The 144,179-nt window shown below is 45.0% G+C and overlaps 4 protein-coding genes and 1 pseudogene across 6 annotated transcripts; 2 read left to right on the forward strand and 3 right to left on the reverse strand.

Moving 5' to 3' along the window:
- The first annotated feature begins 42,005 nt into the window (after window positions 1-42,005).
- On the forward strand, window positions 42,006-69,806 carry LOC116981515 (annotated as a pseudogene).
- Window positions 69,807-90,763: 20,957 nt separating this feature from the next.
- prmt5 (protein arginine methyltransferase 5) lies at window positions 90,764-92,928 on the reverse strand. Its single transcript, XM_033034575.1, has one exon. The coding sequence runs from the start codon at window positions 92,897-92,899 to the stop codon at window positions 91,010-91,012; it is 1,890 nt and encodes a 629-aa protein (XP_032890466.1). The 5' UTR covers window positions 92,900-92,928; the 3' UTR covers window positions 90,764-91,009.
- A 1,920-nt stretch (window positions 92,929-94,848) lies between these two features.
- On the forward strand, window positions 94,849-101,356 carry LOC116981554 (zinc finger protein 34-like). 3 transcript variants are annotated; one of them, XM_033034662.1, is made up of 3 exons: window positions 94,849-95,158; window positions 98,448-98,573; window positions 100,130-101,356. In XM_033034662.1, exon 3 carries the CDS (start codon window positions 100,225-100,227, stop codon window positions 101,176-101,178), a length of 954 nt encoding a protein of 317 aa, XP_032890553.1. In that variant the 5' UTR covers window positions 94,849-95,158; window positions 98,448-98,573; window positions 100,130-100,224; the 3' UTR covers window positions 101,179-101,356. The 3 variants fall into 3 exon arrangements, with proteins under 3 accessions (XP_032890553.1, XP_032890552.1, XP_032890554.1); XM_033034661.1 differs by lacking the exon at window positions 94,849-95,158 and adding an exon at window positions 98,194-98,236; XM_033034663.1 differs by lacking the exon at window positions 94,849-95,158 and having other exon boundaries at window positions 98,270-98,573.
- Window positions 101,357-115,432: 14,076 nt separating this feature from the next.
- On the reverse strand, window positions 115,433-119,239 carry LOC116981443 (probable G-protein coupled receptor 139). Its single transcript, XM_033034497.1, has 2 exons — window positions 119,170-119,239; window positions 115,433-116,319 (listed from the first exon to the last, which is right to left on the reverse strand). The coding sequence occupies exons 1-2, from the start codon at window positions 119,237-119,239 to the stop codon at window positions 115,433-115,435; spliced, it is 957 nt and encodes a 318-aa protein (XP_032890388.1).
- Window positions 119,240-136,656: 17,417 nt separating this feature from the next.
- LOC116981444 (probable G-protein coupled receptor 139) lies at window positions 136,657-139,775 on the reverse strand. The gene is made up of 2 exons (XM_033034498.1): window positions 139,706-139,775; window positions 136,657-137,543 (listed from the first exon to the last, which is right to left on the reverse strand). The coding sequence occupies exons 1-2, from the start codon at window positions 139,773-139,775 to the stop codon at window positions 136,657-136,659; spliced, it is 957 nt and encodes a 318-aa protein (XP_032890389.1).
- Between the last annotated feature and the right edge of the window lie 4,404 nt (window positions 139,776-144,179).

Raw genomic sequence — 144,179 nt, forward strand, 5'->3', positions numbered from 1 at the left:
CTGCTGGATGGGAGTATGGATGGCATTACTAGAGGGTGTATTCTGCAGAATAATTTAACTGATTGCTTGTATGTATTTTTTTCAACAACTGCTGAAGGTAACTTGGTGACGATTGTGATCCTATCCCGCGGACGATGCGGCCTTTCCAGTTGCATCACACGGTACTTGGTGGGCATGGCGGCGACGGATCTTCTGGTTCTAACCACGGCGGTGCTATTAGACAGAATTAGCATGTTATTTTTTCCGATCGTCTATTTCTGGACTACTCCAGTGTGCAGCTTCAGACTGGCTCTGGTATTTGCAACCAGGGACAGCTCGGTTTGGTTAACAGTCGCCTTCACCTTCGATCGATTTGTGTCCATTTGCTGCCAGAGACTGAAATCAAAGTACTGCAGGAAGGAAACGGCGGCTGTTGTTATAGGAGTGATCTGTGCCGTGAGTTTCGTTAAAAACATTCCTATGTATTTTGCACTTGAACCTTTGTATATAATTAACAATGTACCATGGTACTGCAATTTACGAGCAGGCTTTTATACTCAGATTTCGTGGACTGCCTACAATTGGACTGATCATATCTTAAATCCGCTCTCTCCCTTTCTCCTGATGTTACTACTCAATGCTCTTACCGTCAGACACATTCTCGCAGCTAACAGAGCTCGCCGGAGACTGCGGGGCCAGAGCAACGGAGAGAAACAGAGAGACCCCGAGGTGGAGAGCCGGAGAAAGTCCATTGTGTTACTCTTCACTATATCGGGTAGTTTCATGCTATTATGGACAACTTACATTGTAAATTTTTTATATGTGCGAATTGCGAAGAAAAATTATTCGGCGGGTACCAATCCCAGTAATCCAAGGTTCATTCTCCAGGAAACCGGAGTCATGTTGCAACTCTTCAGCTGCTGCACAAACACGTGTATCTATGCAGGCACCCAGAGGAGGTTTAGAGGGGAATTCATAAAAGGGTTGAAATACCCATTGGAACTGATTAGTAAAAAAATAACATCAAGGAACTAGATGATTTACATATTTTTGCGCTCGGAGTTTGCTTACCAAATCCCGAATTGCTTTGTCAGATCCAAATAGGCGATCTTCTCCATGCTACATCCCCTCAACACTCGCATACTCCAGACAAACAGTACTCGTGATAGCTGCTCATCCAACCCCAACTTTTAACAATGCCGCTTGCAATCATATCAGAATTGTTAAGCCCTTCGGTGAAATGCTTATTCAGTTGCACTGGTCGAAAACCATTAGGGAACCGACTGTCAGTTGTCAATATAAAGCGCTATAACTGGAAATAAATATTTCATTATTATGAAGCCTACTTGGCTGGTGTTTGGTTTACAGATGTAGGTTGGGATGCCGCAAGCAAAAATAGGGCATGCTGTTAAAATTATTCTAATACCCCTGTCCCACTTGGGAAACCTGAACGGAAACCTCTGGAGACTTTGCGCCCCACCCAAGGTTTCCGTGCGGTTCCCGGAGGTTTTTGTCAGTCTCCTTAATGGTCGAAAGTGGTTTCCGCTTCTTCTATGTTCCGGCGATTATTTCAAAAAATTCAAAACCAGCCGCGACTAAAAATAGGTTGCCGTTTTAAAAATCGGTAATTTTTTAGTTGAAGCCGGTTGCGATGCTAGTTGAAGGTGGTTGCCCGAGGTTGCAGCTAGTGGAAGGTAAGACCTTTTTTCACCCAGTTTTATTCCACCAGGGAGGTCTTACCTTCCACTACCCGCAACCTTGGGCAACCACCTTCAACACTCGCATACTCCAGACAAACAGTACTTGTGGTAGCTGCTCATCCTAATTCAGCTTTTAACAATGTCGCTGGCAATCATATTGGAGTTATTAAGCCCTTCGTTGAAATGCTCATTCAGTTGTAGTGGCTGAAAACCATTAGGGATCCGACTGCAGTTGTCAAAATAAAGAGCTATAACTCTGGAAATACTTTGTGGCGAGACCAAGCGGGTAGAGCTAATGGTTTTATTGACAAAATGTTACTTGAACTACCCGAGCACTTTGTCGAGTGAAAACTTTTTTTTAAGCTCTTGTCGTTGCGGGGAGCACTGGCTACTGAATAAACTTACTAAATCTAAAATCCCCGCTAAAAACCCTGTCACGTGACAGTCCCGACTTCCGTCGAGGGTGCTGCATGCACATCTTAACCACTAGGTGCCGCTACAACTTCATTATTATGATGCATACCTGGATGGAGTTTGGTCTTCAAAGGTCGATTGAGATGCCGCAAACGAAGATAATCGAAAATGCACAGTATTTGTGAACATTCGCCCATCAATGCCATCTGAAACAATTCGGACATAAATTATCTAATTGGCTGCAATGGGCATCTTCTAGATTCAAACTCTCTTTAATTGTGTTGCTGGAAATAAAACGTGAAACTTGTTCTGGTGAAACAGGCGCTGTGAATAAAATCGCCAGATATTCCAATTACGCAAAGGAAGAGTAGATTTCAAACATTCCCATATGTTTGTTTAATTGCATCGTCGTCTATTCATACCTGTCACTAATAATCAAATCCTGTCTTTCCGTCGACTCTCCCATTTCATCGACCCCTCATTTCACGCATCAATTTTCAGACAGGGTTTACTGTAGTGCAGCGGACGAAGAAAACGGTGCACTCGTCAGGGGGAAATATCTCGTCATCTCCAAAATAGAGAAGCGTAGAGTGCTCTAAATTCTATTGTTTATTACCGTCTCCAAATTCCTTATCATTGGAATTAATTTTCCATCGATCGAACATGTCATCGCAGGTTGCGGAGGAAACTGGATGGATACCCCATTACAAGTTTTTTTGCTGCTTATGATCAAGTGATGCAAAACCTTTTATATGTTTGGTGTGAAGAGATGCCGCTATTCCGCCCGTGAAAATGTACATATGCATTAAAATTCAGATAGTTGAATAATTTTAAATTGATATATATCCAAAATTGATATATCGGATTTTGAATTCAATTACTACATCCTTCGAATTCAATTGGCTTCACGCGCGTTGGTTTTAAGTTCAGGATCATATTGTGATAGAGCTCTTAATCAACCAGAATTTCGCATCAGCTACATCAATGGGTGATAAGTAAAATTCCATGTGAAACGACTTTGTTTTAATAAAACATAAATGTTATGTTTTAAAGCAAGTAAAACGTGCAACACGTAAACCCTATTGTCCTTTACCAGATGGTACAAATCGAAATATGAGACCATGATATAACAGGTATACTGATTATGGACACAAAATGATGGAGTAACTCAGCGGGTCAGGCAGCATCTCAGGAGAAAAGGAATAGGTGACATTTCGGGTCGACACCGTTCCTGATACAGGATGAATAGGACTGTTCAATATTCGAGAGTAAACACGTTTCGAAAATAATCAGTAAGAGTTAGTTTGTGGGTTAGTTTGTCAATTACGGAAACTATCAACGCGTGCGAAGTATGTGTGTCTACACAATGGAGAGTGATGCGGTCAGTTTTACCCAACTGGTATCAAATACACGATCCCTTGAAAGTTATAGGGGATATAGCAAAATTAAGAAATCCGTTAGTGGTAAAACGGCGGATGTGAAATTATTTTGCAAGCAAGATAAAGGAGAGTCCAAAATCGCCATTAACGCATTATAAGCAAGAGTATAACCAGGGTTCCCAAAAATTATTATATGTTGTTATCGTACTTACCTTAGCCACTTCACCGAGCAGCTAGTTTTACATACCTATCACCATCTGTGTGAAATGTCCACCTCAGAAGAAAGTTGCTTTCCAAACCTTTCCCGTATCATCATAAACCAATGCTGTCGATGCCCAATTCACGACCCTGGGGTTATGGGGTGAAGGTAGAAGAATTGGGTTGAAATGGAGATATAGGTCAGCCATGATTGAATGGCGGAGCAGACTGAATGGGCCGAATGGCATAATTCTGCTCCTATCACGCATGACCTTATGACCCTGGAAAAAAAAGACTGTGCGTTCTCGCTATTCATTTCCCTCATGATTTTATACTGCGGCGCAGCGGTAGAATTGCTACCTTACAACGCCAGAGTAGGCCATTCGTCCCTTCGAGCCTACACTGCCATTCAATATAATCATGGCTGATCATCCAACTCAGTATCCCGTACCTGCCTTCTCTCCATAACCCCTGATCCCCTTAGCCACAAGGGCCACGCCTAACTCCCTCTTAAATGTAGCCAATGAACTAGCCTCAACTACCTTCTGTGGCAGAGAATTCCAGAGATTCCAGAGAATTCCAGAGATTCAAAAAATGTTCTCATCTCGGTCCTAAATATCACGCCTCGGTTTCCTGCACGCCAACGAATAAAGTCGCAGCCTACCAAATATCTCCCTCTAGCTCAGATCCACAAACTCTAGCAACATTCTGGTAAGTCCTCTCGGCACTTTTTTCAATCCCATGGTATATTTCCTATGTAATGGTGGCCAAAACTGAAAACAAACATTCCAATTGATGCCTTACTAAGGGCTAGTACAACAATAACATAACCTCTCCACTGAATTCCCCGACTGGTGAAAGCCAGCGTGCCAAAAGCCCTCTTCACTGCCCTGTCTACCGGCAATATAATGTTGAGGGAATTCTGTACTACAACTAAACATCCCTCATCTTTAGAACACTCCCCGGGGTCTCATCGTTCACTGTGAAGGTATCACTCCGGTTTGATTTCCCAAAGTGGAAAACATTATACTTATCCGAATTAAACTCAATTTGCCATATTTCGCTCACTTGTCCAACTGATCAACATCCAGTATAATTATTGATAACCGCCCGCAGTGTCCATAATTCTACCCATGTTAATGTAACCTTCAAACTGTTTGACACACTAAAGTAATATTTGTAAATTAGAAAATAAAATATATTTAAGCCAATAATTGTGCAATACCAATAGATGCTATTGTGGCGATTCAGAGGCTTTGAGTCAGGCACATGGATACATAGGGATTGGGGGGGATAGGCATATGGGGGGGATAGACATTCAATATGATCATGGTTGATCATCCAACTCAATATCCTGTACCTGCATTCTCTCCATACCCCCTGATCCCTTCAGCCACAAGGGCCACATCTAACTCCCTCTTAAATATAGCCAATGAGCTGGCCTCAACTACCTTCTGTGGCAGAGAATTCCGTAGCAGATGAGAAAGTTGGGGCAATTAATGAAGTCAAAGCATTCAGATGCACTGGGCAGGACAGACAAGAACAAGGGAGCGAGGAAATAATAAGAAATAGCGCATCATGTTAAATCTGTGCAATTCATTTTTGGCAAATTGGCCTTCATTTACAGATGTTGGGAGGTCATGTTGCCATTGTATAAGACGTTGGTGAGACCGCATTTAGAGTATTGTGGTCGGTTCTAGGCACCATGTTATAGGAAATATATTGTCGAGCTTGAAAGGGTTCAGAAAATATTTACGAGGATGTTACCAAGACTAGAAGGTCTGAGCTACACGGGGAGGTTGAGTAGGCCGGGTCTCTATTCCTTGGAACGCAAGAGGATGAGGGGTGATCTTATAGAGGTGTATAAGATCATGAGAGGAATAGATCGGGTTGATGCAGAGAGTCTCTTGCCCAGAGTAGGGGAATCGAGGACCAGAGGACATAGGTTCAAGGTGAAAGAGAAAAGATTTAATAGGATCTGAGGGCTAACTTTTTCACACAAAGGGTGGTGGGTGTACGGAACTAGCTGCCAGATGAGCTAGTTGAGGCTGGAACTATCCCAACTATAAGAAGGTTAGACAGGTACACGGATAGAACACTTTCGGAAGAATATAGGCCAAGCGCAGGCAAATGGGACAAGTGTAGCTGAGACATTTTGGCCAGTGTGGGCACGTTGGGCCGGACAGCCTGTCGCCACACTGCATCACTCTATGACACTATGACTCTACGTCGTTCGTGAGAAGGTATTTGGAGCACCGTGTTTCAGATATAAGAAGAGATTGGGTGGATTGAGATTAATTTCCTTGGAGAGAAACAGACTAAATGTGATCTTTGGAGGAGTATAAAAATTGTGGATAAAAGCTGGGTCATTTCCCCGTGATAAGAGAGTCTATTACTGGAGGCCATAAGTCTAAGATGAGAGTAGATGTATTAAAGGGCCTAAGAGGCAGGTTTTGTTTACACAGAGTGCAATGGGTACAAGGAGCGAGCTATCAGATGGTGTAGTAGAGATGGGCCTAATTCCAGCCAGTCCTCTGAACTAACAATCTCAGCAGCTCGTGGTGTCAAATACCTATTTTGGAGCTTTTAATTGTGTTTGATTATCAGAAGGTCGGTGCCTTTTGGGTCAACTCGGCACATCAATAAATGTAACCTTGATATTCTTAGTTTCCATTCTACTTTTCTGAACCTGCGATTTAAAGTGGTATTCTAGTCGTGACTTGCAGATTTTAAGCATCAATATAATTTGCACCAGGGGAGAAAGCTGAAGTGATATAATTAGTTGGTTGAATTACCTAATTTAACATCAGTGATCATGTCCTCACAATGTCAGGGTGCCCCGGTGCCTCTCGGGAACACTCCAGTGAGTATTTCAAGAGGGTCCTTGCATTTTACACGGTGTCTGAAGATTGGCTGCAGCTTCGGAGGTTCCGACTGAAAATGCACGGGCGTGTGTCAGGCCTGCTTTACGCAATTTATTACCCCGTTCTGGCTGCTCTTGGCGTTCCAGGTTGGGTCATGTCTTATATCCTGTATCGTTCAGATAAGCGACAACGGAGTCATTGCTCTTTTCTATTCATTCGTTTCACCGCGCAATGTATTGGTCTATGCTAATGATGCTGGTTGATTCCGTTTGTGTTAATGATGCTGGTTGTTCTATGCAACAGTTTCTAAACTATTTATTGGACATTATACTACAACAGAATCAATATCGTGGAATTCCTGTCATTCGCTCGTGATTCAAGCACGTGTTTCCCTGATTACGGGTTATAATGAACGACGAAAGATGTCATATGTATCTCGTTTTATATAAACAACGTGTTGCAGTCACTCGGCGCGTCAGGTGGCATCTCTGGAGGACATAGATAGGCGACGTTTCAGGTCGGGACCCTCTTTCGTCATTCTTCTTCTGAAGAAGGGTCCTGACCACAAATGTCGCCTACCAATGTCCTCAGCTGCAAAACCCGCTGAATCATTCCAACACTTGTGCTCTGCTGAAAACTCCGGAATCTGCCGTTCCTTGTGTCTCTGTATCTCATTTCGTGCCATTTAACTGAACAACCACAGACATTACCAGTATCAGTATTGTGATCACCAGACATTTGAACTGCAAATCTGGGCTGATGTTCCGAGGTTCGAGTGATTATGCTGATATTTTATGATCTGTACACTCAGAGTGAAGGACATTCTTTCCAGGATCTCCCCGTCCTCGCCGTTCCCCAAGTTTTTCTTTAGGGAAAGTGACGCTGTAAAAGCCGCTCTTCTTTAGAAGAGATCCCAATTTAAACCTCGCGCCGCGATTGCGTTCAAGTTCAAGTTCAAGTTCAAGTGAGTTTATTGTCATGTGGCCCTGTATAGGACAATGAAATTCGTGCTTTGCTTCAGCACACAGAACATAGTAGGCGTTTAAGACAGATAAGTGTGTCCATATACCATAATATAAATATATACACACATGAATAAGGGTCCGGTCCCTCATAAAGTAACCTCACCGCGTCGTTTCTGACATGCTCTTTCTATAAACCTATAACCTTATAGGTAGACCTATAACCTTGGAAATAAATATTACATTATGAAGTCTTTGGTCTTCAATGGTGGCTGCGGAAAGAGATGGCGGCGGTAGGGGACGACGGATGATGCAGAATTACGTAACAGATTCATTGTATTTTTTTTTATATACTCTAGGTAACTTGGTGACTATTGTGATCCTGTCCCGCGGAAGGTGCGGTCTCTCTAGTTGCATCACTCGATACTTGGTGGGCATGGCGGTGACGGATCTCCTGGTCCTCATCACGGCGGTGATATTCCAGAGAATTAGCTTGTTATATTTCCCGGTTGTTTCCTTCCAGACCACACCAGTGTGCAGCCTCAGAGTGGTTCTAATATTTGCAACCAGGGACAGCTCGGTTTGGTTAACGGTGGCCTTCACCTTCGATCGATTTGTGTCCATTTGTTGCCCGAAACTGAAGTCAAAGTACTGCAGGAAGGAAACTGCGGCTGTCGTTGTTGGAGTGATATGTGCCCTGTGTTCCGTGAAAAACATCCCCATGTACTTTGCGCTTGAACCGTTATACATAGTTAACAATGTGCCATGGTACTGCAATTTACGATCAAGCTTTTATTCTAATATTTTATGGACTGCGTATAATTATACCGACCATATCTTAACTCCGTGCGCCCCCTTCCTCCTGATGTTACTGCTCAACGCGCTTACCGTCAGACACATTCTGGCAGCGAACAGAGCTCGCAGGAGACTCCGCGGCCAGAGCAACGGAGATAAGCAGAGTGACCCCGAGGTGGAGAGCCGAAGAAAGTCCATTGTTTTACTCTTCACTATTTCAGGAAGTTTCCTTGTGCTGTGGGCAGCATATGTCGTAAACTTTTTATATGTGCGATTCACAAAAAGTAATTATTCGACTGGAACCAATTCCAATACCCCGAGGTTCATCTTCCAGGAAAGCGGAGTCATGTTGCAACTTCTTAGTTGCTGCACAAACACGTGTATTTATGCAGGCACTCAGAGGAGGTTCAGAGAGGAATTCAAAAACGGGTTGAAATACCCGTTGAAACTGATCATTGGAAAGAAAATCCAAGGAAGTAGATGATTTCACGTTTACCGCCCGGGTCGTTTCATTATCTACCTGTGTTCCGACTTCCTTCGTGAGATCCAAATTGGAGATCGTCTTTGTTCAGGGCACATGTAGAAACATAGAAACTAGGTGCAGGAGTAGGCCATTCGGCCCTTCGAGCCTGCACCGTCATTCAATATGATCATGGCTGATCATCCAACTCAGTATCCTGTACCTGCCTTCTCTCCATAGCCCCTGATCCCTTTAGCCACAAGGGCCACATCTAACTCCCTCTTAAATATAGCCAATGAACTGGCCTCTACTACCTTCTGTGGCCGAGAATCCCAGAGATTGTATACTCCATTCAGACAGTACCCATGGGATCTGCTTATCCAAACTGTTTTATTTTAACACAGCCGATGACAATTATATCAAAGTTCTTAAATCCTTCCGTGAAAATGGTGAAAACTGTTATTCATATTTTAACTAGTTACAATGGTCGAGGATCACTATGACCCGAGGTAGACCTATAATCTTGGAAATAAATATTACATTGTGAAGTATTCTGGCCTAGTCTTTGGTCTTTGATGGTTAATTAAGATGTTTTAAAAAACAAACACACACAGAAATTTGAAGAAAGGTCCCGACCCGGAACGTCACCTATCCACGTCCTACATAAATGTCGTCCGGCCCGCTGAAATGTCGTCCGACCCAGCTCTCTGCGTCTTTGCTGTGGAAACCAGCATCTCCAGTTCCTTGTTTCTTAACAAAAACTGAGCGCCCTATTAAAACTAGGCCAAGTTGGCGAGGGCACGTATCCGGAAATAATTGTCATCGGAAAAGCGCAGGATTTCCCAAACTTCACCCATAACAGGATGTGGGTGCTTGATGAGAAATGATATTACCTGGTTCACGATGGGACTTTTTTAGGTCAACAATATTCCGGATCTGAAGGATGGCTAGTGTGCTGGGGGGGAGTGGCAGTGAAGGAGTAGTCCTGGTGGAAGATGGGTAGGGTGATCTCTAAGGTGGGCGGTACGTGGGGGGACGGGGGGGGGGGGGGGCGGTCGGAATCTTGTGCGCTGTATCATCATTAGGAGCAAATGATGACAAAACTCAGCATGTACAATGTACGTTTTACACCCAGGGTTTTCAGGTATTTCGGCGTCGAAACCAGCCACTAACAAGGCAATCGAATGGAAAGTTGAAACATAATGAGCGGCGAGGGGAGCAGAATAAATAATCAGAAACATACTTCGCATAATACTCGCACGTCGAACCACTTCCTCCACTCCGGCCATTTACCAAGATCAGTTTCCATCTATAAATTCAATGTCAGTCCCCCCCCCCCCCCCCCCCCCCCCTTCATATTCCTCTATAAATAACATCGATTTAGTTCAGGCGATGCACCGCTAGAATGTGCTTCACGGAACTGGCCACGATCGATTGCTACGAAGTATTGCACGGAAAGTATGCGAGACACCACAAGGCCATCTAAACTGAGCCTAACACATCCAAAGTTGAGATCAATTGAAGACAAATATCTCGATGTTGCACAACTTACCTTCAACTTTAAGGATCGACTCTATATTTCTATTAAACGCGCGAAATTTTCGAATACTGATGACAAAAATATTCGTTTAACACGTTCGGAGACGCAGGAACGTGCAGATGTTACATAGATACATCGAAAATAGGTGCAGGAATAAGCCATTCGGCCCTTCGAGATGTCATTCAATGTGATCTTGGCTGATCATCCATAATTAGTACCCCGTTCCTGCGTTCCCCCGTATCCCTTGATTCCGCTAGCCCTAAGAGCTCCATCGAACTCTCTTTTGAATGCATGCAGCGAGTCGGCATTCTGAGGCAGAGAATTCCACAAATTCACAACTCTCTGGGCGAAAAGATTTTTCCTCGTCTCAGTTCTAAATGGCCTACCTCTTATTCTTAAACCGTGGCCCCCAACATCGGTAACAAGTTTCCTGCATCTAGCGTGGCCAATCCCTTCATAATGTTATATGTTTCCATAACATCCTCTCCCATCCTTCTAAATTCCACTGCATGCGCGCCCAGTCGTTCTATTCTTTCATCTCTGGGAAGAAGTTCAGAAGTTCAACCAACCTCAATGTTCACCAGTGTGTGCACACAGGGGAGATTCACCTGCTCTGTTTGTGAGAAGGGATACATTCTGTCCTCCCACCTGCTGAGGCATCAGCTTGTTCACACTGATCAGTGACCTTTTAACTGCTTTGACTGTGAGAAGAGCTTCAAGCACAGATCGATTTACAGAGGCACCTACGTACTCACACTTGGAAAGGCCGTTGGCCAGCTCTGTATGTGGAAAGCAATGTGCCCTGTCGTCCTACCTACCCACCTTCCTATCAACTCACTATCACTCACACTGGAGAGAGGCGATTTACTTGTTCAATGTGTTGGAAGAGATTCGCACAGTCATCCACGAGGTGCGCCGGCGCGACTCATTGTTGCAGCGGCCCCTTCAGCCTGTCTGTCTTTTTTTTATTTTTTGTCTAGTTAAGTGTAGTTGTTCGTGTTTTTTAATACTGTTTTAAACTGTGTATATGTGGGGGGGGGGGGGGGGGGGGGGGGGGGGGGACTTAAAAAAATCTCTTCCCAGCACGGGAGACCCGACCTTTTCCTGTCGGGTCTCCGTTGGCGTTGGGGCCTAGCACCGTGGAGCGGCCATGGAGCGGCCTCCAGCCGGAACGACCTGGGGGCACCAGTCGCGGAGCTGTGGACTACTCACCATCGTGGGGCTGGCCGGCCTCGGAGCGTGGGGAGCGGTGGTGACTCGCTGCTGCGGCCCGACCCCGGTGCTCGGTGGCTCCAGCTGCAGCCGCAGGTCCGGTGGACTGGAATATCGGGAGCTCGCGGGTCCGGGTGGAGACCGCTTTTCGGAGCTCCCGTAACGCGACTTCTCCCGCCCGTGTCGCGTGGTTGCAACGACCCGGAGCGGGGCCGTGCATCGCCAGGCGCGGCTTTAATGGCCGCGGGATATTCCAACACCGACCGGGGGCTCCAACTTTGTGACTTTTAGACCTGGAGCGGGGCCATACATCGCCCGGCGCGGCCTAAAATCGCCGTGGGACTCACCATCGCCCGCCTGTGGCTTCAACATCGGGAGTAAAATGGTGCAGGGGAGAGAAAAGACTTTGCCTTCCATCACAGTGAGGAGGAGATTCACTGTGATGGATGTTTGTGTAAATTAAATTGTTTGTATGTCTTGTAGGAATTCCCTCTGTTTGTATGGCTGTGGAAACTCAGTTTCGTTTGAGCCTTACTCAGGTTCAAATGACATGTAATAAATATTCAATATTCAATTCAATTCAATTCATTTCAATTCAATTCAATATTCAATTCAATGCACCAACTTACTCACACTGGAGAGTAGCCGTTTACTTGCTCAGAGTGTGGAAAGGGATTCACTTGCACTTCCCATCTCGCTGAGGACGAGCGCCTTCATACTGGCGAGAGATGGTTTCCTCTTTGCGTGGGAAAGGATTCAATAAATCACCCAGACAAATGAGACGGTGGAGACACTAGGAACTGCAGATGCTAGAATCATGAGTATAACCCACAGTGCTGGGGCAACTCACCAGGTCAGTTGCTCCAGCACGTTGTATTTTACAATATGAGGCAGCAGTTTCTTTACACTGGAGAAAGATGATGGACCTAATGCATGTGTCTAAAGGGATTCATCTCAGTTCATTGCTCTGAACATCAATCAACTCGTTCAAAGTCATCAGACACCTTATTGTGTTCATGTTGAAATATGTTGTAAGAACAAGTCATTGCACAATGCCAATGTGCTTGCCCTTGAGAGAGACCATTTTAAGTTCTGCAGATGGCACAGAATTCCCGCAGAGTTCCAGGCTCTTAACATACCAGCAAACTCACAAGTGACTAGAGTAAAAGTTCGATAATCCAGTCTCGGATTGTTTGGCGATCCCGATGGTTCAGCACCTGGTTCACTCAGCAGAATGCTAAGTCCTCCTTGTCCATGGCCCAGCATACTTACGAGGACAGCTGGGCATTACTGGGAGCGTTGGCCAAGTTTCTCACCTGGGAATCAGGAAAGGAGAGGTTGGGTGTACCCAGAGCATTGGGGGCTAGGTTATGCAGCCAGATTTTAGTTCCTTGGGGCAGGCTGGGTGTGCTGAAACAATAACCCGAGACCCAGGTTCAGGCTTAACATCCAACGCACGCTCCATGTAGTATTCACCAAGCTCAGTTCCCTGCTCTTGTTTAAACTCCCTGGGATCACTGAAAAATCCATCGAAATACCGTTTTACATGTTTTTTTAAGTAGAATTAAATTGTGGTAATGGGATGACTTCCAACAATTTGAAGTGTGCTACTCCCAACGGCATTGGAATATCGGAGACACGAGAGACTGCAGATGTGTCTGCGGTTATGCGGAGAAGGAAGGGTAATGGGGTGAGGAGGGAGATATACATTGATACACATTTTGTCACGTTACAACCACAAACGTAAATATATTTTATTGGGATTTTATGTGATAGACCAACACAAAGTGGCGCATAATTGTGACGTGGAAGGGAAATGATACATGGTTTTCAATTTTTTTTGCAAATAAAAAACTGAAAAGTGTGGCGTGCAAAAGTATTCAGCCCCCTTTACTCTGATACCCCTAAATAAAATCCTGTGCAACCAATTGCCTTCAGAAGTCACCTAAGAAGTCTTTAAAATGACGAGGGACTTCAGAATTAAGGGACAGAAGTTTAGGGGTAACACGAGGGGGAACTTCTTTACTCAGAAAGTCGTAGCGGTGTGGAATGAGCTTCCAGTGGAAGTGGTGGAGGCAGGTTCGTTGGTATCATTTAAAAATAAATTGGATAGGCATATGGATGAGAAGGGAATGGAGGGTTATGGTATGAGTGCAGGCAGGTGGGAGTAAGGGAAAATAATTGTTCGGCACGGACATGTAGGGCCGAGATGGCCTCTTTCCGTGCTGTAATTGTTATATGGTTATATGGTTAATTAGTAAATAGAGTCCACTTGTGTGTAATCTAATCTCAGTATAAATACAGCTGTTCTGTGAAGGCCTCAGAGGTTTGTTAGAGAACATTAGTGAACAAACAGCATCATGAAGCTCAAGGAACACACCAGACAGGTCAGGGATAAAGTTGTGGAGAAGTTTAAAGCAGGGTTAGGTTATAAAAAAAATATCCCAAGCTTTGAACATCTCACGGAGCACTGTTCAATCCATCATCCGAAAATGGAAAGAGTATGGCACAACTGCAAACCTACCAAGACATGGCCGTCCACCTAAACTTACAGGCCAGGCAAGGAGAGCATTGATCAGAGAAGACATGGTAACTCGGGAGGAGCTGCAGAGATCCACAGCTCAGGTGGGAGAATCTGTCCACAGGACAACTATTAGTCGTGCACTCCACAAATCGGGCCTTTATGGAAGAGTGGCAAGAAGAAAGCCATTGTTGAAAACAAAATATAAGAAGTCCCGTTTGCAGTTTGCCACGGGACATGTGGGGGACACAGCAAACATGTGGAGGAAGGTGCTCTGGTCAGATGAGACCAAAATTGAAGTTTTTGGCCTAAATGCAAAATGCTATGTGTGGCGGAAAACTAACACTGCACATCACCCTGAACACACCATACCCACTGTGAAACATGGTGGTGGCAGCATCATGCTGTGGGGAACGTTTCTTCAGCAGGGACAGGGAAGCTGGTCAGAGTTGATGGGAAGATGGATGTAGCCAAATACAGGGAAATCTTGGAAGAAAACCTGTTAGAGTCTGCAAAAAACTTGAGACTGGGGCGGAGGTTCACCTTCCAGCAGGACAACGACCCTAAACATACAGACAGAGCTACATTGGAATGGTTTAGATCAAAGCATATTCATGTGTTAGAATGGCCCAGTCAAAGTCCAGACCTAAATCCAATTGAGAATCTCTGGCAAGACTTGAAAATTGCTGTTCACAGACGCTCTCCATCCAATATGACTGAGCTTGAGCTATTTTGCAAAGAAGAATGGGCAAAAAATTCAGTCTCTAGATGTGCAAAGCTGGTAGACATACCCCCAAAAGACTTGCAGCTGTAATTGCAGCGAAAGGTGGTTCTACAAAGTATTGACTCAGGGGGGCTGAATACTTTTGCACGCCACAAATTTAAGTTTTTTATTTGTAAAAATATTTGAAAACCATGTATCATTTTCCTTCCACTTCACAATTATGCACCACTTTGTGTTGGTCTATCACGTAAAATCCCAATAAAATACATTTACGTGTGTGGTTGTAACGTGACAAAATGTGGAAAAGTTCAAGGGGTAAGAATACTTTTGCAAGCCACTGTAGATCGGCCATGATTGAATGGCGCAGTAGACTTGTTCGGTCAAATGGCCTATTCTGCTCCTATCACTTATCACTCATGATGCTGGAATCTGGGGCAACAATAATCTGCTGCAGAAAGTCCGTGGGTTGCGCTGCATCTGTGGGGGGTATTTGAATTGTTGACATTTCAGGTTGAAACCCTGTATTGAGACAGAGTGAAGAGGGAATATAGCTAGTATAAATGGGAGAATGGGGGTGGTGAGACAGGACAAATTGGGGTAATTATGAAATAGAGCATGAAAGAAAGCTTGAAGGAATATTATAACTGATTGTAAAATAGATAAGCGAGGAGGAAACGATTAGTGAAGACAAATGTGGGTTTCTTAGTCAGAAGCAGGTGAATTCATAATGGGAAACAATGAAATGGCAGACAAGTTAAACTTTGTTTCTGTCTTCACTACTAAGACACAAACAATCTCCCATAAATAGTAGGGGACCGAGGATCTAGTGGGAGGGGGGAACTGAAGGGAATCCACATTAGTCAGAAAATGGTTAGGGACATTTTTGGGACTGAAGGCAGATAACTCCCCAGGGCCTGATGGTCTGCATCACGGGTTGCTCAAGGAGGCGGCGCTCGAAAACGTGGATGCATTGGTGATCATTTTCCAATTTTCTATAGATTCAGGATCATTTCATGTCGACTGTAGTGTCCCTAATGTAACCCCACTTTTTAAGAATGGAGGGAGAGAGAAACGGTAAATTATAGACCGGTTAGCCTGACATCGGTGGTGGGGAAGATGCTTGAGTCAATTGTTAAAGATGTGATAGCAGCGTGTTTGGAAAGCAGTTACAGGATCTGTCAAAGTGAGCATGGATTTATGAAGGGGAACTCATGCTTGACTAATCTTCTGGGATTTTTTTTAGGATGTAACAAGCAGAATAGATAAGGGAGAGCCAGTGGGTGTGATATATCTGGACTTTCAAAAAGCCTTTGACAAGGCCCCACACAAGAGATTAGTGTATAAAATCAGAGAACATGGTATTGGTGGTCAGGTCATAGTCTGGTTGGCAGACAGGAGGCATTGAGTAGGAGTTAACGGGTCCTTTTCAGAATGGCAGGCAGTGACTAGTGGGGTGCTGTAAGACTCAGTGCTGGGACCCCAGTTATTTACAATATATATTAACGATTTAGATGGAGGAATTAAATATAACATCCCTAAGTTTGCGATGACACAAAGCTGTGTGGCAGCGTTAGCTGCGAGGAGGATGCTATGAAGCTGCAAGGTGACGTGGATAGTTTGTGTGAGTGGGCATGGCAGATGCAGTACAATGTGGGTAAATGTGAAGTTATCCACTTTTGTGGCAAGAACAAGAAGGCAGATTATTATCTGAATGGTATCAGATTAGGAAAAGCGGAGGTGCAACGAGACCTAGGTGTGCTTGTACAACTGTCACTGAAAGCATGCAGGTACAGTGGGCAGTGGAGAAAACAAAGGGCATGTTGGCCTTCATAGTTGGAGGATTTGAGTTTAGGAGCAAGTAAGTCCGACTGCAGTTGTACAGGGGCCTTGTGAAACCACACCTGGCGTATTGTGTGCAGTTTTGGTCTCCTAATTTGAGGAAGGACATTATTGCTATTGAGGGAGTGCAGCATAGATTCACCAGGTTAATTCCCGGGATGGCGGGATTGACATATGATGAAAAAATGGATCGACTGGGCTTATATTTATTGTAATTAAGAAGGATGAGAGGGTGTCTTATAGAAACATATAAATTATTAAGGGATTGGACTGTCAAGATGCAGGAAAAATGTTCCCGATGTTGGGGGAGTCCAGAACCAGGGATCACAGTTTAAGAATAAAGGGTAGGCCATTTAAGACTGAGATGAGAAAAAAACCTTTTCATCCAGAGAATTATGAATCTGTCGAATTCTCTGCCAGAGAAGACAGTGGAGGCCAATTCACTGCATGTTTTCAAAAGAGAGTTAGATATAGCTCCCAGGGCTAACGAAATCAAGAGGTATGGGGAGAAAGAATGAACGGGGTACTGATTTAGGATGATTAGCCATAATCATATTGAATGTCGGTGCTAGCTCGAAGGGCTGAATGGCCTATTCATGCACCTGTTTTCTTTGTTTCTATGTTTCAATGACCCGAAACTTGACCCATCCTTTTTCTACAGGGATACTGCCCGACCCGCTGAGTATTCCAGCACGTTGTGTCTATCCCTACAAATAAGGTACATTCGCCATCTCCCAATCGACCTCGCGGTAAACCTTGCGTTTCACTGGTCTCCGCTTTCTCTGCCGCTGTAACTCTATATTCTGAATTCTGTTTCCTTTTTCTTTTGCACTACCTGTTGAAATGATATATGATTTGTATCTTATCATGTATGACTGATGAGAATACGAATGTTTAGGACGAGCGTGGAAAGCATTTATGGCAACATACGCATTGTGGCATGTTTTAAGATGTCTTACAGCCCAGAGCAAGGAAGGTTGGAAATTTTTCGTAAACATTTACATATACGTTTCAACAAGATTAATAAAAAATAACTATTCATTTGTGGATAGTTAAAAATACCGAACTGGGCGGGGGTTGCAATCATTTAAGGGAATGCATGAAATGTTCATGGCAGATTAGGTGAAAACGTCTTCTGCACAGTTACAAGCCACACGGTGGCGCTGCTAGAAGACCCACTGCCTCGCAGCGCAAGAGAGTTCGATGCTGATCTGCGCTGCAGCTTGTGCTGTGAGCGTGTGGGTTTGCCCCGATTCCGTTTTCTCCCACTTCTTGAAGTCGTTTAGCTTGTCGCTATAAATTACCTGTATGGTGTAGGTGAGTGGTAGACTCCTTTAGGTTCAGATTTTGGGCTAATATTGTCACGTATACCGCGGAACACGGAAAAGCTTAATGTTCAGTTTCTGATTTTGGTTATTAGTCCAATGTAATCAATGTAGCAGGTAATTTGTGGTAAGTGAACTTTCAGAAACAACAATGAGCCAATCGCGGAATATTGCGCCTATTTTAAAGATGTTTTTCCCCTTCATAACAACCCCCTAAATACACCATGCCTGGCCACACAGTAGCTACAGTACTGGAGTTCCAGAAAAGGATTATGTTCATAAATCTTTGTAATGGGAATTGAAACCAGGTCCCATCTGACTCAGTTGGGAGGAGGAACCGCGACTAAGAAGTTAGCGACAGCCCGTCTGTGGGGTATTGTGGCTGATTGAGCAACTCCTGGACTGCACGTCTCTTTTTATGGATGTTTTGGCTCCGTGCAAAGTGAGTCGTGAATTGCCCAAGGTCTTTGTGATAGGATGCTCAACGAAGCCCCCGCAATATGTTACCAGTGTAAACAGGTCCGTCCACTAAAATAGATCACTAGTCTTCCTCTACGGCAATAAATCAGCAGATTAGCATATAGAGGCCATGAGATCCACAGTAATTGACAAATATGATAGAAATAGGCTTAGCTTTCGGACTGCGAGGGTGATAATAGAGTTCCATGTGATTAATGGAGAAGGCTGAGGGATGAACTGACAGGGATGTACAAAATGATGTAGGTACAGGTAGATTAGGGATTATTGGATATTGCCACAATATCTACGTAGAATTGGTTGAAGGTAAGAAATAAAAGTTTCAGAGGACGTCTTTGTGTGGAGGATAGCTGGAATTTGGAATGCACTGCTTGAGAGAATAGTGGATGCAGAGACTGCCACCATATTTTGGAAGCATCTACTGGAGCAATGGAATCACTAAGATATTGAAGATTACGGTCTAACTGCAGGTCAATGTGGTAAGATAGATGAGTACTTCATGATTCATGATCAGCATGGATAGGGTGGACCGTGGGCGCCGTTTTATGCCGTATGCGTTATAAAGTGGTCACATGCAAGTGTATGTGCTCCCCTCACACAACTCACAGAATGGGGTGGGAGATTGCAACCTTCACGTGGTCCGCCCTGTTTCGACAAATGCAATCAACCCGGTGTGCACAGTCAAATAAGATCAAATAGAACAAGTTGTCCTACAACTTTAGGCTGTGCACGCCATACGCAAGAAGAAGAACTCACAGAATGAGAACATTGACACGATTACCCCAATTATATTACCATGAACTACAAATGCTACAAACTTGAGCAAATACTAGGTGCTGGAGCAACTCAGCGGATCGGGCAGCATCTGGGGGGTGCGAATCGATTGGCGACGTATCGGTTCGGGACGCTTCATCTGACTGATTCAGATTAGAATGGGATATCCTGTACTTTCAATGCATTACCATATAACCATATAACCATATAACAATTACAGCACGGAAACAGGCAATCTCGACCCCTCTAGTCCGTGCCGAACACATAATCTCCCCTAGTCCCATATACCTGCGCTCAGACCATAACCCTCCATTCCTTTCCCATCCATATAACTATCCAATTTATTTTTAAATGATAAAAACGAACCTGCCTCCACCACCTTCACTGGAAGCTCATTCCACACAGCTACCACTCTCTGAGTAAAGAAGTTCCCCCTCATGTTACCCCTAAACTTCAGTCCCTTAATTCTCAAGTCATGTCCCCTTGTTTGAATCTTCCCTACTCTCAGTGGGAAAAGCTTTTCCACGTCAACTCTGTCTATCCCTCTCATCATTTTAAAAACCTCTATCAAGTCCCCCCTTAACCTTCTGCGCTCCAAAGAATAAAGCCCTAACTTGTTCAACCTTTCTCTGTAACTTAGTTGCTGAAACCCAGGCAACATTCTAGTAAATCTCCTCTGTACTCTCTCTATTTTGTTGACATCCTTCCTATAATTAGGCGACCAAAATTGTACACCATACTCCAGAATTGGCCTCACCAATGCCTTGTACAATTTTAACATTACATCCCAACTTCTATACTCAATGCTCTGATTTATAAAGGCCAGCACACCAAAAGCTTTCTTTACCACCCTATCTACATGAGATTCCACTTTCATGGAACTGTGCACAGTTATTCCCAGATCCCTCTGTTCACCTACATTCTTCAATTCCCTACCATTTACCATGTACGTCCTATTTTGATTTGTCCTGCCAAGATGTAGCACCTCACACTTATCAGCATTAAACTCCATCTGCCATCTTTCAGCCCACTCTTCCAACTGGCATAAATCTCTCTGTAGACTTTGAAACTCTACTTCATTACCCGCAACCCCACCTATCTTAGTATCATCTGCATACTTACTAATCCAATTTACCACACCATCGTCCAGATCATTGATGTACATGACAAACAACAGTGGACCCAACACAGATCCCTGTGGCACCCCACTCGTCACTGGCCTCCAACCTGACAAACAACCATCCACCATTACTCTCTGGCATCTCCCATTCAGCCACTGTTGAATCCATCTTGCTACTCCACCATTAATACCCAACCATTACTTTAAAGAAGAAGAAAAAAAATACACCAGCGTGCTTTATGCACAATTCTTCAATTGAGCAAATAATCGAGTTAAGAATTGTGTCTTGGACACTGCACGGCTAAAATTACCATAATTCCATGAAACATAATTAGAAATAAAAAAGTCAAAACATAAAATTGTGTGTGGGCAGGCAGCTTGTAGTTGAAAAACTTTCCAGAGTTACATACTCACAAGGTCATAAGTGATAGGAATAGAATTAGACCACTCGGCCCTTCACGTCTACTCCTCCATTCAATCATGTCTGATCTATCGCTCTCTCTTTACCCCATTATTCTGCCTTTTCCCATAACTCCTGATACCCGCACTAATCTATCTATCTTAAAACACATCAATTGACGGCCTGCACAACCTTCTGTGGCAATTTCACAAATTCACCACCCTCTGACTAAATAAATTCCATCTCATCTCCTTCCTGAAGGGACGTCCTTTAATTATGAGGCTATGACCTCTAGTTCCAGACTCTCCTACCAGGGGATACATCCTCTGCACATCCTCTCTCCAGGCCTTTCACTATTCTGAACGTCTCAATTAGGTCTCCCCTCATTCTTCTAAACTCCAGCAAGTACAGGCCCAGTGCCGTCAAACTCTCATCACATGTTAACGCAGTAATTTCTGGGATCATTCATGTAAACGTCCTCTCTACCTTCTCTACAGCCAGCACATCCTCCCTCAGATATGGTGCCCAAAATTGCTCACAACACTCCAAATGTGGCCTGAACTGCGCTTTACAGAGCCTCAGCATTACATCCCCGTTTTGTATTCTAGCCCTCGTGAAATAAATGCTAACGTTACGTTTGATTTCTTTATTGCCGAATCTGGGAATTACTTGCAGGTTAACTTTTTGGGAATCCTGCACCAGCACTCCCAAGTCCCTTTGCACCTCCGATTTCTGAATAGACTCAACGAGTCATAGAGTGATAGAGTGTTAAAACAGACGCTTCGGCTCAACTTGCCCACACCGACCGGCCGGATTCTCTCCCCATTTAGAACCTCGTCTACACCTTTATTCCTTCTACCAAAATGCACGACTCCACACTTCGCTGCACTATATTCCATCTGCCGCTACTATGCCCACTCTCCCAACCTGTCCAAGCATTTCTGCATTCTCTCCTTTCTCAACACTACCTGCCTTTCCACCTATTGTGTATCATGCGCAAACCTAGGGACAACGCTTTCAATATCCTCGACCAAAAGATTAATATAAAACGTGAAGAGCAGTGGCCCCAGCCCCGACCCCTGCGGAACTCCGCTAGTCACTGGCAGCCAAATAGAAAAATAAGCCCACTTCATAGCCACTTTGGACACATTCAGATACCAGACAGACTAGCCACATAATTCATTCATTTCTTAATTCATGCTTCGACAGGATAAGCGCTTCAATGCAATTAATAGCCTTTACACCAATGCAAAAAAAGCGCAAATCGTATTTTCTGCTGACTGGTTAGCACGCAACAAATCCTTTTCACTGTACCTTGGTACATTTGACAATAAACTAAACTAAACTAAACTAAATCTATTGGTCACGATTTATCATAGACATATTTAATGGGCAATCTGCCTTTTGTGCCTCTGCCAGATGTCTGAAAATTACATTAAAGGTTAATTTTCCTTTCCCACAGTTTAGCAAACATTTCCTATTTAAGAGCATCTAAATTGACTATTATCATTGAAGTGCTTTCAGCCGCATTCCAGTCGCAGATAAACGTAAAAAGGAATTCACAATTGTCTCTATTGCCACTTATTTAAATCGGAATTCTTTGGCATCAAACCCTTTTGCCAATGAAAATTATTTTTATCTTTTCAATCAAAAGACCATGTAATTGAAAACTTCTATCAAATGCTTCGTTCGTCTCTTTTATCGACTGCAGAACAATCCAAGCACCACTTGGTCCTTCCTCAACTCAGTCGCAAAGATTCTGCTGATCAGACTGGAAAGTGCTGAGGCCAAGTTCAGATCACCCAATATCTCGTGAAGGCTTGAGCGGGCTTGAAGGAGAGCACAGTTCCACCAATTATTTTTCATACATTGATTATGTTTTCGTGGCAATGCTTAGTGTTCCATAGAAACATAGAAAATAGGTGCAGGAGTAGGCCATTTGGCCCTACGAGCCTGCACCGCCATTCGATATGATCATGGCTGATCATCCAACTCAGTATCCCATCCCTGCCTTCTCTCCATACCCCCTGATCCCTTTAGTCACAAGGGCCACATCTAACTCCCTCTTAAATATAGCCAATGGACTGGCCTCAACTACCTTCTGTGGCAGAGAATTCCACAGGTTCACCACTCTCTGTGTAATAAATGATTTTCTCATCTCGGTCCTAAAAGACTTCCCACTTATCCTTAAACTGCGACCCCTAGTTCTGGACTTCCCCAACATCGGGAATAATCTTCATGCATCTAGCCTGTCCAACCCCTTAAGAATTTTGTAAGATTCTATAAGATCCCCCCTCTATCTTCTAAATTCTAGCGTGTACAATCCGAGTCTATCCAGTCTTTCTTCATATGAAAGTCCTGCCATCCCAGGAATCAGTCTGGTGAACCTTATCTGCACTCCGTTTATGGCAATAATGTCTTTCCTCAGATTAGGAGACCAAAACTGTACGCAATACCCCAGGTGTGGTCTCACCAAGACGCTGTACAAATGCAGTAGAACCTCCCTGCTTTTATACTCAAATCCTTTTGCTATGAATGCTAACATACCATTTGCTTTCTTCACTGCCTGCTGAACATGCATTCCTACTTTCAATGACTGGGTGTACCATGACACCCAGGTCTCGTTGCATCTCCCCTTTTCCTAATCGGCCACCATTCAGATAATAGTCTACTTTCCTGTTTTTGCCACCAAAATGGATAACCTCACATTTATCCACATTCTACTGCGTCTGTCATGCATTTTCCCACTCACCCAAACTATCCAAGTCACCTTGCAGCCTCCTAGCATCCTCCTCACAGCTAACACTGCTCCCAGCTTCGCGTCATCCGCAAACTTCGAGATGTTGCATTCAATTCCCTCATCCGGATCATTAATATATATTGTAAATAGCTGGGGTCCTATCAACGAGCTTTGCGGTACCCCACCAGTCACTGCCTGCCATTCTGAAAAGGACCCGTTTACTCCTACACTTTGCTTCCTGTCTGCCAGCCAGTTCTCCATCCACATCAATACTGAACCCCCAATACCGTGTGCTTTAAGTTTGTATACTAATCTCCTATGTGGGACCTTGTCGAAAGCCTTCTGAAAGTCCAGATATAACACATCCACTGGTTCTCCCCTATCCACTCTACTAGTTACATCCTCGAAAAATTCTATAAGATTCGTCAGACATTATTTACCTTTCATAAATCCATGCTGACTTTGTCCAATGAATTCACCACTTTCCAAATGTGCTGCTATCCCATCTTTAATAATTGACTCCAGAATTTTCCCCACCACCGATGTTAGACTAACTGGTCTGTAATTCCCCGTTTTCTCTCTCCCTCCCTTTTTAAAAAGTGGGGTTGCATTAGCTACCCTCTAGTCCTCAGGAACAACTCCAGAGTCTAAAGAGTTTTGAAAAATTATCACTAATGCATCCACTATTTCTGGGGCTAGTTCCTTATGTACTCTGGGATGCAACTTATCTGGCCCTGGGGATGTATCGGCCTTTAATCCATTCAAAATGCCACTTCCCGGCTAACCTGGATTTCACTCAGTTCCTCCATCTCATTTGACCACCGGTCCCTTGCTATTTCCGGCAGATTATTTATGTCTTCCTTAGTGAAGACAGAAACAAAGTAGTTATTCAATTGGTCTGCCATGTCCTTGTTCCCCATGATCAATTCGCCTGTATCTGACTGAAAGTGACCTACATTTGTTTTAACTAGTTTTTCCTTTTCACATATCTATAAAAACTTTTGCAGTCAGTTTTTATGTTCCCTGACAGTTTTCTTTCATAATCTATTTTCCCTTTTTAAGCCTTTTGTCCTCCTCTGCTGGACTCTGAATTTCTCCCAGTCCTCTGGTAGGCTGCTTTTTCTGGCTAATTTATACGCTTCATCTTTTGTTTTGATACTATCCCTGATCTCCCTTGTTATTCACGGATACACTACCTTCCCTGATTTATTCTTTTGCCAAACTGGTCCCTCAAGTTGCGTGCAGTTTATTCTTATACGGTTAAGTACGCTAATGTATGGGTACAATCATAGCATTGCACGCAGCAGTATCACGGGCAAATGGTCTCAGACAAACATGTGAACCCGTACATTGTACACGAAATACACAAAAATCTCCAAGACTTAAAAAGGCTAGAGGCGGCAAAAACACACGACATTAGTACAAACACAATTAGGTAAAAACGTATATGGTAGTGGAAGAAGTGGGCCGCAGTGTTCGTTTTTCACGGCAGAATTTAAGTTGTGTGGGATATACGTGATTTGATTAGCATTAAGATTTGATAAATTCTCAGTTTTTTCTATTCAGCGCCTGTTAATAAAACGTAAGAACTGGTAAATTTCGTGAGCAACCTGTGCACCTCTTGTTGTTAACAACTTTGAAATGTATTCACCGAGCTTATAGGTTTGTACCTCAACATTTTAGAACCGATTCACAGCCTCAAAAAATGGTCCTGAAAGTATGTATTTATTATACAATTATTAATCACAACGAACCTGTGGGAGATTTTGCCTTTCTTATCAATATCTTGCACATTTTGTTGTTTCCTGCTCCAGACTTGCATGGTTCAACAATGTTAGGTTGATTTTAGTTGTGATGTGAAACTGCTAGATACGGGGTGGGGTTGCCCCAGATTTACATAATCATAGTTTTGTGCCTGCAGGACTAAGAATATATAATATAACTACTTCTGAAAAAAATACAAGCACAAATGCAATAATTCAAATGCTATGTGATGGGTTGATAAATGGACAGCAAGAGTTGTTAACGACTAGTTAAATATGAATCATTAAAAAAAACATTAACGGTTTAATATGCTGTAACTAATAGATCATCTTATATTAGTTTATAGCAAAATAACGCGCAGCTGTATGAATGGTGATTGTTGACCCGTAACTGAACACAAGCCCAATTCTGCCACCTGGTCGTCTTGCCTAATCGTGATCTGGGGCGTGTTAGTTCAAACACAAAAGTCGTTATTTGAAAGGTTGTGTTGCACATTTTGCTTGGACTGTTTATTTTTCAATAGGTTTTACTGTTATTGGATTGATCAGATGTCTTATGAGACGGGCACAAGAACTGTAGACACTAAATGAAACTTCAAAATGTTCCTATGCTCCGCTGTTTACCAAGATAAATAATTGCTGAATTGGCATTATTTAATAAAGGAATAACAGATAAAGGAGAGTCAGAAGATGTTGTATAGCTAAATTTTCCGAAAGCCTTTGATACGGTGCCACGTGGGAGGCTGCTGAGGAAGATGAGCGCCCAGGGTATCAAAGGGTAGATACTAGCATGGATATCAGGTTGGCTGGGTAGCAGAAGGCAGAGTGGCAATAAATGGTGATGTTTCTGATTGGCTGCCAATGACAAGCGGAGTTCCGCAGGAATCGGTGTTGGTGCCGCTGGAATGGGTGTAGGATGGTGTGGTCCACTGTATCAAACGCTGCGCTGAGGTCGAGAAGGAGCAGGATTGCACAGTCACCGGAGTCGATGGCGAGATGCAGGTCGTTATGTACCTTCAACAAGGCAGACTCTGTGTTGTGGTGGGCCCTGAAACCTGATTGGAAATTTTCCAGGATGATATTTTGGTGGCGGTAAGGCATTAGTTGATTTAGAATTAACTTTTCATGGACTTTTGAAATGAAAGGCAGTTTGGAGATAGGTCTGTAGTTGGTAGGCAAGGTGGGGTCTAAGTTAGGTTTTTTTCAGGAGGGGCTGAATCACCGCGTGCTTGAAACATGTTGGAACTGTGCCAGTGGCCAGAGAACTGTTGATGATAGAGAGGATGATGGGACCGTCTATTGCAATTACATCCTTCAGAAGGGCAGTGGGGACAACGTCGAGGGGACAGGTTGCAGCTTTCATAGTGGAGACCAGCTTTACAAGGGAGGGCAGAGTAACGGGTTGGAAACAGTCTAATTTAGAAGAACATACCAATGAGACAGCTAGATCACAGATAGGAGGGGAAATATTCGTTCTAATGTTCTCAACTTTTCTGGTGAAAAATGTAGTAAATTCTTCGCAGAGGACCAGCTAAGCTGGTACTGGGGGCATGACATATGACAGAGGTAATGGTACTAAATAGTACCTTGGAGCAATGACCGTTTTTGGAAATAGGGTCGGAAAATATTGTGTTCTCGCAGACTTTACTGCTTCCTGGTATTTGAGAAGATTTTCTCACAAGGAAATTTGAAGCTTTTCAGACTTATACTTCCGTTCTGATTTTCTGCACTCTCTTCTTCGGGCTCTGGTGGTGTCATTGAGCCAGGGCCAACCTTTAAGCTTAAGCTTTTTTTCATTTTAAGAGGAGCAACAGAATCCAGGATGGAAGAGCAAGTGGTAGTGAATAAAGGAATGAGGTCGCCATGTTTTGAGATGGAGGGGAGACGCCCCGTTGGTGCAGATGTCGGGAACAGCTATGATTGGGACACGGCAGTGTCATGCAAATGAAAGTAATCATGTTTAGTATTTTGCAGCAAATGCGTTGCATGCAATGACTGCTTGAAGTCTGCAATTCATGGGCATCACCAGTTGCTGGGTGTCTTCTCTGGTGGTGCTCTGCCAGGCCTGTATTGCAGCCATCTTTAGCTTATGCGTGTTTTGGGGGCTAGTCCCCTTCAGTTTTCTCTTCAGCATATAAAATGCATGCTCAATTGGGTTAAGATCCGGTGATTGCCTTGGCAACAACAACTATGGCAGGTATTTCCAGGAATAATACAAAAGGTGCAGGATCTGTACATCCCTAGGATGAAGAAAGATTCCAAGGGGAGTAAGGGGCGACCATGTCTGACAAGTGAAGTCAGGGACAGTATAAAAATAAAAGAGAAGAAGTACAACGTAGCAAAGATGAGCGGGAAGCAAGAGGATTGGGTAATATTTAAAGAGTAACAGAAGATAACTAAAAATATAATACTGGGACAAAAGATTAGGTACGAAGGTAAGCTAGCCAAGAATGTAAAGGTGGATAGTAAACGTTTCTTTAGGTATGTGAAGAGGAAAAGGTTAGTTAAGACCAAAATTGGACCCTTGAAGACCGAAAATGGTGAATTTATTATGGGGAACAAGGAAATGGCAGATGAGTTGAACAGGTACTTTGGATCCGCCTTCACTAAGGAGGACACAAACAATCTTCCTGATATAGTAGTGGCCAGAGGATCTGGGATGACGGAGGAACTGAAGGAAATCCACATTAGGCAGGAAATGGTATTGGGTAGACTGATGGGACTGAAGGCTTATAAATCCCCAGGGCCTGATGGTCTGCATCCCAGGGTACTTAAGGAAGTGGCTCTAAAAATCGGTGATAATTTTCCAGCGTTCTATAGACTCAGTATCCGTTCCTGTGGATTGGAGAGCAGCTAATGTTATCCCACTTTTTAAGAAAGGCGGGAGAGAGAAAACAAGGTATTATGGACCAGTTAGCCTGACATCGGTGGTGGGGAAGTTGCTGGAGTCAATTATAAAAGATGAAATAACCGCACATTTGGATAGCAGTAACAGGATCGGTCCGAGTCAGTATGGATTTACGAAGGGGAAATCATGCTTGACTAATCTAAATGTAAATGTAACTAGGAAAATGGACAAGGGAGAGCCAGTGGATGTAGTGTACCTGGACTTTCAGAAAGCATTGGATAAGGTCCAACATAGGAGATTGGTGGGCAAAATTAGGGCACATGGTATTGGGGGAAGAGTGCTGACATGGATAGAAAATTGGTTGCCAGACAGGAAACAAAGAGTAGGGATAAACGTGTCCCTTTCAGAATGGCAGGCAGTGACTAGCGGGGTACTGCAAGGCTCGATGCTGGGACCGCAGCTATTTACAATATACATCAATGATTTGGATGATGGGATTCAAAGTAACATTTGCAAATTTGCACATGACACAAAGCTGGGTGGCAGTGTGAATTGCGAGGAGGATGCTATGAGAATGCAGGGTGACTTGGACAGGTTGGGGGAGTGGGCAGATGCATGGCAGATGAAGTTTAATGCGAATAAATGTGAGGTTATCCACTTTGGTATCAAAAACACGAAGGCAGATTACTATCTAAATGGCGTCAAGTTGGGAAAAGGGGAAGTACAACGGGATCTGGGGGTGCTTGTTCAAAGTAAGAATGCAGGTATAGCAGGCGGTGAAGAAAGGGAATGGCATGTTGGCCTTTATAACAAGAGGAGTCGAGTAAAGGAGCAAAGAGATCCTTCTGCAGTTGTACAGAGCACTAGCAAGACCACACCTGGAGTATTGTGAGCAGTTTTGGTCCCTTAATTCGAGGAAGGACCTTATTGCTATTGAGAGAGTTTAGCGTAGGTTTACAAGGTTAATTACCGGGATGGTGGGACTGTCATATGCTGAGAGAATTGAGCGGCTGGGCTTGTACACTCTGGAATTTAGAAGGATGAGAGGGTATCTTATTGAAACATATAAGATTGTTAAGGGTGTGGACACGCTAGAGGCAGGAAACATGTTCCCGATGTTGGGGGAGTCCAGAACCAGGGGCCACAGTTTAAGAATAAGGGGTAAGCCATTTAGATCAGAGACGAGCAAACGCATTTCTCACAGAGAGTTGTGAATCTGTGGAATTCTCTGCCCGGTGGAGGCCGGGTCTCTGGATACTTTCAAGAGAGAACTAGATAGGGCTCTTAAAGATAGCAGAGTCATGAGGTACGGGGAGAAAGCAGGAACGGGGTACTTATTGGGGATGATCAGCCATGATCACATTGAATGGCGATGTTGTCTCGAAGGGCTGAATTGCATCTACTCCTGCATCTATTGTATATTGTCTATTGTCAAGAATTGACCATTTTTAGCTTTGATAAACTCCTTTGTTGTATTAGCACTATGTTTGGGGTTATTGTCTTGCTGTCGAATGAACCGCCGGCCAATGAGTTTTGATGCATTTGTTTGAAATTGAGCAGATAGGATGTGTGTACACAAATCAAAATTCATTATGCTACTACCATCAGCAGTTGTGTCATCAACGAAGATAAGTGAGCCAGTGCCTTCAGCAGCTATACATACCCAGGCCATAACACCCCCACCACAGTGTTTCACAGATGAGGTGGCAAGATTTGGATCTTGGGCCATTCCTTCTCTCCTCCATACACTGATGTAAGTTAACCTTCGTCTCATCTGTCCACAATACCTTTTTCTAGAACTGTGGTTGCTCTTATAGGTACTTCTTGGCAAACTGTATCCTGGCTATCCTATTTTTGCGGCTAACCAGTGGTTTGCATCTTGCAGTGTAGCCGCTGTATTTTTGTTCATGAAGTATTCTGCGGACAGTGGTCATTGACAAATCCACACCTGACTCCTGAAGAGTGTTTCTAATCTGTCGGACAGGTGTTTGTTTTTATTCTTTATTATAGAGAAAATTATTCTGTCATCATCCATGGCCTGCCAGTCCCTTTGCGATTAGTAAGCTTCTTCCCCTTTTTCTACTTTCGTGCGGCGTGCACAGCCGAAAGTTGTTGGACAACTTGTACTATTTGATCTTCCGTTTGTGCACGTCGAGTTGATTGCATTAGTCGAAACAGGGCGGACCACGTGAAGGTTGCAATCTTCCACCCCAGTAAGCTCACCATTGCTCTCTTCCTTCTTAATGATCTTCCAAACAGTTGATGTTGTAAGCCTAAGGTTTGGCTGATGTCTCTAACAGGTTTTTTTTCTCAGTCTCATAATGGTACACATAGTGATAGGATTATGTCAAAAAGAGTTTTCGAACATGTTCCCCAGTGAAGGTATGAACTGTGACCAGGGGATGGACGGTACGGGCAGCTGGTGACACCGTATTTGTATTGATCAGTCGTAAACATATCTACAAATGTTTCTGCGGCTACCGTGTAATTTAAGTTTATTGAAGAGCCAACGATTAAAAACCTCAATGAAGTCAGTGTTTATCTTTGGTCTAATATTACCAAGCTTCTGCCCAATAAATCTCCTTATGGTTTTGAACTTACATCACATTGCAGATGGCAAGCCAAGACACCATGACATCAACCCCCTCCGCCCACTCAGCCCACCTGTCAAGTGCGGTTTAATTGTACTCAGTGACTCATCCCGTAGTTTTACTTCCTGAAAGATATCGAGAGCTTCCTTCTATATGAAGCAAGGGGTAAGCCCTGCTTCAAATGTTGCGGTCGGCAGTGTACTACGGGTGGGCATTGAAACAAGCGGGAACTGAAGATGGGACACGACAGGCATTTGCTTGTAATCCCGCCCTTTTTATTTCTTTGCAGGGCCGCTTTCGCGTTCAACATTATCCAAGGACTGATAACCTTTCAATGCGGCGTCTGCTGAATGCTGACACTGACCTCATTAGAAGTCGGCTGATGAATGCGGGAATCCGACTAAGCTGGTATCAGGAATAAACACACCTATAAACTATACGAAACACACCCAACGTATGGGGCAAGGTGGCTCAGCACTGGAGTTGTTGCCTTACAGCGCCAATGCCCCGGGTCTCGGTTTTGATCCTGACCACGGGTGCTTGCCTATACGGGGAGTGTACGTTCTGCCCGTGACCTTTGTGGGTTTTCTCCTAGTACTTCGGTTTACTCGAACACATTGCAGTTGTAACAATGTTAAATTGTCCCTAGTGTATGTAGATAGTGTTAATGTGCGGGGATCGCTGGTTGGTGCAGACTCGGTGGGCCGAAGGGCCTATTTGCGCGCTTTATCTCTAAACTAAACTACGCTGATTAACTACTGAGATTTCGAGATTAGACAGTAAAGTTTATGAATGGCGATTTCAATTCCATTTCAACTCTTGGCAACTTGTTTATTACACTGCAGTAGAAACGTTTTGTTCTGCACTCTGAGGAAGAGAATTCCACAGACTCACCACTCTCTGTGTGAAAACGTGTTTCCTCGTCTCCGTTCTAAACGGCTTACTCCTTATTTTTTTAACTGTGGCCCCCTGTTTCTGGACTCCCCCAACATCGTTAACATATTTCCTGCCTCTAGCGTGTCGAAACCCTTAACAATCTTACATGTTTCAATGAGATGCCCTCTCATCCTTCTAAACTCCAGAGTGTACAAGCCCAGCTGCTCCATTCTCTCAGCATATGACAGTACCGCCATCCCGGAAATTAACCTTGTAAGCCTACAATGCACTCCCTTAATAGCAAGAATGTCCTTCCTCAAATTAGGGAACCAAAACTGCACACAATACTCCAGGTGTGGTCTCACTAGGGCCCTGTACAACTGCAGAAGGACCTCTTTGCTCCTATATTCGATTCCTCTTGTTATAAGGGCCAACATGCCATTTGCTTTCTTCACTGCCTGCTGTACCTGCATGCTTACTTTCATAGACTGATGTACAAGGACCCCCAGATCCCGTTGTACATCCCCTTTTCCCTACTTGACGACTTTTAGAGAGTAATCTGCCTTCCTGTTTTTGTTACCGAAGTGGATAACCTCATATTTATCTGCATTAAACTTCAACTGCCATGCATCTGCCCACTCCCCCAACCTGTCCAAGTCACCCTGCATTCTCATAGCATCCTTTTCACAGTTCACACTGCCACCCTGCTTTGTGTCATCTGCAAATTTGCTAATGTTGCTTTGAATCGCTTCATCCGAATCATTGATGTATATTGTAAATAGCTGCGGTCCCACCACCGAGCCTTGCGGTACCCCACTAGTCACCGCCAGCCATTCTGAAAGGGACCCGTTAATCCCTACTCTTTGTTTCCTGTTGCCAACCAATTCTCCATCGATGTCAGAACTCTACCCCCAATACCATGTGCCCTAATTTTGCCCACTAATCTCCTATGTGGGACCTTATCAAATGCTTTCTGAAAATCCAGGTACACTTCATCCACTGGTTCTCCCTTGTCCATTTTCCTAGTCACATCTTCAAAAAATTCCAGAAGATTAGACAAGCATGATTTCCCCTTCGTAAATCTATACTGACTAGGACCGATCCTGTTACTGCTATCCAAATGTTCGGCTATCTCATCTTTTATAATTGACTCCAGCATCTTCCCCGCCACCGATGTCAGGCTAACTGGTCTATAATTCCCTGTTTTCTCTCTCCCGCCTTTCTTAAAAAGTGGGATAACATCAGCTATCCTCCAATCCACAGGAACTGATCCTGAGTTTATAAAACATTGGAAAATTATCACCATTGCATCCACGATTTCTAGAGCCACTTCCTTAAGTACCCTGGGATGCAGACCATCAAGATTTATCAGACTTCAGTCCCCTCAGTCTATCCAACACCATTTCCTGCCTAATGTGGATTTCCTTCAGTTCCTCCGTCACCCCAGATCCTCCGGCCACTACTATATCAGGAAGATTCTTAGTGAAGACGTATCCAAAGTACCTGTTCAACCCATCCGCCATTCCTTTGTTCCCCATAATAAATTCATCTGTTTCGGTCTTCAAGGGTCCAACTTTGGTCTTAAGTAACTTTTTCCTCTTCACATACCTCAAGAAGCTTTTACTATCCTGCTTTATATTCTTGGTTAGCTTACCTTTGTACCTCATCTTTTGTTCCCGTATTGTCGTTTTGGTTATCTTCTGTTGTTCTTTAAACATTACCCAATTCTCTTGCTTCCCGCTCATCTTTGCTACGTTGTACTTCTTCGCTTTAATTTTTATACTGTCCCTGACGTCCCTTGTCACCCATGGTCGTCCCTTTCTCCCCTTGGAATCTTTCTTGGAATAATATGGAATAATATGGAAAAGGGTCCCGTAACATGGAGACCTGATATGTACAAACGCAAGTACACAGACTATGAGAGTATGAGAACATAAAGAGCAGATGCAATCCATTACGCCCCTGGAACAAGTTCTGCTAATGAACATGAACATTCTGATCATTGGCATCCATTTCTCATTCTTGCCTGATGTCCATTATCATTGATTGCCAGCTTTACCGGCTGCCCGTTTCCTCTCGCAACCGGCACGTTGTTACAGAGCTCAAAACTACGACCTTTGGCCCGAATTGTCCATGCTGATCGAGGTGCCCCATCTAACCTAGTTGTGCCTTCCAGTGTTTGACCCATATCGCTCCAACGCTTTCCTATCCATGTACTTGCCCAAATGTATTTTGATTGTTGTTATAGTACCTGCCCTTATCTGGAAGCCCGATCTATTTATCCATCACCGACTGTCGGGAAAAAGTTACTTCTCAGGTTCTCATGAAATCGTTGGCCTCTCACCTTAAACTTACTGGATGTCCTTATATTGTTAATTCCCCTACAGTGGGTAAAGGCCACCGTGCGATAACCGCCTCTGATTTTATACCGCTTCTGATTGTATACGTCACTATAAGATTAGAGATACGTAGATATATAGACATTAGTGCAGGAGTAGGCCATTGGGGCCTTCGAGTCAGCACTCCCTTTCAATGTGATCATGATTGATCATCCACAAACGGTACACGGTTCGTGCCTTCTGCCCATACTCCTTGATTCCGCTAGCCCGAATAGCTCTATCTAACTCTACTTTGAATGCATCATGTGAATCTGCTTCCACTGCCTTCTGGGGCAGATAATTCCACAAATTCACAACTGTCTGTGAGAAAAAGTTTTTCCTCATCTCAGTTCTATATGGCCTAACCCTTATTCTTAAACTGTAGCCCCTGATTGTGGACTCTCCCACATCGGGAACATATTGTTCACGAAGGAACTGCAGATGCTGGAAGATCGAAGGTACACAAAATTGCTGGAGAAACTCAGCGGGTGCAGCATCAGCATCTATGGAGCGAAGAAAATAGGCGACGTTTCGGGCCGAAACCCTTCTTCAGACTGGTGGGGGGTGGGAGGGGAGAAGGAAGGAAAAAGGGGAGGAGGAGGAGCCCGAGGGCAAGGGGATGGGAGGAGACAGCTCGAGGGTTAAGCAAGGGGAGGAGACAGCAAGAGCTAGCACAATTGGGAGAATTCAACATTCATGCCATCAGGATGCAAGCTGCCCAGGCGGAATATGAGGTGCTGTTCCTCCAATTTCCGGTGTTGCTCACTCTGGCAATGGAGGAGACCCAGGACAGAGAGGTCGGATTGGGAATGGGAGGGGGAGTTGAAGTGCTGAGCCACCGGGAGTTCAGGTAGGTTATTGCGGACTGAGCGGAGGTGTTCGGCGAAACGATCGCCCAACCGGCGCTTAGTCTCCCCGATGTAAATCAGCTGACATCTAGAGCAGCGGATGCAGTAGATGAGGTTGGAGGAGATACAGGTGAACCTTTGTCGCACCTGGAACGACTGCTTGGGACCTTGAATGGAGTCGAGGGGGGAGGTGAAGGGACAGGTGTTGCATTTCTTGCGGTTGCAACGGAAAGTGCCCGGGGAGGGGGTGGTACGGGAGGGAAGGGAAGAATTGACAAGGGAGTTGCGAGGGAGCGGTCTTTGCGGAAGGCAGACATGGGGGGAGATGGGAAGATGTGGCGAGTGGTGGGGTCACGTTGGAGGTGGCGGAAATGGCGGAGGATTATGTGTTGTATTTGCCGGCTGGTGGGGTGAAAGGTGAGGACCAGGGGAACTCTGCCCTTGTTGCGAGTGCGGGGATGGGGAGAGAGAGCAGTGTTGCGGGGTATGGATGAGACCTTGGTGCGAGCCTCATCTATGGTGGCGGAGGGGAATCCCCGTTCCCTGAAGTACGAGGACATTTCCGATGCCCTGGTATGGAATGTCTGATCCTGGGAACAGATGCGGCGTATGCAGAGGAATTGGGAGTAGGGGATGGAGTCTTTACAGGGGGCAGGGTGGGAAGACGTGTAATCCAGATAGCCATGTGAGTCAGTTGGTTTGTAGTGTATGTCGGTCAGAAGTCTGTCCCCTGCGATGGAGATGGTGAGGTCAAGGAATGGTAGGGAAGTGTCGTAAATGGTCCAGGTGTATTGGAGTGCCGGATGGAAGTTGGTGGTGAAGTGGATGAAGTCAGACAGTTGTGTGTAGGTGCAGGAGGTGGCCCCAAAGCAGTCGTCAATGTAACGGAGGTAGAGGTCGGGGATGGGGCCCTGGTACGTATTGAACAAGGATTGTTCAACGTACCCGACAAAGAGGCAGGCGTAACTGGGGCCCATGCATGTGCCCATAGCTACACCTTGTGTTTGGAGGAAATGGGAGGAGTCAAATGTAAAGTTGTTGAGGACCAACTCCGCTAGGCGGAGGATAGTGTCAGTGGCTGGGTATAGGTTGCTCCTCTGGTCGAGGAAGAACCGGAGGGCTTTGAGGCCATCCTGGTGGGGGATGGAGGTGTAGAATGACTGGACATCCATGGTGAAGATGAGGGGGTGGGCGCCTAGAGAATGGAATGCGTGGAGGCGGCGGAGAGTGTCTGAGGTGTCTAGAACATAGGTGGGAATGGATTTGACCAAGGGGGATAGTATGGAGTCAAGGTATGTGGAGATGAGTTCGGTGGGGCACGAACAGGCAGAGACAATGGGTCTGCCGGGAGAGCCGGGTTTGTGGATTTTGGGGAGAAGGTAAAAACGGGCCGTGCGGGGCTGGGGAACGATGAGGTTGGAAGCTTGGTCGGGCAGGGCGTGGGAATTGATGAAGTCGGTGATGGGGCTAGATATGGTGGCCTGGTGGCGTCAGTGGGGTCATGGTCCAAGGGTAAGTAGGAGGAGGTGTCCGAGAGTTGGCGCGTGGCCTCAGCTTTGTAGAGATCGGCGCGCCAGACTACCACGGCACCTCCCTTGTCGGCTGGTTTGATGACCCAATCTGGGTTTTTGCGGAGTGATTCAATGGCAGTGCGTTCAGAGGGGGAGAGATTGGAGTGAGAAAGGGGAGTGGAGAAGTTGAGGCGGTTGACGTCGCGGCGGCAGTTCTGGACCATTTCCAGCCGCATCTGTTCCCAGGATCAGACATTCCATACCAGGGCATCGGAAATGTCCTCGTTCTTCAGGGAACGGGGATTCCCCTCCGCCACCATAGATGAGGCTCACACCAGGGTTTCATCCATACCCCGCAACACTGCTCTCTCTCCCCATCCCCGCACTCGCAACAAGGGCAGAGTCCCCCTGGTCCTCACCTTTCACCCCACCAGCCGGCAAATACAACACATAATCCTCCGCCATTTCCGCCACCTCCAACGTGACCCCACCACTCGCCACATCTTCCCATCTCCCCGCATGTCTGCCTTCCGCAAAGACAGCTCCCTCCGCAACTCCCTTGTCAATTCTTCCCTTCCCTCCCGTACCACCCCCTCCCCGGGCACTTTCCGTTGCAACCGCAAGAAATGCAACACCTGTCCCTTCACCTCCCCCCTCGACTCCATTCAATATCCCAAGCAGCCGTTCCAGGTGCGACAAAGGTTTACCTGTATCTCCTCCAACCTCATCTACTGCATCCGCTGCTCTAGATGTCAGCTGATTTACATCGGGGAGACTAAGCGCCGGTTGGGCGATGGTTTCGCCGAACACCTCCGCTCAGTCCGCAATAACCTACCTGAACTCCCGGTGGCTCAGTACTTCAACTCCCCCTCCCATTCCCAATCCGACCTCTCTGTCCTGGGTCTCCTCCATTGCCAGAGTGAGCAACACCGGAAATTGGAGGAACAGCACCTCATATTCCGCCTGGGCAGCTTGCATCCTGATGGCATGAATGTTGAATTCTCCCAATTTTGCTAGCCCTTGCTGTCTCCTCCCCTTCCTTAACCCTCGAGCTGTCTCCTCCCATCTCCCTGCCCTCGGGCTCCTCCTCCTCCCCTTTTTCCTTCCTTCTCCCCTCCCACCCCCCATCAGTCTGAAGAAGGGTTTCGGCCCGAAACGTCGCCTATTTTCTTCGCTCCGTAGATGCTGCTGCACCCGCTGAGTTTCTCCAGCAATTTTGTGTACGTTCGGGAACATGTTTCCTGCATCCAACGTGTCCAATCCCTTAATATAAAATTCCATCTCATCCTTCTAAATTCCGGTGAATACAAACCCAGTCGCTCCATTCTTTCATCATATGACAGTCCCGCCACACCTGGAATTAACCTCGTGAACATACGATGCCGTCCCTCAATAGTAAGAATGCCCTTCATCATATTGGGTGGGCAACCCTGCACACAATACTTCAGGTGTGGTCTTACCAGGGCCCTGTCCAACTGCAGAAATACCTCTTTGCTCCTATACTCAACTCCTCGCGTAATGAAGGCCAACACACCATTAGCTTTCTTCGCTGCCTCGTGTACCTGCATGCATACTTCCAGTGACTAATGTGCAAGGACGCCCATGTCTCGTTGCACTTCCCCTTTTCCTAACCTGACACCATTCAGCTAATAGTCAAAGAGTCTGAAGAAGGGCCTCGATCCGAAATGTCACCCATTCTTTCTCTCCAGAGATGCTGCCTGAACCACAGAGTCACTCCAGCATTTTGCGTCCACCATTCGGATAATAATCTGCCTTCCCGTTCTTGCCACAAAAGTGAATAACCTCACATTTATCCACATTACACTGCATCTGCCATGCTCCCCTCAACCTCCTGCCCAACTTGTAGTACAACTGCAACATAACATCCATGCCTCTGTACTCGATGCGCTGATTGATGAAGACCAATGTAAGTAAAGCCTTCATCACCACCCTATCTACTAATGGCGAACATTCAGGTAACTGTGTAACTGCACTCCTTGATCCCTCTGCTCTGCAACACCCTCCAGCGGCCTGTTATTCAATATGTGGTTTCTGCTCTGGTTAGACCTTCCAAAATATAACACTAAGATTCCATTCTGATTTTCAAAAGATCATCGGTAGACAAAAATGCTGGAGAAACTCAGCGGGTGAGGCAGCATCTATAGAGCGAAGGAATAGGTGACGTTTTGGGTCGAGACACTTCTTCAGACTGATGTCTAAATGGCTTAGTCCTTATTCTACGTCCCAACGTCTGTACTCAGTTCTCTCACTGATGATGGCCACCGGCTAAAAGCCTTCTTCATCACTCTGTCTACCCGCGTTGCCACTTTCAGGGAACGACTTGATCGCTCTAATCCCCGGCACTTACCAGGATCCTAACATTCGCTGGGAAGATCGTGCCCTGAGATTATTTGCCAAAATGCAACACGTCACAATATCAGAACAAAACTCTATGGACCATTCAACTGTACACATGCCCACCTGATCAAAATCTTGCGGCAATCCATGACAACTACAGTGGCTTGCAAAAGTATTCATACCCCTTGATCTTTTCCACATTTTGTCACGTTACAACCACAAACGTAAATGTATTTTATTGGGATTTTATGTGATAGACCAACACAAAGTGGCGCATAATTTTGAAGCAGAAGGGAAATGATACATGGTTTTCAATTTTTTTTACAAATAAAAAACTGAAAAGTGTGGCGTGCAAAAGTATTCAGCCCCCTTTACTCTGATACCCCTAAATAAAATCCAGTGCAACCAATTGCCTTCAGAATTCACTTAATTAGTAAATAGAGTCCACTTGTGTGTAATCTAATCTCAGTATAAATACAGTTGTTCTGTGAAGGCCTCAGAGGTTTTTTTAGAGAACAATAGTGAACAAACAGCAACATGAAGCCCAAGGAACATATCAGGCAGGTCAGGCTTTAAAGCAGGGTTAGGTTATAAAAAAATATCCCAAACTTTGAACATCTCACGGAGCACTGTTCAATCCATCATCCGAAAATGGAAAGAGTATGGCACAACTGTAAACCTTCCAAGACATGGTAGTCCACCTAAACTGACAGGCCGGGTAAGGAGAGCATTGATCAGAGGAGCAACCAAGGTAACTCTGGAGGAGCTGCAAAGATCCACAGCTCAGGTGGGAGAATCTGTCCACAAGACAACTATTAGTCGTGCACTCGACAAATCGGGCCTTTATGGAAGAGTGGCAAGAAGAAAGCCATTGTTGAAAAAAAAGCCATAAGAAGTCCCGTTTGCAGTTTGCCACAAGCCATTTGGGGGACACAGCAAACATGTGGAGGAAGGTGCTCTGGTCAGATGAGACCAAAATGGAAGTTTTTGGCCTAAATGCAAAACGCTATGTGTGGCGGAAAACTAACACTGCACATCACCCTGAACACACCATCCCCACTGTGAAACATGGTGGTGGCAGCATTATGCTGTGTAGATGCTTTTCTTCAGCAGGGACAGGGAAGATGGTCAGAGTTGATGGGAAGATGGATGGAGCCAAATACAAAGCAATCTTGGAAGAAAACCTGTTAAAGTCTGGAAAAGGCTTGAGACTGTGGCGGAGGTTCACCTTCCAGCAGGACAACTACCCTAAACATACAGCCAGAGCTACAATGGAATGGTTTAGATCAAAGCATATTATTGTGTTAGAATGGCCCAGTCAAAGTCCAGACCTAAATCCAATTGAGAATCTCTGGCAAGACTTGAAAATTGCTGTTCACAGACGCTCTCCATCCAATCTGACTGAGCTTGAGCTATTTTGCAAAGAAGAATGGGCAAAAATTTCAGTCTCTAGATGTGCAAAGCTGGTAGGGACATACCCCAAAAGACTTGCAGCTGTAATTGCAGCGAAAGGTGGTTCTACAAAGTATTGACTCAGGGGGGCTGAATACTTTTGCACGCCACACTTTTCAGTTTTTTATTTGTAAAAAAAATTGAAAACCATGTATCATTATCCTTCCACTTCACAATTATGCACCACTTTGTGTTCGTCTATCACATAAAATCCCAATAAAATACATTTACGTTTGTGGTTGTAACGTGACAAAATGTGGAAAAGTTCAAGGGGTATGAAAACCTTTGCAAGCCACTGTATGTTCACTTCCAACAATATCACCTACTTGAATGTAATCTCCAAACTCTCTCATAATGGTCTTGTACATTCACATTCAATTATTCGATATGGATAATATCAATATGCATGATGAAGTTTAGCACTGGCATGGTGGGATTTAAATATACTAGATGTTGCCTGTGCAGAAATCCTTTGCAATTGCTATTCAGGTTTGCAGCTTTTCATTTAGACACTTCAACGAACAGCTTTAAAAAAATGGCATCTTATAATTTCTGTCGATGAGCCTTTGCGACAGCATTCTTGGCAAATCATTGGTTTATGTTGAAGATTGGGAACCTCCGGGTGGCGAATTCTTATATTTTCTCGCAGTAATGTCGAGGACTGCGAGAGCAGCGCTTTGGAAAACATTTTCAATTAATGAGACTGGCACAATTATTCGATTGGACACTTTCTCAGCAGGTCAACCTTAATTACTTTATTCCCCAGTCCTATACCTATTCACCCATTTGCTTTCTGTGCACCGTAGTGTGAGTATCTACATTCGCCACACCATCGCTTTATCTACTGTGTGAAGTAATTTCTGGTATTCGGTATACGAATGAATCTAGCAAAGTCCCCAAAACAAGAGATCATCAGGGCCCTTTGAAATTGGGCTCTCGAGGGAAGGATTAATCAGTAATCTCACAACGAAGAGATGAATTTTAATGCGACTATTTTTTTTGTTCTTTGAGTATAGGAGCAAGGAGGTTCTACTGCAGTTGCACAGGGTCTTGGTGAGACCACACCTGGAGTATTGCGTACAGTTTAGGTCTCCAACCCTGAGGAATGACATTCTTGCCATAGAGGGAGTACAGAGAAGGTTCACCAGACTGATTCCTGAGATGTCAGGATTTTCATATGAAGAAAGACTGGATAGACTCGGCATGCACTCGCTAGAATTTAGAAGATTGAGGGGGGATCTTATAGAAACTTACAAAATTCTTAAGGGGTTGGACAGGCTAGATGCAGGAAGATTGTTCCCGATGTTGGGGAAGTCCAGGACAAGGGGTCGCAGTTTATGGGTAAAGGGGAAATCCTTTAGGACCGAGATGAGAAAAACATTTTTCACACAGAGAGTGGTGAATCTCTGGAACTCTCTGCCACAGAAGGTAGTTGAGGCCAGTTCATTGGCTATATTTAGATGTGGCCCTTGTGGCTAAAGGGATCAGGGGGTATGGAGAAAAGGCAGGTACAGGATACTGAGTTGGATGATCAGCCATGATCATATTGAATGGCGGTGCAGGCTCGAAGGGCCGAATGGCCTACTCCTGCACCTATTTTCTATGTTTTTATGTTCTGTATCAAATGTTATTTAATTTCGTAATGATGTTTAACTCAAACTCAAACGACTTGTTATCTGAATCCGATTGTTACCCATGGCTACTTTTGTTACTTTGGTATTATAAAAATCACCAGAAACTTAAACCAAGAGAGTGCAAGAGCATTCTCTATATCTCGACCAACATATTCACGTTAATACACTGCAGATTCCAGCCAATTGATAGTAGAAACGTTAGACATATTTTTTGCTATCACCCGAAATGTATTTGCAGTCAGTGCAGTTTCACAACGCCTTTATGCAAATGAGCTCTGACTCTTGAGGCTTATAAGGTCTTCGCTAAGAGCCGCATGGTTACACAGACAGTGGACGCTGAGCTCCAGTACCCTCTCTGCTTAACCATTGTTTTATCGTGGAAAAAAACATGAATGTTTTTTGTGTTTCAATACTTTTGGCTTGGTTATCGAGTGAGTGCAGTTTGATTTTAAAATATTATTAATTGTAATAGTGCAGTGCGTCCACCTTGTGCGACTGTCATTATGTGTTGAATCTCACATTATGTCAAATATGCAATGTATTAAATATGGGGTTTCTCTCTTCAGGTGCCTTCACTGCACATGTGGAACAAACACCGAGTTCGGCAACAAAAGAATCCGGCGAAACTCTGACCATCCAGTGCACTTTACGTGATACCAGCTACGCGCTGACTTACACAGCATGGTTCCGGCAAAAACCGGGTCAATCGCAAAGTTCCCTAACGATTGGAGGACGATTTGTTGAAACAGTCAACAAACAACAAAAAACCTTTTCCCTGCAGATCAGGAACCTGGTCGTTGAAGACACGGCCACGTACGTCTGCAGAGGAACAGCACTGTAATTAACCTGCAGCTCATGCAATACAAAAACACTGTGTTTCTCTTTCTCTGAAGAAATCATGGATCGGTTCATTTTAATTGAACATAAAATTACCAAAGTAGCTGCTGAATCCTGTGTAGGACGTGGGCAGATTGGCAATGAGTGGTCAGATGTGGTGACGCCCGTCACTTGCCGAAGTCGGGAGCGTTGGATGTGCAGTTTCGCTGTTTAACCAGTTGCGCAGGTGGGTCTATTATTGTGCTGGGCTTTACCACTGTGTACGGTATATAGCACCACAGTGATGAATCTTCAATTCCCGTAATACATAAACCGCCCCCAGAAGTTCTTCGTGCAAAATGAATACGAAACATTTCTTCAGCAATTGAAAGCACAATTACCAAATACCCACTGCTTTTGCCAAGCACTGCTCGACATATCAGAGTTTTATCTCCGTATACTTCGTGATTGTTATATAATTGCTACCGTCGTATTCAAAACAGATCGTTGATATTTACCAAAATATCTTGAGTGGCTACGAGTTATAATCATACTAAGTAGTCAAACCATCGAATATACCGTGTCCACTGCAACATTTGATTCGAAATGTGGAATATCTGGAGGAGTTTAAGCGCAATTTTCAACAGGGGAGTTATTGTGCTCATGTGAAATGATGTGTGGACTACGATACACAGTAGCTCAAGCCATAACAAAAACATCTTTAGCAGTGTATTGGTGCCCCGTCCGTGAATGGAGTCTTTATGCTCAGAGCTTTGGTTGGAGATGGTGTCAAATTAAGTTTTCTTCTTTGCTTCCAATGTCGCCACATTCCCACTGTTCAATCAGCGGAATTCCGTTTTCCGGACCACACGACATGGTATTGCAACAAATAACGATCAGGGAAAAAGTTAAGATCATACGGATGAAAACTGAAGGAAACAACGAATGATTTTACCGACCGCAACCCAGCAATTAAAATTTTGTAGTTATATCATTTTGGAGAACCTATTCCAACACCTTATCTTTAATGGCAATTTTTGTACTGGGCTTACGAGGAAGTGAATCACTGTGTAACTACTACGGAGATGGCACAACGCTGACTGTGAAACCTGGTACGTGACCTTTTTTTGTGATATTTTAATACTTTCACTTTGGTATTCCGTTGGTTTATTTTGACTCAAGTGATAAGAATAATTTAGATTTTCGATGAATTTTGTGTGATTTGTGAATGGTGGCATATTTTTGGAATATTCTCAGTCAGCTTAGTTGGCTTAAACATAAACATTATATTGCATTCCTCAGCTGGACCAAAGGGTAACTCAACAAAAATGTCATTTTGCAAAACGAAATCCACCAATTTTCCTCGTACAGCACTTCTCGTCCCAACCCCCGATAACGTACCCGATAACAGCTGTAGCAGTATTATTATCAAAATATGTACTTATATGTTGACATATTGGAGTTTGAATTAACTAACAGGCGCGACCAATATAGGTTTATATACAGGAAACCTGGTCTCTCAAAGGAAGATTCTGTGTTTGTTATAGTGCGGGTGACATTAAATCTTGAATGAGCATTGAGCGCCAGGGAAGAATGAAGTCAATAGAGATTTAAACCGCATTTAGTCAACTTATAATCAGGGAACTGCCAAGCAGACCTTCGTTGGGAAAAGTTTGTTTACTTTCTGCAATGGGGGAAACAATCTGCTCTTCAGAAAATTAAAATATGACTTATATGTTCAGTCAGCGCGTTTTAGCTCAGTTTAGCTCAGGTACTTAAGGAAGTAGCCCCAGAAATAGTGGGTGCATTAGTGATAATTTTTCAAAACTCTTCAGATTCTGGAGTAGTTCCTGAGAATTGGAGGGTAGTTAAAGTAACGCCACATTTTTTTTAAAGGGGGGGAGAGAGAAAACGGGGAATTACAGACCAGTTAGTTTAACATCGGTAGTGAGGGAACTGCTAGAGTCAGTTATTAAAGATGAGCTAGCAGCAAATTTCGAAATTGGTGAAATCATTGGACAAAGTCAGCATGGATTTATGAAAGGTAAATCATGTCTGATGAATCTTATAGAATTTTTCGAGTATGTAACTAGTAGACTGGATAAAGAAGAACCAGTGGATGTGTTATATCTGGACTTTCAGAAGGCTTCGACAAGGTCCCACATAAGAGATTAGTATACAAACTTAAAGCACACGGCATTGGGGGTTCAGTATCGATGTCGATAGAGAACTGGCTGGCAGACAGGAAGCAAAGAGTCGGAGTAAACAGGTCCTTTTCAGAATGGCAGGCAGTGACTAGTGGGGTACCGCAAGGCTCAGTGCTGGGACCCCAGCTATTTATTTACACTACATATTAATGATTTGGACGAGGGAATTGAATGCAACATCTCCAAGTTTGCGGATGACACGAAGCTGGGTGGGGGGGGGGGGGGGGGGGGGGGGGGCAGCGTTAGCTGTGAGGAGGATGCCAGGAGGCTGCAGGGTGACTTGGATAGGCTGGGTAAGTGGGCAAATGCATGACAGGTGCAGTAGAATGTGGATAAATGTGAGGTTATCCACTTTGGTGGCAAAAACAGGAAAGTAGACTATTATCTGAATGGTGGCCGATTAGGAAAAGGGGAGATGCAACGATACCTGGGTGTCATGGTACACCAGTCATTGAAAGTAGGCAGGGGAGGTACACAAAAATGCTGGAGAAACTCAGCGGGTGCAGCAGCATCTATGGAGCGAAGGAAATATGTGACGTTTCGGGCCGAAACCCTTCTTCAGACTTCATTGAAAGTAGGCATGCAGATGCAGCAGGCAGTGAAGAAAGCGAATGGTATGTTAGCATTCATAGCAAAAGGATTTGAGTATAGGAGCAGGGAGGTTCTACTGCAGTTGTACAAGGTCTTGGTGAGACCACAACTGGATTATTGCGTACAGTTTTGGTCTAAAGGTATTAGGGGGTATGGAGAGAAGGCAGGTACAGGATACTGAGTTGGATGATCAGCCATGATCATATTGAATGGCGGTGCAGGCTCGAAGGGCCGAATGGCCTACTCCTGCACCTATTTTCTATGTTTTTATGTTTCTATGTAATAAAGCAGCTGATAATATACTTTGAAGTTTTCAGTCGCTAATGCTAGTGACCATGCCGGTTATATTTCAACGTTGATGATCGGGGTGTTCGAGGTTTATCGTGGTGTATGTGGAATATAGTTCTACATACAAACCAAGAAGATGCACTGAGTCTAATAACATACTCAATGCAGCATTTACAAAACAGCACATAAAAATATCCTGGGTCTATCCTCTCCCACCAAATGTTTCTCGGTCAATTCGCAACGTATTACAATCGGTCATAAGATTGCGTGCGTGTGCGTGTGTGTGCGTGCGTGTGTGTGTCTGTTTGTGTGTGTGTAAAGCAATATTTTCATTTTTACGATGTGCTTTCTTGTATTTGATGCCCGTTCTCTCTCTCTCTCCTCTTCTCACCTCCTCCCCTCTCCCCCCTCCTTCTCTCCCCTCTACCCCTCCACTCTCCCCCATCACACCTCCCCTCCCCACCACCCCCCACCCCTACCCCCTCTCTCCCCTCCTCTATCTCCCTCTCCCCCTGCCCCCCTCTGCCCCCCCCTCTACCCCCCACCACACCCCTCTCCCGCCATCCTCTTCGCCGACTCCCTCTTCCTCTCCCCCTCGCCCCCTCTCCTCCCCTCTCTGCCGCCCCCGCCAGCCCCACACTCCCACCCCCTCCAATTCCCTCCCCTCCCTTTGCCCCCCTCCACCTCTGCCCACCTCTTCTCTTTCCCCTTCCCCCCTCCAGCCCCCCACTCCCCTCCCCCTCCAACTCCCTTTTCCCTCCCCCTTCCCCCTCCCCTCCACCCCCTCCCCATCCCTTCCCCTACTCTCCCCCACTCCCCCTCTCTCCCCCCTTCCTGCCCGTCTTTCCCCTGCTCTCTCTCCGCCCCCCTGCCCCTTCCCTCCACGTCCCCTCTTTCCCCTACCCCTGCGTCCCTCCCCCTCTCCCCCCACTCCCCCACTCCGCACTCTCCCCCTCTCGCTCCCCCTATCTCCCCCTCCTCTCTCACACCCCCCTGCTTCTGCCCCCCCCTCCAGCCCCCCCCTCCCCTCCTCCAGCACGACTCCCCTCCCCTCCCTGCCACCTCCCTCCCCCTCCCTTTGCGCCCCCCACACTCAATTCTTTCCCCCTCCTCTTTCTACATCCACCCCTATGCCCTCCCTCCACCTTACCCCTTTCCCCTCCCCTCTCCACCTCCATCTCCTCTTCCCCCTACTCTCCCCCATTTCCCCCTCTATCCCCCTCCTCTCCCCACCCCTCTCGATGTGTTTTCTAGTATTTGATGCCTGCTCTCTCTCTCTCTCCGCTTTTCGCTGCCCACACTCGCCCGGCTCCACCCCCCCCCCCCCTCATCTTCTCACCTCCTCCCCTCTCCTCCCCCTTCTCTCCCCTATCCCCTTTACCTCTCCTCTCTCCCCCCTCTCTCCCCACCTCGCTCCCACTGCTCTCCCCCACCCCCCCTCCCCTCTTCCCCCCCCGTTTCTCCCCCTCCCCTAACTCCCTCTCCCTCCCCCCTCTGCCCCCCCCCTCTACCCCTTACCCCTCCACCTCTACCCCTTCCACTTCGCCACCCCCTCCTCCTCTCCCCCCTCGCCCCCGCCTCCCCGCCCCCCGCCCCCCGCTCCCCCCTCCCTCTCTCCCTTCCTCTCTCTCCCCTTTCTCCCTCCCCCCTCTGCCACCCCTCCATACCCCACAATCCAACCCCCTCCAACCCTCCCCTCCCTTTGGCCCCCTCCCCCTCCAGCCCCCCACTCCCCTTCTCCTCCAGCCACCACTCCCTCCCCCTCCAACTCCTCCTGCCCTCTCCCCTCCCCCGTACACCCCTTCCCCCTCCCTTCCACCTACTTTCCCCCCTCCCCCTCTCTCCCCTTCCTGCCCCTCTTTCCCCTGCTTTCTCTCCCTCACCCCCCTCTGTCCCTTCCCTCCACCTCCCCCCTCTCCCCTCCCCCTCCCTCGCTCCCTCTCTCCACCCACTCCCTCACTCCCCACTCCCCCCCCTCTCGCTCCCCCTATCTCCCCCTTCCTCTCTCTCACTGCCTCTGCCCCCCTCCAGCCCCCATCTCCCCCCAACTCCCCCCCACTCCCTCCACTCCTCCTCCCTCCCCATTCCCTCTCTCCTCCCCTCCCCCTCTGCCCCCTCCCCCTCCAGCCCCACTCCACTCCCCGCCACCTCCCTCCCCCTCCCTTCCCCCCATTTCCCTCTCTCCCCCTCCTCTCTCTACTCCCCCCTATGCCCTCCCTCCACATTACCCCTTCCCCCTCACCTCTCCACCTCTACCTCCCTCCCCTTCTCTTACCGCTATTCTCCCCACTCCCCCTCTCCCCCCCTACTCTCTCTCCCCACCCCTCTCTCTAGCCCCCCCTCTGCCCCCTCCCTCCTCTGCCCCTACATCTCCCCCCTCTCCCAATCCCCTCCACCTCCCTTCCCCCCTCTCCTCCCACTCCCCCACTCCCCACTCGCACCCCCTCCCTCTTCCCCCAGCTCTTCCCCCTCCTCCCCTTCCCCCACTCCCCTCACCCACTCCCCTCACCCACTCCCTCCCCCACTCCCCGCCCCCCTACCCTCCGCTACTCCCCTCCTACACCACCCACCCCCACTCCCCCCCCCCTGTGTGTGGTTAGTGTGTGTGTGACGCCGCAGCACCCCCCGCCGCCCCCCCCCCCCCCCCCCCCCACCCCCCCGCAACCGCGCGTTGAGGGGACGGGACCCAACGGGTCCCCCTTGGTCAAGTATATACTGTATATAAAACTCGTGATATCGAAGGATAATGTTGAACTGAATTTTGCAATATATAGATTACTGAGCAACGGGGTTTAATACAGAGATGGAATATGTTTAGCTGTTAGCTTTATTATTATCGTGTAGCAAGGTACTGTGACATATTTTTGTTTGAATGCTATCCAATCCAATCATATAACGCCAGACATAAATACAATCAAGGCAACTCAAGTACAATGGATAGAGGGAAGGGAATGGCACAAACTGTAGAATGTAGTTCGCAGCATGGCAGCGTAACAAGTCCAGAGAAATAGTCATGAGAAAAATATGTAACAATGACACCAATATTACTTTGTACATTAGCTGCAATTTTAAAAAAAACCAGGGCATTCCTCCACAAAACACTGTCAAATTATGCAATTTTCTGACGCTATTATGACACCCTCGAATGCGGAGTAAAACAACGTAATTATTGCATTTAGTTTTTAGTTTAGAGATACAGCGCGGAAACACGCCCTTCGGCCCAACGCACCGACCAGCGATCCCCGCACATCCCACACACGTTAGGGACAATTTGCACTTAAACCAAGCCAAGTGTAGGAGGAAACCGAAGATCTCGGAGAAAGCCACGTGGTCACGGGGAGAACGTACAAACTCCGTACAAACAGCACCAATAGTCGGGATCGAACCCGGGTCTCTGGCGCTGCAAGCCCTGTAAGGCTGCAGCTCTGCCGCTGTGCCACCATACGTCTTCATCCATGTAAATAATTTGATCTAAACACAAAGTGCTGGAAGAACTCATCGAGTCAGGAAACATCCGTGGAGTGAATGGACAGACAGTGTTTCGGGTTGGGCCGCTTTTTTCTGAGTCCAAAGAAGACTCCGGGGAAGGATCTCCATCCGAAATGTCGTCAGTCCATTCCTTTCACAGATGCTGCGAGTTCCTCCGGCACTTTGCGTTTCGCCGAAGATTCCACTTTGAGGGTTCTGGTGTCCGCAAATAAATTGACCACATACACAGTTTGTGACCGCTGATTCTGTATTCCCCCAACATGGGGAACACTTCTCCTGCAATATGTTGGAGCATGAGCTTTTACTATCCACAGTAATCTTTACTGCACCGTGGGTCAAATGCCTTCTGGAAGTTCAGATATAAATTTTCAGCACCTGTTCAAAAATTGCCAACAGTATTTTCACTTCAGCAGCAAAGTCTGGAAACTTGAACAAACTACATTCCAAAACCGCGTGACTTTGTGGATTATTTGGCTTCAGTAAATTGGCCATAATGTGCAAAGAATGGATGAAAAAATGGGATAACATAGGACTAGCGTGAACGAGTGGTCATAGAAACATAGAAAATAGGTGCAGGAGTAGGCCATTCGGCCCTTCGAGCCTGCACCGCCATTCAATATGATCATGGCTGATCATACAACTCAGTATCCTGTACCTGCCTTCTCTCCATACCCCCTGATACCTTTAGCCACAAGGGCCGCATTTAACTCCCTCTTAAATATAGCCAATGAACTGGCCTCAACTACCTTCTGTGGCAGAGAAATCCAGAGATTAACCACTCTCTGTGTGAAAAATGTTTTTCTCATCTCGGTCCTAAAAGATTTCCCCCTTATCGTTAAACTGTGACCCCTAGTTCTGGACTTCCCCAACATCGGGAACAATCTTCCTGCATCTAGCCTGTCCAACCCCTTAACAATTTTGTAAGTTTCTATAAGATCCTCCCTCAATCTTCTAAATTCTAGCGAGTACAAGCCGAGTCTATCCACACTTTCTTCATATGAAAGTCCTGACATCCCAGGAATCAGTCTGGTGAACCTTCTCTGTACTCCCTCTATGGCAAGAATGTCTTTCCTCACATTAGGAGACCAAAACTGTACGCAATACTCCAGGTGTGGTCTCATCAAGACCCTGTACAACTGCAATAGAACCTCCCTGCTCCTATACTCAAATCCTTTTGCTATGAAGTCGGTGAGCCGAAATGCCTCTTTCCACGCTGCATCTTTTTAAAAAGTTTCAAGGAAAGTGAGCTCACTGATTCATTGTTCACCGCGCCATCCTGCAACTCAAATAAATTGGTCAAAGTGTTTCACTTTCACCAAATCATGCTGATTACCTTGATTTTTGTCTGAGCCCGTCAATAACGTCTTTGACAATAGCTCCGAACATTTTCACTGTGACAGACGCTTAACTGAGTAGCAAACCTCCCTATTATTGTCGACCTCGCTATTTGAGGAAATGAGCCAATTTGTCCATTTTCTATCTAATTGAACTTCCTCAGAATCAAGTGTGATTTGGAAAATTAACACCAACACATATTTTCCTACGTTTTTTAATGTACGTTCATGTTAGGTGAACATTGGCGCTGATTTGGATATTAATCAGACATCACTACTTGCTTGTGAATGGCGGAAGCAATTAAAAGACACTTAATTGGCGACTTTGTTGCCAAATGAAAGGCAGAGGAAGAAAGATGGCGGAAATACATCTTTCCTTGAAGGAAATTATTAGCAATAATTCATAGCAAGGAAATTATTGAACAGGAATGTTTTTTTAGCAAAAATCCTTAATTCCAGTTAGAGGACTGGTATTTTTAAAACAAGGTCATTTAGGTTGTTGAATTTAAATTGGCATGTTGAGAATCGAATCAATGAGGCCACATCAATGGTCTTGGACAACAGCTGCTGGTACAGCCAAATAACGCCAACTTCAACTTACCCAGGTTCACCCTGATTAGTCCCTCACAATACTCGAAACTATCCATTCAAGCTGGGAATACCGCCTCAACCCGAAATAACCGAGTTTTCCATTGTGCAGACAATAAAAATATTATGTGTTTGGAATCTGGGAAAATGCCCGCTTCTCAGACGCATTTAGTTTTCAAGAGGGTGTACATTAATCAGTGTCTACTGTGAGTTTATCGTATTTTCTAGATGGTACTTTAGGTGAATTTTCACAGAAATTATAAGACAATTAAATGGCAATTAAATGCAGGCAATAATTTTGATATACTAAATGATACGCCTAAATTTCGTCTCACCCCTGGCTTACAGCCAACCTGTCACAGCCTTAACTGAGTTATTGATATGTCGCCATAGTTTGCATGTGGGACACATTTTCGATATTTAATGTCCAGTAGATTTTCACACACAAAAAAACAGAGACTGGTTTAATCATACGAATTGCGAACTGGCTGATGGTGAATATTGAGCAAGGCAAGGTAGAAAACATCTGAGAATAGCTGTAGAATTAAGTTTTTTTTAAATTATTATTATTTTTATTAGCAGCAAACCCACATTAAAAATATTTCATGTATATCAGCCATACATTGTTTAGATTATCAGTTGTGGATTGGTTCTGCTAGTTTTTTTATAAGATAGGAAGTAAGAAAGAAAGAGGGGGAAAAAGAACACAAATGTCAAGATTTTAAAAAAGAATGGAATGGTTTACTAATAATACATCTTTGGAGATAGGTTCGTGGATTATAAAGTATAACTTTTCATCTAATCCTGAGTTCAAGCTTCGGTTAGGTTCCCGTGTTGGACCGATCTACCCCTTCAAATAGTCAATGAATGGAGACCATATTCTAACAAATAGTTCTTGGTTGTCCATTAAGACAAATCGGATTCTTTCCAGGTCTAGGGTCTCCGACATTTCCAAATCCACATTTTAATTGTGTGGGTTATAGGACCTTTTATTAAAATTTTAGTATTAATTTTTCCCCAGTTATTATACTGTAGTCAAGAAACATAGAAACATAGAAGCATAGAAAATAGGTGCAGGAGTAGGCCATTCGGCCCTTCGAGCCTGCACCGCCATTCAATATGATCATGGCTGATCACCCAACTCAGTATCATATACCTGCCTTCTCTCCATACCCCCTGATCCCAAAAGCCACAAGGGCCACATCTAACTCCCTCCTAAATATAGCTAATGAACTGGCCTCAACTGCCTTCTGTGCCAGAGAATTCCAGAAATAATTCCAAGAAAGTCTCTTTGGTTTGTTTTGAGTGTTAGACTTTGTTCTGTTGTGCCAAGTATTATTAGTTTTGAATCGGGATCTAATTTAGTGTTAGTAGAATTAAGTTTCATGTTGTTAATTTCAGGAAAACAACCGACACCACCAATCATCAACCTCTTGTACTCTGCATCTGACGAGCTAAAGGCAAAGGGTTTTGTCGAACTGATTTGTCTCATCGGCGAATTTGAGCCCCAAGACATCAGGGTGAACTGGCAGAAAGACGGACAGGCCGCACAGTCCGGTTTTACCACTGCGCCCCCAGCTAAAACTGCAGACGGAAAGTTTACCTCGACTAGTGTGTTCAGAGTGCCGCTTAACGACTGGGCCAGCGGTTCCCGATATTCCTGCCAAGTTTCCCACTCTGCAACCGGCAGCATCCTCCAAAAAAACATTCAAACGACGTCAGGTAAATGGTGGCCGTTAATTCATAGATTAAACAATTCTACTTTCAACCTCAGTATTTGAATAGTTATGACGTAACTCAAGTACACACAGAATGGCGACTTGTAGAAACATAGAAACATAGAAAATAGGTGCTGGAGTAAGCCATTCGGCCCTTCGAGCCCGCACCGCCATTCAATATGATCATGGCTGATCATCCAACTCAGTATTCTGTACCTGCCTTCTCTCCATACCCCCTGATCCCTTTAGCCACACGGGCCACATCTAACTCCCTCTTAAATATAGCCAATGAACTGGCCTAAACTACCTTCTGTGGCAGAGAATTCCAGAGATTCGCCACTCTCTGTGTGAAAAATGTTTTCCTCATCTCGGTTACTAAACGATTTCCCCCTTATCCTTAAACTGTGACCCCTTGTTCTGGACTTCCCCAACATCGGGAACAATCTTCCTGCATCTAGCCTGTCCAACGCCTTATGCTCGAAGTTTATAAATAAATATTATATTAAGTTGTTAGTATGTGACCCATTACTTGTGAAATCATAATCTCATAAGTTCATAAGTGAAAGGAGCACAATTAGGCCATTCGGCCCATCAAGTCACTCCGCCATAGATGGTTGATCTATCTCTCCCTCCTAACCCCATTCTCCTGCTCTCTCTCCATAATCTCTGATATACGTACAAATCAAAAAACGGTTGAAATTGAGCTTCTTGCCTAATATCTGATTCGCCACCAATAAACCATTGTCTCAATGTCATTGCCAGACCTCGCAATACTTCTCAGAGATCCCACCGTCGAAGAAATTTGGATCAACAACACTGCGACACTGGTCTGTGAAGTGATCGCCACAGCTCCGACTGAAGTTGCGATCTCTTGGACAGTGGATGGAAAGGAAAGAGTTGCTGGTATTCAAACCGATCAATCTACCAAGGCCGGGAACCAGTACCTGACGATCGGCCGCTTGACCAGCAACCTCGCAGAATGGGACAGCGGTGTGTAGTACTCGTGCTCGGCGCGGGACCATCAATCAGCTACTCCGGTATCACAGCGGACACGAAAGGCTAAAGGTGCGTGCAATAACAACAAAGAAAATGCAAAACGGTGTACATACTGAACTAGCAAGAAAAGTAATGGAAGTCAGATTACAGAGGTAAACATGCATGAAGATGAGTGGGGGGGGGGGGGGTAAAAACTGATAAAGAGGTCAGGGCGAAAGTGGGAAATTATCAATCGATTCGGCTATAATTTATTTAAGAAGGAACTGCAGATGCTGGAAAATCGAAGGTACACAAAAATGCTGGAGAAATTCAGCGGGTGCAACAACATATATGGAGCGAAGGAAATGGGCAACGTTTCCGGAAATTGGAGGAACAGCACCTCATATTCCGCTTGGGGAGTCTGCATCCTGGGGGCATGAACATTGAATTCTCCCAATTTTGTTAGCCCTTGCTGTCTCCTCCCCTTCCTATCTCTCCCTCGGCCCTCGGGCTCCTCCTCCTCCTTTTTCCTTTCTTCTCCCCGCAACATCCGGTGCATTTCATCTGCGCTCTCTCCCGCGCTGTGATATCCGTCCTACTGCGTGGCGCCATGAACTGCCATCTATATGCCAAGCGTCGCCTAACATGTACCTAACATGTATTTTGGAAAGTTGTTATGTAACTTTCCAACTTGTATGTCCTAACCGATGAAAACAGCTAAGCCACACTCCACTGTCCTGTCTATCCGAGTCGCTACTTTCGAGAAACTATGAACTTTAACTTTAAAGTCTTTCACTTCATCAACATTCCTCAATGACATCACCTACCGTATATGTCCCCCAACGCTATTATTGCCGAAAATTCATCTAGTCGCATTAATCGGGGTTGAACTCCATCTATTAATTATCTGCCTACTTTTACTCTGATATGTTACTTGTGTAGCCATTCCTTGTGTGAACTTTCCTGGCTCCCTAAATATATAGAGCGTCATTTCATCACTGCTGTCAGGAGTCAAGAGTGGTTTATTGTCATGTGTCCCGGAACGGAACAATCAATTATTGGAAGAATAATTCTGCTTTACTTTCCCTTCTAGCCAAACCAGTGCAACCAACAATCCGTCTCTTGCCGCCATCTCCGGAGGAGATTCAAAGTGCGAACATCGCGACACTGACATGTTTGATCACAGAATTCTATCCAAACGATATCACCGTTTCCTGGGAGAAAGACGAAGCCGCATTCCGCTCTAACGCTACCAACTTCCCCACGGCGCTGGAGCAGGACATGACGTTCAGCGCAAAGAGCCTTCTCTTTTTGACAGCAGCCGATTGGAAGAAAGGAGCAACATACTCCTGTGTAGCCTCGCACCTCCCTTCACAGTCCACCCTGAAGCGGAGCATCCGGATCCAAAAAGGTAAGGACAACATGTCAAAATACACACAGCCAATATGCGCACTTCATCGGGAGTCAACAGTTAATTCCACCAAAGGTCTCCAATGATCAGATCTAGAGTACTGGGATATCGGGCCTCTCTGAAGATCCGGTATAATAATATCAACCGAAATACCGCATATATTATCGGATATCTGCTTCATACGGAGAGACCAATTGCATGAGAAGTTTTGAAGTGCACCACGAGCGATAGGGTATAACATGAACATTATATATCGGTCGTAATTCAGGGATAACGGAACTTTCGATTTACACACCCCTTCGGTTAAGGAGGTTGTAAAATTAAATTGGGGAATGAAAGAGAGAAACGATTTGGTTCTTTTGTGTGAACCATTTTAAGACCGGCCACGTTCAGGTCGATGGTAAATGCTAAAAATCTTCAGACAAACGAGAGGGTGAATGCTTGCATCCCCGGAACGCGAGAAATCGGTTCTAGTTAAAGTCAGGTCGTGTAATTCTTGCACTGCGGTATAAGTGAATGGAAATATTACGAAGGACATCAACCAAAGAAGACAGGAACCAAGGCACGAAAGCGGGAGGAGCCTTCTTAGCTAAACAGAAATCAATGGAGAATATGCAGTAAGTAGAATTAATAGTTACACTTAACCCGGTTACAGTTGTTATTATCCGCAGCTTCAACATTTGGGAAGGAAAATAACCACTCCCGTTTATTTTCCTGCCAGGAGACTGCGATGTGGTTGACATCAATGCTGCCATACAAACACCTTATTTTGGGGAGATCTGGACGCTTCAGAAAGCAACTATTGTTTGTGAAGTCGTTTACACCGATTTGCAGGACGTCAAGGTCTCGTGGCGAGTGAATGGGAGTCTGAGAATGGAAGGGGTACAGACTCGGGATCCTGAGTGGAGGGGAAGTAAATCTGTCGTCGTCAGCAAGCTGAGGGTCAGCGTCGAAGAGTGGGAGAGTGGGGTTGAATACCTGTGCTTCGTAGAAGACAGTAATCTGCCAACACCAGTGAAAGTCTCCACGACAAGAACCAGGGGTAAGCATAGTTAACAGTCGTTCAGAGCCATTATAGTCCATGCAATAAAGTCTGATACATGACCATCCCGCGCCGAGGTGATAGGATGAAAATAACAGAATTGTCCTTCAGCTTATGCTTCAAGCCCTACATTTAGCAGCGATTGGCAACCCATCAGAATAGGACGTTCAGGGCACCCGTGCCAGCATGGATGGGGATGGGGGGGGGGGGGGTGGTGACGCAGCTGATAATGCGGCTGTCTCACAACGCCAGAGACCCGGGTTCGATCCTGACCTCCGATGCTCTGTGCCTGGCGTTTGCACTCTGACCACGTGCTCCGCTTTATCACCACATACAAAGGACGTGCTTGTGTGTAGGGTAATTGCCCTCTGTAAACTGCCAATATGAATCTCTGTAAACTGCCAAGATGATTGATGAGAAACTGGGATCCCATAAAACATAGAAACATAGAAACATAGAAAATAGGTGCAGGAGATGGCCATTCGGCCCTTCGAGCCCGCACTGCCATTCAAAATGATCACGGCTGATCATCCAACTCAGTATCCTGTACCTGCCTTCTCTCCTTACCCCCTGATCCCTTTAGCCACAAGGGCCACATCTAACTCCCTCTTAAATATAGCCAATGAACTGGCCTCAACTACATTCTGTGGCAGAAAATTCCAGAGATTCACGATGGTGAACGGGTGATCGATGGTGGGCGTAGCTCGATTGGCCTAGGGGGCCTTTCCTGTGAAACTATCTGAACGTATCTGAAACGAAAATATAGGCTTCCGCAGACATAACCATATAACAATATAACAATTACAGCACGGAAACAGGCCATCTCGACCCTTCTAGTCCGTGCCGAACACGTATTCTCCCCTAGTCCCATATACTTGCGCTCAGACCATAACCCTCCATTCCTTTCCCGTCCATATAACTATCCAATTTATTTTTAAATGATAAAAACAAACCTGCCTCCACCACCTTCACTGGAAGCTCATTCCACACAGCCACCATTCTCTGAGTAAAGAAGTTCCTCCTCACGTTACCCCTAAACTTCAGTCCCTTAATTCTCAAGTCATGTCCCCTTGTTTGAATCTTCCCTACTCTCAGTGGGAAAAGCTTATCCACGTCAACTCTGTCTATCCCTCTCATCATTTTAAAGACCTCTATCAAGTCCCCCCTTAACCTTCTGCGCTCCAAAGAATAAAGCCCTAACTTGTTCAAACTTTCTCTGTAACTTAGTTGCTGAAACCCGGGCAACATTCTAGTAAATCTCCTCTGTACCCTCTCTATTTTGTTGACATCCTTCCTATAATTAGGCGACCAAAATTGTACACCATACTCCAGAATTGGCCTCACCAATGCCTTGTACAATTTTAACATTACATCCCAACTTCTATACTCAATGCTCTGATTTATAAAGGCCAGCACACCAAAAGCTTTCTTTACCACCCTATCTACATGAGATTCCACTTTCAGGGAACTGTGCACAGTTATTCCCAGATCCCTCTGTTCACCTGCATTCTTCAATTCCCTACCATTTACCATGTACGTTCTATTTTGATTTGTCCTGCCAAGATGTAGCACCTCACACTTATCAGCATTAAACTCCATCTGCCATCTTTCAGCCCACTCTTCCAACTGGCATAAATCTCTCTGTAGACTTTGAAAATCTACTTCATTATCCACAACCCCACCTATCTTAGTATCATCTGCATACTTACTAATCCAATTTACCACACCATCATCCAGATAATTGATGTACATGACAAACAACAGTGGACCCAATACAGATCCCTGTGGCACCCCACTAGTCACTGGCCTCCAACCTGACAAACAACCATCCACCATTACTCTCTGGCATCTCCCATTCAGCCACTGTTGAATCCATCTTGCTACTCCACCATTAATACCCAACCATTGAACCTTCTTAACCAACCTTCCATGAGGAACCTTGTCAAAGGCCTTACTGAAGTCCATATATACAACATCCACTGCTTTACCCTCATCAATTTCCCGAGTAACCTCTTCAAAAAATTCAAGAAGATTAGTCAAACATGACCTTCCAGGCACAAATCCATGTTGACTGTTCCTAATCAGCCCCTGTTTATCCAGATGCTTATATATATTATCTCTACGTATCCTTTCCATTAATTTGCCCACCACTGACGTCAAACTATCCATCTAACAGGTCTATAATTGCTAGGTTTACTCTTAGACCCCTTTTTAAACAATGGAACAACATGCGCAGTCCGCCAATCCTCCGGCACTATTCCCGTTTCCAATGACATTTGAAATATTTCTGTCATAGCCCCTGCTATTTCTACACTAACTTCCCTCAATGTCCTAGGGAATATCCTGTCCGGACCTGGAGGCTTATCCACTTTTATATTTCTCATAAGTGTCAGTACTTCCTCTTCTTTGAATCTCATAGTTTCCATAGCTACTCTACTTGTTTCCCTTACCTCACATAATTCAATATCCTTCTCCTTGGTGAATACCGAAGAAAATAAATTGTTCAATATCTCCCCCATCTCTTTTGTCTCTTGATAGCTGTCACTCTGACTCTCTAATGGACCAATTTTATCCCTCGTTATCCTTGGACATGATAGAATAACGTTTCTAAATGTTAAACTATCTATCCCACAGAGGGAAATACAACACATCATATATTTGGCGAGAGCATAAGCACCGGGTGATCTCCTCATTTGTTGCTTTCATTGATATTTGAACTCCCCGAATCTAGCGAAAAGATGGAATTAGGAGTGAAGTTTAGGTCATAGATAGAACAGCATATCTGGTCCTAACCGAACCGTCAATTGTCTATTTCCCTCCTTAAATGCTACCCGATCCTCCAACAGTTTGTAATCTACTTAAGACTCGAGCATCTGCAAATCATTGTGTCTTTTTCAACGGGTTTTGTTCTCTTTCCAGTTACCGAAATGGAACGTCCTAAAGTCTACCTGCTGCACCCATCCTCGGAAGAGATTCAAGCCGAGAAAGTTGCCACGCTCGTTTGCCTCGCCACCGGGTTTTACCCGTCAGACATATACGTCGCCTGGATGGCCAACGACACCCTGTTGGATTCGGGTTACACCATCCAACTTGACACCGACAAGGAAAATGGCTCCAGCTCGGTTGCCAGCAAGTTAAAAGTAACGGCAGAGGACTGGGAGAAGGGAACCACCTTTAGCTGTTTGGTTGGACACCCGTCCCTCGCCACGAATTTAGTCAGAAGTATCAATAAGGCTCACGGTAAACCTACTTTAGTTAATGTGTCACTCGTTCTGACCGACAGTTTTAAATCGTGCATCTAACTCTCTCTGATTCAATGTCTAATGCTTGGGAGCTTAGCCTTGTGTCGCTGTGTGAGTTTCTGAGCCCGCCGGTCTCCTACGTATCCCACCCTTCAGATGATCCGACAAATAGTAAACTATTTCACTAATTTCATCAATCACAGAAAACTATGACGAGAATATGTTAAAAAATATAACGGTTTTGATTGTGCTGTAATGTAGAGAATGCTTCGGAAATGTTGTTAAATAGGTAGGAGATTTCGTTTGTTCTTGTCTGTGGCTTCATATTGCAATAAATGCAGAATGAAAAACTTCTGGTTTCCCAATGCGTGCTTTTGTCTTTGCAATTAAGAGGAAGGCATGACTGAGTCCAAAGTAATAACTTCCCTCATATGAAGGAAAACATCTACGCTCTCGCTTTTTCGGAGACTGGGATGGGGGGGGGGGGGGGGCGGCGAGTCGATGTCGCGAGAATTACTCACCTTACTCAGATCCTCGCTCACCATCGCATCTCAGATTCTAGAGTTTGTTTGATTTACTTGACGTATTTGTGCAAAGACAATCTCGTATCAGAATTAACGAATAAGGGTGAATAGATATTGCTTTAAAATTATGTTTGAAATTTTCACGGAATCTGTTGATTTTCTGGTTACATTATTATCCAACGATGGTGTGAATATTTCCCCCAAAGACTCGCCTTCCGTCCCGGATTATTTCTGTAAATGTTGCCAAGTAAATGTTTTTATTTCCCTAATTTGCTTTATGAATGCATACTGCCCCTTTTGCTGGCCGAACCCCACACGTCCCCACTTAAAACTGAATTCCCTCGCATCGCGGGACTGCACGCTTCATTTTACACGGTTTGTACGTTCTCCCAGTGACCGCGTGGATTTTCTTAGCGTGCTCCGGTTTCCAGCCACATTCGAAGGACGCATAGCTTTGGAGGTTAATTGGCTTCTGCAAATTTATCTTAATTGTGTGTAGGATAGAACTAGTATAGGGGTGATCGCTGGTTTGCGCGGACTCGGTGGGCAGATGCCTATTTCCACACAGTATCTCTAAACTACACTAAACCAAACTAAACACTGAGTGCTGGAGTAGCACAGGGGCCATCGAACATCTATGAAGGAAGTGGACAGGCGACGTTTCGCGTCGTGGGCCTTCAGGCCGGCGAGGAGCCAGGACCTGAAACGTTGCCTGGACATTCCCTCCACAATTGCAGCCGAGGTACTTCAGTGCGTGGTGTTTTGGTCAAGATTCCAACATCAGCAGTTCCTTGTCTTCCCTCGCTTCATTTGTTGTTTTAAAATCAAACGATGGGGGGGGTCAAATGAGATGGAGGAACTGAGTGGAATCCAGGTTAGTCGGGAAGTGGTGTTAGGTGAATTGAATGGCTTAAAAGTCGATAAATCCCCAGGGCCAGATAGGCTGCATCCCAACCTGCTTAATGAAGTAGCTCCAGAAATAGTGGATGCATTAGTGATAATTTTTCAAAACTCTTTAGATTCTGGAGTAGTACCTGATGATTGGAAGGTAGCTAATGTACCCCACTTTTTCTTTTTTTTTTTACGGGAGGGAGAGAGAAAGCGGGGAATTACAGACCAGTTAGTCTTACGTCGGTAGTGAGGAAAATGCTAGAGTCAGTTATTAAAGGTGGGATAGCAGCACATTTGGAAAGTGGTAAAATCATTGGAAAAAGTCAGCATGGATTTATGAAAAGTAAATCATGTCTGACGAATCCTATAGATTGTTTCGAGGACTAACTAGTAGAGTGGATGAGGGAGAACCAGTGGATTTTAGGACCGAGATAAGAAAAACATTTTTCACACAGTGAGTGGTGAATCTGTGGAATTCTCTGCCACCGAAGGTAGTTGAGGCCAGTGCATTGGCTATTTTTAAGAGGGAGTTAGATGTGGCCATTGTGGTTAAAGGGACATGTATACGGACAAAGTGCATTTTCCTGTGGGAGGAGTGTCCGGCGGGGGGGGGGGGGGTGAGTGATTGGCAGTCACCGAGGTACATTGTTGAGTAGTGTGACAGTCGCAGGGAAGAAGCTGTTCCTGGACCTGCTGGTCCGGCAACGGAGAGACCTGTAGCGCCTCCCGGATGGTAGGAGGGTAAACAGTCCATGGTTGGGGTGAGTGCTGTCCTTGGCGATGCTGGTAAGGTCCCGCACGGGAGACTGGTGACTAAAATTAGAGCGCATAGTATTGGGGTATGGTGTTGATGTGGATAGAAAATTGGTTTGGCAGACAGGAAGCAAAGAGTAGGAGTTAACGGGTCCTTTTCAGAATGGCAGCCAGTGGCGAGTGGAGTGCCGCAAGGCTCGGTGTTGGGGCAGCAACTGTTTACCATATATATTAATGGAAGAGGTAATTAAGAGCAACGCTAGCAAGTTTGCGGATGGCACAAAGCTGGGTGGCAGTGTGAACTGTGAAGAGGATGTTAGGAGGTTGCAGGGTGACCTGGACAGGTTGAGTTAGTGGGCAGATGCGTGGCAGATGCAGTATAATATAGATACATGTGAGGTTATCTACTGGTGGCAAAAACAAGGGGGTAGATTATTATAGTGTACAGTTTTGGTCTCCTAATTTGAGGAAGGACATCCTTGTGATTGAGGCAGTGCAGCGTAGGTTCACGAAATTGATCCCTGAGATGGCGGGACAGTCATATGAGGAAAGATTGAAAAGACGAGTCTTGTATTCAATGGAGTTTAGAAGAATGAGGGGAATCTTATAGAAACATATAAAATTATAAAAGGACTGGCCGGAGTAGATACAGGAATAATGTTCCCAATGTTGGGCGAGTCCAGAACCAGGGGCCACAGTCTTAGAATAAAGGGGAGGCCATTTAGGACTGAGGTGAGAAAAAAAAATTCACCCAGAGAGTTGTGAATTTGTGGAATTCCCTGCCACAGAGGGCAGTGGAGGCCAAGTCACTGGGTGGATTTAAGAGAGAGATAAATAAAGCTCTAGCGGCTGGTGGAATCAAGGGATACGGGGAGAAGGCAGGCACGGGTTATTGATTGGGGACGACAGGCCACGATCACAATGAATGGCGGTGTTGGCTCGAAGGGCCGAATGGCGTCCTCCCGCACCTATTTTCTATGTTTCTATGTTTCTAAAACGTTCAGAAAGTAATTTTACCAAATTAGATTTTTTTTAAAGCACCAACTGTATCAGAAATTAATTAAATATTTTCATATTTTGTGAGGATTCACATAATTTTACTGTGAGATTTCAGAACTAATCCATAACCCCACTGAATTGTAGTCTGGAATATTGCGGATTGCCGCGGAGTGGTGAGGATTGGCAAGGAAATTGTACTAAATTTATTTTGAAATTGGATTGCGCCTGAGAAATCATTATGCAGAGGGGCCCAAACTATATTGCTGTTTTCAAAGTGAAAGAGGCCATCCCTCAGAACTCCACGCTATCATTATAGACCCCATAGGGAGAAGTGGGGAGGTTGCTTCCGTTAGCTGGAGATTTAAATATCTCATATCACAATTCCAAACTGAAAAGGTTGGACATTCAGGGCAGAAATTAGTAAAATATCTGTAGCTACATGGTGGCACATTTATCAAATTATTTCCATGAGATGTATGTGTGGAGCATTCAAGGCGCAGATATATAAATCGTCGAATCACGGGAGATGATTTTGGTACAAGTATGTGCAGCACAATGGACAAAAAACAGCCAGGGTTGGAATGAAAGACGGGGAAGATATGCGAGGTTGAAAAGACCACCCCAGCTTCAATTTTTAAGTTCAGTCAAGACACCTCAATCGTACAAATGGCAACTGCCATGGTCTTGCGAATCGAGGACCAAGTGGGAATTCCGGTATCTGAATTGCACACGGTTCCTGACTTCCGCGTTGCAATTTGCAGGTTGCAGATCAGGAATTAGGTGGAGGGGGCACTTGTTATGAAAGAAACTGCTGGCTAAATCAGCACAGCTGAAATCAATTCAAAATTCTGGTATTGGTCCATTGGTGAAATTGCAAATACCATCAAAGATAAATCTGGACAGGCGATCTCTTTAACGCAGTTGAGTATTATCTCAACTCTTTGATGCCGGTTTTGAATCAAAAGATTCTCGGGTCCAGCTACAGAGCCGGTGCCTTCTGTTTGGGTGTCTCTACCGGCTTCATTAACGGTTCATCTGGTAGGATAGAAAGGTAGTTTAGTTTATTTTAATTTAATTTAGTTTATTGTCACGTGTAGCGAGGTGCCTTGTAAAGCCTTGTAGTTGCGTGCTATCCAGTCAGCGGAAAGATTATACATGATTACAATCAAGCCACATTGTACAGATACAGGATAAAGGGAGCAACGTTTAGAGGAAGGTGAAGTCCCGTGAAGCCCGATTAAAGATTGTCCGAGGGTCTCCAAAGAGGTAGAAGTAAACCAGGACCCAACTTTGGTTCGTGATGTGATGGTTCAGTTGCCTGATAACGGCTGGGAAGAAACTCTCCCACAATCTGGTATGGATGATCGATAACACAAAACCGGTAATATTGCAAGTAATCTTAAGGTGTTTGAAGAAGTTCTGAAGGGTCCCGACCCGAAACGTCACCGATCCGTGTTCTGGAGTGATGCTGCCTGACCCGCTGAGTTGCCCGTGCGCTTGGTTGCATTTTACCTTGTAAACAAGCATCTGCAGTTCCTTGTTTCTACAAAGGTTTTTAGGATTTCATGTCATCAAGAATGGGCCAAATTATGCCAATTATTTTAAAGCGTCAGTCGGTCAGTTTAGAGCGTAAATGAAATTACATTTGAGAACCTCTAATGTATGAAAGGCAGTGGATATTCCAATGATACAAAGGAATATTGGAATCATTACGTAAGTGCAGGTTGCATTAATAAACAATAAGTAACAAATCCAATACTGTCTGTTGTCTATTTTCTATTTTACATCTCTAAATTAGGGTGCAGTTCCCATTCTAAAACTAAGGATTAGACTCAGCGTCCGAGACACAATAAATTATTCACCATCTCAATCTGCGCCCCCGTTAGCATTCCCCCTGCAGCCAACCATTAAACTGCGAAGAGAGATTTACTATCTAGGATTGTATGGATTAGTGCATACAAGAAAAATGCATTAGTGATAATTTTTCAAAACACTTTAGATTCTGGAGTAGTTCCTGAGGACTGGAGGGTAGCTAATGTAACCCCACTTTTTAAAAAGGGAGGGAGAGAGAAAACGGGGAATTACAGACCAGTTAGTCTAACATCGGTGGTGGGGAAAATTCTGGAGTCAGTTATTAAAGATGGGATAGCAGCACATTTGGAAAGTGGTGAATTCATTGGACGAAGTCAGCATGGATTTATGAAAAGTAAATCATGTCTGACGAATCTTATAGAATTTTTCGAGGATGTAACTAGTAGAGTGGATAAGGGAGAACCAGTGGATGTGTTATATCTGGACTTTCAGAAGGCTTTCGACAAGGTCCCACATAAGAGATTAGTATACAAACTTAAAGCATACGGCATTGGGGGTTCAGTATTGATGTGGATCGAGAACTGGCTGGCAGACAGGAAGCAAAGAGTAGGAGTAAACGGGTCCTTTTCAGAATGGCAGACAGTGACTAGTGGGGTACCACAATGCTCAGTGCTGGGACCCCAGCTATTTACAATATATATTAATGATCTGGATGAGGGAATTGAATGCAACATCTCCAAGTTTGCGGATGACACGAAGCTGGGGGGCCGTGTTAGCTGTGAGGCGGATGCTAGGAGGCTGCAAGGTGACTTGGATAGGGTGGGTGAGTGGGCAAATGCATGGCAAATGCAGTATAATGTGGATAAATGTGAGGTTATCCACTTTGGTGGCAAAAACAGGAAAGTAGACTATTATCTGAATGGTGGCCGATTAGGAAAAGGGGAGATGCAACGAGATCTCGGTGTCCTGGTACACCAGTCATTGAAATAAGGAATGCAGGTGCAGCCGGCAGTGATGAAAGCAAATGCTATGTTAGCATTCATAGCAAAAGGATTTGAGTATAAGAGCAGGGAGGTTCTACTGCAGTTGTACAAGGTCTTGGTGAGACCACACCTGGAGTATTGCGTACAGTTTTGGTCTCCCAATCTGAGAAAATACATTCTTGCCATAGAGGGAGTACAGAGAAGGTTCACCAGACTGATTCCTGGGATGGCAAGACTTTCATATGAAGAAAGACAGGATAGACTCAGCTTGTACTCGCTTGAATTCAGATGATTGAGGGGGGATCTTATAGAAACTTACAAAATTCTTAAGGGGTTGGACAGGCTAGATGCAGGAAGATTATTCCCGATGTTGGGGAAGTCCAGAACTAGGGGTCACAGTTTAAGGATAAGAGGGAAGTCTTTTAGGACCGAGAGGGGGAAATCATTTTTTACACAGAAAGTGGTGAATCCGTGGAATTCTCTGCCACAGAAGGTAGTTGAGGCCAGTTCATTGGCTATTTCTAAGAGGGAGTTAGATGTGGCCCTTGTGGCTAAAGGTATCAGGGGGTATGGCGGTGCAGGCTCGAAGGGCCGAATGGCCTACTCCTGCACCTATTTTCTATGTTCCTATGTTTCTATGTATTGTTTGAAATTTAGCATGAGTGGCGACCCGATCAATTAATCGAAAAAGGTATGGGAAACCGATAAGGTCGTTGCTGAACTGGTTTAGTTTAGTTTGGTTTAGTTTATTGAACTATATCCCCCTCTTTAGGGAATGTTGTAACCAGGCAGGAATTTATGTTTGGGACCAGCGTACACAATGGACCTATAGTTAAATATAAACCAGAACTTCAGAATCTTCTGTGTATGATGTGCCTTGGGACAACCGGCAACCAATTATGGAACAATTTCGCCGGTTAAACAAGTCATATCTTCTCCAAATGTCTCCCTGCTCCTCGTGTGACTGCGGAATCACAATGCAACGATCTATTAGGGGCGCTCCTCTGTGTGCAGCCATGTCAGCAGCGCGTCAGCTTTTTCAACTTTTTTTTATTTTTTAGTTTGTTTTAGAGTATGTATTTAATGTTCCTTTGTGTGTTTTGTGTGGGGGGTGGTGTGGGGGGGGGGTGAGGGGGAAACCGCTTCGGTCGCCTCCTCCATGGAGAGGCGACTATTTCCAGGTCGCCTCCCCCGTGGCCTAACATCAAGGATCGGTGCGGCCTTTCCCGGAGACGCGCTCGGGGCTTCAGCGGCGGGCGCAGCGTGGACTCTCGGTGTGGAGCTGGTGAACCCTCGCTGGGGCTCGCTGGAGGGGAGCGCTCCGTTTCGCTGGCCCGGGGCAGCCGGCAGCCTGAAGTCGCAGCCTGAAGCCGTGGTCTGCAGAGTTCCAACTGGTGCGGCGTCTACAGCCCGGGATCCCTCGTGGGGGACCCGGGGGAAGTAGAAGCCACCACTGCCGGCCCGCGGCCAACTTCTACCGCAGGGCCGGCATGGACTTACCATCACCCCTGGAGGGGAGCTTCGACCGCCGGCCCTGCAGTCTACGGTGCTTCTGGCTGCGGCGGGGACTTTAAACCTTCGACCGCCGGCCTGCGGCCTACACCATCTTAAAGCCGCGGTCTCCGGTGAGGAAGAGCCGATTCTGGACTGACTCTGGACTCTGGTCCTGTGCACGGGGGGGGGAAATTGAGGAGGACTGGCCAAATTTTTGTGCCTTCCACCAGAGTGATGAATGCTGTGGTGGATGTTTGTGTTACAGTTTTATTGTGTGTTCTTTATTATTGTACTGCTGCTGACAACCCAAATTTCCACCGACCCTGGTTGTGTGGCAATAAATTATATCTATCTATCTATCTATCTATTAGAAAGATGCCTCCAGGGTCACCCCGCGGCTGATAATGTTAAACACGTCGGTGATAGGTGACCGAAACTCATTTATAGGATTTGTCTGGGTCAGCGAGTTCCGTTGATTACAAAATGTCTGAGATGTACTGTAGTTCCGCGAAACTGGGAAGACAAGGTTAGATTGTAAACTGCGGCCGTTTTACTGGGCATTTCTTACATCAGATTGGGATGTAATGTGCGATGTAATGGCTAATCCATCCTTCTCCTCATAATAGTGCGGCCTCTTAATCTTGTAAACAGGATTGATCCTCTCGCTGTGTGGTTGCTGTCGGCGGCTCAACAGAAATCTGTTTTAATCACACGGCGGAATCTTAAAACTGTGTGAATCGTGAACTGTGGATTTATGTAACGGTTAAAACAATGCTCTGTCCTGCATAACACATCACGATGAAGAAACTCGAGGGGTCAGGCAGCATCCGTTGAGGGAGTAGACAGGCGACGTTTCAGTCTGAAGAAGGGTTCTGATCTAAAAGTTCGCCTCTCCATTCCCTCTAGAGAAGTTGCCTGACTCACTTTGGGTTTTGCTCAACATTACAGCATCTGTAGTTTTTTGTGTTTCGTCTACCCTGCGTGTTCTGTAAACGATATGGTATTATGCACGTACAACGAGTCTCTACTGGCACTGGCAATTACATTAATGAACATCATATTTCTTCCAATATATTGGGCATCTTTGAATTTCTCTCAGTTCGATTGCCAAACCACAATGCCCATGGTAACTGGCGCGTTATATTGTTGCGACGGTTTTTGAGTTTATTCTGCTTTTGGCAAATAAAAATATTAATAATGATCATCTGCCGATTCCAGAAATTGCTGAAATAGAAGAAGATCTCCATGACTCTGTAGCAGATGACGGAATGATAGAATACATAGACGAGGAGGGCAATTCTGCTGGAACAGTTACCGCCTTCGTGATCCTCTTTATGATCAGTACCATATACAGCGCATTGGCAACGACGATTAAGGTAACATCGACTTTCACAGAACGTAGTACGTAGAATAGTACAGCACAAGAACAGGCATTTCGACCCACAATGTCCTTTACTCTGCGTGGTTGATATCCTTCCATTCCCTGCATATTCACGTGCCTCGCCATTAGCCTCTTAAATGCGATGATCGTGCATGCATCCATTTCTGTGTTAAAAAAAATTACCCCACTAATCTTTCGAAGTTGTCTCTCCCGCCTTTGAGCTACGCCCTCTAGACTTTGTCATCTCCACCCTGTGAAAATTGTTCTGATTGTCTACCCTATCGATGTCTCCTGTCATTTTACATACTTCTATCAAGTCTCCCCACAGCCTCCGACGCTCCGCGGTAAACAATCCAGATTTTGTGAGCGAGAAGCTTATGGGTAATAGGGTGGAAGAAGAACAAGTGGAAATGAGAGAAAATATGGGCACATGGATCCAGGTGGAATGGGGGGAAGGTAAATGTGGAGACTGGAAGCTCTTAAGCTGGGACACAAAGGTAACAAGAGCTGGAATCTGACAAATCAGGAAGATGATATTTTGAGAAAATAAATGAGTGAAATGCAAAGAAGGTGGATTTGCCCGGCATTGATTTTGCACTGGATAAGTCCTCTACTCAAAACAAAAGTTGGGAAGTCAGAGCCAATATTATAGATGGACGACTGATACTTGTAAAATTAATTATGGTTCCAAAATTTGGGAGGGATGGGAAAGTTAGGGACAGCTCAGTCGGGGCTGCTTGAATTCTTCCATGTATTAATTTCGACTGCAATGTTAAAATGTAGACGTTGTGTATCTTTTTCTTGGAGCCACAAAGACGAAGGGGAGATTGATTAAGGTCTGGGACATCAAGTTTGGTTTAGGCAGAGCAAATACAGGGCGTTTCCACCACTCACAGTAGGGCGCGAATGTTTAGTTTAGTTTCGTTTCGTTTAGTTCAGAGATAGAGCGCAGAAACAGGCCCTTCGGCCCACCGGGTCCGCGCCGTCCAGCGATCCCCACACATTAACACTATCCTACACACACTAGGGACACATCTTTTTTACATTTACCGAGCCAATTAACCTAAATACCTGTACGTCATTAGAGTGTGGGAGGAAACCGAAGATCTCGGAGAAACCCCACACGGGTCACGGGGATAACATACAGACTTCAGCAGTAGGCGGCGCTGCGTTCCCTGTAAGGCAGCAACTCTACCGCTATTGTATTTTATGTATAGGGTGGGGGGGTGGGGGGGGGGGGTGGAAACAGTGTTAATCAGGAACCTGTCAATCAGTGTTCTGTCGTTTCAGGTGAATTAATTGAAGCGGAACCCGAAGGCATCTCTTGTTTATACATGAGTGGCGCCGCAAGTCAGATGGTGACCACAGACACATCGTGGTTCGCTACCGCACCGTTATATACCGGACAATTTCAACTCCGTTGCAGTAACATCAGCGAAACGAGACCAACTTTGGCTCCCTTCTCCCATCGGTTTAATTCCTATTTCTGCTTCGTTGATCGCCGATGTTGGATAGATTTCCACAAATTTTAGCAAGAAATACATTGCTTGTAACTTCTCTTTCTGCTTTCTTACAATATGTCACGAGAGTCTGTATTACCCCGTTCCGTGACTGGGATAAGTGACTGTAATTTCGCAAAACATTTTTCGCGCTAATACATAAAATAATGTAAGCTCTATAAACGACTTTCGGTAACACATCTCAAGTGAAATTTCTATGCTCCAATGATGAAATTGTCTTTTATTTTGTTTACATAAGTACTAAATGCTTCGCTGGATTATTAAGAGTGTGACCTTTTTTCGAATCAATTGGTCCTCAAGGTAATTATAATGGCTGTTATATGCTTGGGGTGGGGGGGGGGGGGGGGCGTATAACAAATAGACGAGATATAGGCGCTTTTGTGGGGCAGAAACTGATTATGGCAAAGTGTTATCTTGGCGTTCAGTGATGGAAAGCCGAGTTTACCGGATATTCAAGATGAATTCACTGATAAAGTATACAGGTCTTGCCATGCATTGTGTATTCTCCGTGTAGCCTTTTGTTGTGTACGTGATGACAATGTCGCTGAAAATGGCATTGTGAAAATTCCTACCATGTCTGTCGGCAGCAGAAGTCGCGTCAAAGGCTTAAATATTCTCTGAAGACCTTCGCTCACAGGAATCGGAGGATGTGAAGTGATCGCGGCATTCACTGTGGAGAAGGAGTGCATTCTTTAACTCGAAATTCTTGAGCAAAACACCAAGTCCTGAAGTAACTTAGCGGGTCGGGTAGCATATGTGGAGGACATGGATAGCAACGTTTCGGGCCGGGACCCTTCTTTAGACTCGGTCTGATGCAGTCAACTGTCCATTCCATCCATGGATGCTGCCTGACGATGAGTTGCTCCAGGTCGGTGTGTTTCGCTAATTCTACATTAGTGCATTGCCTTAGGCCAAATCACATCGCCTAGAATCTAGGTGTAAAGATATGCCTTTCCCTGCTCCCTGTTTACTCTGGTAATCCACTTTGATTCTGGAATGCCCGCATTTCCTGCTGAATTGTGACCACATGGATATCAACCAATTTAACCAAGTTATTCGAAAATTCAGAACCTGCAGATGTCTTCCGGGGTGTTGGACTAATCAGCAGAAAATGCCTCACCACAATAAAGGAAGCAAAATTCACATTCGATGTCAGAGTTAAAGCCTCACATCCATGCGGTTATCGAGGAGCAGCTGCACGATGACCTGCGCGGCATCAGTTCCTCTGTACCAGCTTCATCACATATGCAGCCCGGAATTTGATATCAGCCATACTAACATTGCAAATAGGATGAACCTGTGAAATTAGATTACTGCGACATTAAGACACCAGGGACAATAGCTGGCACTAGAGGTTACGTCAAGACCATGGCTAATTTTACATTCGAGTTACAAGGAACTGCAGGTTTTAGAATCTTGAGCAAAACACACCAAGTCCTGAGGTAACTCAGCGGGACGGGTAGCATATGTGGAGCATATGGATTGGCGACATTTCGGGTCGGGACCCTTCTTGAGACTCAGTCTGATGCAGTCACCTATGCATTCCTTCCACAGATGCTGCCTGACCCGTCGAGTTATTTCAGGACGTTGTGATTATGTGGTGATACTCTGGAAGCCTGCAAGTCAAGGGGATTAGTGTCTAAATATTTTCTCGCGGGAAAACAAATGCTCTCAACAGTAGATTAGATACTCGACTGTGCTTAAAATTGTACTTTTTTAATTACTTGTAGTTACTGTTAAAATGTCAGCAGATAATTCAATAAAATAACCTATTGGCTTTTTTTAAGTGAAAATCCTGATGTCAATGTCATGCATTTCTTCTCTGACCACAGTTTAAAATACCTTTTGCTTTCTTCCAATGAATATTAGCAAAAATCAAAGCTGCGTGTTGCGAAAACGAAAGAACGTAGGGGTTCAATTCTGAAAAACAGTTGTAATTCTGCGTCATTTAAAAATGCTACTGACTTGCGATGCAGATATCTTTTGGAAGATTGGGTGTTTATTGAAATAACTCAGAATGTTAAACCGATTGACAGTTGGGTGAACAAATGCTGGAGATAAAAAGGAGACAAAAGGGAGACAAAGAGCAAACATGTTACAGAAAGGAGAGAAGACGAGTAAAATGGAGTGAAACATAAATCCAGAGGGAGGGGCATGTGTAGAAAGGGGCGGGGGTGTGGAGGAATCTCAGCAGGCTACTTTTTCACACATAGAGTGGTGGATTCAGTATGTGGAACGAGCTGCCAGATGAAGTAGTCGAGCCATGTACAATAACAACTTTTTTTTTTTAAATTATGCAGGATAGGATATTTTCAGAGAGATGTGGGCTAAGAACGGGCAAATATCTTGGTCGGTATCAAATAATTAGGCTGAAGTGTCTGTTTCCATGCTGCAAGACTCCATGATTCTAGATTCTGCTCAGCAACCCTCAAACACTTCACCCCACTGAGCCCTTCCCATTAACCCAATCCTACGTAATACTGGAAAAATTGAAATCTCCTCGCTGTACAGAATAAGTCCACTTTCTGACATTTCGTTGTAATTTGCCTTCATATCATTTATTCTATCTCTTTTCGACTGTAAGTGATCAGTAATACACCCATAGCAAAGTGATGACGCTCGTTTATTTCATAACCTCTACTCAAATTAATTGATTTGAGGGGGCTTCTTGGATATACCTCAATGCTGAATTAATACATTCCACAATTAACAATGCACGAACACTTCCTCTTTTGCATCTTCGTCTCTCTCACATGAATATCCGATATCACTGATATTGAGATTGCCCGGTGATGGCAACTATATCATGGTCCCGCGTTTCAGTTAAAGTATTGCATTTTTTCTACCTTTCCTGATAGACTTATGTTAAGTTAGATGCTATTTAGCTTAGCATTGCCCTCATCCACCTGTTCTGCCTACTGAACATACTAACCTTTTCTCCTTTACGCCACTGTTTCTCCACCTTCAGACATCTACCCTGAGCCTCACTGACCTATTATTGGTGTTCATGGAATGTTGCACGGTAATCCACGTTTTAACTGGAAACACCATTTTTCGATTTGTTCGGATCAGCCTTGTCTGCCAAGGTGAAATATTGTTGCTGCTCAGCAGATTGGTAGCACCGGGAATGAGCGAGCGGGAGGTTATACAATTGGGTGAGATTTTTTAACAGGGATTAGGCATGGAAGAAGCCCCAAAAAAAAAAAACGACGGTAATCAGCGAGTGGGTGAAGTGAGCGCGAGTTTTGTAGGAACGTGATTGGGTAAGTTTGAAGATGTTTTCTCTAGTAGGAGAAATATATAGGAGAATGACCCTCTTGTAGACATTGAATTAGAACAACCTGGTACCTTCGTTGGTTTTTAAGTCGGTGACATTGGGAGATGGAGGAAAGCGATTTCGAGAGAATAATTGTAGCGAGGTACAAACAGAATGTGGAGAACAGTGTATGAGGACTGAGCTGAGAAGGTATGAAAGAAAGCTGATTGACAATAGTATGCACAGAACTAATTTAAGTCTGAAGAAGGGTTTCGGCCCGAAACGTTACCTGTTTCCTTCGTTCCATAGATGCTGCTGCACCCACTGAGTTTCTCCAGCATTTTTGTGTACCTTCGATTTTCCAGATCTGCAGTTCCTTCTTGAATAATTTAAGGAACGTTTCGTTTCCGGTCTAACACTGGGAATCTCACAATAACAACAGAAGAATTTGAATTTATCATCTAATATTGGACTATGGTTAACAAAAAAAAACTGCCCTGGTTCAGTCGTTCAATTCAAGAGGCATGTTTGTACTACATCTTCTGTCTAGTTTATATGCTCCAGTCATAGAGCAGAGGGATCTGGGTGTACAACTAAGCAATTCCCTGAAATCTATGTCACATGCAGGCAGCATAATAAAGAACGCTTTTGGTACATTGGCCTTCATCAGAGAGAGCATTTTGTATAGATGGTGGGACGTTAAGTTACAGTTGTACAAGATGATGGCGAGACTTATTTTGGAGTACTATGTCCACCCTATTATCGGAAGGATGTCAATAAACCGCGAAGAGTGCCGATGGACAGGGTAGACAGGGTAGGTCTTTATTCCGTTAACGTAGGAGTCCGAGGGGCGATCTAATACATGTCTATAATATAATGATGAAAATATATAGGGTGAATGGACAGAGTTCTTTCCCAACGATCGGGCACTCAAAAACCATGGTACGTGGGTGCATGGGCAATCATTTGCACCCAGATGGTGGCGGGCATGTGGAAGGAGCTGCCAGAGGAGGTAGTTGAGGCAAGTTCTAAAACAGCAGTTAAAAGACACCTGGACAGATTAATTGATGGAATGGAAGGGGGTAGCAGGAAATGTGCCAAATGCAGGCAAATGGGACTGCCTTAGATGGGGCATCTTGACAACACGGACAATTTGGGATGAAGGACATGTTTCCGTACTGTATAACTCTATTGTGATTGGACGTCTTGGCCTTAACAACAATACAATTATAATCCACGCGTTGGAAAGAATATTATCCGATTTAGTTGCTTGCCCTTCAGAAGAGTTGCAATATCACCATTGATTAATTTCAAAAACCGCCAGTACCTGGTGGAAACAAATTTCATTTTGTGAAGATGGACACAAAAAGCTGGAGTAACTCAGAGGGACAGGCAGCATCTCTGGAGAGAAGGAATGTGTGACGTTTCGCGTCGAAGCCCTTTGTGAGGTCATGTTACCGCCACCTAATGCTCATGCGCTGGTATTGCAAAACAGCGTAAATTCATCCAGTTTCCGCCATCCTGTGCTCATGCGCCGGTATTGCAAAACAGCGTTCATTCATCACAATTTCTGTATAAACCTTATTTCATCTACAAGATTATTCCCGATGTTGGGGAAGTCCAGAACAAGGGGTCACAGTTTAAGGATAGAAACATAGAAACATAGAAAATAGGTGCAGGAGTAAGCCGTTCGGCCCTTCGAGCCTGCACCGCCATTCAATATGATCATGGCTGATCATCCAACTCAGTATCCTGTACCTGCCTTCTCTCCATACCCCCCTGATCCCTTTAGCCACAAGGGCCACATCTAACTCCCTCTTAAATATAGCCAATGAACTGGCCTCAACTACCTTCTGTGGCAGATAATTCCAGAGATTCACCACTCTCTGTGTGAAAAATGTTTTCCTCATCTCGGTCCTAAAAGATTTCCCCCTTATCTTTAAACGGTGACCCCTTGTTCTGGACTTCCCCAACATCGGGAACAATCTTCCTGCATCTAGCCTGTCCAACCCCTTAAGAATTGTGTAAGATTCTATAAGATCCCCCCTCAATATTCTAAATTCTAGCGAGTACAAGCCGAGTCTATCCAGTCTTTCTTCATATGAAAGTCCTGACATCCCAGGAATCAGTCTGGTGAACCTTCTCTGTACTCCCTCTATGGCAAGAATGTCTTTCCTCAGATTAGGAGACCAAAGCTGTACGCAATACAGGTGTGTCCAGGTGTGGTCTCACTAAGACCCCGTACAACTGCAGTAGAACCTCCCTGCTCCTATTCTCAAATTATTTTTGATAAGAGGGAAGTATTTTAGGACCGAGATGAGAAAATCATTTTTTACACAGAGAGTGGTGAAGCTGTGGAATTCTCTGCCACAGAGGGATACGGGCTAAACGCAGGCAAACGAGACTAGTGCAGATGGTGTATCTTGGGCTGGTTTGGCCGAGGGCCCGTTTCCGTGCTTTATGATTCTATGACAACACACAAATTGAAGATAGACACAAAATGCTGGAGTAATTCAGCATTATAGGCAGCGTCTCTGGAGCTTTGCCGTTTGACGTTTCGGAACGAAACACTTCTGCAGACTGAGAGTCAGGGGAGAGGGAAAGTATAGATATGCAAGGGGACAAAGAACATGTAAGGTGCGAAAAGGACTGATCAAGGCAGACGTTGATCAATGAAATGTACAACGGTTCATTGTTGGCTGAGGGGAACGAGCCATACAAATAGCAAAGATAATCAGGAGGACGGTCAGACTAGTAGGAGGACTAGGGTGGGGAAGGGACGGAGGAGAGGGAAAGCAAGGAAAGTGAGAGAAATCATAGAAACATAGAAACATAGAAAATAGGTGCAGGAGGAGGCCATTCGGCCCTTCGAGCCAGCACCGCCATTCATTGTGATCATGGCTGATCGTCCCCTATCAATAACACGTGCCTGCCTTCTCCCCATATCCCTTGACTCCACTAGCCCCTAGAGCCTAAATCAATATTCATGCTGTTCCTCCAATTTGTGTTTAGCCTCACTCTGACAGTGGAGGAGGCCCATGACAGAAAGGTCCAGCATGTTGTGTCTATCTTCGGTGTAAACCAGCATCTGCAGTTCCTTACTCCACGTTTCCTCGTATTGTGCAGTTTCCAATCCCAATATTATTCCACCGATTCTGCCCAATAATCCCCCAGGGATTACATCGGCGTGAATGAAACAGAACCTCGACAACCAGCAACAATTGTTCACCGATTTCAGACGCAGCCCAAACTGCCGATATTGTTTTTAGTTGCTGCTATATTTTTATAAAGTATTTTCAGCATTGAGTTTCGACAGATAGGAAGACAGACAGACAGACAGACAGACAGACAGACAGACAGACAGACAGACAGACAGACAGACAGACAGACAGACAGACAGACAGACAGACAGACAGACAGACAGACAGACAGACAGACAACCCACGTACAATCTACCGCATGCAGTGGAAATAAACTGAGCTAAAATGTACTGTAGATGTTTATTTCTTCCAACGTTGCAGGCTGATTTTGCATCCTCCCTCTACTGCCCCCTCTCGTACTTTGATCGAAGCTTTCATTCTGACTCTTCATTAAATCCTCGGGAATCACGAAATGATCGGCCAGTGATCTCGAGAAATGTTAAAACTTCCCACACACATACACATACACGCACTACCGTCCCGACCCTGACTCCACTCCTATGTAAATTAAGTTTTTTTTTACCTGTTTCCCGAAAAGGCGCTGCGAATCCCGCTATAGCAGAGACACAAGATTTATTTTACTTCATTGGCCATCAACGCTCTTCATAATTCCAGTCAAATGACAAGGCAAAATGCATCACGGGCGTTTCCAACCTTCCCCGAACGTTTAAATACAAAGTATGTTACTTAGAGTAACTATCCCTAGAGTAACTCGGCGACTTGGGCAGTATTTGTGGAGGGAGTGGACGGGCCGGGACACTTCTACATAATCGTTCGATGTCCCTTCGATGTTAATGTTCTTTGCATTCGCATCCGCTTCCTTGCTGCCTTTCTTAATTGAACGAATATATTTCCATAGAGAAAGGTGTGTAGCCGCGACCGCTTCCCGTCTAACTGCTGCGTTGGAGTGTACACACATGAACGATCAATCGCCATCCCATACTTTGCGATAGGTGACGCTCAATTTGAAATTATTCCGCTCAGTTCATGGCCACGCTTTCACTCTGTCACCTCGCTGAAGATCGCGCACAATATTCAGCAGGGTCGACTTTATGGTCCACCCCAACGGCGCGACACGCCCATCTGTCGATGCTAGCAACGGGAGATAGAGAGTGAAGAGTGTATTGGAATTTCCGTTAGATTCAACGTTCATTTGACTTAATGGGCGACAAGCAGTCGTTACGAACGCCCCACTTAATATTATTGATGGTATGAACTTAAAATCGTGAGGCAAGCACCACAACCTTTTCAACTTTTCCTTTGACTCCTCCCATTTCCACCAAATCTAAGGCGTGGATATGGGCACGCAAAAGGGGCCCCAGCTATGCCTGCCTGGTTGTAGGGTACGTAGAACAATCCTTGTTCGAGGCCAAGCGTGGCCCTATCCCCGAACTCTCCCTCCACTATATTGACGACTGCATTTGTGCCACCTCCTGCACCCATGCAGAACTCACCGACTTCACCCATTGCAGAGTTTTTGGCAATGAGCTGGTCAATGCTATCTTCTTGTCTGGGTTCGTACCTGTTTACGAATGTGCGCGGCATGTGGAATTCAGCTGCAATGAGGCTTTGCAGGGAACAATATCAGAAATAATATGTGTATGGTAATGCGAAAGGAGGTGTCAAATGGACAGGCGTTATCAGGTTGGGAACGATATGTAGTATGAAAAAAACAGATCTGTAACAGAAAGTCAGCACACACTCTTCATGGACTCTAAATACAATCGATTGTCTCGCTATCTTTTCGCTAACAGGCGATTTTTATGACAGGATACGCATATGTTCTCTGCATGTCCGCTGTGAAACCACGTTCTCGGTCAGTTTCCTATTTCTCTCAGCAGCGAGGAAACACGGGGCACATTATCCAGGCATGCAACGGTCAGTTTGCCTTCAGCGGGGTTGGCGGTTTAACCAACAACTCTCTGTGCGAAGGAGGAAGCAATCAACAATTAGTTGGAACCCCTTGACATTTAACGGTGGAAATATTGTTTATAGAACTAGAAGTATGTCAGGAACGGTTTCATACACTTGAGCTGAAAAGTGAGGTTCTTGGAGAATTAATCCATTGCAGACTAAAGTCCCAGTTTCAAATCTCAGAGGAAAATGTTGTCAAAAAGTACAAGGGGGGTGTATTTGTTTATTACACTCCCCTTGTTCAACACAGAAGGTAGTTGAGGCCAGTTCATTGACTATATTTAAGAGGGAGTTAGATGTGACCCTTGTGGCTAAAGGTAGCAGGGGTAACAGAAGTCAGGTACAGGATACTGAGTTGGATGATCAGCCATGATCATATTGAATGGCGGTGCAGGCTCGAGGGACCGAGTGGCCTCCTCCTGCGCCTGTTTTCTATGTTTCTATGTTTGTTATCAAGAAATACAAGAGGACTCTACACCTCGACATCCCTGACCCTCAGCACAGGAGCACCGCAGGGCTGTGTGCTCAGTCCGCTCCTCTACGCCCTATACACACATGACTGCTTGCCCCATCACCCCGCAAATAGGATCATAAAATTTGCGAACGATACATCCGTGGTGGGGCTCATCTCAAATGGGAACGAGGTCGCCTATAGAGAGGAGGTGCACAGACTTTCTGAGTGGTGGGCTCACAACAATCTCTCTCTGAACACTAAAAAGACAAAGGAGATCATCACCACTGATTTCAGGCGACATAGAGCGGAGCTCAGGCCACTGGAGATAGGGGCGAGGAGGTGGAGAGGGTGCCTAGTTTTAAATTTCTGGGGATCAACATCAGTGAGGATCTTAAATGGTCTGTGAACTCTGCTGTAGTTGTAAAAAAGGCGCAACAGAGACTTTACTTCCTCAGAACACCGAGGAAGGCCCATCTGTCTGCTAAACTGCTGGAGTCTTTCTACCGCTGTTCGGTAGAAAGCATTCTGACTTACTGCATAACTGCCTGGTTTGGGAACTGTTCAGCGGCTGACAGAGCAGCTCTCCAGAGGGTGATAAAAACTGCCCAGGGTATCATTGGACTCCCCCTGCCCCCTCTGGAGGACATTTACCACTCCAGATGCCGCAGCAGGACCTGTAATATCGTGAAAGACATTACACATCCTTGTCACCACCATTTCACACTGCTGCCCTCAGGAAAAAGGTACAGGTCGCTAAAGTCACGCACTGCCAGACTCAAGAACAGCTTTTACCCATCAACAATCTTGGAACTGAACTGTCTCGGGAGCGGGTTATGGGGAAGGAGGGGGGGGGGGGGGGGTGGGAGAGAGTGTTAATTTATGTAAATGTGAATCCATGGGTGGGTTTGGGGAGGGAAGGAGTGTAAAAAGTATGAGTATGTGAATGTTTGAAGTTCTTTTAAATGGAGAGACACAGTAATCTCGTTGTATGTGACACATGTAATGACAATAAAGCATTCTGATTCTGATCCTAATCACGTGAGCAAGTAGGCGGAGACATGCTAATGGTGTTTAATTCATATAACTGTGAGGTGTTGCATTTTTGCAAATCAAACCAGGGCAGAATCTTCGCTGTGAATGATGGGACCATGAGGAGTGTTGTAGAGCAGAGGGACCCATGAGTACGTATATAGTTCCCTGAAAGTGCTGTCACAGGTGGATAGGCCGTTGAAGAGGGCTTTTGCACATTGGTCATCACCAATCACAGAATTCAGTGCAAAAGTTGGGATGTTATGTTCCAGTTGTACAAAATGTTACCGAGGTCGCATTTGGAGCATCGTGTTCCATTATGCTCACCATGCTATAGAAAATATGCCATCATGCTGGGAAGGGCGCAGAGCAGATTTACGAGGTTGTCGCCAGGATCCAAGGGCCTGTTCTTACGACTCAGGAGCTGCCAGTTGTGTTATTCTGTTCCATATTCATACTCCAACTTAGAAATTAAGGCTAAAGGGTAACTTTATAAATACCCATCCACGTGCGCCCACATGGCTTATCTCCACCGGTTATTCTACTGAACATTGCATGAAGAGCCACATGTCCTGGATTGCACTGTCAAATTACGTTACCTTTGCAGTGTTTTTATGTTGTTTATCAGTGGACGTCAGTAAACTGAAAGCCAGCAAAAACGATGCATGAGAACGGTGGAGAGTCTGGAGGGTATGAACAGTGACATGACAACGTACAAGAGGCAGGTATAGAGCTTGGATAGTAAGGTGGTCAAATGTTATGGGGAGAAGACGGGAGAATGGAGTAAAGAGGTTGCGCTTTTTCTCTGAAGATGTCGGACATTGAAGAGCGACCTTACCCAGGTAAAATTAAAGGCCGTGTTCATGCAAGATGTGACTCTGCGAGACAAAGCGATTCCATTGTTTTTTATTGTTTTGCACAAACTTTTCAAGAATCTGGGTTTGGGCATAGTTGTAACACAAAGTAATACTGTGAAGAGATACTCAATCAGTTGGTTCAGGAACTATTTTTAAATGCCAAACATTTTCTGTTTTAGTTCTCTTTATCTACAGATCTCTCGAGCTATAACTGTGTTTTCGGGAAACAGGTGCAGTTGCCCCAACAACAGTTGTCGGGAAAATGCTCGAATCGAGTCCGAAGGAAGTGAATCAGCGTTCTTTGAAAAACCTCAAGGAATCTGGGAGGAAATGAACATTTTATTAAAGCAAATTGTTATTTAATGCATTTCTTAGAATTATTGGTCAACGCAACTCATTGGCCAAAAGTGAACGTGCAGAAAATTGCCCCCCACCACAATATCTGAAGGGTCTCGACCTGAAAAATATCCTATCTGTGTTCTCCAGCGATGCTGTCTGACCCGCTGAGTTGCTCAGCATCTGCAGTTCCTTGTGTTCAAGTGAACCTCCATCAACTGCACTGCGCTCAACAATTTATTTCGGCTTCTCTTTGTAAATTGGTCAGAGAATACTGCCCTCTCCTGGCTCAGTCATATTGTTGCATCCCTGCCTTTCGAAGTGCAGTTTATTCCTGATCCTCTGAAATTCTCCACTAACTTCCCAACCACTTGAGGTGGTGGACTTAAAGTTCTGTATTTACTTGACTTTTCTCTACTACACTGCTAATATTTACGAATAAACTAATATTTACTGTCTACCTGACACAATGCTACTACCAAGCTCATTACCTGCCTCTTGTACTTTGTCATGTCACTGTTCACAATCCGCCCCACCTCAGTGGTGTCAGTTGTAAACTTGTAAATGGTGTAAGCACAGAATCTGGCCACACCATCGTGAATGTATAAGAAATATGGACAGGAACTGAGAGCCTTCTGAGGCTAGCTTAGATGGGCATGTTGTTCTGTTTTGGGCAAGACGTAATAGAAACCTGAGGGACCTATTATATAAGGTACACAAAAATGCTCGAGAAACTCACGGGTGCAGCAGCATCTATGGAGTGAAGGAAATAGGCAACGTTTCGGGCCGAAACCCTGATGGGGGGGTGGTGGGGAGAAGAAAGGAAAAAGGAGGAGAGCTGAGGAAGGGGAGAAGACATCAAGGGCTAACAAAATTGGGAGAATTCAATGTTCATGCCCGCAGAATGCAGACTCCCCAAGCGGAATATGAGGTGCTGTTCCTCCAATTTCCTGTGTTGCTCGCTCTGGCCATGGAGGAGACACAGGACAGAGCGGTCGGATGGGGAATGGGAGGGGGAGTTGAAGTGCTGAGCCACCGGGAGGTCAAGTTGGTTATTGCGGACCGAGCGGAGGTGTTCGGCGAAACGATCGCCCAGCCTCCGCTTAGTCTCACCGATGTAGATCAGCTGACATCTAGAGCAGCGGATGCAATAGATGAGGCATGTTGTACGTGCTGTATATGGCATAAGTTGCCTGACGTAATGTTTGAGGCATGTACAATAATACAATTTTGAAGACATTTGGACTGGTATATGAAAAGGAAAGCTTTTGATGGATCTGGGTCAAATATGGGCAAATGGAAGTTGTGTACATGGGGCATCGTTGTTACCAGGGACAAGTTAGGGCGAAGGGCTTGTTTCCATGTTGTGTCACCCTATGACTTGAATGATTCCTGACATGAGTTGTGGCCCAATCGCCAATGATTAGATGCATTAGAGACTAAGACTTTGCCTCCATCACAGTGAGGATGTGCTTGGTGAACTCACTGTGGTGGATGTTTAATTTGTGTTTATTGTATGTTTTGGTTTTTTTGGTTCTGTGTATGACTGCAGGCAACATAATTTCGTTCAGACCGAAAGGTCTGAATGACAATAAAGGAATCTAATCTAATCTGATGGGCAGAAAGGAGTTCAGATGAATGATATTCTGAAAAGTAGAGGAAGGAACTGCAGATACTGGTTTAAACCGAAGATAGACACAAAATGTTAGAGTAACTCAGCACCCCTGGAGAGAAGGCAGGCAGCATCGCTGGAGAGAAGGAATGGGTAACGTTTCAGACTTGAAGAAGTGTCTCAACCCATAACGTCACCTAATCCTTCTCTCCAGAGATGCTGCCTGTCCCACTGAGTTACTCCAGCATTTTGAGTGATCTTCGAAATTCTGAAAAGACTTGACAGGGGACAGATAGGACCGTTTACCCTGGTAGTTCAGTTTGCAGCTGCGAACTGGGTCTCTGGGTTACTGAAGTCCGAGATGGGGAGGAATTACTTTAGTGAAAGGATCGTAAGACATTAGATATATCTACTCTAATGAGTTGAGAATGTGGTGTAACTAATGCTGGCAGATTTTAGACAACAAGGAATGTCTGCAGAAAAGTAGAACTGAGCTCAAAGATCAGATCAGCTGCAACCTTTTTTTTGAATAGTCAAGCAGTCCCCAGGTGGGACTTGGTGAACACTCGTTATTGTATTTTTCCATTGATATTGCAAACAAGAAAGAGGTAAAATAAACTCATTTTCTTTAAGTTGTTCGTAAGATATTATAGAAACATCTTCTAACTACTCAACCATATTATAATTGCAGAAACAAGCAGCACAGAAACAGGCCCTTTCAACCCAGCTTGTTCCTGCTGCCCATGTTGACAATTTGCCCAGATTTATTAGGCTATCAAGTACCCGATCCAAGTACATGACCAATATCTTTTAAATGTTGTAAAGGGTGAAGGGTGGATAAAGATATTAAATAGGCATATCTCTCCTAATCTCTTTATTTTTTTATTTCCTTTCTGTCTCTCAATGTCTTTTTTTTTCTTCTCCTTCTCTTTTTTCTACTCCATCTCCTTCAACCTTTTCTTTGTTTTCTTTATCTCACGAACTAACACTATGGCTTAGGATATACAGTTGAACAGAAGGATCTGGGAATAACCGTGGGGGGGACTTGATAGAGGTCTTTAAAATGATGAGAGCGATAGACAGAGTTGATGTGGACAAGCTTTTTCCTTTGAGAATAGGGAAGATTCAAACAAGAGGACACGACTTCAGAATTAAGGGACAGAAGTTTAGGGGTAACATGAGGGGGAACTTCTTTACTCAGAGAGTGGTAGCGGTGTGGAATGAGCTTCCAGTGGAAGTGGTGGAGGCAGGTTCGTTGGTATCATTTAAAAATAAATTGGATAGGCATATGGATGAGAAGGGAATGGAGGGTTATGGTATGAGTGCAGGCAGGTGGGACTAAGGGAAAAAAGTTGTTCGGCACGGACTTGTAGGGCCGAGATGGCCTGTTTCCGTGCTGTAATTGTTATATGGTTATATGGTCTTTTTTTTTCTTCTCCTTCTCTTTTTTCTATCTTCTTCAACCTTTTCTTTGGGTTTTCTTTACTATCTCACAAACTAACACTACGGCTTAGGGTATTCTTTTCTCCTCTATCTTGACTACTCTCATTTTCTGTTCTATTCTGCTAAATTTGAAAATAGAAGTTGTACCTGAACTGTATTATCTCATTATTTATTAGATACTTATGTACTATATTAGTGTACTTACTTTTAATTTAAAAAATAAGTAAAAACAATAAAAAATTAAAAAGAATGTTGTAAAGCCAATCTGTTGAGCAAGCTGATCTCACCAAGAATCAGCCGATTAACATTTTATATTGAGAACATACATTAGGTTTAAAACTACGCTGTAGGATCTATAAAGTAATTTGTCCTCCATTTGCACCACCAGGTTGACGCTTAGTCTGTGCGCTGGACTAATGGCGGCCAAAGAACCCATAATTCCCTCCAAGACAGCAACCATTGCATTCAGTACGCTACTTCTCACCACATGGTCGCCTGGAATGCGTTGCATTCTAGGAAGCTCACTGAACAATCCTTTCAAGCAAAAGATCGCTTGTGGGTGGTAAAGGAGGAGTGCTGCACCCACATGACACCAGGCTACCAGTCCACAGGGCATCCCGTTGCTGATCTGGGAACCCATGGTAATTTGGCCCTGGGTCAGCAGACTGGCTGGCTGCTGCTACGAGGCATGTCTGCACATTGTGATCGAATTGATGTAGATAAGACACAATCTAGCACACTGAGCATTCTGTGTAGTGCGAGTCACCATTTCAAAGTGAAAAGTATTCAAGCTCAGATGTTTGTTTTTCCCTAGGCCAATATACTAATAGGGGCTGCAAATAAATTCCATTGCTCTAAATGGATACACGCGAGGGGAGGGGGTGGGAGTTTGTTGTCATGCACCACTTTTATATTCTTGCAATTAATTCCCTCCAGAAATTATATGGACAATTTGGTTTATTTCAAATGCAAACCCTGTTCATAAGGCCTTAAAATGTAGGAGCAGACCTAGACCATTAAGCCCACCAAGTCTGCCCGCCATTCAATTGTGGCCGATCTATTTTTCCCTCTCTATTCCATTCTCCCATCTTCTCCCCGTAACATTTGACCTCCTTACTACTCAAGAACCTATGTACTGTACTTTAAAAATACCCAATGACTTGTCCTCCACAGCCGTCTGTGGTAATACATTCCACAGATTTACCACCCGCTGACTGAAGAAATTCTCCTCATCTCCATTCTAAGATTCAAAGCTAGTCTTCGGGCAGTAAACAAAAAAATGCAAATGCTGAAATCTTGAGCAAAAACGAAACAGACTGCTGGGTAAACTGTGGACAGACGACATTTTGGATTAGGTGTCTTCTTCAGACGAAAGAACGGATTCTATTCCCCGCCACAGGCACTGTTCGCCCCACTGAATTCCTCTAACAGTTTATTTTTCACTCAAAACTCTCAGCTGCAGTCATTTGTGCCTCGCACAAAGATAGATAATTTACCTGTTTAAGAAGGAACTGCAGATGCTGGAAAATCGAAGGTACACAAAAAAGCAGGAGAAACTAAGCGGGTGCAGCAGCATCTCTGGAGCGAAGGAAATAGGCAACGTTTCGGGCCGAATAGATGAGTGAAATGCAGTGTGAACATGCTGATTTGCCAACACTGGAGAAAGGGTTTCGGCCCGAAACGTTGCCTATTTCCTTCGCTCCATAGATGCTGCTGCACCCGCCGAGTTTCTCCAGCTTTTTTGTGTACCTTAGCTAATTTACCTGCCTTGTTGTGGGAAGAGATTCAATCACTCATCTATCGTGTTGGCAAATCAGCATGTTCACACTGCATCTGCGCCATTCACTTGCTCCAAATGTGGGTAAGAATTAATTCCTCATCCAGCCGACTGAAACAGCTGCAAATTCACTATGATCGGAGAGCATTTCACGGCCTTGCTTGCAAGAAGAAATATGGAGTACAAGAGAGCTCATGAAGCACTAATGTACTCACACGGAGAAAGATCATTTATTTGCTCCAATTGTGGAAAAGCATTGATTTTATTATCCAATCTATGAGCACACCGGCAAGTTTGCACTGGGGAGAGGCCATTCACCTGCTTAAATTGTTGGAAAGGATTTTCTCCGTCAACTACCCTACCAAAACACAAGAACATCATGAGAAGGGCTGTATAAATGCCCTGTGAACAGTGATTTAATCAATCGGGGCCCTTTAAGACATTAAATGTTGGAGTAAGTCAGGGGGTCAGGCAGCCTCTCTGGAGGACATGGGTAGGTAAACATAGAGAATAGGTGCAGCAGTAGGCCATTCGGCCCTTCGAGCCTGCACCGCCATTCAATATGATCATGGCTGATCATCCAACTCAGTATCCTGTACCTGCCTTCTCTCCATACCCCTGATCCCTTTAGCCACAAGAGCCACATATAACTCCGTCTTAAATATAGCCAATGAACTGGCCTCAACTACCTTCTGTGGCAGAGAGTTCCAGAGATTTACCACTCTCTCTGTGAAAATTGTTTTTCTCATCTCGGTCCTAAAGGATTTCCCCTTTATCCTTAAACTGTAACCCCTTGTCCTGGACTTCCCCAACATCGGGAACAATCATCCTGCATCTAGCCTGTTCAATCCCTTAAGAATTTTGTAAGTTTCTATAAGATTCCCCCTCAATCTTTTAAATTCTAGCGAGTACAAGCCGAGTCTATCCAGTCTTTCTTCATATGAAAGTCCTGACATCCCAGGAATCAGTCTGGTGAACCTTCTCTGTACTCCCTCTATGGCAAGAATGTCTTTCCTCAGATTTGGAGACTAAAACTGTACACAATACTCCAGGTGTGGTCTCACCAATACCCTGTACAACTGCAGTAGAACCTCCCTGCTCCTATACTCAAATCCTTTTGCTGTGAATGCTAACATAACATTTCAGGTAGGGACCCTTCTTCAAACTGATTGTAGTGGGAGGGGGAAACTTCACCTGTCCGTGTCCTCCAGAGATGCTGCCTGAACTGATGCGTTTTTCTTGCACTGTTTTTTGTCTTTTTTGGTAAACCAGCATCCGTGGATCCTTCACTCCCCTTTGAGGGAGTAGCACATTCACCTTTTGGACAGGCCATTCACTTGCTCCATCTCTGGGGATTCACTTGTTTTCTCCACCAGACAAAGCAGTGTGTTCACAGTGAAAATAGGCCATTCACTACTCTGAGTGTGTTGATTCACTCAGATATCCACTCGGACATCTAAAGTTTCTAGATGTTTAGAAATAGGCCTTTCGCCTCACCGATCCCGGGCTGACCTGCGATCACTTGATACTAGCACTATCCTACACACGAGAGACAATTTACAATTTTCGTAAGCCAATTAACCTACAAACCTGTATGTGTTTGGAGGAAACCAGAGCTCCTGGAGAAAATCCATGTGGTCATTGGGGGAACGTGCTAATTCCTTAGACAACACCCGTGGTCAGGATCAAACCTGGGTCTCTGTTGCTGTAATGCAACAACTATACCGCCATACCACTGTGTCATGCAAAGTCTAAAGACGAAAGACCTGGAATGTCACCTATCCAGGTGACATAATCCAGACGCCGCCTGGCCAGCTGAGTTATTCCAGCACTTTGTGTTTTACGTAAGATTCCAACACCTGCAGTTCCTTGTGTAACCATTGACATGTCTGAACTCCGAGAATGAAATTTATGAAGCACCAATAGATCAGCCATTCTCCTTCTCCAACCAAGGACAGGGATTCGTCAGGCATCCCATCCATTGAGGCCATCAATGAATACCCAAATAATTTATTTGGCAGGATTTTGCCATTCATCTCACCCACGACTGACCATTGTTGAAGGTGTTAACAAAGCAATAAGATGAGATGCAGGAAAAATGTTCCCAATGTTGGGCGAGTCCAGAACCAGGGGCCACAGTCTTAGAATAAAGGGGAGGTCATTTAAGACTGAGGTGAGAAAAAAACTTTTTCACCCAGAGTTGTGAATTTATGGAATTCCCTGCCACAGAGGGCAGTGGAGGCCAAGTCACCGGATGGATTTAAGAGAGAGTTAGATAGAGCTCTAGGGGCTAGTGGAGTCAAGGGATATGGGGAGAAGACAGGCACGGGTTATTGATAGGGGACAATCTGCCATGATCACAATGAAGGGTGGTGCAGGCTCGAAGTGCCGAATGGCCTCCTCCTGCAACTATTTAAAAAAAATTAAAAGTAAAAAATAAAAATAAAGCAATTAGTGGAAATAAAAAAAACTTTAAGCTGGAAAGACTACAGAGAGTTACGAGGATGTTAAGAGGACTTGAAGGCCTGAGCAACAGGGAAAGCTTTGGCAGGTTAGGACTCTATTCATTGGAGTGTGGAATGAGTGATGATCTTATAAAACCATGAGGGGGATAGGGTAGATGCTCAGAGTCTTTTACCTAGAGTAGGGGAATCAAGAACCAGATGACAACAGATGAGAGAGTAAAGGGATTTAAAGGGATTCTGAGGAGCAACCTTTTCACTCAGAGGGTGGTGGGAATATAGAATGAGCTGCCAGAGGAAGTAGTTGAGCTAGAAACGAAAACAACATTCATGACAATAGACAATAGGTGCAGGAGTTGGCCATTCAGCCCTTCGAGCCATTCAATGTGATCATGGCTGATCATCCCCAATCAGTTCCTACCTTCTCCCCATATCCCCTGACTCTGCTATTTTTAAGAGCCCTATCTAGCTCTCTTGAAAGCATCCAGAGAAGCTGCCTCCCTCCGAGGCAGAGAATTCCACAGACTCACCACAGAAAAAGAGAACAAAAAGACATTTAAAAGACATTTGGGCAGGTACATGGATGGGAAAGGTTTAGAGGTGTATGTGCCAACGCAGGCAGGCAGTGTTGAAGTGGCACCTTGATTGGCATGGGCAATGTGGTTCTAAGAGCCTGTTTGACTCTTCTGATACCTGCAACTCTTTTTTTTTAAGTTACTTAAGTAAGGATGCTAACTAAAAATCTCTAAACCAGGACGGATAGTTTTTGGTAGAATATAGGGTCTGCAAATGTTAGTTTACAAAAATAGACATAATGCTGGAATAACCCAGCAGTTCAGGCAGCACTTCTGGAGAACATGAATAGGTGGCATTTCGGGCCTTGCGACCCGAAACATCACATACTCTTGTTCTCCAGAGACGCTGCCTGACCCGCTGTTACACCTGTACTTTGTAGTTTATTTGTAAACCAGCATCTGTAGCTCCATCTTGTATCTACATTTTAAGGTATCAGATTGCTTTAGGAATCTTTATTAAGTTCAACAACATGAAAAAGGTGTGTGTAATAAATTAGGTTGAATTGCAACTTTCACCAAATTCAGTTTCACAAAGGCCTCGAGGGGATGGGCAGCCTTTTCCTTTTCTGTGCTGCTCAGTTTAATTTCATGGGAGAAATTAATTTTAAAATCAGCTTTAACATTAGAGCCGATTCCCACTATGCATGATGCAACACCTTGCTCCCTCTCAATGGATGAGAAGTCGATGCACCACCCCTGACAGAGTACTGGACTCTGTAAAAAGTGAGCATACATAGTCAAAAATGTTCACAGTTCTCCAGTTCTGAGGAGGTATCCCTGACCAAAAATATTACCTGTGTAAGAAAGAACTGCAAATGCTGGTTTAAACCGAAGATAGCCACAAAAAGTTGGAGTAACTCAACGGGGCAGGCAGCATCTCTAGAGAGAAGGAATAGGTGACATTTCAGATCGAGATCCTTATCAGCCTGAAATGTCACCCATTCCTTCTCTCCAGAGATGCTGTCTGTCCCGCTGAGTTACTCCAGCTTTTTGTGTCTTATCTTCGATCAAAAATATCATCTGCTCCTTTTATCACATGCTGCCAAAGTGGCTAACGGCATAAATTAATCCAACATTTTCCAGAGCTACATTGGCGCATCTAATAGAGCTTCTGCCTCACAGGACCAGAGTTGCAGGATCTGACCAGAACTTAGATGCTGTCTGTGTGGAGTTTACGTGTTTTCCCAATGACTGTGTGGGTTTCCTCCCAGTGCTCTGGATTCCTTCCGCATCACAAAATCATGCAGATTTGTAGGTTAATTGGTCTTTATAAAGTTTAGATTACGTTTATTATTGTCACGTGTACCACGGTGCAGTGAAACGTTTTGTGCGTGCTATCCAGTCTGCGAAAAGACTACACATGATTACATTGAAGCCGTCCAGTGTATAGATACAGGATAAGGGTATAATCTTTAGTGCAAGATAAAGTGCAGTAAATTGTGATTAAAGATAATTCAGAGGTCTCCAATGAGGTAGATGGGAGATCAGGACCGCCCTTCCAATTGGTGAGAGGACGGTTCAGTTGCCAGATAACAGTTGGGAAGAAACTGTCCTTAATGAAGAGAGGGGGGGGGGAATAAGAAAGTGGAATAACATAGAACTAGTGTAAACAGGAGGTTGAAGACCAACATAGACTTGGTGACCAAAAGGCCCGCTTTCATGTTGTATCTTGCAATAAATTTTCCTTTTTTTTCCCCCATATTCCTGCATTTGCAATTTTATTTGTGATCAGAATGGGCTTGGGCAAGTTTCTGCTATGCATTTAATTCATATTTGGAAGGCCATTCAGTGCAACATCAGGTGTCTGAGCAATTGCACATCCCCAATTTTTTCCCTGCCACCACTTCTCTCTCACATGCCCAGTCATCACCAACCAGATTTTACTGCCACTCACCTGCACTTGGGGCAATTATGAATACAATTAAACTACCAGCACATCTTTGGGTCAGCAGAGGAAGTCAGAGCACCAGGGTGTAATTCACGAGGTCACAATGAGAACATGTAAACTACGCAGTTAGCATCCGTGGTCAAAATCAAACCAGTGTTAGTGGGACATCAGCACACTGTCCCAGCCCTTTAGTTTAAAGAAAGTTTTAAAGATCCAAATATCTTTGCTGTCAAATCAGTTTAATAAGTCAATAACACAGTGGATCTTCACATATCCCCAGACGGGGGCAAGAGTAACATGGTATCCCACTCGAACCCTCCCACATTACATTCCCATCTACCCTCTAGCAGGTCAACATGTCACGCAGTGTAAACCCTCAAGACCGTTAAGAGTTTAGCAGCACTAGTTAAGGGCCAAGCCTTGTCAACTACCCCACGCACACAAACATGTCAATGACCTCACTGCCTCACAGACCAATGGTGTAGGATCTGCCAGTGGGGTTGTGGATTGCGGAACATTCCGGAGAAGTCACGGCCCACTCGTACCACACTTTCTTGGGGTTGGCGCACCTCCAGAAGCGAGCGCACACCGTTTCCCCCGCCTTTACGGGGATGGGTTGCTTCAGGGGGAAGAGAATGGGGAACCAGGAGTACATGCCCGGGGAGTGCGTCTCCGGGCGGATACTCAGCATCACGTCCTTGTACAGGATGGTCTCAAAGTAACCAGCAAACCCGTGCAGCACAGTGTTCAGCTTGATGTCAAACTCCAGGCACTTGTAGCGGTTGTTGTTGAAGACACCTCGGTTCGGGTGGGTGAAAATGAAACAGGGCAGAGGGGCATCCAGCTGGTGGAAATTGTGCAGTCGAACCACATAGGGCATCTCGAACTGCGCCTCGGGATCTCGATCTTTTTCCCGGCTGGCACGCACCTCGTTGTAAAGCTTGGATGAGGAGATGGGGGCAAGGAACGAGGTGTACTCACTGGGTATGCTGATTCCATCCTCCTTCAGGAACCTCTGCGCTCCATCCAGGCATTCGGGCGACAGCTCGTTGTCACCGAAGGAGCCCAGTAGCTCACTGACAATGATGTCTGCTTTGACAGGGGCCTGCCAGTCCCTCATGTCGCAGGAGACCACCGTCACCTGGTCCCCCCACTCCTCATATTTCCAGTTCTGGAGGGTGACGATGGCGTTGATATTCTTCTCAATGGCATAGACCTTAATCTTCCGTTCGGCCTGTCGAGCAGCTCGCAGCGAGGCATTGACCAGGGGCCCCCTGCCTGCTCCCAGCACCATCAGGACTTGAACGTTTGTGTCCTTCTCACTCTCTGGGATTCTGTCGAGCAGACACTTGTAGACAGCCTGTTGGTACTGCGAGTATTTGATGGGGTCCTTCTCAAAAATCTCATAGGTCTGAGACTCCAGATTATCCATCAGCGGCTGTAAAGGACATTGCAAGTAGTCCTCGTAGCCCTTGGCGAACGTCTCGTAGGAGTTGGGTGGAGGTCGGTGCTGGTTGAGATACTCCAGGTATTGCAGGTAGGAGCGAAACTCCTTCTCTGAGTGACGGTTTGACCCGGTGATCACAAACTGCACCTCCAGCTTGAAGAGGCGATAGATGAGGTTCTGGTGCGTCTTGGAGAGGACGGGGAAGCCCTTCTTGTTGGTCAGGAAGATGCTGGTGGGCAGCACGGCCGCCTTGATGGGTTCCCCGACCCAGCGGTCGATGATAGCTTCGGAGGGCAGATCGGGCCCGACCTCCAGGGCCAGCGCGATCCTCTTGTTGTAGTCGCACAGGGAGCGGAAATGGTGCCACCACAACCAGGTGGTCTCCTCCTCGCTGCTGTCCTCCGAGCGCAGCACCGGATCGTTCTCCACCAGGTCTTCCCGCATGTCTTCCCAGGAGATGAGTGGCACCCGGATCCAGAAGACAGTGGAGTGGTGCCCGGTCAGCAGGTGGTTGATCAGCACCCTGGCCAGGTTGCTGTTGTTCATCTGCCGCAGCGGCAGCAGGAAGGCGGGCACGCCGAGGTAGGCCGCAAAGTTCAGCTCCTGCAGCAGGGCCTCCTGCGAGTTCATGCGCACCTGCTCGTCCTCCGAGTCCGCCTGTATCCACGGCGACAACTTGCCCACGATGAGGGTGTTCCAGTCGCGGCCGGAGAGCAGCAGGTCGGAGCGAGTCAGGGCCGCCGGCCTCTCCTTGGCCGGGCCCGAGCAGAACTCTCTCCTGAACCGCGGGTGGACGATGGGCATGCAGAGGAAGTCAAAGCCCTGCCCGCCCGCCGACCCCAGACTCTCCCCGACGTCCGGCACCGAGTTCACTTCGCGCCCGCTCGACACACGCGTGCCCGCCGCCATCTTCAACCAAAGAAGAGGCCGGTCTGGGAACCCGCCAATGAAAGGCGGTCGCCGGATTCCTTCCGCCAATCAACGGCGGTCGCGGGCGCTCCAACGCCAATCAATGGTGGGCGCTGCTCCACCTTCACCAATCAACGGCGGGCGCTGCTCCATCTCCACCAATCAACGGCGGTCCTGCTCCACCTCCACCAATCAACGGCGGGCGCTGCTCCACCTCCACCAATCAACGGTAGGCGCTGCTCCACGTCCACCAATCAACAGCGGGAGCTGCTGCTACTCCTCCACCAATCAACGGCGGCGCTGTGACAAACACCCACCAATCAACAACGGGTCCTGCGACTGCCCCACCAATCAACAGCAGGTGCTGCGACACCCCGATCAATCAACGGCGGCGGTACGACACCCCCTCCAATTCCCACCAATCAATGATGGGCGCGCACGGTGCGACATCACCGTCAATCAACCATGAACGAGGTCGCCCCGCCGGCCAGGGTTCTGGGCAAAGATGCTCCTCTAGTATCTTTGGTTGTGGGCCAATTAAACGACGAACAACCCGCTGTCCATCAATCAACGTTGACTTCAACTAATGAAACCCTCCCCGAAAATGTTTACCCAAATATTTTTGCCGCTGTTTTTGTATTTTGCTCGTTTCAAAATTTCTGTGCAGCAGAAGCATGAATATAATTTCATTTTTGCAATGTGCGTGACTCAAGAGTGAAGAGTCAGGAGTCAAGAGTGTTTTATTATTTGCCCCGGACGGGACAATGAAATTCTTACTTGCTGCAGCACAACAGAATATGTGAAATTTTAAACATTGTATATAACGGGGGGGGGTGAAAGGAAAAGGTTCAATAAATAACAGATATAGTGCAAATAGCAAATAATAATATAGTCTTTTGCAGTTCAGAGCTCATAGCTTATTTAATAGTGTTTAATAGCCTGATGGCTGTGTGGAAGAGATGACAACTGGCACAATTGTGGCAGCTGTTTGGCTGAAGGTTCTTTTCTCTTTGCAAAATTACTGATGAATATTTTTTTAAGTTGCAGTGCCTTCTGGAATAGGTTTACAGTTAAATGCACGAACAATGATTTTAAGTCAGTCTGAAGGTGCTTTTACACTGCAGAATGAGGGTATTTTAGATGAAGTTTGGGTTCCAACTGGACAGCACCGTGGTCACATTGCTTCTACCTATTTGGAAAGTTAATCTTCTGCCTCAATCACAATTAATCAATCAACCTTTATTGTTATCTTGCAAAGCAACAGTTGTACAGTGCAAAATGAGAAGACGTTTCCCAGGGAATACCGGAGCATCGCACATGAAACTTAAAACATTTCACACATAATAACAGTAAAAACAATCCAGTCCCTGATAAAACAGTATAAATAGCCTGGTAAAGTAATAATCTCTGTTGAATTGCGTTCTGCACATGCCTGCCCATACCTATTACTTACCTGATGTTCACCGCTTGTACCCCAGAAGGCGTGCATGGCAACAATACGGGTTAAGTGTCCTGACTTCGCCTGCCGTGCAAGGGCCCTACAACTGTTGAGGGGTAATCTAATGCTCGTTCAGTGTTTACTGTTCAGTGTTCAGCCTGTACTTTAATGGAATTGTGAGCGACATTCATAGAATACAGCAGCGCAGGAAAAGGCCCTTCGGCCCCCAATGGCAAGTCCCACGCTTCATTGCTTGCACATAACCCATTTCCCTCCATTCCTTGCATATCCACGTGGCTATTCAAAAGCCTGTTAAACGCCACTATCGAATCTGCGTCAACCACCCCTAATAACTCCTTCCAGGCTGGATAATCCGGAATAATTGATATGAAACTAACGGGTGTATCACAAGGAACGTTGCCGCAAGGCTTTGATTAATGGCGGTGTCTAAGCCCACAATCCCTTTGGAGCGGGCAACCGGTCTATCAGCCACGTTCTTCACCGCCCGCAGAGGGCGCATGCGCATCCGGCCGCCGTGCTTGGTGCGTGCCGGGATTGCTCTTGTCAGGTCCTTTGCCGTGGGGCGGACCGTGTGGCGACGGGAGGAGTCAGCGGGAAGCCGCGGGTCGGATGGCGGGGGTGGTGAGAATGGCTGCACCTCCGGTTTATTTTTCGAAGTGTCCGGCTCCGATTCGAGGACCTGGGCTTCTGAGGTTTTACTGAGGCCCGCGCTCCACACACTGCGCCTGCGTGGTGCAGACAGACGCTGTTGGCCCTGAGCGTTGAGCATTGACCACTTTCTAGCCCGCGAAGCATTCTGGGTATGTTACCCTCCATTGTCCAGACTGGGTTGTTGGCCAGCGCCGAAATGAGTCTTTGGGCCGTACATTTCTTTTCGTTGTTTTGCCCTCCGAATTCTTTTATCTGTATTGTGCACTTGTACTGTATCTGAGATGCTTATAGACAATAGACAATAATCAAGAGGTGCAGGAGCAGGACATTAGGCCCTTCGAGCCAGCACCGCCATTCAATGTAGTCATGGCAAATCATCCCCAATCAGTACCCCGTTCCTGCCTTCTCCCCATATCCCCTGACTCCGCTAGTTTTAAGAGCCCTATCTAGCTCTCTCTTGAAGGCATCCAGAGAACCTGCCCTCTGAGGCAGAGAATTCCACAGACTCACCATTCTCTGTGAGAAAAATGTTTCCTCGTCTCCGTTCTAAATGGCTTACTCCTTATTCTTAAACTGTGGCCCCCTGGTTCTGGACTCCCCCAACATCGGGAACATATTTCCTGCCTCTAGTGTGTCTAAGATGTTTCTGAGTGCTTATGTATTGTGATACTGGTACTGAACTGCATACAAAAAATAATTTCACTGCACCTCGGTACATGTGACAAATAAAGTACCATACTAAGAGTCTGAACATTGATTTCTCCAAAGTAACACTGCCTTTCACTTTCCTGTGATCTACCTGTGCCCATCATCTCGCCTGTCTTTCCTCCCACTCACCCCTTTCCCTTACACCCATATCCCTCTCTCTGGTTTTGTATTTCGTATTTCACTCCTTTTCTTGTCTTACACCATTTCATCCTTGGCCTTTGTCCACCCACCTGCCAATCAGAACCCCTATCACCAGTATCTATCCATTTCATTTGTCCTGCCCCCATCTCTTATCCCGCTTTCACCCCCTCCCCCACTACTAGAATCAGGCTGAAGAAGGGCCCTAACCAACCATTGCAATTCCATTCCTTGCTCTGCCTGAACTCCTGAGTTACTCCAGCATTTTGTGCTTTGCTCAAGCAATCAGCACTTGCAATTCCCTGTGTCTCAATTGTTCTTTCCTTTATGATATCTCTCCCTCTGAACATTATAATTAATCTGCCGGCAGCACGTTTTCAGGATCTGTTTTCCATATTGGAAATTAAGGCTGTGCAAAATAATATTATCTCCATCGTTTTTGATTCTTTTGTCAATTATCTTATATCACAAAATTAAACATCTCAAATGTCATCTCGTAAAATTCACTTTTTCCTCCTTGAATAATTCTAGCCTCTCCAATTTCTCCTCAGTAGTAAGCCACCGTTGTGATGAATCAATCTCTCATAGAGCTACTTGGTGGCTTTGCATTGGCTCATGCCAAATCCTGATATTTCTATCTTGGAGAAAATAGGAGCACGAATTGGCCATTCAATCTTCAGACTTGCTGCAACAGTCAATATGATCACAGCTTCAGCACCCTTTTCCCAAGTCCCTTGATCCCTATACACCAGTCATTGAAAGTAGGCATGCAGGTGCAGCAGGCAGTGAAGAAAGCAAATGGTATGTTAACATTCTTAGCAAAAGGATTTGAGTATAAGAGCAGGGAGGTTCTAATGCAATTGTACAGGGTCTTGGTGAGACCACACCTACTAGAGTATTGCGTACAGTTTTGGTCTCCTAATCTGAGGAAAGACATTCTTGCCATAGAGGGAGTACAGAGAAGGTTCACCAGACTGATTCCTGGGATGGCAGGACTTTCATATGAAGAAAGACTGGATAGACTCGGCTTGTACTCGCTAGAATTTAGAAGATTGAGGGGGGATCTTATAGAAACTTACAAAATTCTTAAGGGGTTGGACAGGCTAGATGCAGGAAGATTATTCCTGATTTTGGGGAAGTCCAGAACAAGGGGTCACAGTTTAAGGATAAGGGGGAAGTCTTTTAGGACCGAGATGAGAAAAAAAAATTTACACAGAGAGTGGTGAATCTGTGGAATTCTCTGCCACAGAAGGTAGTTGAGGCCTGTTCATTGGCTATATTTAAGAGGGAGTTAGATGTGGCCCTTGTGGCTAAAGGGATCAGGGGGTATGGAGAGAAGGCAGGTACAGGATACTGAGTTGGATTTTATTTAGCGAATGCAAAGTCCTTTAGCCAAGCAGTTGCCTCTTGATCTGCTGTATGAAGGGTGACAAGTCCTCCTTTGAGTCTTTGTTGAGGGCATGCTTCAATGATGTGTTGCATTGTTTGCTGCTCTCCACAAGCACACCATGGGGTTGGGCTGCTGCCCCATTTGTGAAGGCTGGCCAAGCTGGGGCCATGTCCAGTCCTGAATCTATTCAGCGTCGTCCACTGCTGCCTTGGGAGATTGGTGCCAGGGACCGGTAGGGTGGGGTCTGACACCAGATGTTTATTTGGGACGTCCTTGGACTCCCATTCCCTTTTCCAAGCTGATTGGATGGTGAAATCAGCTGGTGGTGGGTTCTTCCAAATTGGTCGTCTAGATGGAAGTCGAGCAGTGGGTGGGTTGAAGATGTCCATGTGAATTGGCAGATGAGGGGAGTTTTTGGTCTTTTGGAGCATCCTTTGAGTGAGGACTACTCGCCGGATGTGTGGAGGGGCTATGTTGGATAGGACAGGGAGCCAGGGGAGTGGTGTTGAGCGGATCAAGTTGGATGATCAGCCATGATCATATTGAATGACGGTGCAGGCTCGAAGGGCCGAATGGCCTACTCCTGCACCTATTTTCTATGTTTCTATACTATTACATATATAGGGAGTTACTCCAGCATTTTTTTGTTGTTGAAAACACAGCATCTGCAGTTCCTTGTTTCTACATCTTCCCTCTAAAACTTTCTTTATCCATGTAACTGTTCATGTGATTTTTAAATACGGTTATAGTATCTGCCTCAATTATATCCTCTGGCAGCTCATTCCATATACCCTCCGGGTGAACAAATTGCCCTCAGATTTGTATTAAATCTTTTTTTTCACACCATAAAACCTATGTCCTCTGGTTATTGATTCCCCTAGGTAGACACAAAATGCTGGAGCAACTCAGCGGGACTGGCAGCATCTCTGGAGAGAAGGAATGGGTGACGTTTTGGATCGAGACCCTTCTTCAGACTGATTCCCCAATATGGGTAAAAGTGCATTCACCCTATTTATTCCTTGCATGATCTTATACACTGCTTCAAGATCGCCCGTCAATGTCCCGTGCTCAAAGGAATAAAGTCCTAGCCTTCCCAACCTCGTCTGAAAGCTCAGCCACTCAAGTCTTGGCAACATCCTTGTAAATCTTCTCTGCACTCTTTCCATCATAAGAACATCATTCCTATTTCTTTACTTCCTCAGAACCCCTGAACCTGACCTGGCAGCATAATGTTGGCAAGCATGGATTAATTGGCTGAGAACCAAAAGGAAGAGAGGTCAAAGACTAATGGCGAAGAGAGCCTTGTGCTGGGGCAGTCAGCAACACATGTGAGTCTCTGATGAGCAACTTGTCCTTTTCATTCTTTCACAGGATTTGTGAGTTGGTGGCAAGGCTGGCATTTGTCACCCATCCCACTTGCTGACGAACTGATGGCAATGAGCTGCATTCATCATCCACTGTAATATGTGTAGCAATGGGACTTTCATATTGCAGTGGGAGATGTGGATGTCACCTACAGGTCCTGCAGTAATGCTGTTGCCATGGGGCCTTGGAAAGGTTGATGACCTTTCTATCGCTGACTGAACTGCTGTGGTTCATGTGTGAAAGAACTCTCACTTTGTTGTTCCCGATCATAAATCTCGAAAATAAGATAGTCAGGATGTTTAAGTCAGAGTTGAGATACAGCATATAAACAGGCCCTTCGGCCTACTGAGTCCATAATAGCGATTGATCACCTGCTCACAGTAGTTCTACGTTATCCCACTTGCTCATCCATTCTCTACAAATGAGGGGCAATTTTACAAAGCACTAATTGACCTATAAACCCGCACGTCTTTGGGATGTGGGAGGAAATCGGAGGACCTGGCGGAAACTCATGAGCTCACAAGGAGAACATACAACACTACACAGACAGCGCCTGAGGTCAGGAAAGAACCAAGGTCTCTGACGCTGTGAGGCAGTAGCTATAACAGCCAGAATGCTGATGGATTTGGAAGAGAGTTTGGAAGCATTCATATCTTCACACATCTAGGTCCTTTGTTGTTCCAGACTACAGCGCTGGAAGTTTTTCTGAAAAATTATTTAGTACATGTATTAAGTCCCTCCTATAACCATATAACAATTACAGCACGGAAACAGGCCATCACGGCCCTTCTAGTCCGTGCCGAACACGTATTCCCCCCTAGTCCCATCTACCTGCACTCAGACCATAACCCTCCATTCCTTTCCCGTCCATATAACTATCCAATTTATTTTTAAATGATAAAATCGAACCTGCCTCCACCACCTTCACTGGAAGCTCATTCCACACAGCTACCACTCTCTGAGTAAAGAAGTTCCCCCTCCTAAACTTCTGTCCCTTAATTCTCAAGTCATGTCCCCTTGTTTGAATCTTCCCTACTCTCAGTGGGAAAAGGTTATCCACGTCAACTCTGTCTATCCCTCTCATCATTTTAAAGACCTCTATCAAGTCCCCCCTTAACCTTCTGCGCTCCAAAGAATAAAGACCTAACTTGTTCAACCTTTCTCTGTAACTTAGTTGCTGAAACCCAGGCAACATTCTAGTAAATCTCCTCTGTCCTCTCTCTATTTTGTTGACATCCTTCCTATAATTATAACTTAACTCCCTCCTGCTCCTCCTTTTTGCTGCCCTCTCTCCTCCCCTGAGCCCGATTCATTTCCTCATTCCTGCCAGATACCCTAGAGCTTTGCGTCGACCCTGATTAGCTGATGGCCCCCTTACCCGAAGGACATCAGTGAACCAGTTGAGTTGGAAAGTTTTTTCCACCAGCCGCACAGCCCAGCAGATTCATAAAGTTTGGTATTGCAACCCGCCTCTGTTTAACGCGTTCCCACTGTTTTATACATTTGAAACATTTTGCAGAGCACTAGGAAGAAAATTTGCAAATCCAAACATCAAGTCAAGAGCTGAACAAATCCTTTAGTTGATCCGAACCCAAAACGCATCGGCATTTGAAAATGGAAGCGGAAATCTCCATTCTGATGGGCAAAAAGACGTACATATGTCCTGTGTGCGGGAAGGGGTTCACCCGTTCGTACACCCTGTTGAGACACCAGCGAGTTCACACCGGGGAGAAGCCATATACGTGCTCCATGTGCGGGAGAGGATTTACTCAGTCGACCCACCTCATCGCACATCAACTTGTCCACACCGATCAGAAACCCATCAAATGCTCTGACTGCAAGAAGAGCTTCAAAAGCAGGGCTCACCTGCTGAAACACCAGCACGTGCACAGTGAGGAGAGGCCCTTCGTCTGTTCTGTGTGTGGGAAGGGGTTCACCTGTGCCTCCAACCTCACCGCGCACCAACTGGTCCACACTGACCAAAGACCTTTCAAATGTTCAAACTGCAAAAAGAGCTTCAAAAAGAGAAGTCACCTGCTAAAACACCAAAAGACTCACACTGGAGAGAGGCCATTCACCTGCATGCTGTGCGGGAAGGGATTCACCCAGTCATCCAACCTGACGGCCCACCAACTAGTTCACACTGATGAGAAACCTTATACCTGCTTTGAATGCGTGAGGGGCTTCAAGAGTAAGCAGGAACTACTGAAACACCAGCGCACTCACAACGGGGTGAGGCGGTTCACCTGCTCCCAGTGTGGGAAGGGGTTTACTGTGTCGGGTGACCTGCTAAGACACCAACGCATTCACACTGGGGAGAAACCATTCAACTGCACTCACTGTGGGAAAAGGTTCCGCTGCTCCACCAACCTCATCAGGCACCAGCGGGTTCACACGGGTGAGAGGCCGTTCATCTGCTCCGAGTGTGGCAAGAGGTTCACCCTGTCATCGTACCTGCTGAGGCATCAGCTCACCCACTCCGGGGAGAGGCCGTTCACATGCCCCGTGTGTGGGAAGGGATTCACTCAGTCGTCCAGCCTACTGCGACACCAGCAGGTCCATAAGTGACTGCCGAGTTGTATTGTTCTGTACTGTTGCTGTTATTCACACCCAGGACTAAATGCCCTCCAACTTGAGATATTGGTGCTCATCTATGTCATTGTTGGGAATGATATCTTGTTGTGCCTATATTGTCGCGTTTAATCATATCTGGTCAGAAACTTGTTGAACAAGTTAGGTCTTTATTCTTTGGAGCGCAGAAGGTTAAGGGGGGACTTGATAGAGGTCTTTAAAATGATGAGAGGGATAGACAGAGTTGACGTGGATAAGCTTTTCCCATTGAGAGGAGGGAAGATTCAAACAAGAGGACATGACTTGAGAATTAAGGGACAGAAGTTTAGGGGTAACATGAGGGGGAACTTCTTTACTCAGTGAGTGGTAGCTGTGTGGAATGAGCTTCCAGTGGAAGTGGTGGAGGCAGGTTCGATTTTATCATTTAAAAATAAATTGGATAGGTATATGGACGGGAAAGGAATGGAGGGTTCTGGTCTGAGTGCAAGTAGATGGGACTAGGGGAAAATAAGTGTTCAGCACGGGCTTGAAGGGCCGAGATGGCCTGTTTCCGTGCTGTAATTGTTATATGGTTATATGGTCTGAAGAACGGTCCCGACCTGAAACATCACCCATCCTTTTTCTCCAGAGATTCTAGTTGACCCGCTGAGTTATACCAGCACTTTGTGTCTGTTGGTATAAATCAGAATCTGCAGTTCTTTGTTTCTACATATGCTTTATCAATGCAATGTGTCTGAAAGATTCTACCGATTAGCGTTTCCCATTTGATCCACATACCCCTCTCTATAATAAGTTATGTTTAATCTCTGAGCGTGCGTGGTTGGTTTATATTTCATAGGAAAGTATTGATTCATCAGTACTGTAATTCTAAGGCACATATAATGCTGGAGTAACCAGCGGGTCAGGCAGCATCCCTGTAGAACATGTAAAGCTGACTTTTCAGGTCAGGACTCTTCTTCAGTCTGGTGAAGGGTCCAGACCTAAAACATCACCTATCCACGTTCTCCAGGGATGCTGCCTGACCCGTGGAATTACTCCAGCACTTTGTGTCTTTGGTTAAACCAGCATCTACAGTTCCTTGTTTCTACTGCACTGACATCTACTGACAAGCAGTTTAGAAACAATGACGCCTCCAGAATCTTCCAGAAAGAAATAGAATTGTTGAATATCTAAATATTTCCCCTGTCATCTGGTCCGGGAATCCCTTGCTATGATAGGTTGCGTTTAAACTCTCTGAGCTTGTGTGTGGTTGCTTTACGGCAGAAAGGAAATTATGGCCATTGGAGACTGGAGACATTACGAGGGTGGGATATCAGTAAGTATAGATACATTATACATTTCTGGGGGATGTGAGTAGCATTTATTATCTGGCCCCAAGTTACACTTGAGAAGGTGGTGGTCAGCCACCTTCTTAAAACGATCCAGTCCTTCTGCAATACCTAGTGTGTAGAAAATTCCAGAAATTAGGCCAAGAAACTATGAAGGAAAAATGATGTGCTTCCAAGTTAGGATTATGTGCAACTTATAGGACCTTCATGTGAAACTCCCCATTGTTCCTGCAACTTGGTGGTGGAAGTTATGTGTTTGGGAGGGGCCTGCAGAGTTGTCCGGGTGTTTTGTACCGGGCTCCCAGTTTATAACTCCCTGCAAATAGAGTTGTGAAGAAGACATACGGTATGTTTGCCTTCACTGGTCAAAGCATTGAGTATGAAGGTCAGGAAGTCATGGTGCAACTTTATCAGACATTGCTTAGGTCACATTTGAAGTATTGAATCAGCCATGATCATATTGAATGGCGGTGCAGGCTCGAAGGGCCGAATGACCTACTCCTGCATCTATTTTCTATGTTACATGTTTCTATTCTGGTCACCCCAATACAAGAGGCTAATGATAGGGTGCAGGGAAGGTTTTCTCAGAATGATGTCTGGATTAAAGGGTTAATTTTGATTGAAAGCTACAACGAGGAAACCAACCCTCCGCCCACTGAGTCGAAACCTACCAGCGATACAACACACTAGTTCTATGTTATCCCACTTTCTGTGCAGGAAGGAACTGCAGATGCTGGTTTAAACCGAAGATAGACACAAAAAGCTGGAGTAACTCAGCTAAGTTATCCCACTTTCTCATCAACTTCTCACAACAGGGTAATTTACAGGGGCCATTTAACCTGCAAATCTGCACGTCTTTGGGATGTGGGAAGAAATGGGTGCACCCATGGGTTCACAGGAAAAACATGCAAACTCCACATAGACAGCACCCAGGTAGAGGCAGTTGCAATAGTGATGTTGAAGAGGCTTTTGGATTGGCACATGGATATTTAGGGAATGAAAGGGTATGGATCACGTGCAAGCAAATAAGATCTTTTCTTGGCATTATGTTTGGCACAGACATTGTGACCGATGGGCCTGCTCCAGTGCTGTACTGTTCTATGTTCCATGCTACATGGCCCAGATAGACTGCAAAAGTGTTGGAAAGTGTCCACCTACCTTGCTTCTGTAGCCAGCAATACCATCGGTTAAAAACAGAGATTTGAAACAACGTCAAGCATTCTGGAAAAAGAAGGTCGGCATGGTGGCATAGCGGTAGAGCTACTGCCTTACAGCGGCAGAGACTTGAGTTCGATCCTGACTAGAGGTGCTTGTCTGTACAGAGTTTGTACGTTCTCCCCGTGACTTGCATGGGTTTTCTGTGAGATCTTTGGTTTCCTCCCACACTCCAAAGACATACAGGTTTCTGGGTTAATTGGCTTGGTATAAAAAAAGTGTAAAATTGTCCCTAGTGGTGTTGATGTGTGGGGATCGCTGGTCAGTGTGGACTCAGTGGGCTGAAGGGCCTGTTTCCACGCTGTATCTCTAAACTAAATTGCAATTCTTTGTTGTATGAGGAAGCAAGCTTTCTGATTGGGTTTCCAAATTCAACTCTTTGAACTGATGTCACAATGACTGAATCAATATTGGAAACCCTTTAAAATCTGATCACTTCTTAAAAGGTAAATAAACAGTTAGCTTCATTTTCTCATTAAAACAAAAACCCAAAGATTAGCACATAGCAAAATATAGCACAGGAACCAACCATTTGGTCCACAATTTCTGTCCTAAACATGATGCCAAGATAAACAAAAATGCCTGCAATGATCCATATTCCTACATTCTCTGATTTTTTTTGTTTTTGTTTATTGTCATGTTTACCATGGTACAGTGAAAAGCTTTTGTTGCATGCTTACCAGACAGCGGAAAGACTATACATGATTACAGTCGAGCCATGCACAGTGTACAGATACATGATAAAGGGAATAATGTTTAGCGCACGATAAAGTCAGATTCAAGATAGACCGAATGTCTCCAGTGAAGTAGACATTAGCTCAGGTGCGCTCTCTAGTGGTTGATAGGATGGTTCAGTTACCTGAGTTTCCTCCCACATCCCAAAGACATGCCAACTGGTTAAACGATTCATGTAAATAGTCCCTGGTGTCAGCAAAAGAATCAAAAGAGAGGCAATGGGCACTTGCGACAGAATATGTTGTGGAACTACGATAACGTTTAAAAAAATGGAGGAGCGATGGGATTACTCTACTGTACCCGATGTGCCAAATAACTTTATTGATGTTGTTAAAAAGTGTTTAATATCTATCAATGGCATTATTGAATACCATGTCCGTATGTCTATTCCGTTGCAGGGTAATTACGGATGTTTATATTTTAGTATTATGTTTTTTCAGCATTGCACTTTAATGTTAAAGCCTTGATTTTTTTTTTAATGATAAACTAAATGTACTGAAAGTAGTCTAAGGTGAAATATGAATGGTTTTGTAGTACTGTGTTAGAATTATCAACAGATGTCCGGTAAGGACCGCAGAAGTATGTTTAGTGATCAAATTGGACATAGCAGCATCATAGGATATTTGTGTTACATTTTAAAAGTCATTTTACACAGCTGACTGAGCGTTTTACATCAAGGTTTGCTCACAGTGCAAAGATGGGTGGTTAACTATGTTGTGAGGAGGACACGTAGATACTAAGGGATACATGTGGGTAAAATAAAATGGTAAAACGATGGCCAGTGGAGCTGAATATTTAGAAATGGGAGGTTCCACGTTATGGCAGGAAGAGTAGAAAAGTAGAACAACGTAGTGAAACAATGGGATAAAAGTATTAAAGCCCTATGTTCTGAGAGATCTGTGTGTCTTCACATGAGAAACGTGAAGTTTGTAGGTGAATGTGGCAAGAAAATTGGGAAGGCAACTGGGATATTATCCTTCACAGTATTGCAAAGGAAGTGCAGTCCCAAACAAGTCAACTTTGGGTAAGTCCACTTCTCAGGACTCCAACTCCCCCTCCCATTCCGTATCCGACCTCTCTGTCCAGGGCCTCCTCCACGGCCAGAGTGAGCAACACCGGAAATTGGAGGAATAGCACCTCGTATTCCGCTTGGGGAGTCTGCATCCCGGTGGCATGAACATTGAATTCTCACAATTCTGTTAACCCTTGCTGTCTCCTTCCCTTCCTACCTCTCCCTCAGCCCTCGAGCTCCTCCTCCTCCTTTTTCCTTTTTTCTCCCCGCCTCCCCCCACCCCCTATCAGTCTGAAGAAGGGTTTCGGCCCGAAACATTGCCTATCTCCTTCACTCCATAGATGCTGCTGCACCCGCTGAGTTTCTCCAGCATTTTTGTGTACCTTCGATTTTCCAGCATCTGCAGTTCCTTCTTAAAAGCTTCTCAGGCAATGTATATTCGGAATTTGGAGTCGGCCATTGTACCCCCTGTAACTGCCACAGAGTCAACACCAGCAGGGCTGATCTGAACCTCAGTGCCATTTCACTGTACCACCCCTTAAACTCCTTGATTCCGATAAAATCACTGTCAGTTCTCCTCTCAAATATACCCAACAACTTTACTTTAGACATTAAAGATACTGCGCAGAAACAGACCCTTTAGCCCACCAAGCCCATGCCGACCAGCGATCGCCCCCTACACTAGCACTAGTAACACTCGGGACAATTTACAATTTTTTACCGGTCAATTAACCTACAAACCTGCATGTCTTTTCAGTGTGGGAGAAAAGCCACGCAGTCACAGGGAGAATGTACAAACTCCGTATAGGCAGCACCCGTAGTCAGGATCGAACCTCGGTGTCAGGCGCTGTAAGGCAACAACTCTGCCACTGTGCGTTCCTTTCAGAGATTCAGTGCCATCTGGGCAATCAAGATCTCAATCTTGAATGAACAGTCCCTTCTTTTAAAAATGTATTCCCTCTAATGTAAGGACTAAACAGGCTTTTCAGTTGAAATTGAGATATCTGGTAACTATCCTACATGTAAATCACACAGACTCGCTTAGTAAAACCATTAGGTGCTAGAAAAAATAATTTGGCTCACTGAGAAGAACAGCTAGTTCCCAAAACTGTTTGTAGATTAGGGTAGAGTCGTGGATGTATAGTATTACGTGAGCGAGCTTCGCCTCAGGCTGTGATTTTGGAATTACGCCAAGACCCACAGACTTCAAGATACTTTGAAAAATCTTCAGGCCAAGTGCCTTTGGAAGGAGTCCCTGACAAGCTTTTTGCAATTAACTTTTGAATGAGCTTTTGCAGTTGAAAGACGTAGAAAAATCTGTGTTTATTTTGCTGTTGGGTTGTTTGGTTTTAATAAAAGTTTTTGTATTATTAATCTAATATTGTTTGAGTGTTCTTCCCCCGTTATTGATCCATATCACCAAGCCTGCTCATATTTTGTTATACCTCCAACCAGGGGAAATGTATCCTTGCACATTCGTCATACCTCTTCAGAATTTAGCATGTCAGTGAGATGACTTATTCTACATAGGTAGTGTACCTGACTCGGCTCTGGAGACCCAGGTTGAGTATTGACCTCTGGTTCCTGTCTTTGCTAAGTTTGCACGTTCTCCTTGCAGCCCAGTTGTTCTAGTTTCCTCCCATATCTCAAGGATTTGCTTGTTGTTCAGTTAATTGGCCACCGTTACCTCCTCAATTATGTAGTTGGGTAACAGGAGAATCAGGGAATGTAATTGTAAATGTGAGACTAGATTACAAGGGTGTTAATAGGATTACTTTGAGAGCTGGCATAGGTTTGCGGGCCAAATCGCTGTCTGCTGTAAGGATGACTGAAAATTGTCACGATTAAGAAAATATATTCTAGATTGCAAATTCTTGAGTTGTCTGCTTAATCGTTCGTCATTAGAAAATCCTGGAAATAATCTGGTGAACATTTTTCAGCCCTCCCTCCATCACTTCCTAAGGATGCAAATCTAATCACAACATTCCAGTCTCTTACCAGGACTATATAATTTCAGTAAGGTCTCCTTAGTTAAAAAAGAAAAGCAGATATTTGAAAATGCAGATGGGCTACATGTGGTAATATAGAGAAATCCGTTCTAGAGCCAGCTGAAGTCAGAAGATTAAAAGTCACGGACATAGTTTAAGAGGGATTGAAAATGATGTTACCTGACTGAGAGAAGAACTCTCGCAAAGTGATATGGACTTGTGGCGCAGCTACTGATTATAGGGTGGAGAAAGGAAGATGGAAGACAGGAGAGGCAAGACAAAGCACGGCAGATAAAAGGTGGACACATGCGAGGGGGGGAGGAATTGATAAGCAGATGGCTGGAACGAGGCCAGAGATTTGAGATACCCGTACAATCAGTCTGAAGAGTCCTAACCTAATACGTTACTTATCCATGACCTCCAGAGATGCTGTCTGACCCACTGATATAAGACCCATGTACACTGTTTCCAAGCTGCATCTATAAACTCTGAAGTCTGAAGTCTAATGATGATACAGAGTGTGGCACAATAGATGGTAATCCTCTTTAATTGGAAAGACAAGAATGCTGAGTATCTTTGAGTGGTGAGAGATTCGCAAATGTTTGTGTTCACAGTGATCTAGATGTCCTTGTACATGAAACGCGGATGACAGGAAATTTGGAAGGCAAATTATATGTTGCCAGGTGTATTTGCAAAGAAAGGGTAAAGATGACCAACTCCAATTGTACAGGGAATACACATAGAACACTCACTCGGGCAAGTGCAGAGAATTCCATTATGCTCCTGACTTGCAGATGATGAAAACATTTTGGTGTGTGAGAAGGTGAGTCGGTCATTAAATAATGCCTAGTCTCTGACATAGAAACATACAAACATAGCAAATAGGTGCAGGAGTAGGCCATTCGGCCCTTTGAGCCTGCACCACCATTCAATATGATCATGGCTGATCATCCAACTCAGTATCCTGTACCTGCTTTCTCTCCATACCCCCTGATCCCTTTCGCCCCAAGGGCCACATCTAACTCACTCTTAAATATAGCCAATGAACTGGCCTCAACTACATTCTGTGGCAGGGAATTCCAGAGATTCACCACTCTGTGTAAAAAATGTTTTTCTCATCTCAGTCCTAAAATATTTCCCCTTTATCCTTAAACTGTGACCCCTTGTTCTGGACTTCCGCGACATCGGGAACAATCTTCCTGCATCTAGCCTGTCCAACCCCTTAAGAATTTTGTAAGTTTCTATAAGATCCCCCTAAATCTTCTGCTCTTGTAGCTATGGTATTTGCGTAACTGATCCGGTTGAGTTCTGGTCTATGGTGAGGTATTCATAGTGGGATGGCCAGGCAATATCAAGGGTAAAAGGTTAGACTCATTCATGTTGAAGGTTGTCATTGCTTGGCAAATTTGCCATGCAAATTGTACTTGCCACTCATCAGCCTATATTTGAAATTTGTCTAAATCCTGTTGCATGCAGCTGTGGATGGTCTAATATTGTGAGGATAATATTTACTCTCATTTGAAAGAGAATGAGGCTTGGTACGGCAACTTGAGCGCCCTGGAGAGGAAAAGACTACAAAAAGTAGTAAACACTGCCCAGTCCATCATCGGCTCTGACCTTCCTTCCATCGAGGGGATTTATCGCAGTCGCTGCCTCAAAAAGGCTGGCAGTATCATCAAAGACCCACAACATCCTGGCCACACACTCATCTCCCTGCTACCTTCAGGTAGAAGGTACAGGAGCCTGAAGACAGCAACAACCAGGTTCAGGAATAGCTATTTCCCCACAGCCATCAGGCTATTAAACCTGGCTCGGATAAAACTTTGATTATTAATAACCAATTATCTGTTATTTGCACTTTATCAGTTTATTTATTCGTGTGTGTATATATTTATATTATAGTATATGGACACATTGATATGTTTTGTAGTAAATGCCTACTATGTTCTGTTGTGCTGAAGCAAAGCAAGAATTTCATTGTCCTATCAGGGACACATGACAATAAACTCACTTGAACTTGAGATGTGACAGTGCACACCACAGCCCTAACTGGTTGGAAATCAAAACTTTTCATTGGGTATGTGGATTGTTCAGTCCTTGAATTTTCAGGGAGAAGGCTAATTGAGATCTTATATTGCCATGTCCCTTGGCTGAAAGTGTGTCTGAGATTGCTGAACAATCTGGGATGCTCAAGATACTGGTGAGGTTTTCCCTGCCTATGCTCCACATTCACGGTGTCAGTGAAACATCTCATTGTAAACCTTTCATTTCAATCTACTCGGCGAATATTTTGAACAATGCTTTTAGAGCAGGAACAGTGGCGCAGCAGACAGAGCTGCTGCCCTGCAGCACCAAGACCCGGGTTTGATCATTCTGACCTCGGGTGCTGTCTGTGGGGAGTTTGCACGTTCTCCCTGTAACCACATGGCTTAACTCCAGGTGCTCCAGTTTCCACCCATACCCCACTGTGCCGCCCATAGTCACATCTGTATCCTGAGATCCCTTTGGGTTTTTGTTTGTCCTACGTAAACACATACCTTCTAAGTGAGAAATGACCCTCCTATTCTGGCCTTGGATTTGCCTGTATTGAATTCCTTTGCCTAGGCATTCTGCAATATAAAAACATTCTGGAATTTGCACAGTTCTCCTCCTTAGTCCTCTGCCCAATTTCATGTCAACTGCAAATTTAGAAATTGAGATTCAGTCTAATTATTGCCCTGAATCGAAAAAAAGGCTGGGGCAATATGAAGCAGGTAATAAAATTATGACGAAGTAAATAGAGAGAAACCCTTCCCAGCCAAGGAACATTAATTTAGGATGATTAGCCAGAGTATAAGTGCAGAGCGGGCTTGTTTGATTGATTGATTATTGATTGATTATACCTTTAATAATCCTTTACAGGAAATTACAGTGCCACGACAGCATCAAGACAGACATAACACCACACATTTCCTCAAATAGCTTCCATACTTAACAAGTTAAAATACAAGTTAAAATACAAGTTAAAATACAATTAATTTTAAAAAGTGCAGTTATTTATGCGCATTATATAACATAGCAGCTGGTATACAAGACTTCCTATGTCTCTCAGTTTTGCACATTGGTGCAATCAGTCTCTGACTGAAGATGCTGCTCTTGATCACCTTCAGGGCATGGAGTGGGTGAGTGGGGTTGGTCATTATTGAACCCAGTTTGTTCAGAGTTCTGGCCTCTGCCACCTGCTGGACCGTTCGTTGCTCAGCCCCGACCACTGAGCCGGCCTTCCTGATCAGCTTGTCCAGTCTGTTTTTGTCCGCTATGCGGGCGCCATCTCCCCAACAGGCCACAGCAAAAAACAGAGCACTGGCCGCCACTGAATGGTAGACACTGCACAGTAGGGGTTGGCAGATGTTAAATGACCTCAGCCTCCTTAAAAAATACAGTCGGCTTTGTCCCTTCCTGTACACCGCCTCCATATGACACTTCCAGTCCAGCTCACTGTCAAGCTGCACCCCAAGGTACCTGTGGTTAGCGACCACCTCCACCTCAGTGCCCTTAATGGTGATTGGTGTTGCTTGAGTCCTCCTCCTCCCCCTCCTGAAGTCCACAACTATCTCCTTGGTTTTTTTGGTGTTAAGATGGAGGTTATTGTGTGCACTCCACTCCACAAAGTTACTTATTATGTCTCTATACTCCTCCTCATTGCCCCCTTTAATGAGGCCGACAACAGCTGTGTCATCCGAAAACTTCTGCAAAAAGCAGCTGTTGGTGTTATATTGGAGATCCGCTGTGTAGATGGTAAACAGGAACGGAGCCAGCACAGTTCTTTGTGGAGCCCCTGTGCTGCTCAAGATGGTGCCCGAGACACTGTTCTGTAGGCGCACATACTGTGGTCTGAGGGAAAGGTAATCCAAACACCACAGTACCAGTGATGGATCCACTTTCATCTTCTCCATCTTCTCCCCTAGCAGTCGGGGCTGAATTGTGTTGAAGGCGCTTGAGAAGTCAAAAAATGTAGTCCTTACAGATGCATCAGTAGTGTCCAAATGTGTGTACACCCTCTGCAGCATGTAAATGAGGGCATCATCGATACTGATGTTAGGCTGATATGCAAACTGTAAAGGGTCCATTTGATTTGACACACTAGTCCTGATGTAAGAAAGGACAAGTCTCTCAAATGTCTTCATTATATGTGAAGTGAGCGCTACTGGTCTGTAGTCATTGTGGAGAGTGGGATGGGTCTTCTTTGGGACAGGTACCAGGCAAGATGTTTTCCACAGCCTTGGAACCTTCTGTAGACGCAAGCTCAGGTTGAACAGGTGTGTTAGGATACCACACAGCTCTGAAGAGCAAGTCTTCAGTAGCCTTGGGCTGGTGTCATCAGGCCCCACTGCTTTCCCTGGCTTCAGTCTGTCCAGCATCACCTTGACCTGAGCAGTATGAAGAGTCATAGGTGGGGCTGCCGGTGGAGTGGGAGGTGGAAAGAGGGGACTCCGTACAGGTGACATCTCAGGAGTGATGGAGATGATGGAGAGGGGGAGGGGAGGTGGAGAGGAAGCAGCAATGGTCAGCAGACCAGGTGGGGGAGGTTGGGGTGGTGTGGGGCAGTCAAATCTGTTGAAAAATCTGTTCAGATCATCAGCCAGACTCTGTTCACCATCAGGCAGTGTACCACCTTTCTGCTTCATGCCCGTGATCTTTCGCATTCCAGCCCATACCTGCTTCACACCATCTTGCTGCAGCTGTCGTTCTAATTTGAACCTATAGGCTTCTTTCCCCTCCTTAATCCTCACCTTCAGTTCCTTTTGAAGTTCTTTGATTTTATTCCTGTCGCCCTCCCTGAAAGCCTTTTTCTTCTCATTTAGTAAGCCCTTCAGGCTGCTGGTAATCCATGGTTTGTTATTAGGGTAGCAACGAATTACCCTGGATGGCATGATGTCATCATAACAGAAATTGATGTAATGGGTAATGCATTCTGTTAGTCCGTCAATGTCTTCCCCATACTCCTCACAGAACACATCCCAATCTGTTGTCTCAAAACAATACCTCAGGGCTTCATTTATTATTGCTAGCCAAAGCTAGCAATGGTGATGTTACAAGAATTGATTATGCAGGCTGTGTTTCTCTTTTGTGCGCTATCTGCTGTGCTCACGTCTGCTCTGATTGCACTCATGTAAGTTGTAATTTGCCTGGATAGTATACAAAACTACGTGTTTTTAAGGTATCTCTGTACACCTTTATTAAAAATAAAACAAACCAAACATTGGTGATACTTTATTGTCACTTAGTAACTAGGTGCAGTGAAATTCATCGTTGTTTGCATACAAAGTACACAAAAGAGTACCACAAAGGCGCCGACAAACTTACAAGAAGGGACGAGTACTTTTTGTAAATATGTTGTCAGCTTTGTGGCGACTCTTTTGTGGACTTTGCACGCAAAATCATAGAATTTCACTGCATCCAGCTAGGTACAAGTGCCAAAGTTTCATCAACTTTTATTTTTGTTTTATTATTATAAGGTGTACAGAATTGCCTTGAAAAACTTTTTGTGTGTTTTCCAGGCAAATTACATGAGTGCGCTCATAACATAGGTGAGCTTAGTGGAAAAACGTAACTCCCAGACCTCCTTTACATCTCTCCCCTCTTGCCCTGGATGAAGGGATGGAATTCCAGTGAGGAGAACCCCGGATCATCCAATCTCTCCTTATAAAGGCAGCCCTCCACTGTAGGTAACATCCTGGCGAATCTCTTCTGCACACTCTATTTTGCGATTACATCCTTCCGATCGTGTGCTGACAAGAACTGCACACAATTCTCCCAATGACGATCATATGTAAGTCTCAACGTGACGTCCCAACTCTTATTCTCAACGACTCGGCCATTGAAGGCAAGCATTCCAAATACCTTCTTCACCACAACATCTGACTGTGTCACCACTATCAGTGAGCTATAAACTTGCACCCCAGGTTTCTCCTTGCAACATCGTTCATAAAGTTCCTACCATTGATGAGGATGGTAAACATTTATTTTAATGTGCAAGTGCCGGGCGCAGAGAAGGAACAGGCTGGCTCAGTGGCCGAGCAGTTAGTGGTGTGGCCCTCGAATCTCCAATGAGCCCAGGTGTGGTTCTGACCTCCACTGCAATCTATGTGATGTTTGCACGGTCTCCTCTCGACCTTGTGGGTTTCCACCAGGTATTCTGTATTCACTTATTCCTGTAACTCTCTAACTCTGTAATTCTGTAACTCTTATTCCTCTAAACAATAATCCGCCTGCTGAGTTATTTCTCACGACAGAACCACTGTACCCAAGACTCAACGGGAACCCCATGCCCATGACGGCAGCTCATTTCCATCCTTTAAAACAAAAAGAAAATCGTACGTTCTACAGGTGTGGTTTGTAAATATGTAGTAAGATCCACCCGCCCGCTGGAAAGAGAGAGGAGGGTGTTATTAAAATCGGCGAATTCAATGTTTATATCGTTGGGTTGTAAGCTACCCAAGCGGAATATAAGGTAGACAAAAGTGCTGGAGAAACTCAGCGGGTGAGGCAGCATCTATGGAGAGAAGGAATAAGCGACGGTTCGGGTCGAGACCCTTCTTCTCTTTTTTTATTTTATTTGATTTAAAAGTGCTATATAAATAAAAAATAACTTACTTACTTACTTTTGTCTATATTCCCTAAGCAAGCGGAATATAAGGTGCTATTTCTCCAGTTAGCTTGTGGCCTCACTTTGGGAGGGCGTGGGAATGGGAATGAAAATAGGATTTTTCAGTCATTTTAAAAAGTGATTTAATGACTTCGATATTTGAGTCAGTGAATATGTTATTGCATTTTTAAAATTTTGAAGTAATTTGCAAGACGAATTTTAAACACTGAGCGCATTTGATAAATTGTAATTGTCGGATCTATTCTACTTTCAACATTTCCGTGCACAATGAACAGGAAGAGATCGCTCATCTTGTGTACTCTGTACTCGGGGTTTTATTTTCAAAGAGATTGTGGTTTAAAATACGAGATGTTATGATTGTAGAAAAAGGCAGAGGTTTTCCCCGAAATTCATTTTTAATTCTTGCAGAATTGTAACACTCAGAATCAAAAACAAAGTCTGGCTTGAGGATAATTACGCGTGGTAATTTAAGCCCAGACAAAATGTTGCCATTGTACCTCGTGAAAAAATCAAACGTCTTCCCTGAACAATACAGGAATAATAAAGGACCATACACGAAATAAAATATGTTGTCACCGGTGGCGCCAGCAATGGCTGCCTCGCCAACAGTCTGCCTGTCCCTTCCTTCTTTGTTGTTTTAATAGTATGTGTTCAATGTATGTTTTAGAGTGCCTTGACTTGTTTTATGTGGAGTGTGGGAGTTGGGAGCAACTTTGTTTTAATATGTGGGGGGGGGGGGGGGGGGGGGGGGGGGTGTTGGGGGAAACTTTTTAAAATCTCTTACCTCGATGGAGATGCGATTATTTGCTGTTTCGTATCTCCGACCGCCCCGACGCGAGAGCTTCGATCGCCCTGACGCGGGGGCTTCGAACGTCGGCTGCCCCGACCGCGGGAGAATAAAGAGGGAATAAGATTGGACTTTATTGCCTTCCTTCACAGTGAGGAATGTGGGGATCGGCTGTGGTAGATGTTTATATAAAATTTAATGTTTTTGTGTGTCTTGTTGCTTTTTTTGTTAGTATGGCTATATGGTAATTCAAATATCACTGTACCCTAATTGGTACACGTGACAATAAAAGACCTTTGAAACCTTTGAATAACAAGGTGCCGCTTTCTCCCCCGAAACGCAAGAACGTAAATGCTTAACATAAATAAAATAATAGCACGTACGGACAGATAATCAGTCTATAGCCTGCAAAGTACATGGGGAAATGGATTTTAGTTTCATCTCACTTACAGTTTTTCGATGAAAACGACTAGAGCAATGGGTGAAGAAACTATGCTGAGAGTTCCTGCTCACATTTTGCAATTAAATCGCATGGTTTCATCTCTTCAGTACTTTAATCACTCTCAATGGGTATGTTATTGCATTTCTGAATTCTTCTCTGAATTTCTTCTGAGTTCCCGCATAAATACACGTGTTGGTGCAACAGCTCAGAAGCAGCAACGCGTTCCCGCTTTCTTGCAGAATCGACCCTGATGCATAGTCGGTTTTCGAAAATTGCACGTACAAGAAATTGACAACATGCGTGGTCCAAAGCACGATGAAACTTCCTGAAATACTGAAGAGCAAAATGATGGATTTCTTCCGGTTTTCCATCTCGGGGTCGCTCTCATTCTCCCCATGGCTCTGGACCCGGAGCCTCTTGCGGGCTCTGTTGGCCGCCAGGATATCCCTGACGGTCAGAACGTTGAGCAGTAACAACAGGACGAAGGGGATACATGGATTGATAATATGGTCGGCAGTATCAAACAATCTCCATAAAGGATCAGTATAGTACCTTTCCCTGGCGATGCACTTCCAGGGTACACCGTCATGTATATATAAAGGGCCATACACGAAATAAAACGGTATGTTTTTCAAAAAGCTCACGACGCAGACTGTCACTATTACAGCAGCCACCATTTTATCCGTGCAGTATTTATGTTTCAGCTTTTGGTAACAAATGACTATAAATCTATTGAAGGTGAACGCGACCGTTAACCAGACGGAGCTGTCCCTGGCTCCGTTCGATAGAGCGATTTTAAGGCAACAGACTGGAGTGATGGAGAGGAAAGAGGCAGGGAAATAAATGTTAGTGATCCGGTTCAATAGCACCGCCATGATGAGGACAAGAAGATCGGTCAGCGCCATCGACAGTAGGTACCAAGTGATGCAGCGGGAGAGACCGCACCTTCCGCGGTACATTATCACAATCGTCGCCAAATTACCTATTGACAAGAAAAAATAAGACGTAATTAAAGTGTGCATTAATCATCGGATAAGCTGCTCGCAGAAATGAAGGGTTTTACATCAGATCCCTGTCCTGTGGTCGAAATGATGCAGTTGCTTGGAACGTTACAATTGCTGTGTCGTTCCAAGACCACGGGCGTAAAACTCTGATTCCCATAGCAGAGGCGGTAATCCTTCTTCGTGGAAAATTAGATCGATAATCCCAGAACTGTGTCAACATTATTTCATATAATGTTGCACCACAGAGAGCATATTAACGTATGGAATCTCTGTGTGGTATCGCAGCTGCACGGAGGCGCAGAAGAGAGCTCTTCAGCGCGTCGTACACAGAGCGCAGAGGATTATTGGGACACAGCTACCAGCCTTGGAGGGCATCTACCACACACGGTGCCTCAGGAAGGCCGTCAGCATCCATAAAGACTCCTCACACCCTTGTAATGGACTGTTCGAACTACTTCCCTCCGGCAGACGTTACAAGGCCTTTTACGCCCGAACCTCCAGACTCAGAAACAGCTTCATTCCCAGAACTATATTATCTAAATGGTGGCCGACTAGGAAAAGGGGAGATGCAGCGAGACCTGGGTGTCATGGTACACCAGTCATTGAAAGTGGGCATGCAGGTGCAGCAGGCAGTGAAGAAAGCAAATGGTATGTTAGCTTTCATAGCAAAAGGATTTGAGTATAGGAGCAGGGAGGTTCTACTGCAGTTGTACAGGGTCTTGGTGAGACCACACCTGGAGTATTGCGTTCAGTTTTGGTCTCCAAATCTGAGGAAGGACATTATTGCCATAGAGGGAGTGCAGAGAAGGTTCACCAGACTGATTCCTGGGATGTCAGGACTGTCTTATGAAGAAAGACTGGATAGACTTGGTTTATACTCTCTAGAATTTAGGAGATTGAGAGGGGAATCTTATAGAAACTTACAAAATTCTTAAGGGGTTGGACAGGCTAGATGCAGGAAGATTGCTCCCGATGTTGGGGAAGTCCAGGACAAGGGGTCACAGCTTAAGGATAAGGGGGAAATCCTTTAAAACCGAGATGAGAAGAACTTTTTTCACACAGAGAGTGGTGAATCTCTGGAACTCTCTGCCACAGAGGGTAGTCGAGGCCAGTTCATTGGCTATATTTAAGAGGGAGTTAGATGTGGCCCTTGTGGCTAAGGGGATCAGAGGGTATGGAGAGAAGGCAGGTACGGGATACTGAGTTGGATGATCAGCCATGATCATATTGAATGGCGGTGCAGGCTCGAAGGGCCGAATGGCCTACTCCTGCACCTAATTTCTATGTTTCTATGTTTCTAACTATAGCGGCTCTGAACCGGCCCTGCTGAGTGCCCCCCATCCCACCTGGACTGTCTCCCTCAGATGGTCACGTCGCACAGTTTATTTATTTATTTTTTTTGACATGGTTGGAAGCTGCATACCAAATCTCATTGCACTGATGTGTAATGACAATAAATTATATTATTATTATTATTATTATTATTAATATTATTATTATTATTATTAATTGTTATTATTATTATTATTATTATTATTATTATTATTATTATTATTATTATTATTATTATTATTATTATTATTATTAATAATGTGGAATTAAACAAAGCAAGCTAGGGAACACTACCAGAGCACAACGGGGACCGCACCCTCCACGGGAAAGGATCCCAATCGTCACCAAGTTACCTAGTTTGAAGAAAATACGCCTATAAAACGTATATTCATCATTGAACAGACGGCACGCACAAATGAGATGTTTTACATCAGATCTAGGTACAGATGTTCAAATTATACAGATCCTCTGGACGTTACACTCCACACTGGAACAGGCATAGTCAAATACCTTTCCCAGCTCGGTCATTCCTTCTTCTCCCTGCTCCGGTCGGGCAGGCGATACAGAGGGTCGAAGTCGCGCACCACCAGACTCAGAAGTAGCTTCTTCCCCGCCGTTATCTGACTCCTGAACGGACCTTCTACGGGCTAGGGTACAGTCCTATCACCACCCCCCTCCCCCCCCCCCTCCCCCTCACCCCCATCTCATGGCAGACATTGAACATTGCCTCGGGCACCTTAGCGCTGTTATGCTGAACACGATATTTTGCATTTTACAGCGTTCTCTGTAACCTCCATATGTGTGACCTAAACGTGAAAGTAAGTGAACATGATTTAATGTTACCTATCTAGTCCCTCCACAGATTCTGCCCAGCTCGCTGTGACTGAAACATTTGTTTTGTTTTGCACGTGTGTTCCAACGTGGTTTAGAAACATAGACGCGTAGAAACATAGAATAATAGGTGCATGAATAAGCCATTCGGCCCTTTGACCCAGCACCATTATCATGGCTGATCATCAAAAATCAGTACCCCGTTCCTGCTTTTTCCCCATATCCCTTGAATCCTTTAGCCCTAAGAGCGGAGTTTTATCCTACACACCTTAGGGACAATTTACAAATAGCAGCTGCGTGTTCTCTCAATGTCCCTGGACAACGCTGGAGTTTCTGTTCAAATTACAATCATTGATTCCCGTGACAGAGACCGACATCCTTCTCACCGAAAGTACAGATCTTTTCAATATAATTGGAATTAAACAAAATACGGAAGGAAACGCACTACCACAGCACCGTCGTGTTTAATTCGTGGAAATAAAACTCCGGTTCAACCTATGTAAAATATGTCAATGCAATTTGTACCAACCGTGCATCTCGACCGAGCAGTATTCGGTAGATTATTCTACAGGGAACAGCGTGCGATATAAAACATGCTATTTCCATCGAGTAGAGAGACAGTTTGACTCCACGCGCCCACGGCACCAATTATCACAGGACGTTACCTGGAACTCCGACAGCGCCCAAAACAGGATAGTAAATGGCGAAGAAAGGGTTCGTCACTTGCGCGTGCATTTTTCCTGTTAAAATCTCATGTGTAGTCTCAAGTTCCAAAGAACACCCTGACTCTGTATTGCAGTCGCAGGATCACCTTATATATTGCATGAAACCCCCAGAGAGGGAATTTGGTCCAACCTATTTTCAATAAACACCTTAAATGATTCAGCTGCAATTGTTCCCATCTTTCAATTTCAGAACAGCGAAGAGCATGACGTCACTTGGCTCCATTGGCTCGGAGTATTGAATGGAAACTTGGGAAAACCATTTACAGTTCGTCCATTAATATACGCTAACAGAAGGCGGCCTTTCTCAGCACTAGTTAATTTTCCTTCAATGGTTAGAAACATAGAAACATAGAAAATAGGTGCAGGAGTAGGCCATTCGGCCCTTCGAGCCTGCACCGCCATTCAATATGATCATGGTTGATACTAAGATAGGTGGGGTTGCGGGTAATGAAGTAGAGTTTCAAAGTCTACAGAGAGATTTATGCCAGTTGGAAGAGTGGGCTGAAAGATGGCAGATGGAGTTTAATGCTGATAAGTGTGAGGTGCTACATCTTGGCAGGACAAATCAAAATAGGACGTACATGGTAAATGGTAGGGAATTGAAGAATGTAGGTGAACAGAGGGATCTGGGAATAACTGTGCACAGTTCCCTGAAAGTGGAATCTCATGTAGATAGGGTGGTAAAGAAAGCTTTTGGTGTGCTGGTCTTTATAAATCAGAGCATTGAGTATAGAAGTTGGGATGTAATGTTAAAATTGTACAAGGCATTGGTGAGGCCAATTCTGGAGTATGGTGTACAATTTTGGTCGCCTAATTATAGGAAGGATGTCAACAAAATAGAGAGAGTACAGAGGAGATTTACTAGAATGTTGCCTGGGTTTCAGCAACTAACCATATAACCATATAACCATATAACAATTACAGCACGGAAACAGGCCATCTCGGCCCTACAAGTCCGCGCCGAACAATTTTTTTCCCTTAGTCCCACCTGCCTGCACTCATACCATAACCCTCCATTCCCTTCTCATCCATATGCCTATCCAATTTATTCTTAAATGATACCAACGAACCTGCCGCCACCACTTCCACTGGAAGCTCATTCCACACCGCTACCACTCTCTGAGTAAAGAAGTTTCCCCTCATGTTACCCCTAAACTTCTGTCCCTTAATTCTGAAGTCATGTCCTCTTGTTTGAATCTTCCCTATTCTCAAAGGGAAAAGCTTGATCACATCAACTCTGTAACTAAGTTACAGAGAAAGGTTGAACAAGTTAGGGCTTTATTCTTTGGAGCGCAGAAGGTTAAGGGGGGACTTGATAGAGGTTTTTAAAATGATGAGAGGGATAGACAGAGTTGACGTGGAAAAGCTTTTCCCACTGAGAGTAGGGAAGTTTCAAACAAGGGGACATGACTTGAGAATTAAGGGACTGAAGTTTAGGGGTAACATGAGGGGGAACTTCTTTACTCAGAGAGTGGTAGCTGTGTGGAATGAGCTTCCAGTGAAGGTGGTGGAGGCAGGTTCGTTTTTATCATTTAAAAATAAATTGGATAGTTATATGGATGGGAAAGGAATGGAGGGTTATGGTCTGAGCGCAGGTATATGGGACTAGGGGAGATTATGTGTTCGGCACGGACTAGAAGGGTCGAGATGGCCTGTTTCCGTGCTGTAATTGTTATATGGTTGTTATATGGTTATCCAGCTCAGTATCCCATCCCTGCCTTCTCTCCATACCTCCTGATACCTTTAGCCACATGGGCCACATCTAACTCCCTCTTAAATATAGCCAATGAACTGGCCTCAACTACCTTCTGTGGCAGAGCATTCCAGAGATTCACCACTCTCTGTGTGAAAAAATGTTTTTCTCATCTCGGTCCTAAAAGAATTCCCCCTTATCCTTCAACTGTGACTCCTTGTTCTGGACTTCCCCAACATCGGGAACAATCTTCCTGCATCTAGTTTGTCAAACCCCTTAAGAATTGTGTAAGTTTCTATGAGAACAAAGGGTCACCGTTTAAGGATAAGGGGGAAATCTTTTAGGACCGAGATGAGTGAAACATTTTTCACAGAGAGTGGTGAATCTCTGGAATTCTCTGCCACAGAAGGTAGTTGAGGCCATTGGCTATATTTAAGAGGGAGTTAGATGTGGCCCTTGTGGCTAAAGGAATCAGGGAAATGGAGAGAAGGCAGGTACAGGATACTGAGTTGGATGATCAGCCATGATCATATTGAATGGCGGTGCAGGCTCGAAGGGCCGAATGGCCTACTCCTGCACCTATTTTCTATGTTTCTAAGATCCCCCCTCAATCTTCTAAATTTTAGCGAGTACATGCCGAGTCTATCCAGTCTTTCTTCATATCTTTCTATATCAATATCTATATATATATTCTATATCTAATATCTATATCTATATCTTCATATCAACTACATTCTGTGGCAGAGAATTCCAGAGATTCACCACTCTCAAGAGAGAGTACAGAGGAGATTTACTAGAATGTTGCCTGGGTTTCAGCAACTAAGTTACAGAGAAAGGTTGAACAAGTTAGGGCTTTATTCTTTGGAGCGCAGAAGGTTAAGGGGGGACTTGATAGAGGTCTTTAAAATGATGAGACGGATAGACAGAGTTGACGTGGATAAGCTTTTCCCACTGAGAGTAGGGAAGATTCAAACAAGGGGACATGACTTGAGAATTAAGGGACAGAAGTTTAGGGGTAACATGAGGGGGAACTTCTTTACTCAGAGAGTGGTGGCTGTGTGGAATGAGCTTCCAGTGAAGGTGGTGGAGGCAGGTTCGTTTTTATCATTTAAAAATAAATTGGATAGTTATATGGACGGGAAAGGAATGGAGGGTTATGGTCTGAACGCAGGTGTATGGGACTAGGGGAGAATACGTGTTCGGCACGGACAAGAAGGGTCGAGATGGCCTGTTTCCGTGCTGTAATTGTTATATGGTTATTATATAGTTATATGAAAGTCCTGACATCCCAGCAATCAGTCTGGTGAACCTTCTCTGTACTCCCTCTATGGCAAGAATGTCTTTCCTCAGATTAGGAGACCAAGTTAGAGGCGTGATGTCATCACGAAATACAGCGCTGTGCACAGACCAACAGCCGACTGCGTCCACAACAGCCATCATCCGCCACTAACACTATTCCGATACTCAAATCGTCTTTTATTCGGCCCAAATACATGCGAAACTGCTTTACCAGAAAGGGGACCGGATTGGGATGTATTAGCTACATGGAGCCGTTGGAAAAATCGGATCATTTTCTTTGGAACGACGGGGTTCGTGTGGAGACTAGAAAGATGTATAAAAATCACTGGAGGCAAAGAAAGGCATCCTTTTCCCCAGGGTGGAAATTTCAAGGACCAGGGGGAATGTTTTTAAGATGAGACATGACACCGTTTGGGGTTTTTACGCGCTGCCAGGGGTGGCGGTGAAGACAGATAGAGACAGCGAGATTGAACAAGCTTTTAGATGGGCACATGGATATGCAGGGAATATAGGGATGTGTGTCACGTGCAGCAGAGGAGAAGATTTTAACTTGGCATCATGTTCAATAGACAATAGACAATAGGTGCAGGAGTAGGCCATTCGGCCCTTCGAGCCAGCACCGCCATTCACTGTAATCATGGCTGATCATCCACATTCAGTACCCCGTTCCTGCCTTCTCACCATATCCCCGGACTCCGCTATCTTTAAGAGCTCTGTCTAACTCTCTCTTGAAAGCAACCAGAGAATTGGCCTCCACTGCCTTCTGAGGCAGAGAATTCCATAGATTCGCAACATTCTTGCGTGTCCAACTTGACACCATTCATAGAAACATAGAAACATAGAAACATAGAAACATAGAAATTAGGTGCAGGAGTAGGCCATTCGGCCCTTCGAGCCTGCACCGCCATTCAATATGATCATGGCTGATCATCCAACTCAGTATCCCGTACCTGCCTTCTCTCCATACCCCCTGATCCCCTTAGCCACAAGGGCCACATCTAACTCCCTCTTAAATATAGCCAATGAACTGGCCTCGACTACCCTCTGTGGCAGGGAGTTCCAGAGATTCACCACTCTCTGTGTGAAAAAAAGTTCTTCTCATCTCGGTTTTAAAGGATTTCCCCCTTATCCGTAAGCTGTGACCCCTTGTCCTGGACTTCCCCAACATCGGGAGCAATCTTCCTGCATCTAGCCTGTCCAACCCCTTAAGAATTTTGTAAGTTTCTATAAGATCCCCTCTCAATCTCCTAAATTCTAGAGAGTATAAACCAAGTCTATCCAGTCTTTCTTCATAAGACAGTCCTGACATCCCAGGAATCAGTCTGGTGAACCTTCTCTGCACTCCCTCTATGGCAATAATGTCCTTCCTCAGATTTGGAGACCAAAACTGTACGCAATACTCCAGGTGTGGTCTCACCAAGACCCTGTACAACTGCAGTAGAACCTCCCTGCTCCTATACTCAAATCCTTTTGCTATGAAAGCTAACATACCATAAGGATTTGAGTATAGGAGCAGGGAGGTTCTACTGCAGTTGTACAGGCCTATATACAGTCTGTGTACAGGCCTATGTACAGTCTATATAGCTTTGGAAAATGGTCACCAATGCGTCCACGTTTTCTAGAGCCACCTCCTTAAGTACGATGGGATGCAGACCATCAGGCCCAGGGAATTTATCAACCTTCAGTCCCATCAGTCTACCCAACATCATTTCCTGCCATGTGAATTTTCTTCAGTTCCACCGTCACCCTAGATACTCTGGCCACCAGTACTTCAGGGAAATTGTTTGTGTCTTCCTTGGTGAAGACGGATCCAATGTACCTGTTCAACTCGTCTGCCATTTCCTTGCACCCCTCGCAAGAGAGAGCTAAATAGGTCTCTTAAAGATAGCAGAGTCAGGGGATATGGGAGAAGACAGGAACGGAGTACTGATTGTGGATGATCAGCCATGATCACATTGAGAGGCGGTGCTGACTCGAAGGGCCGAATGGCCTACTCCTACAGCTATTGTTTGTTGTCTATAATAGATTCACCTGTTTCAGTCTTCAAGAGTCCAACTTTAGTCTTAACTATTTTCTTCCTCTTCACATACGTAAATAAGATTTTACTATCCTCCGTTATATTATTGGCTAGCTTATTGGTACCTCATCATTTAGGTAGACGTTGCTTATATCGGTAGATCGGAGACAACCAGTGATGCCAGTGGCAGCTGGCATTCAAGGATGAGTCTATCTTTTTTGCACGTGTAGATCTCTCCCAAGCAGCGCAGGCGTATTCTGCAGCAGAGGGGAGCAGAATGCTAAGTCTGTAGTACGTACTGTTGTTGGTTTGGCACCCCAGTTGGTGTTGGTGAGTTTGTTCAATATTTTGTTGTGGGTGCCCATAATTGCTTTAGTTTTTTCCACGTGTGCCTTCAATGTTAAGCAGCGGCCGAGTGTGACTCCAAGGTAGACAGGGATTGGGCAATGTGTTAGTGGGAGTCCTCGCCATGTGGTAGTTGATGGTCGGCCTCTTGGTTCCTCAAGTGGAATGCACAGGCCTGTGTGTTCGATGGGTTGGCGCGCAGCTGGTTTTTCTCCTAGTGTGAAGATAAAGCGGCGAGTGCCTCTGTCAGCGTTCTCTCAACATCTTGGAACTGTGTACCCGGTGCTGTTATACAGAGATCGTCAGCATAGATGAAATGCTTAGTTACCAAGTCAGTTGGTTGGTCATTGGTGTAGATGTTGTACAGGATCGGCGCCAGAACACTTACTCGAGGGAGGCCGTTCTTTTGTCTTCGCCATCTGCTCCGTTTCCCTCCTTTCTCGACAAAGAACCTTCGATTTTGGGGCATCGTTTGTATTAGCTCGGTTAGATGCAGATCTTTTGTCATCTCAAGGATCTTGTAGAGGAGTCGTTTGTGGTTGATAGTGTCGTATGCTGCTGACACATCGACAAACACTGCTCCCGTGATTTACCCTTGTTCGAAGCCATCTTCGATATGTTGCGTTAGGTTGAGGAGCTGGCTTGTTGTGGACTTTGTGCATTGTGGATGATCAGCCATGATCACAGTGAATGGCGGTGCTGGCTCGAAGGGCAGAATGGCCTACTCCTGCACCTATTGTCTACTGTCTATTGTCGATTGTCTTATTCCTGTGCATGCCTCCGCCCGGGATCCAGTGCCCGCCCATTTCTTCCACCACATCAACCCCTTCCTCACTTCCCCCTTTATCCCACTCTCCAGCTTTATATACTTTACTCCCTTTTCACGCCTCCTCCTTATCTGACATCGTCTTGTTTCGCTGTATACGGCTTGTCCGCTTCTATCACCCTCTTGTCTACTATTCAACTCTGGCTTTTGTCCACATAATCAGTCAATCAAAACCCTCCTCAGCTTATCCACCTATCACTTGCCAGGTTTTATCGTGCCCTTATCTCGTTTCTCGTTTCTCCTCCCTACTACAAACGGTCTGAAGGGGGATCCCAAACGGAATTGTCGCTTATTCATGGCATCGGGAAAAGAGAACGGAAAAAGGGGTATTATTCAAAATGTGAGAATTCAATGTTCAAAGGTTGTAAGATATCCACACGGAATACGAAGTGCCCTTCTTCCAGTGTGGCCTGACGGTGGCAATGGAGAAGGCCCAGGAGAGGATTTTTAAGGTGTTTTTTTCTTGAATGCAATGGCATCCCTTGGCGAGCCCGAATTCCCTCTCTGGGATTTCAAACGCTATAAAAGGACACCCTATATTACAACACCGAGCCAGTGGGATCTCTGGAGCTTGAGACTACACATTGTTGTGACTGGAAAAAATGCACGCGCGAGTGACGGACCCTTTCTTCGTCCTTTACTACCCTATTCTGGGAGCTGTTGGAGTTCCAGGTAACGTCCTGTGATGATTGATGCTGTCGGCGGAAAAAAGCAAACAGCCCGTTTTTCACGCGTTGTTCTCGGCAGAAGCAACGAGCAAATGCTGATTGCTCAGTATGTACGATGGCACAATTTTGTATTTTACAAAGTAGGAGATTTGAGTAGGAGATTTATTGCCATAGAATTTCCACGACCTTTTCATTAACCAGATATTTTCAGTGCGGAATTTTCGCAGACTCGGGATTTTCACGACCGTATTATCATGCGTGCTTTGTACAATTCCAGTCATATTTAAAAGACGGTAACGCAGTTCTCGGATTGCCGATCTATACTTTCGGGGAGAAAGATTTCGGACACTGCCACGGGAATCTGAGTTTATATGCTGAATTGAAAATATAGCATTGTGCTCAGGCTTTGTCAGAACTCCCAGCTGATATTCATCGGATGAGAGGTACAGGAGCATCAGCTGCAGAACCAGCAGGATGCTACACATCTTCTTTCCACAGGCAATAAGACTGGTTAACGGACTGTGTCCCCTCCCCATATATCATACACCAACACATCTAACCTCGCCCATACTTTGACAGCTAGGCACCTGTCAATGCAAAGCCACTGTTCGGTCTGAATGTCTGTTATTATTTCAATTTTTAGGCCTATTTTAGATATGGTAATTTTAATTTTTAAAGCTATATGTATTTATTCTGTTTTTATTAACCGCACTGATGGGAACTGATTGAGAAATGTTTTTTTCCGTTTCATCTGTGTATGTAAGTACTCAGTTAAAATGACATTAAAGTAAATACTGAAAATACTGAATACTGAATAATACACTGCCTCACAAACCTGGTCACTTATTTTAAGGTTTGTGTTTATTTTTAGCACGTGTACCGAGGTGCAGCGAAAAACTTTGTTTTGCATGCTATTCGTTCAATACGATCAAATAATACTATACATCAATACAATCAAGCCAAACCAAGGTCCAATAGACAGAGCGGAGGGCGTGATGGAGAGTGTGGAACATAGTTCTCGGTATTACAAACTAACAGATCCGAAGATAAAATCCAAAGTCCACAATGAGGTGGAGGAGAATTTCTGTATCCTGGCTAATGACGGAGCCGTTCCGATGGGTGATAACAGACGAGAAGAAGCTATTTCTGAGTCTGGCGGTACGCGCGTTCGATCCTCTGTTTCGTCTGCCCGACCGGACTAGGGAGAAGAAGGAATTACCCAGCTGGGAAAGGTCTTTGATAATGTTTGTTCTAGTGTGGAGTGTAACGTCCAGAGAAACTGCATCATTTCAATCCCCGAACCTAGATCTGACGCGAACCTTCTCATTTGTATGCAATGAGTAATTGTTTTCCTCAAGTGTTTTTTTTTCTCTTTACATTAGGTAACTTGGTGACGATTGGGATCCTGTTCCGCGGAAGATGCGGTCTCTCCCGTTGCATCACTTGGTATTTACTATCGATGGCGCTGACCGATCTTCTGGTCCTCATGACGGCGGTGATTTTGAACCGGACCACCACCATTTATTTCCCTGCCTCCTTCCTCTCTATCACTCCAGTCTGTAGCGTCAAAGTCGCTCTGTCCTACGCGGCCAGGGACAGCTCCGTCTGGTTAACGGTCGCGTTCACCTTCAATCGATTCGTCGTCATTAGTTGCCAAAAGCTGAGACAAAAATTCTGCACGGAGAGAATGGCGGTTGTTGTAATAGCGTCAGTCTGCATTGTGAGCTTTGTTAGAAATATACCGACTTACTTCGAATTTCGACCATTATATATGGACGACGGTGTTCCTTGGTACTGCATGATCAAGTCAAGTTACTACACTGATACTTTTTGGAAAATGTTTGATACTCTCGACCAGATTATTAACCCCTGTGCCCCCTTCGTCCTGCTGTTATTGCTCAACCTTCTGACCGTCAGGGATATCCTGGCGGCCAACAGAGCCCGCAAGAGGCTCCGGGTCCAGAGTCACGGGGAGCATAAGAGAGACCCCGAGATGGAGAACCGTAGGAAATCCATCATTTTGCTCTTCAGTATTTCAGGAAATTTCATCGTGCTCTGGGCCACACACGTTGTCAATTTCTTGTCCGTTAAAATAAGCAAACGTAGTTATGCGTCGGGGTCGATTCTGCAAGAAAGCGCGAACGCGTTGCTGCTTCTCAGCTGTTGCACCAACACGTGTATTTACGCGGGGACTCAGAAGAAATTCAGAGAGGAATTCAGAAATGCAATAACATACCCGTTGAGAGTGATTAAAGTACTGAAGAAATGAAACCACGCGATTTAATTGCAAATTTTGAGCACGAACTCTCAGCAGAGTTTCATCTCAACTGTAAGTGAGATGAAACTAAAATCCATTTCCCCATGTACTTTGCAGGCTATAGACTGATTATCTGTCCGTACGTGTTATTATTTTATTTATGTTAAGCATTTACGTTCATGCGTTTCGGAGAAGAATTCAAAAATGTCATAACATACCCACTGAGAATGATGAAAACATTGAAGTCATGAAATCAGTATTCAAAATCACTTTGCCTAAATTAAACTGAAAACACTCAACAGAATGAAAAGAACAAGCAGATATCATGTATTGGAGTTTGGTGATGAAAGTTACAAAATCTATTTGAATATTTTCATATTTTCGAAAAGTTGTGTCGGGAACATTGATTCCTTATTTGGCCGTAAGGTAATCGTAGAGAACCATCAACTAGAACCGTGTCAGCCTCGGTGGTGAATGCCTTCCCTCTATGTTGTTGGGACGCGCTTTCCAGGATGTTCAGCACGGACATTGCCGACGACACCACAGTGGTAGGACTGATCAGTGACAACGACGAGTCAGCCTACAGGGATGAGGTCCAGCACCTGACAACCTGGTGTGCCAACAATAACCTCGTCCTCCAAGAAGACAAAGGAAATTATTGTTGACTTCAGGAAGATCAGAGGGGGCAGACATACCCCCATACATATAGACGGGACTGAGGTGGAGCGCGTCTCCAACTACAAATTCCTCGGGGTACACATCTCGGAGGATCTGTCCTGGTCCCTCAACACCTCCAAGCTGATCAAAAAGGCGCAGCAGCGCCTTTACTTCCTGAGGAGGCTCAAGAAAGCTCACCTGTCCCCCCAGATCCTGACCAACGTTTACCGCTGTACCATCGAAAGCATCCTGACCACCTGCTTCACGGTATGGTACAGCAGTTGCACCGTAGCGGACAGGAAGGCACTACAACGGGTGGTGAAAACCGCTCAGTACATCATCGGTGCCCCGCTCCCTGCCATGGATGCCCTCCACCGAAAACGGTGGCTGAGACGGGCCGGGAAGATCATCAAAGACCCCTCCCTCCCTAACCATGGACTGTTTGCCCTCCTCCCATCAGGGAAGCGGTACAGGAGCCTCAGGTCTCGTACTAGTAGGATGAGGAACAGCTTCTACAACAACACTATCACACTGCTGAACTCGGAATCCCGCCGATAGATTTATCCAGTCTCCCCGTCGACATTGTTTGCTTATTCTGTATTTTTATTTCTATATTGCACTATTACTACGGACTGACGCTAAACTGCATTTCGTTGTATCCATACTTGTATTTGTGCAATGACATTAAAGTTGAATTGAATTGAATTGAATTTAAAAATGTTGGGCAAGTCCAGAACAAGGGGTCACAGTTTAAGGATAAAGGGGAAATCTTTTAGGACTGAGATGAGAAAAACATTTTTTACACGGAGAGTGGCGAATCTCTGGAATTCTCTGCACAGAATGTAGTTGAGGCCAATTCACTGGCTATATTTAAGAGGGAGTTAGATGTGGCCCTTGTGGCTAAAGGAATCAGGGGGTATGGAGAGAAAGCAGGTAGAGGATACTGAGTTGGATGATCAGCCATGATCATATTGAATGGCGGTGCAAGCTCGAAGGGCCGAATGGCCGACTGCACCTATTTTCTATGTTTTTATCTTTCTATTAACCTTCCTCACTCATCACATGTTGAAACTCCGCCTCCTCATCTGAACTCCCTCGTGAGGGTCAAGATCCTTGCATTCATACACCCTAGCAAACAGCTTCGGAATCTTGGATGCTTCCACGTTTTCTGCTTTCCCCTGCAAATAATAAACTTACCTGCTGAATTATTTGTAATTACACAACCAGGTAGAAGGTACAGGAGCCTGAAGACTGCAACAACCATGTTCAGGAATAGCTACTTCCCCACAGCCATCAGGCTATTAAACCTGGCTCGGACAAAACGTTGATTATTAATAACCAATTATCTGTTATTTGCACTTTATCCGTTTATTTATGCATGTGTGTATATATTAATATTATAGTATATGGACACATTGATCTGTTTTGTAGTAAATACGTACTATGTTCTGTGTGCTGAAGCAAAGCAAGAATTTCATTGTCCTATCAGGGACACATGACAATAAACTCACTTGAACTTGAACTTGAGATGTGACAGTGCACACCACAGCCCTAACTGGTTGGAAATCAAAACTTTCATTGGGTATGTGGATAGTCAAGTCAAGTCAAGTTAAGTTTATTTGCCACATACACATACGAGATGTGCAGTGAAATGAAAGTGGCAATGCTCGCGGACTTTTGTGCAAAAGACAAACAACCAAACAACCAAACAAACTATAAACACAATCATAACACACATATTCTTTTACATAATAAATAATGGAAGGAAAAACGTTCAGTAGAGTTAGTCCCTGGTGAGATAGGCGTTTACAGTCCGAATGGCCTCTGAGAAGAAACTCCTTCTCAACCTCTCAATTCTCACCGTATGGCAAAGGAGGCGTTTGCCTGACCGTACCAGCTGGAACAGTCCGTTGCAGGGGTGGAAGGGGTCTCTCATGATATTGTTCGCTCTGGAGTTGCACATCCTGATGTATAGTTCCTGCAGGGGGGGCAAGTGAAGTTCCCATAGTGCGTTCGGCCGAACGCACTACTCTCTGCAGAGCCTTCTTGTCCTTGGCAGAGCAATTCCCAAACCAGATGGTAATATTCCCGAACAAGATGCTTTCCACCGCCGCTGCGTAGAAGCACTGGAGGATCCTCGGAGACACTCTGAATTTCCTCAATTGCCTGAAGTGGTAAAGGCGCTGCCTTGCCTTACTCACGAGTGCTGAGGCGTGTGATGCCCATGTCATATCCTCGGAGATGTGGACTCCCAGATATTTAAAACAGTTCACCCTATCCACAGGATCCCCATTTATCCTCAATGGAGTGTACGTCCTCGGATGATGTGCCCTCCTAAAGTCCATGATCAGCTCCTTCGTTTTTTTGATGTTCAAGAGGAGGCTGTTATCCTGGTACCAGAGTGCTAGACCAGCCACCTCCTCCCGGTAGGCCTTCTCGTCGTTGTCTGAGATCAGGCCCACCACCACAGTGTCATCCGCAAACTTAATTATTGAGTTGGAGCTGAACCTAGCCACACAGTCATGTGTGTACAGGGAGTACAATGGGGGGCTGAGGACGCAACCCTGGGGCGATCCTGTGCTCAGGGCGAGGGACTTCGATGTATTCCCTCCCATCTTGACTACCTGAGGCCTGGCGGGAGAAAGTCCAGGACCCAGGCACACAGGGAGGTGTTGAGCCCCAATTCCATTAGCTTCCCGGCCAGTCTGATGGGGACTATTGTGTTGAAGGCTGAACTGTAGTCTTTGAACAGCATCCTCACGTAGCTCCCCTTCTGGCTGTCCAGATGGGAGAGAGCGGTGTGCAAGACCTGGGAGACCGCATCGTCCGTGGATCTGTTCAGACGGTATGCGAACTGCAACGGGTCCATGTTCCGAGGGAGGAAGGCGCAAATGTGTTCCTTCACCAGCCTCTCAAAGCATTTCATGACTACCGAGGTAAGGGCCACCGGACGGTAGTCATTCAGACAGGCTGGGGAGGCATTTTTTGGTACCGGTACAATGATGGAATTTTTGAAGCAGGCAGGGACCACGGACTTGTCCAGGGAGAGGTTGAATAACGTAGTGAGCACTGGAGCTATCTGCATAGCACAGGACGTGAGTACTCGCCCCGAGATGCCATCGGGGCCTACAGCTTTTCTCGTGTTCACCCGTATCAGAGCCCTCCTCACGTCGTGCTCGGACAGCGAGAATGTGTGCACATTCCTCCCTTCAGCTTCGGTAGCCAGCCCGCTGGCGGTATTGTCGATAGTCGGCAGACCTGGAGTGGTGTTGCCCCTCTCGAAACGAGCGTAAAATGAGTTCAGGTCATCAGCTAGGGAGGTGCCAGCACTTGCGGATGAGGGAGGGGTGCTCCGGTAGTTGGTTACAATCCGTAACCCCTGCCACAGGTTTCTGGCGTCCTGCTGCTCCATCTGTAACTCCATCTTGTCTCTGTACCTTATCTTTGCGTCCTTCACTGCCCTTCGCAGTCGGTAGGACTCTGCCTTGTAGACGTCCATGTTTCCTGATGCCAGGCCCGAGTTGTAGGCAGCGGTGCGAGCATTCCGGGCCACACGAACAGACCTGTCTACCCAGGGTTTTTAGTTCGGAAAGGTGCTTACCCTTACCGTGGGGACGATGTTGTCGGTTACTGTTGCGATGAAGTCCGCGACTGCTTCCACGAACTCACTGACGTCACTGGAACTTGCTTCGAACATATTCCAGTCGACATCACTCAGTGCATCTTGCAGCATGGCCTCTGACTGGTCGGACCACCGCTTTACGTCCCTCCTCTCTACCGCTTCGCGAACTACCCTCTGTTTATACTCCGGCAACAAGAAAATGGCAGCGTGGTCAGATTTTCCTAGGGGAGGGAGTGAAACGGCCTTGTAGCCTGTTCAGTCCTTGAATTAGATTGTTCAGTCCTTGAATTTTCAGGGAGAAGGCTAATTGAGATCTTGCCATTTCCCTTGGCTGAAAGTGTGTCTGGGATTGCTGAACAATCTGGGATGCTCAAGATACTGGTGAGGTTTTCCCTGCATATACTCCACATTCACAGTGTCAGTGAAACATCTCATTGTAAATCTATCTATTTCAATCTACTCGGCGAATATTTTGAACAATGCTTTTAGATCAGGAACAGTGGCGCAGCGGACAGAGCTGCTACCTCACAGCACCAAGACCCGGGTTTGATCATTCTGACCTCGGGTGCTGTCTGTGGGGAGTTTGCACGTTCTCCCTGTAACCACATGGCTTAACGCCAGGTGCTCCAGTTTCCACCCATATCCCACTGTGCCGCCCATAGTCACATCTGTATCCTGAGATCCCTTTGTTTTTTTCCGTCCTACATACAAACATACCTTCTAAGTGAGAAATGACCCTCCTATTCTGGCCTTGCATTTGTCTGTATTGAATTGCTTTGCCTAGGCATTCTGCAAATTTAATAACGTTCTGGAATTTACACAGTTCTCCTCCTTAGTCCTCTGCCCACTTTCATGTCAACCGCAAGTTTAGAAATTGAGATTCAGTCTAATTATTGCCCTGAATCGAAAAAGGCTGGGGCAATATGAAGCAGGTATTAAAATTATGACAAAGTAGATAGAGAGAAACCCTTCCCAGCCAAGGAACATTAATTTAGGACGATTAGCCAGAGTATACGTGCAGAGCGGGCGTGTTTATTATTGCTAGCCAAAGCTAGCAATGGTGATGTTACAAGAATTGATTATGCAGGCTATGTTTCTCTTTTGTGCGCTATCTGCTGTGCTCACGTCTGCTCTGATTGCACTCATGTATGTTGTAATTTGCCTGGATAGTATACAAAACTACGTGTTTTTTAAGGTATCCCTGTACACCTTTATTAAAAATAAAACAAACCAAACATTGGTGATACTTTATTGTCACTTAGTAACTAGGTGCAGTGAAATTCATCGTTTTTTTGCATACAAAGTACACAAAAGAGTAACACAAAGGCGCCGACAAACTTACAAGAAGGGACGAGTACTTTTTGTAAATATGTTGTCAGCTTTGTGGCGACTCTTTTGTGGACTTTGCACGCAAAATCATAGAATTTCACTGCATCCAGCTAGGTACAAGTGCCAAAGTTTCATCAACTTTTATTTTGTTTCATTATTATAAGGTGTACAGAATTGCCTTGAAAAAGTTTTTGTGTGTTTTCCAGGCAAATTACATGAGTGCGCTCATAACATACGTGAGCTGGGCAAACCCGTCCCCGCTAACAACCAATCTCAGTGGAAAAACGTTACTCCCAGACCTCCTTTACATCTCTCCCCTCTTGCCCTGGATGAAGGGATGGAGTTCCAGTGAGGAGAAACCCGGATCATCCAATCTCTCCTTATAAAGGCAGCCCTCCACTGCAGGTAACATCCTGGCGAATCTCTTCTGCACACTCTATTTTGCGATTACATCCTTCCGATCGTGTGCTGACAAGAACTGCACACAATTCTCCCAATGACGATCATATGTAAGTCTCAACGTGACGTCCCAACTCTTATTCTCAACGACTCGGCCATTGAAGGCAAGCATTCCAAATACCTTCTTCACCACAACATCTGACTGTGTCACCACTATCAGTGAGCTATAAACTTGCACCCCAGGTTTCTCCTTGCAACATCGTTCATAAAGTTCCTACCATTGATGAGGATGGTAAACATTTATTTTAATGTACAAGTGCTGGGCGCAGAGAAGGAACAGGATGGCTCAGTGGCCGAGCAGTTAGTGGTGTGGCCCTCGAATCTCCAGTGAGCCCATGTGTGGTTCTGACCTCCACTGCAACCTATGTGATGTTTGCACGGTCTCCTCTCGACCTTGTGGGTTTCCACCAGGTATTCTGTATTCTCTTATTCCTGTAACTCTCTAACTCTGTAATTCTGTAACTCTTATTCCTCTAAACAATAATCCGCCTGCTGAATTATTTCTCACGACAGAACCACTGTACCCAAGACTCAACGGGAACCCCATGCCCATGACGGCAGCTCATTTCCATCCTTTAAAACAAAAAGAAAATCGTACGTTCTACAGGTGTGGTTTGTAAATATGTAGTAAGATCCACCCGCCCGCTGGAAAGAGAGAGGAGGGTGTTATTAAAATCGGAGAATTCAATATTTATATCGTTGGGTTGTAAGCTACCCAAGCGGAATATAAGGTAGACACAAGTGCTGGAGAAACTCAGCGGGTGTGGCGGCATCTATGGAGAGAAGGAATAGGCGACGGTTCGGGTCGAGACCCTTCTTCTCTTTTTTTATTTTATATGGATGTATAGTAATCTAATTTATTCTCTGTAAAGCACTTTGGCTTCAACGTGATTTGATTTAAAAGTGCTATATAAATAAAAATGACTTACTTACTTACTTTTGTCTATATTCCCTAAGCAAGCGGAATATAAGGTGTTATTCCTCCAGTTAGCTAGTGGCCTCACTTTGGAAGGGCGTGGGAATGGGAATGCAAATAGGATTTTTCAGTCATTTTAAAAAGTGATTTAATGACTTCGATATTTGAGTCAGTGAATATGTTATTGCATTTTTAACATTTTGAAGTAATTTGCAAGTCGAATTTTAAATACTGAGCGCATTTGATAAATTGTAATTGTCGGATTTATTCTACTTTCAACATTTCCGTGCACAATGAACAGGAAGAGATCGCTCATCTTGTGTACTCTGTACTCGGGGTTTTATTTTCAAAGAGATTGTGGTTTAAAATACGATATGTTATGATTGTAGAAAAAGGCAGAGGTTTTCCCCGAAATTCATTTTTAATTCTTGCAGAATTGTAACACTCAGAATGAAAAACAAAGTCTGGCTTGAGGATAATTACGCGTGGTAATTTAAGCCCAGACAAAATGTTGCCATTGTACCTCGTGAAAAAATCAAACGTCTTCACTGAACAATACAGGAATAATAAAGGACCATACACGAAATAAAATATGTTGTCACCGGTGGCGCCAGCAATGGCTGCCTCGCCAACAGTCTGCCTGTCCTTTCCTTCTTTGTTGTTTTAATAGTATGTGTTAAATGTATGTTTTAGAGTTCCTTGACTTGTTTTATGTGGCGTGTGGGAGTTGGGAGCAACTTTGTTTTAATATGTGGAGGGGGGTGGGGGGTGTTGGGGGAAACTTTTTAAAATATCTTACCTCGATGGAGATGCGATTATTTGCTGTTTCGTATCTCCGACCGCCCCGACGCGAGAGCTTCGATCGTCCTGACGCGGGGGCTTCGAACGTCGGCTGCCCCGACCGCGGGAGAATAAAGAGGGAATAAGATTGGACTTTATTGGCTTCCTTCACAGTGAGGAATGTGGGGATCGGCTGTGGTAGATGTTTATATAAATTTTAATGTTTTTGTGTGTATTGTTGCTTTTTTTGTTAGTATGGCTATATGGTAATTCAAATATCACTGTACCCTAATTGGTACACGTGACAATAAAAGACCTTTGAAACCTTTGAATAACAAGGTGCCGCTTTCTCCCCCGAAACGCAAGAACGTAAATGCTTAACATAAATAAAATAATAGCACGTACGGACAGATAATCAGTCTATAGCCTGCAAAGTACATGGGGAAATGGATTTTAGTTTCATCTCACTTTCAGTTTTTCGACGAAAACGACTAGAGCAATGGGTGAAGAAACTATTCTGAGAGTTCCTGCTCAAAATTTGCAATTAAATCGCATGGTTTCATCTCTTCAGTACTTTAATCACTCTCAATGGGTATGTTATTGCATTTCTGAATTCTTCTCTGAATTTCTTCTGAGTTCCCGCATAAATACACGTGTTGGTGCAACAGCTCAGAAGCAGCAACGCGTTCCCGCTTTCTTGCAGAATCGACCCTGATGCATAGTCGGTTTTCGAAAATTGCACGTACAAGAAATTGACAACATGCGTGGTCCAAAGCACGATGAAACTTCCTGAAATACTGAAGAGCAAAATGATGGATTTCTTCCGGTTTTCCATCTCGGGGTCGCTCTCATTCTCCCCATGGCTCTGGACCCGGAGCCTCTTGCGGGCTCTGTTGGCCGCCAGGATATCCCTGACGGTCAGAACGTTGAGCAGTAACAACAGGACGAAGGGGATACATGGATTGATAATATGGTCGGCAGTATCAAACAATCTCCATAAAGGATCAGTATAGTACCTTTCCCTGGCGATGCACTTCCAGGGTACCCCGTCGTGTACATATAAAGGACCGTACACGAAATAAAACGGTATGTTTTTCAAAAAGCTCACGACGCAGACTGTCACTATTACAGCAGCCACCATTTTATCCGTGCAGTATTTATGTTTCAGCTTTTGGTAACAAATGACTATAAATCTATTGAAGGTGAACGCGACCGTTAACCAGACGGAGCTGTCCCTGGCTCCGTTCGATAGAGCGATTTTAAGGCAACAGACTGGAGTGATGGAGAGGAAAGAGGCAGGGAAATAAATGTTAGTGATCCGGTTCAATAGCACCGCCATGATGAGGACAAGAAGATCGGTCAGCGCCATCGACAGTAGGTACCAAGTGATGCAGCGGGAGAGACCGCACCTTCCGCGGTACATTATCACAATCGTCGCCAAATTACCTATTGACAAGAAAAAATAAGACGTAATTAAAATGTGCATTAATCATCGGATAAGCTGCTCGCAGAAATGATGGGTTTTACATCAGATCCCTGTCCTGTGGTCGAAATGATGCAGTTGCTCGGAACGTTACAATTGCTATATCGTTCCAAGACCACAGCCGTAAAAACTCTGATTCCCATAGCAGAGGCGGAAATCCTTCTTCGTGGAAAATTAGATCGATAACCCCAGAACTGTGTCAACATTATTTCATATAATGTTGCACCACAGAGAGCATATTAACGTATGGCATTTCTGTGTGGTATAGCAGCTGCACGGAGGCGGAGAAGAGAGCTCTTCAGCGCGTCGTACACAGAGCGCAGAGGATTATTGGGACACAGCTACCAGCCTTGGAGGGCATCTACCACACACGGTGCCTCAGAAGGCCGTCAGCATCCATAAAGACTCCTCACACCCTTGTAATGGGCTGTTCGAATTACTTCCCTCCGGCAGACGTTACAAGGCCTTCTACGCCCGAACCTCCAGACTCAGAAACAGCTTCATTCCCAGAACTATAGCGGCTCTGAACCGGCCCTGCTGAGTGCTCCCCATCCCACCTGGACTGTCTCCCTCAGATGGTCACGTCGCACAGTTTATTTATTTTTAATTTTTTTGACATGGTTGGAAGCTGCATACCAAATCTCATTGCACTGATGTGCATTGACAATAAAATATATTATTATTATTATTATTATTATTATTATTATTATTATTATTATTATTATTATTATTATTATTATTATTATTATTATTATTATTATTATGATTATGATTATGATTATTATTATGATTATGATTATGATTATGATTATGATTATTATTATTATTATTATTATTATTATTATTATTATTATTATTATTATTATTATTATTATGGAATTAAACAAAGCAAGCTAGGGAACACTACCAGAGCACAACGGGGACCGCACCTTCCACGGGAAAGGATCCCAATCGTCACCAAGTTACCTAGTTTGAAGAAAATACGCCTATAAAACGTATATTCATCATTGAACAGACGGCACGCACAAATGAGATGTTTTACATCAGATCTAGGATCAGATGTTCAAATTATACAGATCCTCTGGACGTTACACTCCACACTGGAACAGGCATAGTCAAATACCTTTCCCAGCTCGGTCATTCCTTCTTCTCCCTGCTCCGGTCGGGCAGGCGATACAGAGGCTCGAAGTCGCGCACCACCAGACTCATAAGTAGCTTCTTCCCCGCCGTTATCGGACTCCTGAACGGACCTTCTATGGGCTAGGGTACAGTCCTATCACACCCCCCCCCCCCCCCCCCCCCCCCCTCCCCCTCACCCCCATCTCGTTGCAGACATTGAACATTGCCTCGGGCACCTTAGCGCTGTTATGCTGAACACGATATTTTGCATTTTACAGCGTTCTCTGTAACCTCCATATGTGTGACAATAATACACCTAAACGTGAAAGTAAGTGAACATGATTTAATGTTACCCATCTAGTCCCTCCACAGATTCTGCCCAGCTCGCTGTGACTGAAACATTTGTTTTGTTTTGCACGTGTGTTTCAACGTTGTTTAGAAACATAGACGCGTAGAAACATAGAATAATAGGTGCATGAATAGGCCATTCGGCCCTTTGACCCAGCACCATGATCATGGCTGATCATCAAAAATCAGTACCCCGTTCCTGCTTTTTCCCCATATCCCTTGAATCCTTTAGCCCTAAGATCGGAGTTTTATCCTACACACCCTGGGGACAATTTACAAATAGCAGCTGCGTGTTCTCTCAATGTCCCTGGACAACGCTGGAGTTTCTGTTCAAATTACAATCATTGATTCCCGTGACAGAGACCGACATCCTTCTCACCGAAAGTACAGATCTTTTCAATATAATTGGAATTAAACAACATACGGAAGGAAACGCACTACCACAGCACCGTCGTGTTTAATTCGTGGAAATAAAACTCCGGTTCAACCTATGTAAAATATGTCAATGCAATTTGTACCAACCGTGCATCTCGATCGAGCAGCATTCGGTAGATTATTCTACAGGGAACAGCGTGCGATATAAAACATGCTATTTCCATCGAGTAGAGAGACAGTTTGACTCCACGCGCCCACGGCACCAATTATCACAGGACGTTACCTGGAACTCCGACAGCGCCCAAAACAGGATAGTAAATGGCGAAGAAAGGGTTCGTCACTTGCGCGTGCATTTTTCCTGTTAAAATCTCATGTGTAGTCTCAAGTTCCAAAGAACACCCTGACTCTGTATTGCAGTCGCAGGATCACCTTATATATTGCATGAAACCCCCAGAGAGGGAATTTGGTCCAGCCTATTTTCAATAAACACCTTAAATGATTCAGCTGCAATTGTTCCCATCTTTCAATTTCAGAACAGCGAAGAGCATGACGTCACTTGGCTCCATTGGCTCGGAGTATTGAATGGAAACTTGGGGAAACCATTTACAGTTCGTCCATTAATATACGCTAACAGAAGGCGGCCTTTCTCAGCACTAGTTAATTTTCCTTCAATGGTTAGAAACATAGAAACATAGAAAATAGGTGCAGAGTAGGCCATTCGGCCCTTCGAGCCTGCACCGCCATTCAATATGATCATGGTTGATCATCCAGCTCAGTATCCCATCCCTGCCTTCTCTCCATACCTCCTGATACCTTTAGCCACTAGGGCCACATCTAACGCCCTCTTAAATATAGCCAATGAACTGGCCTCAACTACCTTCTGTGGCAGAGCATTCCAGAGATTCACCACTCTCTGTGTGAAAAAATGTTTTTCTCATTTCGGTCCTAAAAGAATTCCCCCTTATCTTTCAACTGTGACTCATTGTTCTGGACTTCCCCAACATCGGGAACAATCTTCCTGCATCTAGTTTGTCCAACCCCTTAAGAATTGTGTAAGTTTCTATGAGAACAAGGGGTCACCGTTTAAGGATAAGGGGGAAATCTTTTAGGACCGAGATGAGTAAAACATTTTTCACAGAGAGTGGTGAATCTCTGGAATTCTCTGCCACAGAAGGTAGTTGAGGCCAATTCATTGGCTATATTTAAGAGGGAGTTAGATGTGGCCCTTGTGGCTAAAGGAATCAGGGGAATGGAGAGAAGGCAGGTACAGGATACTGAGTTGGATGATCAGCCATGATCATATTGAATGGCGGTGAAGGCTCGAAGGGCCGAATGGCCTACTCCTGCACCTATTTTCTATGTTTCTAAGATCCCCCCTCAATCTTCTAAATTTTAGCGAGTACATGCCGAGTCTATCCAGTCTTTCTTCATATCTTTCTATATCAATATCTATATATATATTCTATATCTAATATCTATATCTATATCTTCATATCAACTACATTCTGTGGCAGAGAATCCCAGAGATTCACCACTCTCAAGAGAGAGTACAGAGGAGATTTACTAGAATGTTGCCTGGGTTTCAGCAACTAAGTTACAGAGAAAGGTTGAACAAGTTAGGGCTTTATTCTTTGGAGCGCAGAAGGTTAAGGGGGGACTTGATAGAGGTCTTTAAAATGATGAGACGGATAGACAGAGTTGACGTGGATAAGCTTTTCCCACTGAGAGTAGGGAAGATTCAAACAAGGGGACATGACTTGAGAATTAAGGGACAGAAGTTCAGGGGTAACATGAGGGGGAACTTCTTTACTCAGAGAGTAGTGGCTGTGTGGAATGAGCTTCCAGTGAAGGTGGTGGAGGCAGGTTCGTTTTTATCATTTAAAAATAAATTGGATAGTTATATGGACGGGAAAGGAATGGAGGGTTATGGTCTGAACGCAGGTGTATGGGACTAGGGGAGAATCCGTGTTCGGCACGGACTAGAAGGGTCGAGATGGCCTGTTTCCGTGCTGTAATTGTTATATGGTTATTATATGGTTATATGAAAGTCCTGACATCCCAGCAATCAGTCTGGTGAACCTTCTCTGTACTCCCTCTATGGCAAGAATGTCTTTCCTCAGATTAGGAGACCAAGTTAGAGGCGTGATGTCATCGCGAAATACAGCGCTGTGCACAGACCAACAGCCGACTGCCTCCACAACAGCCATCATCCGCCACTAACACTATTCCGATACTCAAATCCTCTTTTATTCGGCCCAAATACATGCGAAACAGCTTTACCAGAAAGGGGACCGGATTGGGATGTATTAGCTACATGGAGCCGTTCGAAAAATCGGATCATTTTCTTTGGAACGACGGGGTTCGTGTGGAGACTAGAAAGATGTATAAAAATCACTGGACGCAAAGAAAGGCATCCTTTTCCCCAGGGTGGAAATTTCAAGGACCAGGGGGAATGTTTTTAAGATGAGACATGGCACCGTTTGGGGTTTTTACGCGCTGCCAGGGGTGGCGGTGAAGACAGATAGAGACAGCGAGATTGAACAAGCTTTTAGATAGGCACATGGATATGCAGGGAATATAGGGATGTGTGTCACGTGCAGCAGAGGAGAAGATTTTAACTTGGCATCATGTTCAATAGACAATAGACAATAGGTGCAGGAGTAGGCCATTCGGCCCTTCGAGCCAGCACCGCCATTCACTGTAATCATGGCTGATCATCCACATTCAGTACCCCGTTCCTGCCTTCTCACCATATCCCCGGACTCCGCTATCTTTAAGAGCTCTGTCTAACTCTCTCTTGAAAGCAACCAGAGAATTGGCCTCCACTGCCTACTGAGGCAGAGAATTCCATAGATTCGCAACATTCTTGCGTGTCCAACTTGACACCATTCAGATAATAATCTGCCTTCCTGAACTTATCCTGAATCTATATAACTTTGGAAAATGGTCACCAATGCGTCCACGTTTTCGAGAGCCACCTCCTTAAGTACGATGGGATGCAGACCATCAGGCCCAGGGAATTTATCAGCCTTCAGTCCCATCAGTCTACCCAACATCATTTCCTGCCATGTGAATTTTCTTCAGTTCCTCCGTCACCCTAGATACTCTGGCCACCAGTACTTCAGGGAAATTGTTTGTGTCTTCCTTGGTGAAGACGGATCCAAAGTACCTGTTCAACTCGTCTGCCATTTCCTTGCACCCCTCGCAAGAGAGAGCTAAATAGGTCTCTTAAAGATAGCAGAGTCAGGGGATATGGGAGAAGACAGGAACGGAGTACTGATTGTGGATGATCAGCCATGATCACATTGAGTGGCGGTGCTGATTCGAAGGGCCGAATGGCCTACTCCTACAGCTATTGTTTGTTGTCTATAATAGATTCACATGTTTCAGTCTTCAAGAGTCCAACTTTAGTCTTAACTATTTTCTTCCTCTTCACATACCTAAATAAGATTTTACTATCCTCCGTTATATTATTGGCTAGCTTATTGGTACCTCATCATTTAGGTAGACGTTGCTTATGTCGGTAGATCGGAGACAACCAGTGATGCCAGTGGCAGCTGGCATTCAAGGATGAGTCTATCTTCTTTGTATGTGTAGATCTCTCCCAAGCAGCGCAGGCGTATTCTGCAGCAGAGGGGAGCAGAATGCTAAGTCTGTAGTACGTACTGTTGTTGGTTTGGCACCCCAGTTGGTGTTGGTGAGTTTGTTCAATATTTTGTTGTGGGTGCCCATAATTGCTTTAGTTTTTTCCACGTGTGCCTTCAATGTTAAGCAGCGGCCGAGTGTGACTCCAAGGTAGACAGGGATTGGGCAATGTGTTAGTGGGAGTCCTCGCCATGTGGTAGTTGATGGTCGGCCTCTTGGTTCCTCAAGTGGAATGCACAGGCCTGTGTGTTCGATGGCTTGGCGCGCAGCTGGTTTTTCTCCTAGTGTGAAGATAAAGCGGCGAGTGCCTCTGTCAGCGTTCTCTCAACATCTTGGAACTGTGTACCCGGTGCTGTTATACAGAGATCGTCAGCATAGATGAAATGCTTAGTTACCAAGTCAGTTGGTTGGTCATTGGTGTAGATGTTGTACAGGATCGGCGCCAGAACACTTACTCGAGGGAGGCCGTTCTTTTGTCTTCGCCATCTGCTCCGTTTCCCTCCTTTCTCGACAAAGAACCTTCGATTTTGGGGCATCGTTTGTATTAGCTCGGTTAGATGCAGATCTTTTGTCATCTCAAGGATCTTGTAGAGGAGTCGTTTGTGGTTGATAGTGTCGTATGCTGCTGACACATCGACAAACACTGCTCCCGTGATTTACCCTTGTTCGAAGCCATCTTCGATATGTTGCGTTAGGTTGAGGAGCTGGCTTGTTGTGGACTTTGTGCATTGTGGATGATCAGCCATGATCACAGTGAATGGCAGTGCTGGCTCGAAGGGCAGAATGGCCTACTCCTGCACCTATTGTCTACTGTCTATTGTCGATTGTCTCATTCCTGTGCATGCCTCCGCCCGGGATCCAGTGCCCGCCCATTTCTTCCACCACATCACCCCCTTCCTCACTTCCCCCTTTATCCCACTCTCCAGCTTTATATACTTTACTCCCTTTTCACGCCTCCTCCTTATCTGACATCGTCTTGTTTCGCTGTATACGACTTGTCCGCTTCTATCACCCTCTTGTCTACTATTCAACTCTGGCTTTTGTCCACATAATCAGTCAATCAAAACCCTCCTCAGCTTATCCACCTATCACTTGCCAGGCTTTATCGTGCC

The sequence above is a fragment of the Amblyraja radiata genome, chromosome 15 (genome assembly GCF_010909765.2).
Source record: "Amblyraja radiata isolate CabotCenter1 chromosome 15, sAmbRad1.1.pri, whole genome shotgun sequence".
In the NCBI taxonomy this organism is placed as follows: domain Eukaryota; kingdom Metazoa; phylum Chordata; class Chondrichthyes; order Rajiformes; family Rajidae; genus Amblyraja; species Amblyraja radiata.

What these genes read in the sequence shown, in the direction of transcription:
- prmt5 (XM_033034575.1), bottom strand. Translation starts at nt 92,899, where the DNA reads ATGGCGGCGGGCACGCGTGTGTCGAGCGGGCGCGAAGTGAACTCGGTG.
- LOC116981554 (XM_033034662.1), top strand. Translation starts at nt 100,225, where the DNA reads ATGGAAGCGGAAATCTCCATTCTGATGGGCAAAAAGACGTACATATGT.
- LOC116981443 (XM_033034497.1), bottom strand. Translation starts at nt 119,239, where the DNA reads ATGCACGCGCAAGTGACGAACCCTTTCTTCGCCATTTACTATCCTGTT. An exon ending in GGGCGCTGTCGGAGTTCCAG is followed by an intron (nt 116,320 to 119,169) that starts GTAACGTCCTGT and finishes TCTTGTCAATAG; the next exon opens with GTAATTTGGCGACGATTGTG.
- LOC116981444 (XM_033034498.1), bottom strand. Translation starts at nt 139,775, where the DNA reads ATGCACGCGCAAGTGACGAACCCTTTCTTCGCCATTTACTATCCTGTT. An exon ending in GGGCGCTGTCGGAGTTCCAG is followed by an intron (nt 137,544 to 139,705) that starts GTAACGTCCTGT and finishes TCTTGTCAATAG; the next exon opens with GTAATTTGGCGACGATTGTG.